This window comes from Erpetoichthys calabaricus, chromosome 3, assembly GCF_900747795.2.
Source record: "Erpetoichthys calabaricus chromosome 3, fErpCal1.3, whole genome shotgun sequence".
Lineage (NCBI taxonomy): Eukaryota > Metazoa > Chordata > Cladistia > Polypteriformes > Polypteridae > Erpetoichthys > Erpetoichthys calabaricus.
The window spans coordinates 93,904,202-94,048,380 of NC_041396.2; the positions used below are offsets into that span (position 1 = coordinate 93,904,202).

At 39.7% G+C, this 144,179-nt stretch overlaps 2 protein-coding genes across 4 annotated transcripts in view; both read left to right on the forward strand.

Annotated features, from left to right (window-relative positions):
* Positions 1-3,023: 3,023 nt before the first annotated feature.
* On the forward strand, positions 3,024-63,019 carry klhdc8a (kelch domain containing 8A). 2 transcript variants are annotated; one of them, XM_051924621.1, is made up of 6 exons: positions 3,024-3,295; positions 37,576-38,033; positions 40,329-40,493; positions 42,777-42,995; positions 45,780-45,899; positions 61,635-61,763. In XM_051924621.1, the coding sequence occupies exons 2-5, from the start codon at positions 37,664-37,666 to the stop codon at positions 45,893-45,895; spliced, it is 870 nt and encodes a 289-aa protein (XP_051780581.1). In that variant the 5' UTR covers positions 3,024-3,295; positions 37,576-37,663; the 3' UTR covers positions 45,896-45,899; positions 61,635-61,763. The 2 variants fall into 2 exon arrangements, with proteins under 2 accessions (XP_051780581.1, XP_028652985.1); XM_028797152.2 differs by having other exon boundaries at positions 3,026-3,295; positions 45,780-45,881; positions 61,635-63,019.
* Positions 63,020-103,758: 40,739 nt separating this feature from the next.
* LOC114648241 (N-fatty-acyl-amino acid synthase/hydrolase PM20D1.2-like) overlaps positions 103,759-144,179 on the forward strand; it is a 78,197-nt gene continuing 37,776 nt past the window's right edge. The window contains exons 1-6 of one of the 2 annotated variants that reach the window (XM_051924613.1): positions 103,759-103,830; positions 120,778-120,864; positions 126,660-126,892; positions 127,016-127,102; positions 135,883-136,016; positions 136,179-136,298. In XM_051924613.1, coding sequence (XP_051780573.1) covers positions 126,764-126,892; positions 127,016-127,102; positions 135,883-136,016; positions 136,179-136,298 — 470 coding nt within the window. In that variant the 5' untranslated portion in view covers positions 103,759-103,830; positions 120,778-120,864; positions 126,660-126,763. Of the gene's footprint in view, positions 103,831-107,482; positions 107,840-120,777; positions 120,865-126,659; positions 126,893-127,015; positions 127,103-135,882; positions 136,017-136,178; positions 136,299-144,179 lie in introns of those variants that run through there. The other variant, XM_051924612.1, reaches the window with a different exon arrangement.

Below are 144,179 nucleotides of genomic sequence, written 5' to 3' on the forward strand. Positions count from 1 at the left end.
TTTAGGATTGCCAATGCACTTAACCTGCATGTCTTTGGACTGTGGGAGGAAACCCACGCAGACACGGGGAGAACATGTAAACTCCACACAGGGAGGACCCGGGAAGCGAACCCAGGTCTCCTTACTGCAAGGCAGCAGCACTACCACTGCGCCACCGTGCTGCCCGCACCCCTTTAAACATCACATATTAGTTGTATATTAATTTGATTAAAGTGCTTCACAAAAGTAAACTCATTCTGTGATGATGGTGCCTTTATCGCAACATGTGTGCAGTAAATTGCATTGATTACATTAAGAAAATCACTGTAAATGGCCTTATCATCGTGGCTTGCTCAACATGACTGTAAAGTAATTGGATGTATCTTGGTGGCATCTTTATTATACCATCCCATACAGATGGCATTGACAGATGGCTCAGGGATGTCTGAGAGATTCCTGACCGGTCAGGCAATTCACACTGAAAAGCACCCATCTCCAAATATCCTACCATTTTTAAAACCTGTAATGCAACAGAAATTGCGTGGTTTCTGTTTGATGGTCTCTGTAATGTGGGCTCCAATTCAGCACACAACTCTTAGAGGAGGGTTCTAGAAAGTCCAAATCAGTTTATAAGTCAAGTAAAGTGGCTTTATTGCCATACTATCCAGTATTGCAGCATACGATAAAATAACTTTCCCCAGGAAACCGTTGCAAAATATATACGTATAAATACAGAACAAGTGCGAGACTAGTAAAGAACTATACTTTACTCTTAATAAATAGATAGTCAATATTTGAAACAGGTAGTAGTAAATAAATAAACAACAGGGGTAACAAATGAACTTATATAAATAAGCTATTAGGAGCAGATCTGAGGGCAGGGGGCAGCACAGAGTTCAGAGTCCGGATAGCCAAGGGGGTAGAAGCTGTTGCAGAACCTGGCCAGATGGTTCAGAAGTTACATTAGCTTCTGCCAAATGGTAGTAGGACAAAGAGACCATAGGTAAAGTGGGAGCAGTCCTCCACAATGCCATAGGGTTTGCGGACACATCGCTTCATAAAGAGGTCTTTAATGGAGAGCATAGAGGTCCCAATGATCTTTTCTGCTGTGTGGATTAACTCTTTTAGGTCCTTATGGTCAGAAAAACTGCTGTTCTGAAACCAGAGAGTGATGCAGCTGGTTAGAACACTTAGTGGTGCCCCTGTAGAATGGGGGGAGGTAGGCTTGCTCTCTTCGGCCGCTATGGCTATGGAGGTGGTGTTAACTGACCAGCCAGATGTGCACCAAGAGTTCTAGGTGCTTTTTACCAATTCCATTTCAGAGCCCTCAGTGTGCAGTGGGCTGTGGAAAACATGGACCTTCCTGAAGTCAACAATCATCTCTTTCATCTTGCCCACATTAAGAGACTGATTGTTGTAGTTGGACCAGTCTTACCAATCATCGTATCTCGATTCGGTAAGGTGACTCATCCCCATTGCAGATGAGACCCCACCAATTGTTGTGTTGTTATCCACAAACTTGATAATGTTAGCGCTGTATGCAACCATACAATCATGAATCAGTAGAGTGAACAGAAGTGGACTGAGTGCATAACCCTTGGGGGCTCGGTGGTACATGAGATGGTGTTTCCGACACAAACTGTCTGGGGTCTCTCTGTCAGGAAGTCCAGGATCTACTTACATAGGAAGTGTAGCCTTGCAGACACAACTGGTATATGGTCTACATACGATTTTATAAATGAGCTTTGTGTGTGTGTATGTATGCCGTTTTTGCCTATCGAGCATAAGCCAAACTTTAGAAAGGATTCCAAGCAAGGTTTTATACATGGGACCCCTGGACTTTGACAACAGAACCATTCTGCTTGCCTGCTTTTTGCCTAAGATGGGCTACCCTTATTCAAACTCTAGGGCAGAATAGAGATACCACGTGTTGAAACAAGATGAGTATATGTGAGGAATGGCTGGGGTACCAGCCTAACAAGCTACTTTTATTACCTGCTGTTTTAAATGGGAAAACAACAGAGCACCAAAAAATACGTTTGTTGGTCCAAGACAAATAGCCCAATAATAGCTTAAGCTCTCACAGAGCTCATTGTCTCTTCTCTCATTTGGAGCAGGGTCCAGAACGGGTGCTGACTTCTGCTTGTAAGCGCTCTATAAGTAAGGAGTGAACCAGAAGGGGACAGGGCTTCTGACAATTGGGCACAAGTGGCGTCATATATCTGGGGCTTTCTCCTCCCCACTCCAAGGAAACAAAGGCAAATGAACAATCAAGTCTTTCCCCGTCATTTGTACCTGATCAGAGTCATTGGCGTGCTCTTCTGAGACTTGGTTGTCCTCAATTAGAGGTAGGAAACTAATTCCCACTGTGGAAACTATTGCACATATGGTGAGAACATTCCAACTTCACACAGTATCCACTACAGCCTGAGGTCAAATTGATCTCCAGACATTATTGAGTGACTGAATAAGAATTCAATCAATCAAATCATTTAATCAATTCAGGAGTGCTCAACCTACTCCTTGTGTTGCTTTAAAACGGAGACACTTGGGGCAAATCCCAGCTAGGAGTTTGCATTGTTTCTCTCTGTTCATTTGCCATATTCCTTCCACATTCCAAAAGCTTGTAGTTGGGCTTGGTGTGTAAGTCTTTCTCCTTGGGAGTGGAATGACTGGTGGTCATCATTGTCATTGATCGATTGACTTATTAGTAGAAATAAAAAGATTCACAAAACAGATGGCTTGTGCCAGACTCTGTATAGTTCTGTAATCTTTGATAATTTGAACTGACTGCTTAAAGCAAATGCTTCTCACTTAAACGCGTTTTGCTCCTAAACCTTTCCGTATCGCATCAATTCAGTCTGATGGTGTACTTAGAGAAAAGAGTAGGATTCAGTGTGGTAACTGTTAATCTGACAATCACGCGTATTTCCTGTATTTTGGTATAATTCCATGGATAATGAATTAAAGAGGTTGTGAGACTATGATCTCTTTTTTTTCTGTTGAGAACTCGGGTAAACAAGAAGCCGAGCGAGAGCAGTCCGCTAATAAAAGGCGCATCTGGCCTCGCCGGAGAAGCCTCGCTCTTTAAACGGGAAGCCGGAGCGCCGAGGGAATTGCGCTGGGATATGGGAAGGGCCTGTTTTCTCGTCTCTCTCTCTCTCTCTCTCTTAATCTCTCTCTCTCTCTCTCCCTCTCTCTCTCTCCCTCTCTTCATTCGCTTTTCTTCCATTCGTGAGGTCAGTCGGACTGCCGTGGGTGGGACACGTTTTCCAAAGTAGCTTCCAAAGAAATAAGGGCGGCCGATTGCCGAGCGGTAAGTCCTTTCATTTTTTTCCCCTTTATTCTCACACAGAAGATGCATTTTATTCATATTCAGGCTTCCGGACGCTTTTTTTTTTGGACAGTCCACCTAATAATATTAATACCAAAGCGTTTTTTAAGGTGACCGTCCACTGACAATAAACTGCCTTTGTCTTTCGTGAGAGAGCAACTTTGTCAGATATCTATAGTAAACGGAGTAACTAATATTTTAAGTCTTTGTTCTAGCTTTTTAACATTTTCGACCGTCCAAACTTAATAATTTTGTCTTGACCTAAATGCATTGATAAATTGTAAGCTGTGCCCGTGAGATAGTGCATTAATGTAATAAAGAAGCGGAGAAGGAATCATTATAGACAGGAATAGAGGATCAAACAACTGACTTGCTCCTGCCGTTACGATACATTTATTTCAGATTAACAGTAAAAAGTTACGCATTGCGTTAAAATTACATTATTAGCAACAGTTGTTACAAAGGTACAGTATATAACGCAGGTAACGAACTGACTCAGATCAAACGTGGACGTACTGTATTTCCGTATCTTTACTTAGGGTGACATTAGCCGTGCGCTTTGTAACTGAATGACCAAACCTACTGAGAATTAACGGATTGCAAACGGAAATGCTGCTAAAGTGACACAATCCAAAGATTATCGGTCTGCGCAAACCAGTCACAACTGGGAACTGGAAATTAATGCGAGCCAAAGTTTACGGAATTTTGTTTTGTGCCCTCCCGCGCCTGTCTTATAATGTGTATAGCGCCTTTTTGGGGCTTTTATGAAGCTGTTTACATTTGATTTAACTGCACCCATTTTTAGTTTTTGAAGGGTCACTATTTTAGCTTTCATTTTCTAACCTAGTGAGTATGCCGAGTAAAACACTATAATGTGGTTTTTTTTTTTGTTCACAATGCTTTACACTGAAGTTATCCACGTACTGCTGTTTATAAATATTAGTTATGTTTTAGATCATACTATAGAAACAAATAAGCCAAATAATTGGAATATGTTTACTTTATCTGTAGTGCGGGGCTTTCCAAACACTTTCGTAATGCACGTGCTAAGACGATCAAGGACAAAACGTTTATCCTTCCCCGGATTGGTTATGATTAACGTGAAACTGTGAGCATTGGGATCGCGACAGGTCTGGAGGCGCTCTTGGCTAATCTGCGAAAAACGGTGCGGTAGATGATGAAGGGTAAGGATCTAATTGGAACTGCCAGGCGTTTAATGAAATGTACGTTGGGTTGTTGTCGGGCGCATCAGCAGCAGGCTGCCAATTAAAAGCAGACAGGGTATTCTAAGAGCATCCAAACGCCACCTGTGTTTTCGCTTCACTGCAGCATCCCACTGGCCTTCAGTTTTATTTACGGGGTTGTGAAATGTCATCGAAGAAATTTCAGCACCGCCGCGGTCGAAGCCAGACAGTCTTTTCTCTTCTGTTTCAAAAAGATGCTTGTTGCCATGGAAATTATGTTCCGGCGAAGTTGTTGCAGGCATTTAGAATAATAAAGGAAGATGCTCTGAGGAGGAGACAACGAGTCCCGCGGGTCCACGGCGAGGTCGCTGATCTGGGTGGGAATCGAAATGAAGAGTGACGTTTGTGCATGACTGGAGGCGCAACACGAGCATCTTCTTATGTAAAATTCACTGACCTGCAATAATATGAGAGAAGACAAAAAAGAAATGTATGCCTTAATGAAAATGTGAGGATGGGGTGTTACCTGCAATATTAATGTTTCTACCAGAATGAAGGCATGCTTGTTATGTGGTACTTTAGATAAAAACTGACTTCCAAAGGTCGCACAGGCCAGTTGTTCCTTTTGTTTTTAAGTATTAATTTAATTTTTACCATTTTCCTTTTACAGTTGCACACTTAATCTACCTTTATTTAAGTCTCTGTCATATAAACTGTACAGAATGGATCACAGAGAGAGATGCACAGACCCTTGCAAAAATTAAATACAGTATGTGGACACGTCTTTTGCTTGTATGTAGCAAAAATATTTATATTGTATCTGAAATGTAATGAAACGTGAATTTCCCTTAATATATTGCATCAAACAGCATTTTCAAATACACGTGCAACATGCGTGTTTCTGAAAGATCCCTCATTGCTAATTCTCTTTTTTCCTGCAAGTTAAACGCAGGCTTCCAATTTATTCTGAACTCCCTGTTGCTTAGTAAAAGTAGTTCAGGTACTTAGATAGGTCAGTCAGTCTCCAACCCGCTATAGCCTAACACAGGGTCACGGGGTCTGCTGGAGCCAATCCCAGCCAGCACAGGGCGCAAGGCAGGAACAAACCCTGGGCAGGGCACCAGCCCACCGCAGGGCACACACTAGGGACAATTTAGGATCGCCAATGCACCTAACCTGCATGTGTTTGGACTGTGGGATGAAACCCACGCAGACACAGGGAGAACGTGCAAACTCCACGTAGGGAGGAACTGGGAAGTGAACCCGGTTCTCCTTACTGCAGGGCAGCAGCACTACCACTGCGCCACCGTGCCACCCTAGATAGGTCAGCGTATGTGAATTTGTGTATTCCTTGCTGAAACATTAACCCTAAAGTTTTCTGACATTTCAAGAAAATTAAGTTAAACAACTTACAGTGCTAGCAAGTACCTAAATGTGTATCTCTTTAATAGATTCTGGAGAAGAATAAATCTGCTTCAGGTTAATAATTTTAATTAAAAATGTGGCTAGAATATGAGAGCATAACCAAATGTTCTATTTAACTGAAAAGTTGCAGAGTCTCATATACTCTAGTTGGTCAAAATACAGACCAACAAGCTGCAATATAAATAGCTCAGGATATCAAAAAGAAAGACAGTTAAAGAACTGAAAAAAAATGTTTAGATAGATACTTTATTGATCTCGTGGGAAATTCAACTACAAGTAGCCAAGAATTAATTATACTGTGTTAAATGCAAACATTTAAATACACTTACTACACAATAGCAAATACACTACAAATAATGCGATCACAGTACACTAGGTGGTACATACAATAATGTCAGTGCAGTGAGAATTGTGTAAATGATACTGCTATACCAAAGTGACAGGTGGCACATAATATCAAAGTGTCAGATAGTAAATGTCAAAGTAAAATAAAATAAAGTACTTAATGTCAAAATAAAATAAAGTGACATGGCTTATGCTGATAGGGTAATAATGAATAAAAATAGAAAAGAACATACAGTAATGACCAAGTAGTGAGATATATATAGTATGTATGTAGTGCATAGCGAATGCATCTAATATAGTTTATGTGCAGAGGAGTGTTGGGTTCAGAGATACAATTTATTTGAAATTGACTACTTTTAAATACCACTTACAAAGTAAATACTGTACTGTTACAACCTTATTTCTTACTTGTCCATGATTAATACTAGGCTTACAACGTGTTCCATCGCAGTGCAGTTTCATCATGGACAGATCTCAAGAAACACTAGCGATATCTGTTGGTTGAGCTCCCCAATGTCAGGTTAATATAGTTTTTTTTTTAATTCATTGTGGTATTCAAAAATGACAGAAATATATTGAAATATTTATATATTCTTAAAATATATTGCATTGTATATTATAACTAGAATTTACAGTATGTTTAAATATCCTGTATTTTGTAATATACTTTGCAAAATGTGTCTTGTAGTACGTGTATTATTTGTAGTATTTTAAAATATAGATTTTATAGTTTGAAAAATATATAAAATGGCAATAGTTTACATATTTTATAATAATTTTGTTATGACTGGGATCCCAAAGCATGTAAGTCCTAAAAACACTTTCAAAAATACCCACTAGAGGGGGAGAGCCCACCAGAAACCCCAGCTAGATACAAAAAGAGCCACATGGAATTTTTGTAAAATAAAAGATTTATTCTTCACAAAAATGCTCTTCAATAACAATGAAGTTCTGTGGAGTACAAAGGGAATAGGACTTCCATTGTAACCAAAGTCCCAATTAAGAAAGCCAAAATGAAGTCAAAAACCACAATAAACGTAAAAGATCACAGAAACTCAGCACTTGTTAGTCTTTTCAAGTGAGCTGCCAAGAGCTGTGGGAGACCCTCCAGTTTTGTAGGGTGGAGGGCAGTGACTGGCGGGTGGGCCCATCTCTTGGGGGAGTCACAAGGAGTAGAACACATGCAAAGAAAATACAGCAGATAATTTTTTAAAAAGTAACATTATAATAAATAAAGGACACCGCAAAGAACATAAAGCATGAGTTTAGAACCCTGGCTGAACTATAACAATATTTCAAAATAATGCAAGATATTTATCTTTGAAATTTACTCTTTTTTAATTTTGTGAACAAATTGATTTTTAAATTAATTGAATAAATATAATTATTGTCTTGGGCAAGTTTTTTGGTGGTTTTGGTATTCCCATTTGAAAATATTTCATAACACACTTAGGCAACCACATTACAACAACAACAACATTTATTTATATAGCACATTTTCATACAAAAAGTAGCTCAAAGTGCTTTACATAATGAAGAAAAGAAAAATAAAAGACAAAATAAGAAATTAAAATAAGACAACATTAGTTAACATAGAAAAGGAGTAAGGTCCGATCGCCAGGGTGGACAGAAAAAACAAAAAAAAAATTCCAGAAGGCTGGAGAAAAAAATAAAATCTGTAGGGGTTCCAGGCCACGACACCACCCAGTCCCCTCTGGGCATTCTACCTAACATAAATGAAATAGTCCTCTTTGTAGTTAGGGTTCTCACAGAGTCACTTGATGTTGATGGTCATACAGACTTCTGGCTTTCAATCCATCCATCATTGTTGGAACATCATGGTACTTAGAGTAGATGGTGGTGGCGCAAGCCACCATCAAAAGGACACCGGAAAAGGAAACAGAAGAGAGAGTAGGGGTTAGTACAGATTTTAGAGCCACCATGAATAGTTATTATAATGAATTGGATATACAGAGTATCAGGATTAAATTACAGTGAAGTTATGAGAAGGCCATGTTAAAATAATGTGTTTTCAGCAGTTTTTTAAAGTGCTCCACTGTATTAGCCTGGCGAATTCCTATTGGCAGGCTATTCCAGATTTTAGGTGCATAACAGCAGAAGGCCGCCTCACCACTTCTTTTAAGTAAGTTTTGCTCTTGGAATTCTAAGGAGATACTCATTTGAGGATCTGAGGTTACGATTTGGAATATAAGGTGTCAGACATTCTGATATATAAGATAGGGTGAGATTATTTAAGGCTTTATAAACCATAAGCAGAATTTTAAAGTCAATCCTGAATGACACAGGTAAGCAGTATAGTGACATCAAAACTGGAGAAATGTGCTCGGATTTTCTTTTCCTAGTTAGGATTCGAGCAGCTGCATTCTGCACTCGTTGCAAACAATTTATGTCTTTTTTGGGTAGTCCTGAGAGGAGTGCGTTACAGTAATCTAGTTGATTGAAAACAAAAGCGTGAACTAATTTCTCAGCATCTTTCAATGATATAAGAGGTCTAACTTTTGCTATGTTTCTTAAGTGAAAAAATGCTGTCCTAGTGATCTTATTAATATGCGATTTAAAATTTAGATTACAGTCAACAGTTACCCCTAAGCTTTTTACCTCTGTCTTGACTTTAAATCCTAATGTATCCAGTTTATTTCTAATAGCCTCATTGTATCCATTATTGCCAATCACTAAGATTTCAGTTTTCACTTTATTTAACTTGAGAAAGTTACTATTCATCCATTCTGAGATACAAGTTAGACATTGTGTTAGTGAATCAAGAGAATCGGGGTCATCAGGCACTATTGATAAATACAGTTGTGTGCCATCAGCATAGCTGTGGCAGCTCACGTTGTGCCCTGAGATAATCTGACCTAACGGAAGCATGTAGATTGAGAAGAGCAGCGTACCCAGGATAGAACCTTGTGGAACACCATATAGGATATCATGTGTCTTTGAGTTGTAATTACCACAACTAACAAAGAATTTTCTCCCTGCCAGGTAGGATTCAAACCAATTTAAGACACTGCCAGAGAGGCCCACCCATTGACTAAGGCGATTTCTAAGAATATTATGATCAATGGTGTCAAATGCGGCACTCAGATCTAAGAGGATGAGAACAGATAAATGGCCTCTGTCTGCATTTACCCGCAAGTCATTTACTACTTTAACGAGTGCAGTTTCTGTGCTGTGATTTGTTCTAAAACCTGACTGAAATTTATCAAGAATAGCATGTTTATTGAGGTGCTCATTTAACAACATAATGATTGCCTTCTCTAGAATTTTACTTAAGAAAGGAAGGTTAGAGATGGGTGTAAAATTTTCAAGAGCCGAAGGGTCGAGATTATTTTTCTTAAGTAGGGGTTTAACTACAGCAGTCTTAAGACAGTCTGGGAAGACCCCCGTATCTAATGACAAATTTACTATGTCAAGAACATTATCAATTAGCACGCCCGATACTTCTTTGAAAAAATTTGTGGGTATTGGTGGAGGGTTTCAGTTGAGAAATTATTTTATTTAAATCAGGTAAATCTATCCTAGTGAAAGAGTTTAATTTGTTTATAACGGAATGCTGGGAATGCTTTATAAAAATGAAATACAAGTAAAATATATTGTTGTAAATTGTTAATATTTAAAATGTGTTACAGTATAAAAAAATCAGTGGCCTTGATAAATAACTAAACCACAAAAATGAACAGAAAAACTATTCAAAACTAAAAAAAAAGAATTTCTAAGAAGATAAACAAGAGATAAAACAAAGTCTTGCTGTCCCATGCGCTTCATGTCGTCAGGTTTAGACCCCAGTCTATTTGGTGTGGGGGTTTGCTTATACCCAAAGTACCACCAGCAGCACTCTCACTTCTCACTAACACTAAACCTAACCATTCCTCTGTCCCGACTCCCGGTACCTCTAGTCTAACGCAGTTTTCAACCTGCCTTCCACGGTTGTTTTAGGCCAAGCCCAGAAATTAATTTGAGTAGAGATCTTTGTTCACGTGAAGTTTTGGTACCCTTGAAACTCATATAGGCCTTTAAGACTCTGGCCTCTTGGCCATCTTCTAGGTTGTCTGTCTTTATTGAGTTATACTGTCCCGATTCTCCTTTTTAGGGACAGTCCCCCACACTCCACACCCCTAATAGTTCAACATGTTCTTTCCCAGAATTTTCATAGCTGGAGCAGTTGGCTCAGGAAGAGTGGACAGGTGCAGAAGTCTCACTGAGAGCTCCGGGAATCGCTTGTTTGCAGTGATTGCCTTTAAAGGTTGTGCAACAAGCTATGAATTTAAGGGTCCCATCAGTATTGTTCTTGCCGTTTTCATTTGTGTTATTATTTGAAATATTCTGTTGAATCCAAACTCTAAAGCTAACTTGATTTTTGTTAAATACAGAATAAACAATGACGGGAGCCAATTACTTTTGTCAGTTTCAAGTTGTTTCAGAGACAATTGTGGGCTGTTCTCTTTTCCTGGAGGGGTACCAACAAATTTCTCCATGTCTGTCTGTACTTGTATCGCAAACTAAGGGAGTTTTACCTGATAAGAGAAATTATCAAATTATCCCAGTGCCGCACCAGTTACCTGTCCATTTGCTTGGGCTTGAGAATTTGCTCACATGTAGCCCGTTTGATATGTTTTCATTTGGACTGAGCTGCCTATGGGTGTAGCAGTTCTTTTGTCACCATTATGAAGAAAACATTCTCTGCCCTGCTTAATCAATTTCGGGGTCACAGGGACTGCGGCCTGTACCAGAGACATTGGGGACATTTGTGCTCATACTCTCACTTGCACAGGGACAATTTAGACTCACAGGTTAGCCTAACACACATGTTTTTAGGGAAGATGGGTGGAAAATTGGGAAAAACCTGAGCAAAACCCACGTGTATCTGGGGAGAAAGTACTAACAGACTAAAACTAAGCATGGGGATTTGAATCCAGGATGCTTAATCTACGAGATGGCTACACTTTACACTTCTCTACTATGCCGGCCTCTTGATATAAAGATTTTGTACAACAAAAGTATTTTTGAAAATCAAAAAAAAATATAAGGACTAGAAATGTGAATTACAATATTTGATTCTGTAATAAGGGTGGTATCCAGAGTACCCAAAGGCAGACTTGCAGAATAAAACGAAAAACATGACAACTTCACACAGTCAGCGCCCAGGCATGGATTTGAACCCAGTCTCCTGAAGCTGAGATGAGACTGCAACGCTAAATACGGCACCATCATGTTCATATGCGTACTGTTTATTAAAATAACATTCTAACTTATTTTAAATAGGTCAGTAATTTCAAAGCAGCAACTATATGTCAATTTCCCACTAGGAATTCAACAACGAATGTATGTTAATGATGACCAATAGAGACTTCTTTTTTCTTTTTAATTATCCTTTTTTATACTTAAATACAGGGCAATCCCAACATGACTTTCCTAGTAAAGAAACCACTTAATTCTCAAAGCACATAAAAGAGGCCAAATTACATTTTTAATTAAAATCAAAATTTCAAGGCTTTTTTTTTTCTCAGAAACAAAATTCCCAGCTGAGATTTTCACCACTTTTTATTAAACAGCTCCCATCTTAAGGGTCTTCAATGAATATTTCTCTATATTTTGATGGTCTGTCCATCCATTCTTTCCTAGACTTGCTTTGCACATGGAGCATTAGGGACTGGATTACCTAAGTAAGACCACTTTTGAGTCATGGATTGGAATCCCACCCAGGGCTGGTTCCTGCCTGAATATGCAGAGTTAGACTCCAACTTGCTTTGATCATTTATTTGAATTCAGTGAATTTTTAAGGTGGGAGAATGGATTTTATGTTAGAGCAGGCAAGGTCAGGCTGGCATCCTGGTCGGGATGGGTGGTGGCTGTTCTGTCAGCCAGGAGGCCTTTATAACAGAAGGACAGTGGGAGATGTCCTCCCATTGATTTGAACTCCCCTTGTATGCTGGGCGGCAACCTTCCTCTGGTGGACTTCCCATTTGTGCAACACAGGGAAGCATGTGAACTGTAGCACCAATGAGCAGCCCTGTTGGTATACTTGTGTGCAGCCAATAGGAGCTGTCAAAACAGTCCTCTGTCCTAGGGCGGTTCCACCTCACCTGGAAGTGCATCTTGGGGACAATGATATTGTAGCAGAATTCCTATTGGGTCCAGGCTGAAAAGGGGCAGCTCGACAAGTGAGTCAGAGTCAGGCAAAGCTCACCTGGGAGGAGTGGAGAAGAAAAGAGAAAGAAAGTAAGAAAGAAGAGAAAGAAGTAGGAGAGCTGTTTGAAAAACCTGTATTAAAGTATCTATATATATATATATAAAATTCTTTTCGCATTTGAAATGGAAATTACGTATGACCACCGGGGAACAGGAAAAACATTCTTAATAAACCTGATTCTGTGGGCGGCACGGTGGCGCAGTGGGTAGCGTTGCTGCTTCGTAGTTTGGAGACCTGGGGCCCCGGGTTCACTTCCCGGGTCCTCCCTGCTTGGAGTTTGCATGTTCTCCCCGTGTCTGCGTGGGTTTCCTCCGGGCGCTCCGGTTTCCTCCCACAGTCCAAAGACATGCAGGTTAGGTGGATTGGCGATTCTAAATTGGCCCTAGTGTGTGCTTGGTGTGTGGGTGTGTTTGTGTGTGTCCTGCGGTGGGTTGGCACCCTGCCCTGGATTGGTTCCTGCCTTGTGTCCTGTGTTGGCTGGGATTGGCTCCAGCGGACCCCCCTGACCCTGTGTTCGGATTCAGCGGGTTGGAAAATGGATGGATGGATGGATGGATGGATAAACCTGATTCTTGCCGAGAGAGCGAATGGTGACATTGCTCTGGCTGTAGCATCATGGGGAATCGCTTCTACATTATTAGATGGAGGCCGAGCAGCACATTCGGCTTTGCAATTACTATTAAACCTCGCTCACAACGAAAATCCAATTTGCAACATACGCAAGGCTCTGGAAAGGCACAAGTCTTGCAACATTCAAAGATAATAGTTTGGGATGAGGGCACCATGGCATATAAAAGAGCTTGTGAAGCCTTGAACAAAACAATGCAAGATCTCAGAGATCCTAGCAAAATAATGGGAGGTACTGTCGTTTTACTCGCAGGAGATTTTCGTCAAACATTTCTAGTTTTCTATAAAATAAAATACTTTGTTAGAACCTTGGATTTTGCTGGTGGAGTTGTGTCTGGGGTTTGGGGTTCTGTGATGCTCCCTATAGTCCACAATGTATATGTGAAAATTGCAAGTAAGTACAACACTAGAGTCCTCAGTGTTTAAATATAAAATTAATGCCTGTCCTTTTATTGTTATTATATTACATTATGTATCCATCCATCCATTCATGTTTGAATCCACTGGTCCTGAAATCGTGAAACTGGAGGCTATCCTAGCAAGCACAGGGTTCTGCTTATACTGATAATCTTACATCTATCCTAATTATTCTGGTTCAGTGTGTCGGTAGGTGCCTCCTCCAATTATATTTAAATCTGATATTAATTTGCTTATTTCTTTTATTTCTAAGTCTGCTCATCCTGGCTCAACTTCTCTAAAGTTAAGCTCTAACCTACCAGATATTGCACAAGGTAGATGCCAATCTCAGATTGGATGCCAGTCTACCACAGAGTTTTTAAGTATTTTATCACTTGTGCTTCTGAATAGTAATCTAAAAAATATCAAGCATGTCTATTTGTCCCCCATGTGCAACATGTAACACCCAGAAAAAATAAAGGCACGTCACTTAAAACGACTTTGTCACTTTCCTCCCAAATTACTGAATACAATTCCATTATATCACCAGACAACTGTGTGCACATTTCATTGAGTAAAGTTCCCCACAGCCATTAAACAAATTGATCTTCTCACACACTTAATGCATACAATACGTCATTTTTAAAAAAACAGAACCAATAAGTTACAACATACCCATCTAAAGAGCAAAGAAAGACTGACAGAATAAATTAAAAGTCATCACTTAAAGTGCCCAAAATTTAGCAGCTGTCTCCATCTCATCTCAGTATGCCTCGATTCCCATCCTAATTGAAGCCTTCCACCATTTCCCATGCTTATATTTTCTGAAAAACAAAAATATCAATACTCCTTTTTTGTTTTAATTGATGGCCTGAGCCTCTGACAAGCTGCGAGGCCTAATGGCCACCGTCATGCATGAAAAATGTTTCTTATCCATTATTAAAGCATTTAGTCTGAAAACATAGTAGATTGCAACCTAATTCTAAAAATATGGCTTAGTTTCTATGGAAACTGAGCCTAGCACGTCAGAGGATCTGTCGGAATTATACTGTCATCTTTTACAAAGTCTGTTATTCAGTGGCACCGCTCTTCCTGTTGCAGCACTGAATAATAAATCTAAGGAAGCTAGATGGGTGATGTGTTGACAGTTGATGATGGGGTTGCCTTCTTTTTTTGTTTATTTCTTATTTTGGTGCTAAGCTATAAGATTTATTTTTAGCAATAGCAAGCACCTGTCAACTACAGCTGATAAGGATGCCCCGCTAGTGAGAATTTTATATAAAAGCAGTTCAAATCAGCAGGTTACTGGTGAGAAAGTTGTAGGTGTATTTGGTGAGAGCTGATTGGCTAACAGGAGAGAAACGGGCCTTATTAATTTGTGAAGGCAGACAACACCCGCATCTCTCCAGGGTGATATAAACTCCAAAGTTTAATACAATGTGAAACTGATGAGATTTCTCACTTTCACAGGCCATTTGCTCCGTCAGCTAATATGCAAATCCTGCCCCCGCTGCTTTGGACTGGAATTTGCTGTCAGCCGTAGACGCTTGTTAAATTCTGACTCACATGTCTAATATGAGTATTAGAGAGATTCCCAGGTGCTACGATTGTAGGGTGGTAAGTGTGTGCCCAAAATTAGTCTTGTAATCCCAGTCCATCCACAGAAAATCACATTGCAGGATGAAAAGAATTAGGAAATGTAAAAATAGCAATTGAGCCATCTTTTGTTTATGCTGGTCGTCCCAGAGAGGCTCTGTGTCCCATCATGGGATTGTCAGCATTATGGTTCAACTTTAGTACGAGTCTGTTAAATATAGAGTGCCTGTAAAAAGTTTTTATCCCCTTGGAAGTTTTTATACTGCGGTGGGTTGGCACCCTGCCCAGGATTGGTTCCTGCCTTGTGCCCTGTGTTGGCTGGGATTGGCTCCAGCAGACCCCCGTGACCCTGTGTTCGGATTCAGCGGGTTGGAAAATGGATGGATGGATGGATGGATGGAAGTTTTTATATTCTATTATTATACAACATTGAATCACCATGGATTTAATTTAAATTTTTAGACACTGATCAACAGAAAAAGCCTGTTTAAAGTCAAAATGAAAGCAAAGATCTGCAAAGTGATCTAAATTAAATACAAATCTTCTTTGTCCTCTTCTTGTTCTTCTTTATTTTTTCCCACTTCTATATGGCATCGTGGTTGAGTGGTGGCTCTGAGGCACTGGCAATCAGAAGGTTGCCGGTTCGATTCCCATAAACGCTAAAAGTGACTCTACTTCATTGGGTCCTTGAGACAAGCTGCAATTGCTCCGTCCTGGGTACGACGTTAATCTGCATTCAGCCCTGCAAGTAGGCCTTCCAAACTGTAGGGAAATACCTGGGGGTTGGTGGCAGAATTGTCACTCCAGCCACCATAAAAAAAACCCTCCCACTGGTTCCATTCCATCTGAACTAGTGTGGTGCTGAGGTGTCACCCATTGCATGGCTGCACACAGGTTCTAATCTGGGATCCTGAGTTGGTTTGTCATGTGATGGGTGAGGCAATGCGCTGTATCAGTGTGTGCTCCTAACCTCTATGTGGCGTCAATATTTTGTAGGTTTTCGGTGTGATTTTACTGTTAAACACAAGATAACTGATCACATAAGATACACCAGAATAATCACTCATGCACTTATTGATTTCAGAAATCCCATAATTAGTTCAATGGAGAACACCCATCTATAATCAAGGGATTTTAACTGATTGTTGTATAAATACAACTTAATGGGAGGTCCAACTTGTGGTGAGTCCATATCATGGCCTAACCTGCACAATGATGATGAGAAGAACGCTCCAAGCAGCTCTGTGAAGAAGTAATTGAAAAGCACAAGTCTGGGGACTAGCGCCAGAAAAAAAAAATCCAAGTCACTGAGTATCCCTTGGAGTCCATCAGTAATTAAGAAATGGAAAGAGTACGGCACAGCGGTAAATCTGCCTAGAGCAGGCCATCCATAGAAACTTGAGTGATCATGCAAGAAGAAGAAAAGTGAGGGAGCCACCCAATTATAACTCTTATATTTACAAGCTATAGTGTATTAAGAGACTACTGTATGTCCACTTTACTACATTTTCATTTAAAAACATCATTTTTAAACCATAACAATCTCCATCCATACTAGTATTTTTCAGATTGTTTACTAAAATGTCTCGGTCCACACTAAAATGACTGAAAGCGTATATGACGTAGACATTTGCCTGTATTGGGCATGAATGCATCGACGGAGAAATCTTTGAAGACACAGAATTTATCACAAAAATATAGCGACCAGTAAATTATTTGCTTTTTGTACAAGTGTGCAGCATTCAAATTGTACACAACACAATTTAGATGAGTAGATGTAAGCAACATAACAAGCTTCATGGAAAGCAGCTCTTCTGTTGGAATGTGGTTTTCTTCTGTGAAGGGTGAACAATCAGTTAATGAGATGTTGCGATGAGTAGGACCCAATCAGAGTGCGATTATAGTCTGTATTTTCGAAACCCAGAGTTTGCAGTCATCCACAATGCATTGCTGAGCCGGTGTTTTCAGAAGTATACAGCTCTAGAGCGCATTTTCAAAAATGTCTGGTTTCATGGGTTGAAAACACTGGGGTAGCATGGACGAAAGATGAAAACAGAGACTAATGCTTGTGTTTTTAAACAAAAACCTAGTAGTGTGGACAGGGCTCAAGTCTCCGGGGAATATTGTGAGGTAAGATTAAGACTGGGAAATAACAACACAAGACACAAATTATAGTAAAGTGAAGGTCAGGTCAAACCAAAAACTCAGACAGGCAAATGAGACTTGAGGGAAAAACTAGAATCAGGGGTCGAGAGCAAAAAGGAGTTCAAACACCAAAGCGAAATGTAGAACTTGGCCTACTTGGAAGAAAGCTAACTACACTAAAGACAGGCAGGCAGAGTGACGTAGTAGTTAAGGCTTTGGACTTCAAACCTTGAGGTTCCCCTGCTACTGACACTGTGTGACCATAAACAAGTCACTTGTCCTGCCTGTGCTCCAATTAGAAAACCAAAAGAAATTTAATCAGTTGTACCATACATGTTTGTAAGTTGCCTTGGATAAAGGCGTCAGCCAAATAAGTAAATGTAAATTATCCACCAAAGAATAATGCATTTTAGAGCATAACTTTTGCTTACATCACAAATTCAACAATTATGGTCACATGACACATCTTTCATGTCATGTGAATAAACAAAAGAATGGGCCACAATGGAATAACAAATACATTTATTCAAAATTAATAAAAGTGGTTAGAAACCTCTAAATATCAACTTTCCATAATGAAAATAAACTTTTATTCCTATATAGTGGCTGAGATTGGTGCGACTGTTCATATAACAACCGTTGACTGGGTGCTTCATCAGTCACAGCTTTATGAGAGAGTGGCAAAGGGAAAGCAGCTCATGCTCTCAACCTCCTCCTCCTCCTCCTCCTCCTCCATGACATCTTGTCTAGAGTTTACTGGAAGGCATAGGGAAGACTCTGAAGTCAGCAGAAAAGAATCTATGGTCTGATGAGAACCAAAATTGAGATTTTAGGCCATCACACTAGACACGCTGAGCCAAAGCCAAACACTGTACATTATCAGAAAGACACCCTGAATCATGGCGGTGGCAGCGTCACCCTGTGGAGATGCTTCTCAGCAGCAGGATCCATGAGGCTTGTCAAGGTAGAGGGTAAAATGAATGTAGCAAAATGATGGGAAATCCTGGTGGAAAACCTGATGCAGTCGACAATCTGTACATTGGGAGATGCTTTGTTTTCTAGCAAGACGAGTCAAAGTATAAAGCCAAAGCAACACAGGAATAGCTGAGTCAAAGTTCAGATTGCAATCCAACTGAGAATTTGTGGCTGGAATTAAATTAAATTCATTTAAAACTGAATTAATGAGTGTTCACGTATGAGCTGCATTCATACTGACAGAGTTTAAGCAATTTGCGAAAAATTGCCATGTCTACATGTGCGAAGTGGATAGAGACCTGTGCACACAAACTCATGGCTGCCAAAGGTGCATCTACTAATTATTGACTTATGTCAAATATTATTTATATTTATATTAGCAATGAGAAGTCAAGCAAGCATGTCAATGACACCTTTTATTGGCTAAGTAAAAAGATTACAATACGCAAGCTTTCGAGACTACTCAGGCCCCTTCTTCAAGCATTTACTGTATATGTAGTTAATTTAGAACACTTTCCTTGAGATTTGCTTTCAGTTTGTCATTAAACAGTCTTTTTCTGTTGACCGGTGTCAAAAAAAGCCAAGTTAAATGCACTGTGGTTCAATGTTGTACAATAATAACATGTGAAGTCTTCCACAGGGGGTGAATACTTTTTATAGACACTGCATGTTTTACTTTTGGTTAATTGCTGATTCTAAATTGGCCTGGTGCAAGTGTAGGTCTGTGCTCCACTCCACACTCATTAACTCCAGATCGTTATGACCTCAGATTGGATTAAGTTTAAAAATGATATTTTATGTTTTTATGTTACATCATTAATCCAGTTCAGAGTAACTGGGATCTGTGCCTAACCACCCAGGGGGCAGCAGCATCAGGGGTCGGCAGAGGGAGTTCTGAGGAGATTGCTCATTTTTGATCATGTAGGCACAGTAAGTTCAGGCTAGAGTTTAAAGGGAGTCGGCTTCTTGAGTTCATGCAAGGGTCTGACTGCAAAAAAGATGAGTGGGAAGATGGAAAAGAGGGTAACACTATATAATAACATTAAAGACAATGTCAATTTATTTATAGAGCGCAACAACATCAGTAATGCTGTAGCTAAAGTGCTTTACAATAAAATATACAGTACAATAAAAATTAGTGAATGAATTATTTTAAAGGCGGCACGGTGGCGCAGTGGGTAGCGCTGCTGCCTCGCAGTTGGGAGATCTGGGGACCTGGGTTCGCTTCCCGGGTCCTCCCTGCGTGGAGTTTGCATGTTCTTCCCGTGTCTGTGTGGGTTTCCTCCGGGCACTCCGGTTTCCTCCCACATTCCAAAGACATGCAGGTTAGGTGGATTGGCGATTCTAAATTGGCCCTAGTGTGTGCTTGGTGTGTGGGTGTTTGTGTGTGTCCTGCGGTGGGTTGGCACCCTGCCCGGGATTGGTCCCTGCCTTGTGCCCTGTGTTGGCTGGGATTGGCTCCAGCAGACCCCCGTGACCCTGTGTTCGGATTCAGCGGGTTGGAAAATGGATGGATGGATGGATTATTTTAAAATATTGTGTAATGTTTAACAGATTAATAGTTCACATAAAGTCTTGAAGTGACTGTGAAGTTTGTGATGTTCACCTGGACCTTTTATTGGGTTCATCTACTCTAGCCCTTGACGATTGGCACACACATACACATAGCGATCCTATCCTGACAACGTCTTGAGTGTTGCCAATTGCCCGTCACTCCGTAATATTCCACATTGGACGCAACTACACACACGTACATATAGAGAGCTTAGCCAGACAAAGTCTTGAGTGGTGCCAATTGCCAGTTACCCCACAATAGTCTGCAGAAGATTCGTATATCAGGGGTGGGCAGTATTGGTCCTGGAGGGCCGCAGTGGCTGCAGGTTTTTGTTCCAACCCAGTTTCTTAATGAGAAATCAATTATTGCTGATGAAGCACTTATTACTCAAGTTACATTTTCAGGCTTCATTTTAGTGGTCTCGCTTGTTAAGGTTCCCTGCCCTTAATTGCTTATTTCAGTCTTAATCACTGCTTTATTGGCTCCTTATTAGCAATAAGATGCAAATGACAAAGCAGCCAGCAGTTCTCCAGCTAACTTGTTTTCATTCAAACCTATGTGGATTCATCAGGCACTATTTGGATTAATAGAAGACTTAAGAGAAAAACGTGACAGACTGAAAATGATCCATTTTAGACCACAATTCATTTGGATGATATCTTTGGAAAGGAAAAAGTCAACAATACTGTATACAGTATAAGAACCTAACATTGCAGACTAACAAGCCATAAAATCAAATAAGGTCTGAGATTGGTAAAGATTGGTTTCTAATTAAGCAATTGGGTTGGAATGAAAACCTGCAGCCAGTGATGCCCTCCAGGACTGATATTGCCCACCTCTGCTCTATATAGACATTCACTACCACCAGTACTAACAAACATGTGGGTGTTGTTGCGACACACTGAAAAGTGCAACTCTTTTTGTTATATTCCACTTACTAATCAATCTCTTGCTTTTACTGCAATTCTTCTAATTATTGAGGAGCGACCTCAGTAGCCTGTGAATAGGAAAGTAGCTATCTAACTCAAACTTGATGCCCTTTTATTATTTCAGTCACTCAAGATAAAAGACAAAGTATAGAAAATATAAAAGCAGCATGGTATTTATTAACATATAATAATCCCAAATAGAAGAAATTATAATAGAAAATAGACAGTGTGGTACCCGGCGGGGGTTCATGCCCGGCCGGGATGCCCAGGAGGACCGGAGGAGGGCTTGTGCCTCCTCCAGAACACGAGGGGGCATCCTCCGTAGTTGCTGTGGGGGACACGGGTACAGAGCTTGGAAGCTCAACCCTGTAGGGGCTGCCCCGATGCCTTGGGAGCCCTGGACCTCAGTACTTCCGCCACACCTGGAAGTGCTGGGGGGAAGAGTATTGGGGACACCCGGAGGACTTCTGGATACACCAACAGAGCTTCCGCCACACAGGGGTGTGGCTACAGAAGCCCTTAGGATGCACCTGGAGTCCATCCGGGGTGTATAAAAGGGGCAGCCTCCCTCCAGTCAGGGGCAAGAGTCGGGTGGAAGTGGACGAAGCCTGGTGGAGAGACTTGGAGAAGGCATTGTGTTGTGGTCAGGACTTAAGGGGTGATTGGTGCTGCGGCACTGGATATTGTGCACTTCGATGGATGTAAATATTGTAAATAAACGTGTGCTGGGTGAAATCAACATGTCTACCTGTCTGTGTCCAGGCTGTTCCCCACAACAGCAAAGTCTGGATATGAACATTCTTAGAAAAAAAAATCAGAAGAAGAAGAAGAGGTGATGTTGTCCTAGATGGCTTTTGGTTTATCGATAGATGTTATTCATAAGTTAAGTTTTCTGACATCCAAATCAGAAGGTCTCACATCTTTTGATCTCTGACGTCATTTTTCCATCCATCCATCCATTATCCAACCTGCTATATCCTAACTAAAGGGTCACGGGGGTCTACTGGAGCCAGTCCCAGCCAACACAGGGCACAAAGCAGGAAACAAACCCCGGGCAGGGCACCAGCCCACCGCAGGGCACATGCACACACTAGAGACAATTTAGGATCGCCAATGCACCTAACTGGCATGTCTTTGGACAGTGGGAGGAAACCGGAGTACCCAGGGGAAACCCACGCAGACACGGTGAGAACATGCAAACTCCACACAGGGAGGACCCGGGAAGCAAACCCAGGTCTATTAACTGCGAGGCGGCAGCACTACCACTGCACCACTGTCATTTTTAATTCTTCCTTTTTGGTCCGTCAGATCAGCCCTATTTATGCTAAAATGCACAAGTTTAATTCTGGGACATGTGACATTGCACACATTTGGTTGGCTATCTTGCCCTGGTGACGAATGACTTTGTTGATAGCATTTGATCTTTTAAGTACCTCCACAGTCCTTCCTTTCTCAAGCTGTAAACTAATTTGGTAATTTCTGTCTCTTCGGCATCCATCCATTTGCAGGACAGAAATTTATTAAAAAAGGTTCTATGGTAGCTGTGCTTATTTCCCAATCCCAGGTCATAAACTAATTGGAAAAGAAACTGACTGAAACAAAAGCATTAATCATTAATCAAGTACAATATAAAAGGATGTTTACTATGCCTGTAATTAAAGTCCTGTAAATTCAGTTCGTTCTGGGTTGTTTGAGCAAAATAATTAAAATTTAATGTAAACGGTCTGCAGTTCAAAAATTGAAGATTTTCCACACCAGAACCAGTCAAACAGTGATAACTGTCATTAAATGCTTACTTGCATGTAACTCTTTATATGAACTTTCATTAAAAAGTCACTAGCAAATTGCACCTAAAATCTTACAGACAAAGGGTTAAATAACATGTATAGCCAACAAAGTATAGTGGTTGAGATCTGCATTTTGTTTTATATATCTACTCTATATCTATAAAATCCTAAGCATAAAAGTGCAGTGATTTTGTGCAACGATTTTATGTGATGTTTTGTGTCATGTTTTTTGTCACACTTTAAATCGGGCTTATTTTAAAACCTGCATATAAATGTTTGGTATCATTCTTTTCAGAATTTATCGAATTTTAACGTGATGTCATTAGATTTTCAGATTCTTATTCCGTTTTTAAATTATAAACTAAAAAATATCAAAAACTTGTGTCTCGCGAGACTTTGTGACAAGAGATTTAACCATGCCCAGGGCTGGAAATAAAAGACAAAGAGTAGGACAGCTGCTGTACAGGCTGTTGAATGTTTGAAGCACCGCACGAGATGTAGATCATGCGGCACAGCAGCAGCAGCAGCAAGCCAGCAGCTGATCGAGCAAAGAAGAGGTAAAAAAAATTATTTGTTTCCCATTGTATCACCATTTAAGAGGGGGTTTCAGCCCCCTCTTCACCAACGCGAGTGGCATAGACGCAAAGTGGCTGGCACGTAGCTGGCTGGCACGTAGCGGAGGCCGGGGCGGGGAGGGGGTTAGCGAGTGAAGTGAGCAGGGGGGAACCACTATAAATATATATATATATATATATATATATATATATATAAATTTTTTATTTTTTTTTAATTGCTACTTTATGTTCTCCCCCTCAAGGATACACTCTCAGTTGTAGACTGCCAATTCCAGACAACATGTATTTGTTTAGAATGTGAGATGTTAGCCACAGTAAAGAAAAAGGTGAATAAAATATACATACAGGATATACATTGTCTGAACCGCTTAATCAAAATCAAGGCTGCAGTGTGCCTATGGCAGCAGTGCCAGGTGCATGGCGGGATCCCACTTTGGAAGGCGTGCCAATCCGTCACAGTGCTAAAACGCTGTTTTAGCAAATTAACTCCCAGTGTTGCAGAAAAGGAGCGTCTTTTTCTTGAGCAGATGGAAAGCTGACAAGCTGTTGATGTGAGTTCTTATTATTGGAGGCTTCACTGACTTCCAAGTCATCACGCCAATTCATTTGGTATTTTACATATTGTGCGTATGCCTGACTGAAGAAGTCAAGGGTGTGTGGGTTATATATACTGTTACCATGGCAACAACGGGGCTTAAGAGAAACCTACATTTTGTTATTATTTGTCACTAGAAAACATTTTTAGGGAAGTGAAACGAGAGACATGAATTTGAATTTCTCTGTCTCTTCATGTGAAGACTTCTCTTCTTCAGTTTTGAGAGGCTTCAGTGAGCCTTTCAAATCTGAGAGGCAGGGCGCCATGTTTAATGGAACTTTGTACAGGGCTATTCAACTTGTACACCAATTTGAAGTTTGAACAATGTGTCAGCACTAGCTACCAGTTCACAAATGATCACATTAGGTGCACTGGTGACCCTGTCTGTGGTTTTTTATCTTATGCCCAGTTCCCTGTGACCTTAAAGCTGGATGAAGTGGATGGATGGGAATACAATACATGATTACTCTGAATGGATGTTCTGTTATTAGATCTCTCATGTATGCGTTTTACCGATGTTGGTGCCGCTATAACCATGTCTTTCTGTTCTTCCAGTTCTTTGTGGTCTCTGACATAGAAGCTATTGAGGCTTTATTATGCTCTACAAGACAGAAGATTATTAATCTTGCCAATACTAAATGCTTTCCAACTTGTCAAGTACACAACAATGCAATACTGTACATATGTAAAAGGAGCTTCTTTTTATTTTGACATGGTTTTATTGTGTCAAAATTAAAAACATAACCAAATGATCAATTGCATTTCACTACAGCACACAATTATTGTGCCAGTTTAAAATGTAATACAAAAGTATTTCACATCCATAGTACATGTCTTAGCTATTAGTAAAGCAAACCGATTGCATTTGGCTTAGCAGCTGCTCCAAGTATATTGCTTTTCAATTAATGAGCATGCGTCAATCATACCAAATGACCAATCAGTATCAAAAGGTGGAGCAAAGGATGTCAATAGCAATGAAAATCATTTGTCAATTGGCAGTAGGTGTGGCAGCAGTATATACTGTGGCTACTATAACAAACACCTTTTGGTCATCCTTGAGGGGCATGCACATATTTACTTTCTGTTGTATATAATATGTGTGAGCAATACATGATCATCCCTTCTGAAGCTACCTGACAATATCCATGTTGCCACCTTTAAAGTTAATTTAAAAAAAATTGTAACACACCACCTCCAATTATATACAGATACAAACTAAAAAACAACCAGGTCATATATCATAATATTTTTGTTCACATTAAATACTGCATTTTCACAAATACCCAACCTCCACTTTAAAAAAATGTTTTCCTTACTTAAGCACAAAGGCTTCCTAAACATTTTTCAAAATCCAAGTCGGCCCTTGCAATTTGCAGTTATATGGTTTGTGAATCTGCATATTCACAGGTTTGTCATCAATAATTAATTGAAAATTATTTTGAGAATTTTACCACCTATTGCAGAAAACCTCAGATGATGTTGTAGCCCTGCTAATTAAATGGACTGCAACTCCCATCAATCCCTGCAATTCTACATTATTGGGCAGCTTCAGTGTTTGCTGTGAGGGCTGCTGGGTGAAAGATGAGTGCGCTATAGTTTTTAAAAATGAGCCATAACAAGCCGACAGGACCACAATTGGTGATGTATTTTTGTTTCAAGGCTTAACTGCATAATTAGATTACAATTACACCAATCAGGTTTAGAGTTTTCTCTTGATTTATGTTCTTGTCCTCTGCCCGCTTGTTCATTTGAATTCATCTGGGCTGGAAAACGTCTTTGTTTGGTAACCCTCCCAACGTCTACTAATCTTCACATATTAATCATCACTATAGGACAAATCTTACATAACCTTCAGGAGGCTGTTCACAGGGGATTTCATTTCATAACTACACCTCCATTATCTGAATCTGCAAAATTGGTCTGTGTCATGAGTGTTTATTTTTTGTGCATAGTATTTTGTTAGATTTCTTTTGTATCTGTAATATTAATCATTTTGGGCGGCACGGTGGCGCAGTGGGTAGCGCTGCTGCCTCGCAGTTGGGAGATCTGGGGACCTGGGTTCGATTCCCGGGTCCTCCCTGCGTGGAGTTTGCATGTTCTCCCTGTGTCTGCGTGGGTTTCCTCCGGGCGCTCCGGTTTCCTCCCGCATTCCAAAGACATGCAGGTTAGGTGGATTGGCGATTCTAAATTGGCCCTAGTGTGTGCTTGGTGTGTGGGTGTGTTTGTGTGTGTCCTGCGGTGGGTTGGCACCCTGCCCAGGATTGTTTCCTGCCCTGTGTTGGCTGGGATTGGCTCCAGCAGACCCCCGTGACCCTGTGTTCGGATTCAGCGGGTTGGAAAATGGATGGATGGATATTAATCATTTTTGTCATTTACTACCATAAATATACACTGTGATGGGCAGCCAACGTTCTTACCCAGCTGTGATTACCAAAAGATGAAAGAATGGGGGAAGACAGCATCTTTAGGACTTTGTCTTCCCTGGAATGCTAGAAGTCTGCCCATCTGGGTTGCAGCAGTGCCCCGGATTCCAACAGGGCATCATGGGACTTAGAGTTCTTTAACTCAGCCCTTTTGGGTACCATGGGTGCCACCAGGGCGTGCTGTGAGGACTGAACAGCCCTGCATCATGGGGTTTCCACCTAACCCTGTAGTGCAGTTCAGAAGTACTTCTGGGGTGGCTAAAATAAAAAGTGTGGCAGTAGTGGGAAACACTTGTTATAAGAAGAGATTCCCACAATAAAGGCTCTTTGTGCTTTTAACTTGTATCCTGTGTCTGACTGTGTTGGGTTTGGGGTGCAGGAGTGACCCCCTACTTTCCACAACATATAAATTTAATATAATTTAAATTTTATGAAAAGTTACATTTTAGTAACGAACTGCTGAATTACACACTTTGTCAGAGGGGAATGCCATGCATCTTTGTCTCGGCAGCAAGTCTTACAAATGTGATTTGATTGCGCAGTGATCAATCTCTATCATGTTTCTCACAGCTTTGTTTGTGGTCATCTGTAAAGTATCTCATTCAGGACTGTGCAGGTCAGGCATTGTGCTTCCACCTATAAGCCCATAGTAACATTGTGTGTCTTTTATGCAATCCTAAATTCATTTTGCTTCTAAAATTAAATGACACAGTTATACACAACCCACAGCAGGAAAATAACTGTTTAAGTTTTGGAGCATTACCAGTGGAGATGCTTTTTAGAGTAAAGAAAACACAAAACACTATTGACCACACACATTAATCCTGGGTCTTCTCTCTGCATGTTCTTCATTCATCTCTCCTGTTCCATCTTTTCCTTTGCTGCAGATTTCTTCCAGTATTGCATTGCAATGGGCTGTAATCATGTTAGGCCCTCCACATGCTTCTCTCCTTCTCTTCTTGTATTTATGACTTTATGCCTCCCAGCCCATTCATTTTGTACTGTGCTGGTTTAAATGTCCCTGTAGTGTGAGGAGCCACAGCCATTTTTCTTCAATATCTCTCCATTTAAATTCTTTCAGGGGTGTATAGCCCCAATGCATTTTTATGGATGAGAAAGGAAGTTTTTTTTTCCCCAATTCAAAAATGAGATTTTTCATCCTCTTCCTGGTTTATAATAGTACAATTTAACCCTAGCAGATATACCTCTGGTAATTAGAGACCCATAACATTATGTTGACAGCTCTCAAGAGGTTATATAATACAGTGTGGACACAGTTCCCCAGGTATGCCTCATTCATTTCATCTGCAAAAATTTACAACTAAAAATTTGACAAAACAGTTTAAAATAATTTCATTATGATTAGTTATTCATCTAAAACACATAGGGTCCCTAGCGACCTGAATGCAGCAAAGTGTCTGTATTTTTATGTGAGCTTTTTAAGTGCTGCATTTATAAACAACACTCAAGCAAAATAAACTTTTATCATGATTTCTTTGTATCTGCATATGCCCATTACAGCTCCGCTTTAGTCTTGCTACTTATTATTTAGGTATTTGTGAGTTTAGGGAGGTAAGAGATAAAAGAAATGCTGCAACGCTCTTGAAGGAGTCCTGTCATTGATTGCAGATGAACAGTCTGAGAGTGACCCAGAAGCAGGCAGCGGGGAGGCAAACAAAGAACAGAGCGAGGAAGTGTAGAGTGATACTTTGAATGTATTAGATCATGAATGTTCTGAAAAGGAAATTGTAGAGGGGCAGAGGTTAAAGGTAAAGTAGGGCAAGCAGCTACAGCAGCTGTAGCGAGTGAAACACCACAAGCCACATTACTTGAAACAACTTCTTATATAAGAAAAAGTGGACAAAATCACAGAAGGTGCCATATACGTCCAGTATTACTGGAAGGCAAAACAATTGACCACTACAATGTGTGCCAGGAGCCATGCTGCAGTGATCACAAAAATGTAACTGTGGTCTGAGATTATTGTGTTAAGTAGCACAATATGGCTGTGTAAGTTGTTATTATTTGAGTTCTGTAGGAATATTTCAAAATTAGTTTAAAAAGTTTTATACTATTCAGGGATTCCTGGGTCCTCCCTGTGTGGAGTTTGCATGTTCTCCCCGTGTCTGCGTGGGTTTCCTCCGGGCACTCCGGTTTCCTCCCACAGTCCAAAGACATGCAGGTTAGGTGGATTGGCGATTCTAAATTGGCCCTAGTGTGTGCTTGGTGTATGGGTGTGTTTGTGTGTGTCCTGCGGTGGGTTGGCGCCCTGCCCGGGATTGGTTCCTGCCTTGTGCCCTGTGTTGGCTGGGATTGGCTCCAGCATACCCCCGTGACCCTGTGTTCGGATTCAGCAGGTTGGAAAATGCATGCATGCATGCTATTCAGGGAACACATTGTGGTAGGTGGCCAGAATCCTTACCCGGCCAGGACACCAAAGGTGTGGAAGGACTTGGGAAGAGAGTATTATCAGCACAGTTTCTCCACTGGGCCGATAGAGGGCAGCCCCCTTGGTTTCCAGTGGGGCTATGGGTTATGAGCAAGGGAGCTTAACCCTGTTGGAACTCGTGGCCACCGACAGGGGGCGCATGGACCTTTCCAAGGCCTTATTTGGTCATGCTTCCGCCACACCCGGAAGTGTGTCCAGAAGAAGCTCGTTAGGCACTTGGGGTCCGTCCAGGCGCCCTATTAGAAGGAGCCACCTCACTCCATAAGTTGGCCAGAGTCAGGAGGAGAGGACAAAGCCTGAGCAGGAGTGGAGGGAGAAGGACTGACGGCAAGAAGGGGCCGTTGTGTTGGTGACTTGTGCACAGTGAGTTTACTGTAAATAAACCGGGTGTTCTCTTGAACCTGTGTCCTACCAGTTTGTGTCCGGGTTAGGGTGGCGGTACGCCCCTTAGTGGCTTACAACATAAATTGAATACATTCTTGTTATAATAATGCAGGAGTGTAATGATGTGGCATGTTGATTGGACATGAAAGTACAAATTTCACTGTATGCTATTGCTGTACGCTATAGACGTGACAATATTAGTAGTACTGCAAACAAACATCTGAACATATATTGGTGGTGTTGTCGACCAAGAGGAAAACACAAGTCCATATGAAATGTTGGGATGCCAACCAGGTCACCATGTTTTACTGAAATAATAATTCAGAACAAAATCACAGGTGCATAATGGCAAAAAAGCAACAAAATGCAGCTTTAGACATTGGCTGCTGTGAAAAGGTCCTGAAGAGTAGTCAGGCTTCAGGATGGACCTCCATCCAGCAGGTTGTTTGGGCCTGAATGAGACACCTCCTTTGGTTCACCCTGCTCTCATAGTCCGTGGACCAGAATGGGCAGAGTCAATTACCTTCATTGGGCATCTTCTCAGGCAAGTGAGTGAAAAAAGAGACAAGACAGGCAACGATCATGTCCCTGGGTGGTAGTTCCCAGAAGATGACCCTCGAGCATGCATGTGTGACAGTGTATGTCAATACTGCATATGTTAATGAAGTGATAGGAGCAAAGTTAAGTGTTGAAATGAGTCATCAGCACCAAATTTGCAAGAATAATGGTGCAAGACACAAAATTAATTAAAGTCAGACCAGTATTCTACTAGGTGTGGACCCCAGAGGCAAGCCTCATCCCATCCTAGGCTCCAAATTCTAAAGACAGGCTTTCTGGCCATCATAAGCCCTAAATGGGTCTCAAGCTTTTAAAGTTGAGACATCTCAAAACATTTTATCAAAGATAACTGGTCTTTATGCCAAAAACAAAACTGAGTTCCTTTATATTTGAAGCACTTATTAAACAATTTATAATAATAAATTGAATGATTAAAAGACAATGCAGGGGAAAAAAGAAGCAAAAAATAATCAAAAATCATTTGCCTAAAAAAAGCAAAGCAAAGAAATCCATCTTGTATTCCAAGACCAGAATCCAAATAAACAGCACAAAATTAAAAAAAATACTTAAAAAACTGATCCTATTTTCAAAATATTCAATGACACCCTGAAGGACCTTAACCCTCAGTCATAATATACAGACTGGTGGTGGTCCCTCAGCAGTGACGTCGTGATGGATCAGCTGTTTGTTGATTTCACCCAGAACACAAAGGATATTGCTTTGAGACACATATGCATAACACATAGAACTAAAAAGAATATATAATATAGAGATATCAAAAACATAATTTGTAACACTAAAAACTAAATATAAAAAAAACAGAAATACAGTATCCTCAAAAAAAGTACACTTAAGCCATGGTTGACATCCTGGCCTAAACCAAACTTAATGGCCTCACAATTGTTTCACAGAGGATTTCTAATATATGGTGATCATCCACCCAAAGGGAGAAGATGTACTGAATACTGAAATCAGAGCAGACTGTTTGTGTCTGATTGGCAAGGTAGCCAAGTGTCATGGACCTTAAGTGCCAAGTTTACTGTTTCAGTCCTTGAATCTGATTCAATTTATGACCTTGACCAACTCACATAACCTACCTTCTCCTAAAAAAGTGTATCCCAGTCTTTTAAGTAACCCTGGGTGAAGGCATCAAAAAACACTGTGAATGGAGCCCAAATTCTGAGATTCATTGGCATGTGTCCTGAGACATTACCCAGTGTTTTAATGCCACATCTCTTTAGAGGAAGGAGAGAGTTAACATATATATAATATGTGATGGCCTGTTTTATGGTCTTCAGAACCTCCTTTGGTATTTTTCCTTTAGGCCTTCCAAAACTTCTTGTGAAATATGAGAGCCTTCCTATTGCTTTCTTCTTTAGCATGATGCCACATTTCTACAGTGAACTTGTCCAACAAGCATGTACTATAACTTACCACCTACCCTCATAAAGACCTATAAAGACTCATAAAGTTCATTTATTCACAAACTTGTTTGTGTGATTGATAAGTGTATCCTCAAGGCATTTTTGGACTGCTCTAGTAGGAGCAGAAGTGTCTTGAAGCCACCATCATTGTCTATGTTATCACAAATGGGTGTGGAGAACAAAATGGATTGTCAAGTGTAATCATTTGCACACCAAATCTTGTATGCTGGTTTTTATGCAAACTGGACTACTGCTTTTAAGTCTAAATACACTGCCTGGCCAAAAAAAAAGTCGCCACCTGGATTTAACTAAGCAAATAGGTACGAGCTTCCTATTGGATAATTACTGCATGGGCGATTATCTTTCAGCTGGCAACCAGTTATTTAACCCCAACTGGTGCAATGAGTTGCTTCTCATTTCTTAAACAACCATGTCGAAAGACACATCTCGTGGTCGTGGAAAAGATGTTAGTCTGTTTAAGGGTCAAATCATTGGCATGCATCAAGCAGAGAAAACATCTAAGGATATTGCAGAAACTACTAAAATTGGGTTAAGAATTGTCCAACGCATTATTAAAAACTGGAAAGATAGTGGGGACCCATTGTCTTCGAGGAAGAAATGTGGCCACAAAAAAATTCTGAATGATCGTAATCGGCGATCACTTAAACGTTTGGTGAAATCAAATCGAAGAAAAACAACAGTAGAACTCAGGTCTATGTTTAATAGTGAAAGTAAGAGCATTTCCACACTCACAATGCGAAGGGAACTCAAGGGATTAAGACTGAACAGCTGTGTAGCCGTAAGAAAACCACTAATCAGTGAGGCAAACCGGAAAAAAAGGCTTCAATTTGCTAGGGAGCATAAAGATTGGACTCTGGAGCAATGGAAGAAGGTCATGTGGTCTGATGAGTCCAGATTTACCCTGTTCCAGAGTTGAGAATCTTTGGGATGTGCTGGAGAAGGCTTTGCGCAGCGGTCAGACTCTACCATCATCAATGCAAGATCTTGGTGAAAAATTAATGCAACACTGGATGGAACTAAATCTTGTGACATTGCAGAAACTTATCAAAACAATGCCACAGCGAATGCGTGCCGTAATCAAAGCTAAAGGCGGTCCAACGAAATATTAGTGTGTGACCTTTTTTTTGGTGGCGACTTTTTTTTTGGCCAGGCAGTGTATTTTCTTAATTGAATGCAAAAGTGTGTAAATAGCTGCTGGAGAAATTCCACACTCCACAAAGATAGAAAGTGGATCAAAATTTGAACCCAGGTGAGCAGGGTGCACTAGCTTCACAGACTAGCAAGGTTCAGTTCTTTTTTAAAATCACATTGTGGAAGTGCTGTTCCACTTATAGTGCCATTTCAATGCTACAAGGATGACAAAATAACCAAAACAACAACACAAATCAATAACAGTACAAATAATAAGTGTATACTTTGCTTGTATTAAAGAATCTCTCAGAATACAAATCTGCAATTAAGCACTGTCAGGAGACTAAACATAAAACTCGACAAGAGATAAACACAGAAGTTAACTCAGGTGCTCCAGCTGTTGTCTTCTCCAGATGCTGTAGGAGTGTGCAGAAGCCAGGAGTGTAAAGTTATGGAAAGCAACAATTCAAAAGTCCCAGAGTTGAGCAGGTCAGCAGCTCTGGTGCTCCGGCATGTCTGGGGTCCAGCAGTTGTGGGGTCTCAACTGGCAGGGTATGGTGACACTTTTTGTAACTTTAGGATGATATTGTTTCAATAGAATAAATTATTTGGTGTCTAACCAGGAGTTTTGCCACCTGTTTTCTAGAAGTCTCTGTAAAACAAGCAACTTTCTCCACCTTTCTCCCAGCAGAGCTCATTAAATATCTTTTTATGGATGCATGAAGAATGGAAACAAAAGCAAGTAATGCATAACTAAAGTAAAAGCGAGTAATGTAGCATAATGATGATGATGATAATAATAATAATAATAATAATAATAATAATAATAATGAGAAATGGAAATATACATAAACATGCTATTTATATGAGTGCAAATCTTATTGAATACTCAAACCACAGTACACCAGGGCTGTGGATCTCTAGGATAGTAGCATTAAGCATTCTTCCACCCCACAGAGAATTATCATCATACTTGTTCATAGTAATTTTCATTCCATTTTTCCATTTCTGGAGAGGTTTGTGGTATCAACACACTGAGCTGGGCTGATCAGGCTTCTTCATGGGTTTCTTTCTGCACTACTTAGACATTCAAATTACAGTCAGGAGATATAACCACCCTCTCCAATCTGTTCTGGGACTGTCCAATGCCTTCTCCTGCTGGAACCATATCTGGCACACAACTAAGGGGAGGCACTCTGGGGTATCCTAATTACATGCCCAAACCACCTCAATTTACTGGTCTCTTTCTGGAGAAGCAATGGTTCTACACTACTAGGTCCTCCTATATTAACAGTCATGGAATGTCTTGAAGCTTCCATTATCCATTGCAGCTACATTATCACTAGTGGGACTGCTAAGTAAAAATGGAATATCAAGTGTAACCATATGCACTCCTGATCTTACATGCTTATTTCCAATTGGAGCACTGCTCTTGGGTCTAAATATTTTATGAAACATAAAAGTTTTTTGAACATACAAGTTTGGGAGTAGGAGGAGGAAACAATTGCACACTCCACACTGGTAGTGAATAGACCAGAATTTGAATCCATGCGAGTCCAGCAGCAAGTGACTCATTTTGGCAGCTTGTGCTGACAAGCACATTCTTTTAGTCAGTTTTGCAAGTAAATGCTGACTGACCAGTAAATCTACATTTTCATTTTCTAAAACTGCTGGTGCAGTTCATTCATTAGGCAAGCTCTCCATCACCTTTGACATCACTCCTGATTAAGACCCCATAGGAGATGAACTTCTCCAGCTGGTGGTAACTGCAAGGTATTATGAGAAGTACATGGTTCCAGATTTGGAGATATCCCATAACTATAACTGTAACATTCCTGAGTTAGTATATGAAGGAAGGGTAATGTAATTTGTGTCGAGTGGCTGGGAGCGGTACCCAGCCGGGACGCTCAAAAGAACCGGAGGAGGGATTACGCCTCCTCCAGACTATGAGGGGGCAACTGCCCTGGTGGCTATGGGGACCACGGGAAAGGAGCAGGGAAGCTCAACCCTATAGGGGTCTGTGGTCACCACCAGAGGGCGCCCCGATGCCTGAGGAGCCCTGGCCCTCAGCACTTCCACCCCACCCGGAAGTGCTGGAGGAAAGAACACCAGGGACATACGGAGTGCTTCTGCCATACCAGGGAGTGCTGGCAGGGACTCATTGGGAGGCACCTGGAGCACATTTGGATGGGTTTAAAAGGGGCCGCTTCCCTCCATTCGATGGCTGGAGTCAGGAGGCAGAAAGACAGAGCTCGGGAAGAGAGGAGTGGAGGCGGATTTGGAAGAGAGAAAGGCATTGTGAGGGGCCTGGACTTTGGAGTTGAAAGTGGGTTGTGTGCTGTGTTTCATTGATAATGTATTGTATAATAAACGTGTGCTGGTTTTGGAACCAACGGTGTCTGCCTGTCTGTATCCGGGTCATATCCCACAAATTCATGGGATTGAAATATCATGCGAGTCCCCCCCAAAACAACAATAAAATTTAAAATGAACGTTTTCAACTGTGGATTGTTCTATTGCTACATGTTTGGCTTCAAGAACTTGGAGGCCCCACCACCCTTGGTTGTACTTTTAAAACACAGGAGCACAATACAAAATAAGTAATGCAAAGTCCTTAACAAATAATTAATTAATAATACAATAATCACAAATAAATTAAAAAAGTAATACATCTAAAAATAAATATATTACAATAATTAATACAAAATGAGGACAAAAACAAAAAAAAACACATGGGGCAGGACAGAGTTGTTATGAAGTCCTGACACCTATTTGGGAACTGGGAGAAAGCTTGGAAGAAGTTTGCATTAGTATTGAATGACCATAAAAGCAGCAGCCTGCTAAATAAGACCTGTACGTATGTACCTCCTCATCAATCATGTATTTTGTCATTAAAGTTAAGAGAAAAAAATGTGTTTTTCATTCCAAAGGACAAACTGTTCCAGAATTTCTGGTTTGTTTTACTCTTTAACTGCTTTTTATGTCCCAAAATAATGACTGACCTACATGGCTCAACTCAGCTTAGAAGATAAAAGTAAAACGTCCTTACTGACTTCAAATGCACAACTGTTGCTTGGATACCGGCTGACACAGTTCTTTGCGCATTACTTTAATCTCGAGTGTGCCAAGATAAAATATCAGATCAGTTCAGCAGAAAAAGAAACAGAAATTGAAAGTGAGTTTAAGGCTGTTTTGCCCATAATGGCAAATGCACTAGAGAAGACCAACAGGACATTGGAAGTAGTGGAAGAACAGTATGGTACTAGTCATATACTGTATGTCCTCCTGTTGGTCAAAAATTACAGCTGTTAATAATTAGATTAGATTAGATAAAACTTTATTATTCCCATGGGGGAATTCAAATTCCTACAGCAGCAGAAACATAAAAAACACAAATACAGAATCACAGGACAGATAATATAGCCAATCAATAAGATATCCATCAGTCCAGTTACTGAGCCACTTGTGCAGTTTAAAGGGTGAATATCAGGAGCAAGCTTGAACTTCTATATGCTGCATATATGCATTAATGCACAGTTAAATGACTATAACATTAAAACATCTGACAGATGAAGTGAATAATTAATTATTTCATTACAATGTTGTTTGTCAAAGCATTGGACATATTAGGCCGTAAATGAATAGTCTGTTCTTGAAGGTGATGTGTTTGTAAGCAGGAAAAATGGGCCTGAGTGACTTTACCAAGGACCAAATTGTGATGGCTAGACGACTGGGTCAGAGCATTTCCAAAATGGCAGGCCTTGTGGGGTGTTCTCAGTATGCAGTGGCTAGTACCTACCAAAAATAGTCCAAGGAAGGACAACCAGTGAACCAGCAACAGGGTCATGGGCATCCAAGGCTCATTGATGCACGTGGGGAGCAAAGGCTAGCCTGTCTGGTCTGAACCCACAGAAGGGCTACTATAGCACAAATTGCTAAAAAATTTAATGCTGGCCACAGGAGAAAGGTATCAGAACATACAGTGCATCTCACTAAATATACAGTATTCCTTAATTAAGGTTCTCATTTCCTTTCTGGTTATAAACCAGAGTTGGTACGGTTTCTCTCCCTTGTAAGAGATTTTTGTGGAATTCGAGACTTTCTTACATTTTTGAACTTTTAAAGTCAGTTCGCCATTTTTGGCATGTCTAGGCCAAAGCCTGTCAGTAGCAGCTGGGGGACTGGCTGGTTTGAGATGACCTTCTTCTGGGCTTGTTAGTGAAGGTGCTTGACTGCTTTGTGGAATATTTTATAGGCCTTACATCCCTTTTTCTGCCATGTTTGTGACTCTTTGTTACATTATCTGTCTCACATCTCTACTTTTCTTGAAGTACCTGACCTTTGTTTGTCTTTGCCAAAGCCAACCTCACTTTCTACCATCCATCTTTCCATCTCTTTTCTACATTAACATTGTCTTGATGGCCAAGCAAAAATGTATCTCAGTAGAATGGATACCTTACAGGCACAAATAGGGCACTAGTTGATGTCTGGCTGCATACAAATACTTCCAGGGCATGTTAGTGTTAAACATGAATCAGGATATTAGGGCGACTCTTGGCTATGGGAGAAAACATACCAAATATACTCGTGGATAAGTTCTCCCACGGATAAGTCGGGACTTGATGTTATTGTATAATTTCTGGTATTTTATAATATCGGTTGTATAAGTCGAATGCGGAAAACTCACGCAATTGGTCCAAGAGAATATGATATGCTAACGCCCACCTGAGAGAGTAATCATGGAGCACACTGCCTTTTTTTTCCATGTGGGTACGGCAATGCGCTGTATCAGCATGTGCTCTTAACCTCTTGCTCGCTCGCTCTCACTCTCTATCTCTCTATTGTGTCTACGTGACCACACGGTAATACCCAAACTATTTCGAAGCAACATTTGCACTGATTTGCATTTTTTGTATCTCACACACTCATACAACTTTATCGTAAGAGCATCCCTTATTTACGATGGAGCATTCGATCAGAAGAAAATATGAAGCTCGTTTTAAATTAAATGTCGTTGAAGTAGTGAAAGAAATTGGTAACTGCGTTGCTGCAACAAAATTTGATGCATCTGAGAAACTGATGCGAGATTTGAAGAGGCAAGAAGATGTGAAAAAAAAAATTTAAGTGTCGCATTTTTCAACAGGCGTATAAGTCGGGGTCTGAGTTTATGATCAATTTTTTGGGTTTCAAGACCCGACTTATAGGTGAGTATATATGGTAGTTAAACATGGCAGGTGGAATTCCATCCAAACACTTGTAGGAAGCAGTAACATTACCTGCTGTACCATCCACAAAGCATTCACTGGTTTTAAGGAAACACATAGGTTGACTTGGGGCTCTGTGTAGAAAATTACTGACAAGAGTATAGCCTAGTCACCACTGGGACCATCCAAGACACAGTATCATGAGTCTACTGTACATCAGACAAACAGGCTTTTTGAAGAAATATTTTTGTCATGTTTCTGTGTGTGTGCCCTCCTTACAAACATCTTCCATAATTTCCTCACAGTTTCTTTTCTACCAACAGGTTCTTCAAGCCTGAACATTTCAGGAAATGCTTAACCGTTAGAGGGCTGGGAGGCCCTGACCAGCGCTATCAGAAGCCTTTTTTTGCCATGGCAGAGACAGGAGGATTTGTTTGGCAGAGCCTAGCACCCCTGCCTAGTGGACGAGTTTACCATTCTCTCGTGGAGGCCCGGGGGCAGCTGTATGTGGTTGGGGGGTGTGACGAAAGTGGCAATCCAGTCAATTCCCTGGAAGTGTACACACCTGAGGCAGAACAATGGATCAGCCTGCCACCCTTGCCCACGGCTCGTGCTGGCGCAGCCACAGCTGTGCTAGGCAAGCTGCTACTAGTAGTTGGTGGAGTCGGGGAGGACCAGCGTCCTCTAAAGGCTGTTGAGGTATACAACACAGAAGAAGGAAAGTGGAGAAAAAGGAGTTCGCTGAGAGAAGCAGCAATGGGCATTTCCATGACAGTGAAAGGTAAGTAACCAGCAAAGCTCAGTAGATAGATAGTGTGATAGGCTGCTCGGACACAGACAGACGGACACCATTCTCAAGTCCACCACACGTTTATTATATATAATATTTACAATTAAACGTGCACAGACCCAGTGCCTCCAGCACCAATCTCCCCCAAAGTCCAGGCTCTCACTCTCTCTGCCTGCTCGTCAGGCCGCCTCCTCTCTCCTGCCTCCAAAACCTTGTCCACTCCTCACCCGACTCCAGTCCTTCTTTGCAGGGAGGCGGCCCCTTTTATAAGTGCCCGGATGGGCTCCAGGTGATCCCCAACACTCCCTAGACGCTCCCCTGTGTGGCGGAAGTGCTGGCTGTGTTCCCAGAAGCCCTCCGGGTGTTCCCAGTCTTCTTCCCCCCAGCACTTCCTGGTGTGGCGGAAGTGTTGGGGTTCCGGGTTCTTCAGGCATGGGGGCACCCCCTGGCGGAGACCACGGGCCCCTACAGGGTTGGGCTTCCAAGCCCTGCACCCGTGGCCCCTAAAGGAACCAGGGCGGTCGCCCTCTCGTGTTCTGGAGGAGGCATGAACCCTCCTCCTGTCTTCCTGGGCATCCCGGGTGCGGGTGGCACCCAGCCGTCTGCCACAATAGATAGATACTTTTTTAATCCCAAGGGGAAATTCACATACTCCAGCAGCAGCATACTGATAAAGAAAATATTAAATTAAAGAGTGATAACAATGCAGGTATACAGACAGTCAATAACTTTGAATAATGTTAACGTTTACCCCCCCGGGTGGAATTGAAGAGTCGCATAGTTTGGGGGAGGAACGATCTCCTCAGTCTGTCAGTGGAGCAAGACAGTGACAGCAGTCTGTCGCTGAAGCTGCTCCTCTGTCTGGAGATGATACTGTTCAGTGGATTCAGTGGATACTCCATGATTGACAGGAGCCTGCTCAGTGCCCGTCGCTCTGCCACAGATGTCAGACTGTCCAGCTCCATGCCTACAATAGAGCCTGCTTGAGTACTATACTATACTATTCTATACTATAGAAAAGAGTACTTGCTCTAATATCAGAAAGCCTCTGAATTCATGTGTCAGAAATTTTTGTTTCCATCCCAGTTTTACAAATGTTGAAATCTGATTCGCAGTGTTAACTAGGGTTAACTGGGTGTCTATAACAATTAGAACAAAAAAGATATGGTTGTACTAAGTTACAAATTTCCTTATCTTATCAAAAGCATCTGACTGTGGAAAATGACCAGTCCTGATATGATGAGAGGCACCTAGGTGTGCTACCCATAACAGAAATGCATTTTTATTAATATGGTTGTCTTTTTATATGTAACAAACATGGGGGAGATAATTAAAGGGTGAATAGAAAATAGCAAATAGATTACACAAAATAGAAGTGCTGACAGCCCCACTAGGCCTTATCAGTTTGTGCCCCAGACTGTAAGTTGGAGAACAAAATACAATGCCAAAACATGACAGTATTCTTATGCTTTCTCCCAATCCCTCTTTTATCCTATCACCCTTCTTTAGCCACTCTAACTTCCTGTGAGTAGGGCTTTGCCCCAACTTCTGAAATCAAGTTCACGAGGCCACTCCACCCTGGGGTTATCTCCAGGATCAGGAAAGCCCTATTGAACCATCTCAAAGCTCACACTGTTGAACCTAGATGTCCCCTTCAGGTTTTCGTGTCTTGGACCTGATGATGCTGGGATAGACTCTGCCATCCCACAACACTGAATTGGAATGTGCTGGTTTCAAAAATGAATGTTTTAAGTGCTAAGGTGGAAGATAAGAATGTTCCAAAAGTGGGCCGGTGGCATGTTTTTGCTTTTATATTATACGCTATAGACCTTTTTATTAAAAAAAAAAACACTTGACAGATTACTCTGTGCCTTTTTGCCATTTATGCTGCACAGAAGGGAGCTTCTTCTCAGAGCTTCCCCAGGGTGAGCTTCTAGAATGGCAGCAAAAATACAGCAGCATCAGTCTGTTCAAGTAAATGTCCTACTTTTATAGTGTATGCAATAAGGGCATAGACCGCCTGGAGTGAAATGCTGAGCGAATAAAAATATCCGTGCCTGAATAAGAAAGGAATAGTCCCACTGGAGAAGATCGTTAAGATGAGGCCTCTAGCTTTGAATGTAAGGCTTAATGGAAAATGTCAGACATGAGGAAGGACTTGAGGCGTCTGAATATGAATGGCTGACCTCATTACTGCTAACTTCAGAGACCACATCAAGTTGGCCGTGAGTTTAGGGAGTCCTCCCGTGGTGCACACCTCCTAACCTGCTTGCTTTCTGTATGCAGATGGCCGGGCTTTTGCAGTTGGTGGCATGGGTGGAGATCTGTACCCCCAGAGTCTCTTCCAGCAGTATGATCTACGGAAAGATGTGTGGGTCATGCTGCCTCCAATGCCCACTCCACGGTATGCTGCCACAAGTTTTGTAAATGGATCCAAAATCTATGTCATTGGTGAGTACCTTTTCTGTTTTATTTCAGTTCCTCATAGTCATAATTATAATTACTACTCTGATTCCCCTGTGTTAGGCAGAACAGGAACTGATGGGGGAGTCTATCATTGTTAGAAAAACCCAAAGACATTCATTTTTGATCAGTCTTCTTACATAGTTTCTTCTGCTTAGTCTAGCCTGCAGATCTTATTTGATTTGACCATACTCCTTTTAAGTAAAGCTAGACTTTGAATCATTATGAACAAGGAAATAAATTTTGTTCCACATATTAAGGATGGATGGATCGCAAGTCCACAGACCCCTGGGCCTGATGAGAATTGGGCTCCCATCCTCCAACCCCTGCTGCCAGCCAGAATAAACCTTCAGACATCCATCCATTATCCAACCCGCTACATCCTAACCACAGGGTCACGGGGGTCTGCTGGAGCTATTCAGACATTTCAAATAAAATTGCATTATTCATCCCAATGTCGATGTTTAATTGTCTTCATGGAATATGAAACCTAATCTGATATCTTTGTTATACTAGCTGAACAGATCGCATCTACTACATAATTTCCACAATGATAATTTGTGTTGAGATCAGTTTTTATGCTTAGACAGTAATATGGGAATGGACTTTTAACTCTTGTGTGGTAAGATGTTTTAAATTTTGTATTCTATACATTATTTCATATGTAAAAAATAGGCATATACAGTACCTCTGTAGTGTTTGAGAATGTGTTAGAACAATGTAGAATGTCATAAATAGTGCCATTTACTACGCTTTCTCTACTGACCACAGAACCATTCAAGACTAGAGAAACAGGAACTTGAGGCCTTAATTAGAAACTAAATTAGCACACACTGCAGAGCCTGGAAAGCCAAGACAGACATTTTGCTCCAGCACAGGACCACAAGTTGAAAACTGATTGGTAAAAGGTTGTGTCTGCCCTAATAAGGTCCAGAGGCTCATGGGAATGGAGATGTCCCATAAACTGCAACATGTCATTGGTCCAAACAATAGAGTAAGGAGAAGCAAAGCATATTCAAATATGGAAGCATTCCAGAAGTCACTTATCTGTGCCCTTCCATCAATATCCATCTAGAGACCATGCCAGATCAAAGACCTATCAGCTACGAAGTGCAATGCAAAAATGAAAGAGCCACCTGATATCTAAGGTACATCCATCAAGGTTGTACGGTTAACACCATTACATTTTCTATAACTCTGTGATGGCCAGTGTGATCCCATGCTAGGACAGTAACACCACTTCAGGAGAGGCCCATCAAACCCAATTGAACTTAGAAGGGAGGTTCAGTTATGGGATGCACTTTCATACTGCAAGAGGTAATAGCAGGGAAGAGAGAATGAAGACAAAACTGAATTTCATTATGAACAAAGCTCCACATCCTCTCTCTGACACACTAGTGTCAAGAAACACTACTGGGGTCCCCAATGGCAATACACCTTTATAATGCTTCAGTGTGACAGTAACTGCTCTTTGTATCTTTAGCCAAGACGGAAGTGTTTCTGTCTTTTAGTAATTCTGGTCTGAATTTGAGGGATGGTGGTGGTGTTTGTTATGATATTTATTTATTGACCTTCAGTAAAAAGTTAAATACTTCCTTTGGGACAAAAAAGATCTATCTATCTATCTATCTATCTATCTATCTATCTATCTATCTATCTATCTATCTATCTATCTATCTATCTATCTATCTATCTATCTATCTCTTTATTTTACTTCTGCTTTTGGCACATTAAGAATTTTAGCTTAGAAAATCTTATTTTATATTGAGTGAATAAAAGAAAAAACTTTTGAACCCACTTCCCTGTTGTTTCAGTCACTGCCCAAAGCTCTTGGCCAGAGGTGAGGGTAGGAACTTAGATCAACCAGTAAATTAAGAGCTTCGTCCTTCTGCTCCACTCTCTCCTCACCATGACTGACTGGTATGGCATCCGCAAGACTGTAGATGATGCTCCTCTCCACCTGTCACTCTCCCATTTTCTACTTCTCTCACTCATGAACAAGACCCTGAGATACTGAAGTCTCCTCCCCTTGAGGCAGCACTTCATCACCAATCTGGAGAGGGCACTCCACCCTTTTTCCAGCTGATAGTATCATTGAAGTCCAAACTGTTCATCAATTCATTCTTTATGGCCCTTGCATAAAGCAATTTCAAACTTCTAGTTGTTTTAGTTTTCATGAGGGGGGCCCCCCTAACCTGTTGGGCTAACAGGCCCATTCGTGGCTACACATGTGATGTTATTGTGGAAAATTACCTGATCCTTCTTCCGCAGGAGGCCGCCAGTGCAAGCGCTCAGTCAATGCTTTTGAGACTTTTGACACTGAGACTCGCTCGTGGACTGCTCTTCCCAGCATGCCCTGCAGACGGGCTTATGCCGGCCTGGTGAGGGATACTCAGGAGAATCTGTATTGCCTGGGAGGACTCCGTCAAGGAGGTGTACACCAGCGACCGAAATTTACCAAGAATGTGAACATCTTCAATATCCAGCAAGGTGAGTGGCCGCTGGAAACACTCTAGGATGAAGTGGAAAATATTTTAGTGAAATGATGAATATATCGATTTTTATTGCACACTTCACATTTTAGTGATCCAGTGGTTACTATTTCTATTTCTATCTTACAGTTCCAGGGAGCTGAATTAAGGGTTTTGTGCCAGGTCATTGATTATGAGATGTTTCTAAATTTGGATTCCTCTTATATCTCACAAAACTCTCATTTAGCTTGACTAGAAAGGCTAAGCAGGTCTTCTGTAGCAGTGTTTAGTTTGCTGCTTCACAGCTCCAGGCATTTGTTGGGGCTTTGAGTAAGGTACTTAACCTGCAATTGCTTTGTCCTGGGTATGACGTTAATGAGCATCCAGCCCAGCAAGCAGGTCCTCCAACTTATAGGGAAAATTTGAGGGTTTATAGAAGGATTGGCACTCCATCCATCCATCCATCCATTGTCTCCCGCTTGTCCGAGATCGGGTCGCGGGGGCAGCAGCTTGAGCAGAGATGCCCAGACTTCCCTCTCCCCAGCCACTTCTTCTAGCTCTTCCGGGAGAATCCCAAGGCGTTCCCAGGCCAGTCGAGAGACATAGTCCCTCCAGCGTGTCCTGGGTCTTCCCCGGGGCCTCCTCCCGGTTAGACGTGCCCGGAACACCTCATCAGGGAGGCGTCCAGGAGGCATCCTGATCAGATGCCCGAGCCACCTCATCTGACTCCTCTCAATGCGGAGGAGCAGCGGCTCTACTCCGAGCCCCTCCTGGATGACTGAGCTTCTCACCCTATCTTTAAGGGAAAGCCCAGACACCCTGCGGAGGAAACTCATTTCAGCCGCTTGTATTCGCGATCTCGTTCTTTCGGTCACTACCCATAGCTCATGACCATAGGTGAGGGTAGGAACATAGATCGACTGGTAAATTGAGAGCTTCGCCTTGCGGCTCAGCTCCTTTTTCACCACGACAGACCGATGCAGAGCCCGCATTACTGCGGATGCCGCACCGATCCGCCTGTTGATCTCACGCTCCATTCTTCCCTCACTCGTGAACAAGACCCCGAGATACTTGAACTCCTCCACTTGGGGCAGGATCTCGCTACCAACCCTGAGAGGGCACTCCACCCTTTTCCGGCTGAGGACCATGGTCTTGGATTTGGAGGTGCTGATTCTCATCCCAGCCGCTTCACACTCGGCTGCGAACCGATCCAGAGAGAGCTGAAGATCACGGCCTGATGAAGCAAACAGGACAACATCATCTGCAAAAAGCAGTGACTCAATCCTGAGCCCACCAAACCGGACCCCCTCAACGCCCTGGCTGCGCCTAGAAATTCTGTCCATAAAAGTTATGAACAGAATAGGTGACAAAGGGCAGCCCTGGCGGAGTCCAACTCTCACTGGAAACGGGTTCGACTTACTGCCGGCAATGCGGACCAAGCTCTGGCACCGATCGTACAGGGACTGAACAGTCCTTAGATTGGCACTCCATCCACCATAAAAAACCTCACACTGTTCCATTGTGGTGCTGAGGTGTCACATGCTGCACTTGGATCACAATCCAGATGGTTTGTTGTGTGGTGGGTGCGGCAACATGCTATAAGCGCATGCTCCTAACCTCTTTCCTTAAATGATATCTTATAGTAAACCACATAACATTACATAACAGTGTTTAGTATTGCTGCTTCCCAGCTCCAGACATCTGGGTTCACATCCCAACCTGGTCAATATCCATGTGGAGTCTGCACATTCTCTATTTGTCTATGTGTCCATATGAGACTTTCTCCACATAGTAGTCATCTCAGATCCCACAACCTTTGTGTTAGATTGACCCTTTGGTAAATTGACCCTTTGTGTGTTTTTACAAAGTACCCATGCATATAAATCCAGAATTTTCTGTAGTAGAAAACCTCATAAAATCTATGCATGTTGCTAGGTACTGGGTGGTTCAGTGGTTATTATTTCTGCCTCACAGCTCCAGGAGATGTGGTTCAGATCCCAGCATAGAAGTTTTCTGTTTGACACCTGTATGTTCTTCCTTCATCTTTTTGGATTTTTCTTTGGGTAGCCTGGATTCATAAACCCCAAAGATGTACAAGTTAGGTCAGATGGTCACCTTAGACTGCCCTGTATTGAGTGACGCTGGGTATAAACAAAGCCATCCTATACTGAATTAAGCAGGTTTCCAAACATTTGGCTGAATAAATAAATATTTGTGCAATGAAATAAAAAATGCTAAAAACACAAAGAAACTGAAACTAGAAGTGTGAAGATATGCAATGCTAAATATATTTTGCAAATAACTATAATGCTGTTGTGTCACCCTCAACAAGAGAAGTTAACGCTGCTGGTGCATAGACCACATATCTTTGGTTCAAATCTGATTTTGGGCCATTTGTACATACATGTCTGTCTGAATTTTTCTTTGGATTCTCTATTATTTTTTCCACCATATTTCAAAGACTTGTGGGTTAGGTAAATTGCTGATACTAAATTGACCCCATGTGCGAGTGAGTGGACCATGCAATGTCCTGGCATGCTGACCAGTGTTGCTTCCTGCCTTGTGCCCAGCACTGCCAGGACAGGCTTTACCTTACCCCAGTGCAGAATGTGATTAAGATGGATGGAGAATGTCATTTATATTAGACTCAATCATAAACGTCTCATTATTGTGACTTTACGGTGTCACTTGTATGGGACAACTAGAATCAGCTGCCATGATTCTTGGGCTTTTAGATGAGTTTCTTCTCATTCTTGCTTATTCTTTTCTCTTTCTTCCTCTTTTGTATTTAATCTCTTTGTAGGACTATGGTTGAAGGGGGAGCGTTCTGTGTCAATGAAAACCAAGAGAGCGGATTTTGCAGCAGGTTTCCTAAATGGAAGAATCATTGTGGCCGGGGGTCTTGGTAAGAGCTGTTAACAAGGTAACCATTAATAGAAATTCAGCATTATCCGTGTTGGAAAATGTAATTAACTCTACATCAGTTGTTCTGGCTGCAATGCTGGCACATGGTTAGCGCTACTGCATCACCACTTCAAAGTCCTCGGCTCAGTGGTTTGTGCAGAGCTCCCAATGGCTGCCAAAAGTTGACAGCTATGAATCTGCCTTGTGTAAATGAATGTAGGCATGTTGTGAATTGGTGCCTCATTCAAATTTGGCTCTTGCATAGTGGCTTTCATCAACTTCAGTCACACTACTAATGGGTGTGTGTATACTATGTATACATATATATATATATAGTACTACAGGTCAAAAGTTTTAGATCCCATCCATTTTCCCACTTCTGAAAGTTAAGCAGTTCAAGTGCAGTGAATAACCTAAAATGGTACAAAGGGAAGCAGCATACTGCCAGAAGTTAAAAAAAATATGTTCAGGTTACCAAAAACTGAAATTATCTGAGTTATATAAAAAGGCCCTTTCCAAAGAACAAGTAGTGGGTTAACATCTTATCGCATTTCTGTAGCAATGTAAGCTAATTAACCCTTGAAAGTTGATGCAAACAATTCCTACAGGTGTCCTAACTCTTGTAGTGTAAAAGAATGAGTCTCAACACACTGGAAAGGCTTGGGACAGCCACCTGTATATTGTCCCTGGCTGCAAAAGGTTTAAGGAAAACACAAGGATGTTCTCTGGTTGATTTCCCAAAATGAACTGAACTTATCTGTCAAGATGGAGGTTTTATATGTTGGAAACTGGAAGTGATGTCATTAAACCAGAACAGGAAGTGACATCCGTCTGGGCGCCGGCTTAGGAAGTGGCGTTAAACCAGGCAGGTTTTCCCATATTTGGTCTGCAGAGATAACAGAAAAAGGTATAGAGCACCCCGCCACCCCCTGGTCTGGCGGACCTTCACTTGGTCCACTCAGCTCGTTCCTAGTCGCACGTGTGTGACAGTGAATTAGTTACTCGTCATCTGTCTAATAGGATTGTTGGAATAAACTGCGTCGCTGCACCCTCTGAAGCAATATTTGTATAATATTGCATTATATATTGCTGTCATAATGGCAAGAAAAGGCATTTTAACAAGGGAAGACAGGCAGACCATTATAACTCTTAAAAATGTATGTTTTTCCATAGAAGAAATTGCAAAGAAAGGCCAAAGTATCAGTGAGTACAGATTCCTACACTATCCAAAGGAACTTGAAAACTCTGACAAGAACACATCTGGAAGACCCAAAGCCATGAATGAATCATAAAACAAGTTTCTATTACCACTCATGACAGCTCTCATAAAATATTTTTGTATGTAGGTGACATTCTGCTCTTTCTTGGAGATGCTTCCTCAGACCTCGCCATGTACTTAGCCTGTTAAATTCCTTTGAAAGTTTACTGGGCTACAAAATCAGCTGCTTCAAATCTGCCTTTCTCCTAACTGAACTCCTTTTGTAAATTTGTGAATTTTAATAAAAATAGATCAGTAGATGAAACATAGTTTCAATCTAGCAAGGTTTGTTAATTAGAAAAATCAAAACCAATCTGTTGTCATGCCACAGCACACTCAAAAATTAAAATCAAAAGAAAACAATGATTTACATCATAACTGTTATGAATCTGTGTACATATTTGTTATTACTGTTTTCAATTATTTACAAAGATAATAGTGCCATTTCTGTTGCAAATTAGTATTTTTTATGGGCGACACCATGGCCATGTTGAGTAGCTGTATTTACGCAGCAGATCGCTTCTCTGGAAACACCGTAATTAACATAATCAATACAATATGTAGTTTGTGGATACCTAAATACAAAATGACCTTTATGTAGACATTCTCTTTTCTATTCTAACTTTGTAATTCCTGACTTTTGCCTTGATTCTGTGCCCTACGATTTCTTGATTAGTGATTAAGCTTAGTTGTAAAATAGGATACTTTTCTAGCTTCAGTTCCCTATTGGTGTTATGTTTCCTTTCCTTGTCATCCCTTTAAACCTTGGTAGCCTTTCCTATCAGTCAGGAACTGCTCTCCGCCTTATAAATCCAAAGGGTCTTCCATAGTTCCTTAGTGGTTCATTTCAAATGTGCTAGGGCGTTTTGATGAGTTCTGTGTTTTTGCTGTTCCTTGTGCTTATGTGATTTATTGGATTAATTTGACTTCACCTTGGGATTCTGTTTTTGGACTTGGTTTGCCTTGTATTTTTAGGTCCCATTGTGCTCTTCAGTGCTTCACAGTATTACAGATCATTTTTTTTGTATCATTTGTATCATCATTTTTATGATGTTTCTGAGTTTGCCCATTTATCTAGCCAGGGTTAGGTGGTATATCTCCCTCTAGTGGGCATTACTGGAAGTGCTTTCTTAACTTTATGAGATTTATGTGCTTTGGAACTCCTGGTTCATAACATTTAGGAACAAAGTTAGGACATTTTCTTTGTATAATATTTCTGTGTTTAACATAAGAACCAAGAGAATTCTTAATTTGATCTCTAGTGAATCCGTGCTGATATTAAAAAGCAGCACATCTTCATCTTTTGTAGTGATAGATGTTGTGTTCAACTGCTTGCCTTGCTTTTTCATCCTTAATGTTCTGTTTTAGTTTAATTGTGATTAATTGGTTTCATTTCTTGTTTTGTATTGTTCAGTGTCTCTTCTTATGTAAGTAAGCTCTGTAGTGTGAAACCTGATTAGGTAATTGCCTCAGATGCTGAAATTAGGTCAAGATACAGCCCTGAGAGTTATAAAAATGTGTTTGCTACTCATTCAATGAAATGGTGCTAGTTAGCCTGCTCTTCACTCTATCTCTGCTATTCTTTTCATCCTTTTTGTAATTTTTGTCTTTCTCTAAAATGTATTTTTACATTTTCTCTGAATCTGTGTACCTTTTCCTTCTTGACCTTTTTACTTTGATTTATTGATTCTGTTCCATTTTGGTATTTAGTTATTTCTTTATTTGGAAGAATCATTTGCTTGCTTTTAATTTAATTTATATACACGTGTTTACATTTTTGAGTGGCCAGGGTTCTCAACACAGGATTAACATCCAGTAACATTCTTGCCTTAAAAATGGTCATATGTTTTGGCCTGGGTTACTTTAAGTCCTATTGTAAGGTGCAAGAACAGACAATGTATTTTTAAAATTTATAAAAAAAAATGCTTCAGTTTAGAATGCAATTTTATGTGGCAAACCGTTATACAGTCATATGAAAAAGTTTGAGAACCCCTCTTAAGTCTTTGGATTTTTGTTTATCATTGGCTGAGCTTTCAAAGTAGTCACTTCCTTTAAATATATGACCTTATGGAAAAGGTAGTATTTCAGCAGTGACATTAAGTTTATTGGATTAAGAGAAAATATGCAATATGCATCATAACCAAATTAGACAGGTGCATAAATATGGGCACCCCAACAAGGATATTACATCAATACTTAGTTGAGCCTCCTTTTGCAAATATAACAGCCTCTAGACACCTCCTATAGCCTTTGATGAGTGTCTGGATTCTGGATGGAGGCATTTTTGACAATTTTTCCATACAAAATCTCTCCAGTTCAGTTAAATTTGATGGCTGGCGATCATGGACAGCCTGCTTCAAATCATCCTATAGATTTTCGATGATATTCAAGTCAGGGGACTGTGACGGCCATTCCAGAATGCTGTACTTCTAGCTCTGAATGAATGCCTTTGTAGATTTCGAACTGTGTGTTTTGGGTCATTGTCTTGTTGGAATATCCAACCCCTGCGTAACTTCAACTTTGTGACTGATGCTTGAACATTATCCTGAAGAATTTGTTGATGTTGGGTTGAATTCATCCGACCCTCGACTTTAACAAGAGCCCCAGTTCCTGAACTTGCCACACAGCTCCACAGCATGATGGAACCTCCACCAAATTTGACAGTAGGTAGCAGGTGTTTTTCTTAGAATGTGGTGTTCTTCTTCAGCCATGCAAAGGGCTTTTTGTTATGACCAAATAACTCAATTTTTGTCTCATCAGTCCAAAGTACTTTGTTCCAAAATGAATCTGGCTTGTCTAAATGAGCATTTACATACAACAAGTGACTCTGTTTGTGGAGTGAGTGCCACAGGGCTTCTTTCTCATCACCCTACCATACAGATGTTCTTTGTGCAAATTGTGCTGAATTGTAGAATGATGTACAGATACACCATCAGCAGCAAGATCTTGCAGGTCTTTGGAGGTGATCTGTGGGTTGTCTGTAACCATTCTCACAATCCTGCACATATGCCGCTCCTGTATTTTTCTTGGCCTGCCAGACCTGGGTTTAACAGCAACTGTGCCTGTGGCCTTCCATTTCCTGATTCCATTCCTTACAGTTGAAACTGACAGTTTAAACCTCTGAGATAGCTTTTTGTAGCCTTCCCCTAAACCAGGGGTGGGCAGATTCAGTCCTGGAGGGCCGCAGTGGTTGCAGGTTTTTGTTCCAACCCAGTTGCTTAATTAAAAACCAATCCTTGTCAATTATTTAATTGCATGGCTTGCTAGTGCTTTAACTCTGCCATGTCAGGTCATTCTCATATCCTAGATTTATTTTCCTTTCTAAGGATATCATCCAAATGATTTGAAGTCTAAAACAGATGAGTAATTCTCAGTGCTTCACTTTTTTCCCTTCACTTTCCTTCCAAGTATTTAATTAAACCAAATAGTGCGTGATAAATACACACAGGTGTAAATGAAAACAAGCTAAATGGAGAAATGCTGGTCTCTTTTGTTATTTGCGTGGTATTGTTAATTAGGAGCAATTAAAAACCAAGAATACAGCTGTTTAAGACTAAAATAAGCAATAAGGGTTCAAAATCTTAATAAGCGAGACAACTAAAGTGAAGCTGAAGTGTTACTTGAGCAATAAGGGCTTCTTATTAAGCAATTGGGTTGGAGCAAAAACCTGCAGCCACTGCGGCCCTCCAGGACTGAATCTGCCCACCCCTGCCCTAAACCATAATACTGAACAATCTTTGTTTTCAGATCTTTTGAGAGTTGCTTTGAGGATCCCATGCTGTCACTCTTCAGAGGAGAGTCAAAGGGAAGCACAACTTGCAATTGACCACCTTAAATACCTTTTCTCATGATTGGACACACCTATCTATGAAGTTCAAGGCTTAATGAGCTAATCCAACCAATTTGGTGTTGCAAGTAATCAGTATTGAGCAGTTACATGCATTCAAATTAGCAAAATGTGAAGGGACCCAAATTTTGGCACAGCCACTTTTTCACATTTGAATGAATTTTATACAACTAAATACTGCTTCACTAAAAATCTTTGTTTGGAAAACACCCCAGTACTCAGATGTTCCTAGAAAATGTTCCTGTTATCTTTTTTATTGAAAGTAGAGTAAATTATTATGCAGGCAAGGAGGGGTTCCCAAACTTTTTCATAAGTTTGGGAACTTATCCACAATCAGAACCACAATCATGGTCTTGTACCATGATTGTGAAGAAATAACTTTGACTTGAAAAATATCAAACTTTTCTTTTAACTGATCGTGTTTTACTTTGTAGTAAGCTTGTTCTACTTATAGAAGCAGAGGACAGTTTGCTCTGTTTACTGTAAATGTGGAAGTGTGTGTATGTTTGAATAAAGTAAGCATAATTTGTTATATTTCCTTATATATATATATATATATATATATATATATATAAATATGGAGTATACTTGAATCCATAAAGTTTAAGAATTTGTAGAGTATAGAAGAATAAAATTACAGTAACACTGCTATCAACCAGCTTCAGTCTTGGTATGAGTCACTGACAATATGAGCTGCCATTCAACATTAGGACACTTAGAAAAATTTCAGCCCTGCCAAAGTCACATAAGAATTCCAACCTGTATGACAACAGCAAATGAGCATTTTAAGGATCGTGACTGGCCTAAAAGGGTGGAATAAAGTATGAGAATCCAATGGTACTCAGCGCCATCACCACAGTACTTTCAAACAGGCGCCATTTCGGAAGTTACTCTCTCCGATAACAGCCACAGAGTAGGGTCTGCTGCTGGAGGTCTGCAACCAGCTCCTTCTTGAAGTTCCATGTATATTGTTTAGTGCTAGGGTTATTTTCAGTGTATTTAGTATTATTAAATTATATTTGTTCATATATATATTTAAAGACTGATCTGTAAGTGAATTATATATTTCATATTTATAGACTATTTTATATTGCTGGTAATTCTGTATGTAGAATGCCATCTGGCGGAGTTTCAACAAAGAATCAAAATTGTATTACTAACGTTAATTTTTAACAGACAGTAATAAACTAGGATTTAACTACAGCATTTCCAACATCTAATTTTATTTCTTTTTATTTGTTGTAGACCACATCTTCTTGTTAAGTGAATTTGGATAGAAATTAATAAATGTTTAGAACATCTTAATTCACCGCTTACCAGATTCCTGTAGCATTTGTAAGTTTATTTGAACCTTTTCTTCACAATGGTATATATTAAGGCTGCAGTGTATTAATGGTATCATTGTAGTAGCATAAAGTAGAAGGTTAAACTATTTTTTGCTTTTATTTATTTAATCTCTGTTTTTTTCTATAATGTCTAGCTGCATAGTGCTGTGTTGTTCCTTGTGCACCTTGCTTATGTTTAACTCGACACAGCCGCTCTGCAATGTGAACCTGAGGCACTGAATTGTGCAGGATCAAGCTCTGTTTGTTCTCGTCTCTATTGTCTATGTACTCTCTGGCATTTTTGTTATAAATCAAAAATACTGTGGGCTTTATTTGTATGATCATCCCCTTACTAATCTTGTCCTGGCGCTGACCCTGCTTTTCATCATCGGATCAATTTGTTTGATTTTACTGCTCTGTGTCTTCAAAAATGAATGGCACATTGTCGCCTTAGAAATGTGGATCTATTCATAAACCCATGCAAAACTGTAGTTCCCAACTGCTAAAAGTTGCTTGCATGTGTGTTTTGCAGCATTTAGAGGAAGCTTCTGTTGCTCCTGACAACATAAATTACATTTTTTTTTATTTTCCTTGATGCAAAACTACAGGGATGTTAAGTTCTTTTTTTAATACAGTTTTCAAGGAGGTGCCACGATGACACTGTTACCCAGAGTGTGAAGATCTTGCTGAGTGATTTTAACAATCACAAGCTCTTCAAAGACGTGTCATAGCTGATTGGAAGTGTGCAGATTGTGCTGATAGGGTGTTTCATTCATTATAATTATTTAAAAAACACAAATTAACTCGCTAAACTTAAAAGTATGTGCCATGCCAGTACTAGGTTATTTTGCACCCTAGGCCAAGTTTATTAGTGAGTTCGGCAGTTTGCCCCCCCCTTATGATCAGCGCCCTAGGCGGAAGCCTAATTCGCCTTAATGGTGGCACCGGTCCTAAGTATACAGTATGTTAACTTATTATGAACAGAACCATTATATTTGCAACCAAATAACGTAAATCGCATGGCAACATTTCTTCTTCCGCTCCTATCATACAGCAGCACAGCATTTCTTTCATGATCTGTGATCCAGTTTTGCTGCGGACCTTGCATTAGAATATGATCAGCCTAGAAAATGGGATTTACAGCATACAGAAGATCACAGACAAAGAACGATGTTGACGTTTTTGCACAGACTTTCAAAGATTTATGTGATATCCTGAAAGTGTCAGTGCCGACTTTATCCCATGATGTCATGATTATCCCATGATGTCATGATGATCCCATGATGTCATGATTATCCCATGATGTCATGATGATCCCATGATGTCATGATTATGCCATGATGTCATGATGTCATGATGTCAGATGCCACACCCTGTTGGTACTGATGCACAGATTTATGTAAAATATGGAAGCCATTTCCATTTCAGTCCCAGAGAGCCTGCCATGCTATATTCATATTGTCATTGCCCTCTTGATGATGGAGGGTACTGCAATTTTTCTCAAGCCTATACTTTAATCATGCATCAATAAATTTTTCCTAATTTTTAAGCAGTGCACAAAATTCTTCTTGCAAATAAGGGGGTCCCATTAGTGCTGCATTATTGGCCAAACACTGAAATCTTCATTCAGTATTGTGGAATATCCAATACACAGCATACAAACAAAAGCCATGTCACTTCGTACTTTTGACTAACATCATGCATGGCAGATGCTTTTCATGACACATATGCACGTCTGTGCAGCAGAGCAGAACAAGCCAGCTCATTTACTGTAGTGGTGATGATGCTTGTTTTAACAGCTGCAGAGCATTCAGTTTTATTCATTTTATTATTTGGCATTTTTAAGCAAACTTTTATTTTATTCCAAATTTTTAAGCCAGGAGCTGTTTTCTCTTCTTCATTTTGGAGAAGTGTTAAGCTAAACGAAACATCATTACAAACATGATGCAGCTCTACTGAGCTAAAAGCAGAGAAGCAGATCATCTCCAGTGTAAAATAAAAAGAATCCTCCGTGTATATTTAGTCTGTTCGCTCACAAACTCAGCAATGGGTACTGCTCTGCCAGCAAGATATTACTAGCATAGGGTAAGGTGAAAGGGACAGAAAATGACACAAAGTTTGAAACCATAAAATTGAAACAATCAGTTGTCAAGCCCAAAACAAAAAACCCTAACTTAAAGTTGCATAGACAAAGCTTAAAGTTGTTTTACCAGGAAATAATAATCAAAGACGTTTTTGCACCAACTTTCAAAGATCTATCCGATATCTTGGAAGAGCCAATGTAGATTTTATCCCATCACAGATAACGTCACCTGCCACATCCTTCTGGTACTTTTCCCTAGCAGTGTCGGCAGCTCCCATGAACAACAAAATGCCATTGGAAAAAAAAATCAAGTATTTTTGCTATGTTGATTAAAATGATAGGAGAGCATTAAGTGAACTCTCTATTCTACTACATCAGTGTTTTCCAACATTTTTTATGCTCCTCATGCCTAAAAAATGTTTGACTTAGGTTCTCACCCCCTAGAAAAGCAAGATGAAGAAATCCAATTTCTAAGTTTTGAACCACATACAATACTATGGGTTAGCAAATTGAACTCAAACAATAAGCTTTTATCTCACTGCATACAATTTAAATACAAATTTAGGAATTTACCTTAATAAAGATAAATCAGTAATCTTGTAAATGTGTCCCCTGTGAAGCTTAGACACTCATTTCACTATCCAGGGGTTGGGGTTTCCTGAGAAGCATCAAGCCCTGCAAGGAAATGACACATAATCAACAATCAAAGGGTTTGGGGGAATCGGAGACCCTCATGCGAATGCACCACTAAACAATGAAACACAGTCGACAAGCTTTGTCCCCTGATAACATCTGCACTGCAGTTCAGAACTAGAAGTGGTGCAAGATTAAAGTTACTGTGCTACTTCCAAGACCAACAGCAGGCAAGGTGGGCTGACTTGGCCAGCAGGTGTTGCATTCAGTTCAGTCCCCCTTCACCCCACCCACCTCTCCGCCAAAATGTCAAACAAACCTCAAAAGCAGTGACGTTTCATGATCAGGGCTTGCACAGAAATCAATACTAGCCCTCGCTCTTCTCTACAGATCACTGGAAGGTGCATGTCTTAATAAAATATGTTAATAATAAGTTATTTGCCTTTACAAACGCTCCACCTGCAACAAGGAACCTGGTGAGAACACACATTTCTGCAGCTTATTTACAGATGACAATGGCACGCGTAATGCTCGATTCTTTTCACAGGAGCATTAACTAATAAATTACCTACAAATGTACACAACATAGCAAGACACCGATTGCACCATGATAAAGTCAAACAACGCACCTCACTTAATTTTGGCAAATCATGATGCAGCTTTCCTCTTTGTCTCACCCCTTGACATGCAATCTCACACCCTCTGGGAGTGTAGGCACCCCAGGTTTCACACCCCTGCAGTAGAGCCACTCTGACTAGGCTAAACATATATAGAAATAGATAAGAAAGACATGTAAAAAGTACTATACACTGTGGAAAGTTAGAAACTTAAAAGCACACAACTAATCATACCATTGTTTACATGAGGCTGAAGGCAATCCTTTGTTCTAAATAGTGATATATATGAATTTACACTTGTATAAAACTGGATATATACTTGTAAAGAAGGAGAAGTGTCTGTTTGTGTGTCTGTCTGGTTGCTACATCTCTGTCACTGCAAAAGATGGTGCATAACAAGTATTTTAAGTAATAAAATGTATTGCATTTGCCATTTCAACTGATGACACATCACAAACATTAGCACTGCTTTCATGAACCCCATACCAAATGGCATATAGTAGAGACAGATGCATTGCATGATGCACTGCAAACGTTTACATTGACATCTACGTTAATGATATTTAAGCCCATCTCAGACGAGTAACATAACCAGTATTTAGATAAAACTACATTAAAAATAATTTCCTTCACAGGGACCCTCTACTTTTTTGATTTTGAGGCAGCTCACGGGCACAGAATGTTTAATAAGGGGTCCCAGACCTACAACCCCACTATTATTTTGCACCTTGTTTTTAGGTCCAGCATTGAATCATTGTATATTCCATACAAGTAGAAACATTTCTCTTGTCTGGATACCTTGACTGACTTTCTGATCTTTAGTCAAATACATTTAGAAAAATCATCTGTCATCATGCACATCACTTATCTCCTCCAACTCTATAAAAGAAGTGTCCATATGTTCCAGTAGGGCTTGAGTCTATCAATTGTGGAACGAGCCTCGGACACAGACAGGCAGACATGGTATTATGCACCATCACACGTCTATTTACAGTTCCTACTATTTACAAGTCAATAAGTGCAACACAAACCCCAAGATACTCCCCTAAAGTCCAGGCCTCTCACACTCTGCCTTGTGTTTTCAGGCCGCCTCCACTCTCTTCTCCAGACCTCGACCTTCTCCTCACCCGACTCCAGCCCTGAATGAAGGGAGGCAGCCCCTTTTATAAGCACCCGGATGTGCTCCAGGTGTCTTCCGGCAATCTTTCACCGACACGCCCCAGTGTGGCAGAAATGCCGGCTGCATCCCCGGAAGCACTCTGGGTGTCCCTGCTCTTCTTCCCCCCAGCACTTCCAGGTGTGGTGGAATTGCTGAGGTCCAGGGCTCCTAAGGCATCCGGGCGCCCCCTGGTGGTGACCATGGGCCCCAACAGGGTTGAGCTTCAAAGCTCGGTACCCGTGACCCCAAAAGCAACCAGGGCGGTCGCCCCCTTGTGGTCTGGAGGAGGCGCAAGCCCTCCTCGGGTCCTCCTAGGCGTCCCGGCTGGGTACCACACCCAGCCGTGTGCCACACAATTAACATTGTTAGTTTGCACACTTTTAGTTCTCAGGAATCCACCATTTTTGACACTATATGGGCAACAACATATTTGTCTTACTTGGCCCCAAGTTCTCTTTGGACTATGATGATCATATTTATTGTGCATGCGAAAGATGATTTGCTCAATGACAATAAATTAATGATTTTCTGGTTACTGTATTACATTTGAATAACACAATACAGGAGACTGTTATGTTCACCACATTTATTCAGCTTCATTTTCTTAATGAAGTTCCTGGGAATTAATTTACATGCTAACATGCTGTTGACAACCAAAGGCTAATCTTTTACTGGGTGGCACCAAGGGCACCTAGACTAAGGTCTTGGAGGACTAAACCCTTTCAGACTTAAATACCTAAGGCTATATGAATCCAAAGACATTGATAAAAAAAAATTTCCAGCTATACTGTAGGATAGGTACATATGGCCGCTGATGGAAATTAATAGGATGAGCATTCAAAATAGAAACCAAAAGTGTTTCTTCAGACAAATGGTTGCAGGAAGCTGGCATGAACTGAAAATGAGTAAGAATTCAGCTTATAAAATGAACTTTGTGACCTGAGTGGTTTCTACTCATTGTGTGTGTGGTCTGAGAAGCAGCCCGGACACAGACAGACGGGCATCGTATTTTCACTCAACACACGTTTATTATACATATTTACAAAGTTCATTGTTGCACAAACCCAGTGCCTCCTGCACCAATCCCCCAAAGTCCAGGCCTCTCTTTCCAGTGCCTCTTTCCTTCAGGCCGCCTCCACTCCTCTCCAACACAACTCTTGTCCACTTCCACCCGACTCCAGTCATCGTTTGCAGAGAGGCGGCCCTTTTTATACACGCCTGGATGGGCTCCAGGTACTTCCCGACACTCCTCCACGGACACTCCCCTGTGTGGTGGAAGTGCCGGCTGTGCTCCCGGAAGCCCTCCGGGTGTCCCCAGTCTTATTCCCCCCAGCACTTCCGGGTGTGGCGGAAGTGCTGAGGTCCAGGGCTCTCCAGGCACTGGGGCGCCCCCTGGCAGTGACCACGGGCCCCTACAGGGTTGAGCTTCCCAGCTCTGTACCCATGGCCCCCAAAGGAACCAGGGCGGTCGCCCCCTTGTGGTCTGGAGGAGCCATGAGCCCTCCTCCTGTCTTCCTGGGCATCCCGGCTGGGTGCCACAGTGGTTAAAGAAACAAGCAAAATCCCCAATACTAAATTTTCAAGGAAAGTCCTTTTAGCTTCCTCTATTATATGCTACAAAGATTCAAGAAGTAAAGGGAAGGATCCAGTGAGAGGATACCAGGAACTGCAATCTGCCCTCTTAAATCTCAGTTGTGTTATGATGCCACATGCACAATGGCATCGGATCACCTTGGGCTGTTGCTAACAAGAAGATGGTTGCAGTCATCACAGAATTATTAGAATGTTAACAAAATTGGGATGAGAACAGGCCATTCAGCCCAAAAAGCTAGATTTTTCAAAATAACAAAGTCGAGATTGGAACATCCTGCAAATCCTACTCTCACAACACACTACTTTGTAATTTATTCCATGTGTCTTTGGTTTGCACAGCATCTCCTCTAAACAACTATGTCTAAGTGTTCTTATTGTGGAATTTATTTTACAGTTAGAAATAGGGTCTACTGTCCTAGTTCCATTCAGAATTTTAAACATTTCAATCATATCCCCTCTCAATCTCTGTGTGCTTTAACTGAAAAGGTGCAACTCCTTCAGTCTCTCTTCATAGCTCACACCTCTTAGCCTTACCATAACCCTAGTAGCCCTTCGCTGGACTTTTTCTGGTGCTGCTATGTCTTTTTTGTAATATGGAGACCAAAACTGAACACATTACATCAAATGAGGCCTTACTATTGTGTGATATAATTCAAAGCATAACCTCCCTTGACTTGTACAGCACACATTGTTATATTTAACGTAACATCCTATCACCTTTCTTGATCGCTCTGTGCATTGTCTGGATGTAGACAGCAAAGAGTTCACTATGTCTGCTAGGTCCTTTCATAAGGGTTACTTTTAAGTTTCTGACTTCCCGTTGTGTATTCATATCTAACCTTTCTAATTCCTAAGAGTATTTTTTTATATTTACTTACATTAAATTTCATTTTCCACAAATCTGGCCAAGCCTTCATGCTGTCCAAGTCCCCGTGTAAAAATTTAGCTGGTTCTACATCATCTGCCCTTCTATCTAGTTTGTGATCATCAGCAAATGAAACTAACTTATTGATTATATTTTTGTTCAGATCTTTTATGTACAGTATATTAAATGAGCAGTAGGTCCACCACTGATCCCTGAAGGACACCACTTTTAACATTACCTGATTATGAAAATATCCCCATCGCCATAACCCTTTGCTTCATGTACTTGAGCCTATTTTGTACCCACCTTCATTCTGTGCCCTGAATTCCCACATCTTTTAATTTGATCATGAAACATTCATGTTGTACCTTATAAAATGCCTTCTAGAAATCAAAATAAATAATATCATATGCATCATACTAAATGGCATTGCCATAGACATGAATAAAAGCAAATGTTGATTGCAAATACTGCAGTGAGTTGGCGCCCTGCCCAGGATTGGTTCCTGCCTTGAGCCCTATGCTGGCTGGGATTGGCTCCAGCAGACCCCCGTGACCCTGTGTTTGGATATATCAGGTTGGAAAATGGATGGATGGATGGATGATTGCAAATATAAAATAATCATCACTAAAGGAAATTTTAACAAAGAGAAATTATCAAATACCCAAAGAGCAATCACGACAGGTCTTCTTCCACTTGATGCCACACTCACCAAACTTGTGAACAGAAGGGGCTTAGCCCAGCCAGGAATTCCATCTGGGGTAAGCCCTGAGGTGATTTCTAGGGTCAGGAATGACATCCCCCAGTGGCTCCAAGTGCTAATGAAATTTTGAACCCCATATCTACATTAAAGGGCTAACCCTGGGCACAGTGTAGGCTCCAACCCTGGATACAGTCATGTGAAAAAGTACTGTAGGCAAAAAATACAGGAATAGCACAATGTCTACATGCAGTTCTCATTCTCCCAACAAGGAAATAAGATTTTGTGCTGACAGAGGACATAAGTATACTATTCTGTCTTTAGGCTGACTATACAATCCTCCAGTTGTCTTTGGCTATCTAGTCCTGTGCTTGGCTCGGCAATTCTAAATGATGAGCCCCTGCGTACCATACTTGGTCTGCCTGTATGAATGAATCCATAACAGTGTGCACAGAGACAGTGACAAACTTAATATAATAACAAACATATTATAACATCCACGACGTAAATCTGCATTTTAGTTCATTTAGATTATGAGAATGACTACATCATGTCAGTTTATTTACTTGTTCAAGTATATTACATTTATCTGTAGTCACTGTTTGCATGAAGATCTAATATTCATATGTTTCAAATATGTTGAAAAAGCCAACAATTTCCATGAGGAGTACTTACTTTTTTACATGACTGTAAGTCACTAGGTGCAGTCTCAAACACATCTGCACTCACTCATACAGTAGAAGGCCTGTTCAGAGGTGTCATCTAACCTAACCACAGTGAACTGGGATGTGGCGGGAATTAAATAAACAAAAAATGTAACACAGAGAAGAAGAATGAGCAAATCTCAAACAGACAACCAGAGGCCTAAAGGAGCACTACCATGCCACCTCTGTTGTATAATGTCAAGTGTTAAAAATCTGATAGATCTGAAATCAAAAACAGGATTCATTCAGTTCTACAAATGGTGGATATGCCCAATGTTCTTATAGATTCATTTGACTGTATGGTTCAAGTATGGTTTAGGTGCTTTATTGATGTATGTCAGTGCTTGAAGTGGAACCAAATTACTGGTGGTACGTTTATTTGGCGTCTTGCTCCTCGTCGCCTTTTGCTAGTACTTATACATGACATATTAGCTGAGCGATGCAGGGGGTTGGTGCAGAAATGCTCTTTACTTTGGAGATCAGAACATTCGATCAAAGAGCGAGGGTGAGGTCCCATGAAGCCATTAGCTCTGCAAATCAATAACATTTATTTGAAGAGTATTGTCCCTTTTGAAACTATGATCAACGTAATAAAATACTATTACATTGAAGAACGTCAACATGAAGCTTTGATCGCTGTGATTGACGGCGGAAAAGTAGCAGTGTACGGATCCCCCCAAATTATAATATTCGATCAATGAGATTCCCCTAAAAACTTCAAGCACCACTGCTACTGCACAGCAACCATTGCCACTACTCTAAGTAGAAATTGAAAGAGGTGAGTAATGACCCACTTGAGGTATGCATAGCTTGTTTTACAGTAGCTGGACACATGGATGGGTAACATTTTTCCAGGAAAGGAGGTATCTGCAGCCTCATTTACTTCTCCAGCTATGAGCACCCACATTCCACGGTGATTATTCTCAGGCTTTTCTTTCATTTCCAACTTTTTCTCTTTTGTATATTTCAGGTAATCAGCCAACTGTTCTGGATTCAGTAGAGGCTTTTGACCCAGAAAAAAGGAAATGGGAACGCCTGCCACCCCTGCCCACACCCCGCTGCTCGATATCCAGCATCATTTTCCAGGACCGCCTGCTTTTGGTCGGTGGGGTCAGTCAATGCCCCACTCCAGCTGTCGAGGCCTTGACAGTACAAGAGCAACACTCCTGATCAAGCAGCAATAAATATTGAGTGCAAGGTTACAAGCCTATAAGGAGAAGAGGCCATAGGGGTTATGATGAAAAGTGTGGATACCATGGAATATCCAAGGTGTTATGGGAGGCTGTTGGCCTGACCCAAACATTTTTGAAGCAAATGCAACGCCTCATTGGGATACAGGAGTTTTCCCCTCCTCAGTTCCTTAGGTTTAGCTATTTACAGATACACATTCAGTGTTTGACTTACTTTCCTCTAAGGATCCATTGTTGGACAGAAGCCTCAAAGTCCCATCTGTGTCATTCAGCAGTCCTGTTTGTGAGGCTCGTTGATCCCTGAAAAGGAAGATTAAAAAAATTATCTCTTATATTAAGATGAAATTAAATGTTACAGCTGAAACCATATTTTACCATGGTTTTGGCTACAAGGTTTTACAGTAATATATGCCAGAATATTAAGACTGATGTCAAATAGTTGGCCAGTTTACTAGCAATATGCAGACTGTGTACTTTTTCCAGACTGTGGAACTTGTAAATTTAGATTTATATACTAATTATAGACTTTATATAGAACAAGTATAGATTATATAATAGAACACTATTGATGTATTACGCTAATACCTATATATTTAGACTTAGAACCAATAATGGCCTTCTCTATCTTTTGTCTCTCTCTCTCTCACTATTTTTCCTGCTTCCAGATTATATTGAATAAGATGTTCAGTCAAGATGTTATTTAAATCTTTGTTTCCATTCTGGATATTAAATCCAGGGTAGATTCCTGCCTTGCACCATTTGAAGCCTGAATAGTCTCTGTTTCTCTGTGACCCCAGCCTAATAAGAATGGGTTAGTCTGATAAATTACAGGTAGAGTTACAGGCAGTCATGTAAAACATATTAGCATCAAGTCAAAAAACTACCAAAGCATTCATGTCAATTCAAGTTAGACTTTAAATGTATTGAAACAGTAGCAATGTTAAGACTTTCAAATCTTTTCAATAAATGAAACCCACTGCTTCCACTTTAAACTGCTTATAGATCATTTCAAAAGGTGCAACTAAAAAGACAAACTTTTGCATTTCAGATTAAACAAACTTTGATGTCTTGCCTTGAACACATAACTTACTACAGAAGCTTATTCCAGCCCCTCAAAAAAGAAAAACGGAACTGTGTTATTTTGTAAAGACATTTTCTGTTTGTCACCTGTAGCTTTGTATACACATGAATGTTTTTTTATCTTCTAGTGACAGCTAGAAAGAGACTCCGCCCACGCATAGCGTGTAATCAAGTGACAGGAACCAATCTGATGTCATGTGTATACATTTCTTTTTAATCAGGTTCTTAGGTACAGATCTTTTACTGTGGGTGCAGCCGTGGAGCAGAGCTAGCATTCCTGCCTCAAAGTAGGGGGAGCTCAGGTTTGATTCCTAGCCTAGTCTTTAAAGAACCTGCATATTCTCCCTATCATGATTTTGTACTCATTTTTTTTCTGTTACAAAATAATTTTATCTGTCAAAATATCTGCTCAGATGGGATTAGTTTTATACAAGAAGGTGTGGTAAAGTAAAAAATAACCCTGGGTGAAACTAATCCTACAAGAACAGACATATCAATAAAATTCTGTCATTTCCTCTGAAAATGGCATAGAATCAGAAATTGTAGATGTTTTCATGGCAAAAAATGAATTCATTTGAAGAACTTGTCCATGCCCTATGCGACCCACATTGAACCACTCCAAAACAATTCATACCGTGTCAGTCAAGTTGATGAGTGTGTGGACAGAGGAGCACCAAATGCAGAATTCTTATCAGAGGACTTATTATTGCGGCAAGTTTAGGTAAACAACCCACTTGAGCCTTCAAGATCTGGATAATATTTAACAACAAGACCTTTTGTTAACCAGGATCAGGAAAAGAGTTTCAGCCCTGCTCCAATTATGGCCCCCTCCCTTCCCTGATTTCCCCCACAATCCTTTTCTTGTTATGGGAAGGACCAATAGTTAGGTAGTTACAATGCGTGCAGCTGTTTTGAGGTGACAGCATTGTGTAATCGCAGAAGGATTGGTATTCTCTGTAATTTTTCCAAACATATCTTATCCCATTTGAATTCATGGTAAAAATTACTAAAGTTGTGTGTTAACATTGACTTTACATAATTTGTCTTGAAAGTGTATTCCTTCTGAACAGAACTTTAGAAGCATTTTATATCTTGACGCCAAGCCATCTTAGTTTTGGTGGATGCCACTGTTGTTGCTTAGCATTGGTGTACCATTACGGCCAATGTTTATTTCCACAGGCTTTTGTTTGTTTTTATTGTGGTCATTTTTTAATTATTATCTTTTATTATTTTATAATTATATTGTTTTACATTTATATGCACTTTTTGTCAATATGGTTTTGTTTATTTCATATTTAGTATTTATGCATTGTGTATTTAAGTTGTTTGAATATGAACCTCAGGAGGCGGGGCCACCATCACATCTCTACAGTGGGACTGCTCTCAGCCTTTATATTTTGTTCGTAGAGATGTTATTGAGGTTTGTGGTGAAAAGATCAGAGTTGTGTGTATTATATTGATTTCTCTGTTTTCTGTGGATTTATAGCTTCTGTTTTTTCATTTTGGAATACTAGATAACAGATTTAGTCTTATTTTCCATGGGTTACCTTTTAGACACATCCTTTTGCTTCAGTTTGGCCTTTTTTGCCTTGTGTTACCACTTTTTGTTCTTTCTTTGCTTATTTAATTGATTGTTTGAATTTAAAAAAACATTGATTTTGTCCTCCATGCCAGAAGAGTTACAATCATCCCCTCCCATTCTGTGAATTCTTGTGCTTTTTGGGACATGTAAAATTATTTCTGAACTTTTAAAGCCAATGAACCATTTTGGGCCTATGCAGGCCTGAAAGCTTGTGAGCTTGGGGTCTAACTGTCGGGGGTCAGGCCTATTTCTGAGGCTGACCAACGGAGTCCTGGTCAGGTTTTCATTTATTTTCAGGCCTTTCATCCTTTTCTTTTGCCTCTTTTATATTGCTCCATCGGAACAATAATAGCCAGTGACATTTGTTCTTTTTTTCTTTTTTTTAAACTTTTTTCTTGACCTCATATTACAATTGAAACTTTTTTCTGAAGCTTTAAGATGTCAAAGAATTGTTTTGTCACATTTATTTTTGGATTTAATGAGTTATTAATATATTTGTATGTAAATCCCTTTTTTCAACCATTTTTAAATAGTTGTTTTGACAGTTGCTTCTTGCTGTTGGGCAGGATAGCCAGGAGCGTGAAATACACTTGGACAGTATCAAAGATCAACATTGTGGACTCAGCTTTAAATAGCTTCTAGCATTATTATTTGAGCATCATTTTGATCCCTGGTTAAAAACTTGTTTTTTTTTGCCACCTTTGTGGTTTATATTTTTACACAGTTTATCTTTATCTTGATTTTCGACTCTGTTGCTCTCTTACTATTTTCGTTTTGTGCATTGAGCTTGTTTTCAAGATTCTCAAAGTCCCAATAGATCACCTTGACTAGTTTACACTTTTCATTCTCTCCTGACTCCATTTCCTTTCAAAATGGCTGCTGCACCTGTGCAGTTCAGTACAGCCAGCAGGTTACATGCCTGACAATTTAAAAGTGGAGATGTTGGATAACAGACAATAAAAACCTTTTACTGTGTTAGTAGTGTGTCAATTTTAGGACTTCAGATATTCATGTTTATTTAACTTGATTCTGGCTAGCATTTTTAGGCTTTGTTCTCTTGGCATTTTGTTGATTTCTGATGAATGGATGAAGTTTTTTGACCTTGAATTTGCATCACTCATTACCCCAGTAGGTTTTACCTATCTGTTGTGGCTGGTTTTTATCCATAAAAAAATAATAACAAAAATTAATTCTTCACCCATAATGGACTGACTATATAAATGAGTGCACTGCTAAAAATAATGGTTCTTTAATGGCATTTTATGGTTCTTTTCAGGGTTGTATGGATCATCGTTGAACTGCTGCTTGACAAAGCATCGTTTCATTCTGGAAAGGTTTTTTTGCACATAAATTTGGCTCTTTGTGCTTTGGAAAACTTCCTAATATATAGAAAAAAATCTGAAATGTTTAATGTATGGTAGCCTACCTAGCAGGATACTAGCAGATAAAGAAAACCTGAACTTAGCCCGTGTTATCGTATGCAGTGAGAATCCTTTTAAGATGAGCACGCCAAGTGTATTTAACAAATCTGTTATCATCTCTTCATAGTTATTCACTATACGGAGCCTGTTATAGATCTAAAGGTTCCTTCTGGAATCTTCATGCGTATGGGTCTTTTGGGAACCAAAAAATTGTTCCGTTATGGCATCACTCTGAAGAACCATTCTGGCACTTTTAAGACTGTGCTGACTACTTGTTTTATGACTGAATACTGTAAATGTGTCATTAATCACCTTCAATTACCAATAACCATCCATTCATCCATTATCCAACCCGCTATATCCTAACTACAGGGTCACGGGGGGTCTGCTGGAGCCAATCCCAGCCAACACAGGGCACAAGGCAGGGAACAAACCCCAGGCAGGGCACCAGCCCACCGCAGAATTACCAGTATACATTTCATAAATAGATAATACTATATAATAATATTAATATAATAAACAGAGCTAGTGAGTAAATGATCACCCTGGGCTAACATTAATATTGGAGTGTGTACAAGAAAATACAAACTACACAGATGAAGGTTTGGGGAGTCCACCCCATATACTGTGGCAACAAGCAAAAAAACAGCGAGTTATCATATGAGGCTGAGTCAGAATGCAGACTGATCAACAGAATGAATGCTTGGGTTTTTATAGATAGATGACAGGAAGGGGAGGGATCTCAGGTGGAAATGAGGTCCACAGGAGGGCATGATGAAGAAGCAGCAGTGGGCAGTGTCTTAACTGTTTTTTCCTTCTGGTGGTCTGTGGAAGAGGGAGAAAAGGCATTTGTACTGTTCCTCAACCCCTGCCTCTGCAATTTTCTCCCAGTTAAGCCCTTAGACTGCCTACCAAGTGCACATGTATGAAAAGTGCTATCTTGTCCAACAAAAATACAAGCTAGACACGCAACTAGAGAAATGCAACCATGTACAGCCCTGACTGTCATTTTCTAACTGCTCAGCTAGATCTACTAGAAGAACGGGTAACATTTTTTGAGTACCCTTTCCTTAAGGAGTGGTCAAAGTTTAGACATGCTGGCAACTAGCAGGACATTTGTGATCTGTGTGCGATGGCCAATTACAGCCAATGAAATCCACAAAATAATTCATTGGACATTCATGAGGCTTCACTATTAGCTATCAAAACAAGATGGGAAAACTGTGACTGATACCTGAAAGTAAACAATGAAATTCACAGAATAAGCCACAGTCACAGTTCTTTGCAGCAGAAGAGACCTGAGGCACTTAAAACGTTAAATGTAAAAAATTCAAATGTAACAATAATGAGAGTGAAAGAAATGTAATGCAGCAAAAGTACATATTCTTTGTTTACAATATACACAATAAAGGTATAAAATATGGCTGCCAAAACTAGTCTAAATAATACAATTTTCCCAGGAATTGACTTAAAGTAATTACAGTAAATATAATGTGTTCTGCTACATTCACATGCCCTGAGACAATTCAGAGCTTCAAGTTGTCACGTTTTACCTGCTCACTTCAATGCATTCATGTGAATTTCCACTCTGACTATTCAGAGAAATGCAAGGTCACTGACGATTTTTTTTTTTTTTTACTTAGTTTGTAAAAAAACATGATTAAAAATAAACTAAACATACTAAACATGCATCACTTTGCTCCCAATGTAATCTGACCACAAATATGGCATTTCTGATTGACCAGGTTGTATTTTTTATTTATGAAATTGAGTAAGGTGAAAGCATTAGGCATTAGGTCACAGCTCTGACAATTCAGGTTTTCTCTGACTTGTCCTACTTGTAGCTCCAGTGTCGGAGATCATTCATGTGGTATTTTCAACTCGGAAACTTGTACTTACTGTCTTTCTGTTGACACATAAATGAAGCATTACTACAGACCTCAGCTGAATGAAAAATAATTAGTGCACATAAAATTATTTATACTTTTAATTCAGATTGCTGCTTCTGGTTTGTACCCTGCAGCATTACTGCAGTGCAATGTCTCAACACTACCATGGTAGATCTTCTGGTGCCTGCCAATGTTGTTCATGCAGAGAAAAAATATTTAAATAAGAACATGGTGTCTGGTGCCAAGTGTGCTTCGCATAGCATGCAAATTAGTGTCACCAAAATGTTTTGTTCGTCCTGCTAAGACACATGTGACCTGACATTAAGCATTTTAATCTATTTACAAATAACAGCATCTGAGCAAAGCGCCACTTGAGATGATTTGCTGGCCAGACACCATTGTGTTTCTATGCGCAGCTCATGCTTTATTTATGGGTGACAGCATGCTGGGAACACAGATGAGGGTTTGGCCATCACCAGTCAAAGGGTCACCCCTGCAAAAGCAATCAATCAATCAATCAATCAATCAATCAATCAATATATTTTTCATACATTACATTTAAGTCTTTGTATGCTCCTTTAAGGACTACGACAGCATAAGAAATAATAGCTCAGTCATCACTGACCAGTCACATATACTTGCAAAAAAACAATAATTCAAGCAATCAAATAATCAGTCTATTATATACAGTATATATCAAAAATTAATACAAATATTACATTAAAAAACATCAAAGAACATATTGACTGAATAGGATTCACAGTGCACTGCACTTAAAACATTCTAAACCCATCCCTGTTCTATCTGAGGAACAAAAAAAAATCCAAATGCTACAATAGTCCTTTGTAGCAAAGTCACTTAACCTGGAAAAATTCAGAGACTTCAACTAAATGCAAAGGACACTGCAGTAAATTTGAGTTTTGTGTTAACACAGGAATAAAATTCAAACATTGTGGCATAACCAACTTTGGCACCAGGTGTTACAGTATCCATAAGAATACAAAACAAATTGTCTTTACACATTTCAGTCAATCAGGCTGTCTGAGATACATACTGTAGACAGACAGATGTGAAAAGATGTGAAAGGCACTATATGGAAAATACATATCAAAAGCAATAGGTAGATAGATAAATGTGAAAGACACTATATGATAGATAGATAGATAGATAGATAGATAGATAGATAGATAGATAGATAGATAGATAGATAGATAGATAGATAGATAGATAGATGTGAAAGGCACTACATTAAAAAGACAAAATGCAATAAGTAAATAGAATAATGTGAAAGGCACTATATGAAAGAGATAAAAAGCAATAGATAGGCAGATAGATGTGAAAGGCACTACATGTAAAGTAGATATTGAAAGTAATAAATACACAGATAGACAGACAGAACTTTATTGATCCCCCAAAGTCAAATTGAGTTGTTCCAGCAGCAACATAGAATATGCAACAGTGCATATTCAGAAAGGGGAGATATTTCCTAAGTGCAAGTGCAAGAGCAAGAACTGTACAAACAATGAAGTGATAATAGTATAATATGAAGTAATAATGTACATATGCAAATGTTTCTATTTTGATTGGCTTGGGTGATGATGGCATTATACAGTCTGGTAGCACATTGTTGTGTCAGGAACAGTGGCTAATCATATTCCAGGACAACACATCATGCAGCAGATGGGCAGCATTAGCCATGATAGCCTCTAATTTTGTCTTCATTTTCTTTTTTTTTCGACCCTGCCTCTAGAGAATCCATTGTAAATTTTGCTATGCTGCCTGCTTTTCTCATCAGCTAATTTGACATGTAGCATTCCCCTAAGCTGGTTAATTTGACATGTAGCATCCCCCTAAGCTGGTATTCCTTCCAAAGCAGAAAACAAAGTAGAACAGCTTGTTTCACACATTAAAATGAATCTCCTAAGAAAGAAGGCCATTTTTGTATTATCAAGCCAATTCCATCTACAGTTTAGGTGGACCCTTATCACCCCCACCTCTTTCCCATTATTGTGATTTATCTGAACGTTTCCCTGGCACATCAGAGGTCCACAAGTAGTTGTAGTTGAAATTGGTAGTTTAGAACATAGGATCTTAAAGCGTTTTGGACCAAGGACCACTTTGTTGAAGATATAGAAGACCACTGAAAATTCAGAGTTACTATTATCGCACTATTTTTTTCTACTTGTGAGAAATATTGCAACAAACCAAGATACAAAGAAATGTGTTGGCACACAAACTCAAATAGTGCGTTAGTAGTCTTGAACAGGGTTGTTTATTAGAAAGGTTCTCTTAATTTTAGTGCTTATAATACTCCCACTGTTATGCCATTGAAGAAGGCCCTGAGAAAGATGAGAAAAACTAGCATGAACAAAACTCTGTCAAACTTTCAGTGTCCATCAGTCTCCTTCTACTTGTGTATTGTCAGGTAATTGTCGTATGGCTACTATATGAGTTACCATGCTGGCTCTTTTATGTTGGTTTTGCCTGCAGGTGTGCTCTTTGAGGTGTGCGTTGCATTCTTCTTCTTTCTTAGCTATTCCCTTTTTTATATGGGGTCGCTATTTTCGACCAGATTTATCAAGTACTGTACAAGTCACATATAGTTTTCAACGTTATTTTTATGGCCAGATGCCTTTCCGACACTAACCCTCCCCATTTATCCAAGTTTGGGACTGGCTCCAAAAGGGAGGCTCGATTTCTTTCATTTCTGAGTGGCATACACTGTCTATATTCGAATCTCTTGCCCGCCAGGTGCTCTATCCTGCCCACTGGGAAGGAAAATCTGCATTACAAAGCTAGCATTTAAGCCTGACATTGGTAGATTTACCTTTAAACATCCTAGATTTTAGCCAATGATCAATAATAAAGCCTTGAAAGTGGTGTTACAGTGCCCACAAGGAATTAAAGGATTGATGTTGCCTGGGCTTGGGTCATCATGTGAATTTCCCCTTGGGATTAATAAAGTAACTATCTATCTATCTATCTATCTATCTATCTATCTATCTATCTATCTATCTATCTATCTATCTATCTATCTATCTATCTATCTATCTATCTATCTATCTATCTATCTATCTATCTATCTGTCTGTCTGTCTGTCTGTCTGTCTGTCTGTCAGATGGACATGAAGACTAAATAAGTCTCGTGTAGTGAAGGAGTTAGGTTGGATGGGAGAGAAAGATTGTGAGTCTAAAGAAATTCCAAAAAAAGAGAAACCAAGGGGAATGTTCGCTACAACCATTAAGGATCGGAGCATAGAAGAAAGAGATGTTGTCATCTACAACAGTGCTCTGCAACCTTTTCTCACCCTCGGCACACCTACGCCCTTTCCAGAATTCCACAGCACACAAGCAAAAATATACAAAAAATACAGGAGTTACAATGTGCATACAAAGAAATTACATGTATTTATTGTTTTTGTTTGAAAAATTTAACATCACAGTTAATATTTTTTTAACTTACAAAATATATTAACTAAAATTATGTTTAATTATAATCAATGTGATACCTGTGCATGTTTTAATAAACACAATAGTTTTATATTCAGCTCGATATTTGACAGAGCAACTTGAAGTTCTTGGTCAAGGTCCTTCAAGCATGACAGTTTTTTATTAAAACTAGAGTCGAAAAACTTTGTTCACATGAATACCTTGTAGAAAATGGGAGCAGAACTGTAATAGCCTTGTCGAAATCTGAAGATATTCTGCCTTGACCACAATCCATTAAATATCCAATGGAACTTCGGCGAATTTCAATTTTAAGAATCCCCTCATTCCTCAATTCAAGAAATTCTTCTTAAATCTGAACGGAAAGTACTTCTGTAGAATTTTCGGCATTAGTTGTAGTACTAAGGTGTTGTACTGTGTTAGCCATTGTGAATGTAGTGAAAACTCAAGCAAAATGACACCGTTTATTGGCTAACTAAAAAGATTAAAATATGCAAGCTTTCGAGGCAGCTCAGGCCCCTTCTTCAGGCGAGATCCTGAGATGCCACGAAAGCTCGTATTGTTGTGGAGAAATCTTAGAAAAAACAAGCAGAGTCTCCAGAAAGGCAGTCAGAATTTAAGACTTTATTGCACAGCATAGAAAACAATTGCGGAGCACATAAAGCCTGTCTCAATTCATGAAGTGAGCCCTGAGTGTCCAGAGCACCCCGAATATATTAGTTCTTATCTCTAAATGCCCCCCTTTAGGACTAGGTTCCCAGCATCTACTGTATGGAGGTTCCCATGATGTTTCCACCACTCAGCACCTTTACCCATAACAATTAGCTGGTGTCCCAGACCTTCTCATAACAATATTCTTGCCCCTGGAGACATCCTCATAACTGACTACTTTTCATAACAATATTTTTGCTGGCAGGACATATTTGCCATCTGGCGATAAACATCTATTCTTCCTCTATTTTTAAGGCCTAATCTTGGGCTGGTAATGTCAATGGCTTTTCAGTTGTTAATCAACTCTCAACTTAACAATAAAGTTGAGGAACAATTAAATTGAGATGAGGAGGACCCATAGATGAAAACTAACTGGACTGTCTAATTAATAATTTAATAAATGATTACTTGTTGCATTAGCGTCCTGTAAGGCTAAGGGTATCATAATAGGTGGCTGTGCCAATGAGCAGTAGCGCACAGCTTCACTGATAAAGGCTAAGCTGTGAACAACCTTGACATGACACAGTGCTTCATGCTTGAGAGAAAAGAAAAAAGACAAGCCTTTAAAAAATTGTTTCTTTAAGCTCACTCATATGTACTACTATATCTTATTATTATCTATTATCACTAAGTTATATAAAGAAATATTGCAAATGCTACTGTAAAAAGGGTGGAGTGGTGGCTCTGAGGCTAAGGATCTGCACTGGTATCCCGAAGGTTGCCGGTTCGAATCCCCGTCACTGCCAAAAGGCCACTGCTCTACTGGGCCCTTGAGCAAGGCCCTTAACCTGTAATTGCTCCAGGGGTGCTGTACAATGGCTGACCCTGCGCTCTGACCCCAAGGGGTATGCGAAAACTACCAAATTCCTAATACAAGAAATTGTATAAGGTCGAAATAAAGAACAAAAAAAATATATATATATACAGTGGAACCTCGGGTCATGACCGTAATTCGTTCCAAAACTCTGGTCGCAACCCGATTTGGTCATGACCCGAAGCAATTTCCCCAATAGGATTGTATATAAATACAATTAATCCGTTCCAGACCGTACGAGTTGAATGTAAATATATTTTTTTAAAGACTTTTAAGCACAAAAATAGTTAATTATTATACCATAGAATGCACAGTGTAATAGTAAACTAAATGTAAAAACATTGAATAACACTGAGAAAACCTTGAACAGAGAAAACTAACATTGCAAGAGTTCACATTAATAGCCTTACGAACCGATCGCTGTAAACACTTTTTTTTAATGAGTTTTAAGCACAGGGAAAAAAATGAACATTTGAAAAATCCGTAATTTATACAAAAACTAACCATAAACAACCAAGAAAACTAACCTTGCATGAGTCGAGTTCTGGCATGAAGGAAGTGAGAAGGAATTGGGTGGAGATGAGATTATAGTTTTGAGGTAAAGTCCCTCTGCGCGATGCACATCTGACTGAGAACAATGTACTGTACAGGTACAGGGAGAGACTGAACACGTGCGTAAATCACCAGCGCGTACGAACCAGAAGGGAAACGAAACAGAGCACAAAGAGTTCACAGCGAATGCACAGGGAGAGACTGAACAGGTACGGAAGACATTGGCACGTACGAACCGGAAGGGAAACTAAACTGGTTTGTTCCTCACCCGAGTGTGTGGTCATGAACAGATGCAAAAGTTTGGTGAACTTTTTTGGTCGTAACCCGATTTGTACGTGGTCCGAGACGTTCGTGACCCGAGGTTCCACTGTACGTGCGTGCTAATATAGAAAGCCCATGAATGCCAACAGCAGCACTATTAAGTCGTGGCACACAGCTGCCCAGTGGTCTGACGGAGGTCAACCTGCTGCTTACGTCATGGCACATGTTCAGAAAAAAGTCCCTTAGCTTTCAATAATCAACTCTTAAGTGCCTAAAGTGTTTAAAACTAACTAATATCATAATACATTGTATTTAATTTTACTGCCTAAGCTATTAATGAACTCTAATGCTTCTCTTCCAAATGCCATTTAATTACTTATATATTTTATATGCTAGCTTAAGAGCTTACCCTTTACTCACAGAGGGAAAGGCCTTACATGCAGTTTGTTTACTCTTTAAAAAAGAGCTCTGTTCCTGCAATGTTCAAAACAAAGTTTGCCTGCTTGCTTCCTCAGACAGCATGATGACCTCATCTCACAGCTTACCTTGCAGAAACTCAAAAACAAAGCAAGTACGAAGAACAGGCAGGCAACAGGCCTCTCTAACAAAACTAATGGTGTCCTTTTAAAGTTGTTTCAGGCCTAAACTTTTCATAGCTAAGAGCACAAAACTAATAATAAAGCATATTGATCCCTAATCAAAATTCTCAACAGTATATAGTAATCTTTTTAGTTAGCCAATAAACGGCATTAGTTGCAAAAGGATTTAGAATCCAATCATATTGCTCCATATTAATTGTGAAACGGTATTCCTTAAATTTCTGTGTTAGACGTTGTTGTGCCAATTCGAATTTGATCTCATTGTTTTCGATCATAGTCTGGTTGGTCCTTTGGTACATTTCTAGTGATCCTTGTTGTTAAGTCCATTTGCCAATGTTCAAGTTTCTGTTTCAACCCGTTTAATTTTTGGAGCATGTCAATAAATTTTCATTCTGACCTTTGTGATGGATTGCCGGCTTCATATTCCGGCCCTCACCCCCAGGCCGCCAGGAGGTGCTCTCCCAACAGCATGGACGTGCCCCGAATTCCAGCAGGGCCTCATGGACTATGTAGTTTTTATACAAAGCCCTGCTGGATACCTTGGGGACCACTGGGAGTCGCTGTCGGGAGGCCCATGGACTCATATGTGCCCTATAACCTGGAAGTCCATCCTGGTCACGTGAACAGGAGAGATGACGTACTTCCAGGTTGAAGAAAAGGACTTCTACCCTGACCTGGAAGGAATAAGGACTTGTGGGTAATGGAACAGGAACACCTCTGGGTCAGGGGGTATAAAAGACTCTGGGAAAGCCCAGTACACTGAGCTGAGCTGGGAGGTAGGGTGGCTAAGTGTCTGGGAGTGGAGGATTGGTATTTGTATTGGAGAATTGAGTTATATGAATAGTGTGGAGTGGAGGGTGCTTTGTGCACGTAATTATAGTACAATAAATAATACTTGTACTTTTACCTGGTGTTTGGAGTGGTACCTGAGGGTTCAAGAGGTGGATCGATACCTCTACTGCTACACTGGCGTAGTCGGCAGGATTCTCTGGCCGTCTGTTGGCAGTGGACCTGTTTTTCAATCAAATATTGTGTATGCAGACGACCCTAAGAAGGTCCCACTCAAAAGCACGGAGGTGAAAACACCACCCACTACAGAGAGCGCTGCGACTGTGAGCCTTGCTGGACTTCGGACCACGATGGGGAAAAAATCTGGGAAAAAGAAGGGCAATAACAGCTGGGTACAAAACCTAACCGAAGCCGAGATGACCTGGACTTACCTGACTGGAAGTGAGGAGGACCGGGCACTGATAAGGGCTGAACAAGCTCGGCTGGTGCAACAGCAGGAACGCTGTCAGCCATCGGACCCGCCGGAATCCCTGAATAGACTGGGAACACCGCTGCCAAGTCTGGAGGTATGTGCCGGGAAAACGCCCGAAGTGCCGGGGAATGTTTATTCCTATTTTGCAGAGGCCTGCTTCCAGAAAGCAAGCGGTAAGTCGGATGCCTGCCTCATACCTCAGCAAGATGGCCGCGATACCCAGAAGGCAAGCCAGGCTAGGAGTCGGCAAGCAACGAGCCCATACGTGGAAAACAACCACGTGACCTCGCGCGATGGATGCCGGGACGGAGAAGGTCACTTTGGGTCCTTAGGTGAGGTCATACGTTCCCCGATGGTTCTGAGCTCCCTGAAAAGGAAGGGGGAGGCGAGCGAAGCATCGCCAGAATTAAATAAAGAGAAAGAGGGGCGGGATGTGACTGAAGGGTCTGCCGTTAAAGAAAAAAAGGCAGATTTCAGTCGGCTCGGAGTAGCCAGCCATCCCTCTAAAGACTCCAACTCCCAAGAGCCTTTGCATGACCCAGCCGAACACGTGCCCAGAGAGGACGTGCTCATTGGCTCCCGGCCGGCAGGTAAGGAAAATGAGGAAGCGAACTTACCTCCGGCCGAATTAAATAACTTTGTGGACTTACGGGATCTCGAGAAGTACCTCGAGCCCGTATACAGTTTCTTTCAGGGTTTGAAGGAGCTGAAGACACGCGTGGAGGAGCTGAGAGCTACAGCCGAGGCGCCGCTGAAAGGACTACTGGAATACCTGCGGCGATTAGGCCAAGAAGCCCTGGTCTTGATTGATTCGGCGGTACAGGTAAGCCGTACCGTATATAATAAAGGGACACAGTGCGATCCGGCCCCGCGGTTAATAAGTAGCAGGTGCCAAAGTGCTGTGTGCCTGATAGTAGAGCGTGATATGGTAACTGAAAGGTCAGGGGAAGGAACGAACGAGCCAGGGCAAGCATATGACGTGGCCTCCCAGAGCGAATCGAACCTCCAGACCCCGGCCTGTGTGTTGAGCGAGTTGTCGCTGGTAACCAGAGGGGCGGGGGAAGTGCCGATCGCACCGGTTCAGTTGGAAAGTGCTGTTACCCAGAGCGATGTGGTGCTGATGACACCGCCTCCTAAGAAGCATAAGTCAAAGGGCGTGCAGACAGCAAAGGGGCTCTCTTTTTCCAGTAGAGAGTCCCCAGCTGTGCCCAAGCCCCAGAGTAAGCAGGAGATCCCCAAAGTAAAACGTGGGTCTCCTGACAGGATGGAGAAATGGGCTGAGAGCAGCAAGGCGGTCGTAAAACCTACCTTGGCGGAGGAAAGGGCGGAGTTGACAGAGTTCCCGAGATGTTTCCGGTCTCGGGGAGAAAGACAACCGGGAGGACGATGGCGGTGTTACAACTGTCATCAGCCGGGCCACGTTTGGCGAAGTTGTCCTCGGAGGACAGGGGAACGGAGGAACAACCGTTACACTGTTCCCCCTAGGTTCTCTGGGGGACCTAGACAACACGGCCGAGGCCCGACTGACGCGTCCTCCTGGAGGAGGACGTCCCTCGCGGGGCTGGACACTCCGCCCCAGTTGTCGTCGCTAAGGGGGGGGGGGGGATTGTGATTGATTGCCGGCTTCATATTCCGACCCTCACCACCAGGCCGCCAGAAGGAGCTCTCCCAACAGCATGGACGTGCCCTGAATTCCAGCAGGGCCTCATGGACTACGTAGTTTTTATACACAGCCCTGCTGGATACCTTGGGGACCACCGGGAGTTGCTGTAGGGAGGCCCGTGGACTCATATGTGCCCTATAACCTGGAAGTCCGTCCTGGTCACGTGAACAGGAGAGATGACGTACTTCCAGGTTGAAGAAAAGGACTTCTACCATTACCCGGAAGGAATAAGGACTTGTGGGTAATGGAACAGAAACACCTCCAGGTCAGGGGGGTATAAAAGACTCTGGGAAAGCCCAGTACACTGAGCTGAGCTGGGAGGTAGGGTGGCTAAGTGTCTGGGAGTGGAGGATTGGTATTTGTATTGGAGAATTGAGTTATATGAATAGTGTGGAGTGGAGGGTGCTTTGTGCACGTAATTATAGTACAATAAATAATACTTGTACTTTTACCTGGTGTTTGGAGTGGTACCTGAGGGTTCAAGAGGTGGATCGATACCTCTACTGCTACACCTTGCATTTTTTCATTTAAAAGATATTGACTAACCCTGTGGCAAAGCTCTAATACTCTTGCCAGAATTTTGCCAGAATTTTGTCTTGGGACAGCCATTATATTTCAGTGTAAAACAAAAAGGATTGATGTTCTGATCCCATTTCTACACAGAGTATTTAAAAAATTCACAAATTTAAGACTCCTGTTGCAATGATGTTTATGATGTTGATGCATTCATTCATTGTTTGCAATAGTTTCTCTGGCAAATTTTTGACCATCAATGCTTGCCGATGTGTGCAGCAGTATGTAATTTCTACTGTTGGATTTTGTCATTGTACACACAAGACAAACCCCTTTTTATTATCCATCATTGCCAGAGCACCATCCGTGCAAACATTAATGCAATTACTCCTTTGCATACCATAAGTTTCGAAATAATCATCTGTTGCTCAAAAAATGTCCTCCCCGGTAGTCCACTTTGGAAGCTCTTTGCAAAATAAATAATGTTCTTTTATGGAGTCCTCATCAACGAAACATACAATACTTATTATTTGTGCTCGGTTTTTAATATCTGAATGTTCTTATCTCAAAAACTTGATCATATGTATAAAACAAATCTAAATTAAATTATCTATATTGTTTTTAACACAAGAAAATTCCCGTAAGAAAAAAAATAATCAATTAAATAGTCTCTGCAGCAATACAACCAATAAGAAGTTGTGACCATTGGCTGGATGATTTCTCATAAGCACAATTGTTTCTATCTCCCCATCATTTCGCCTTGTGCGCAGGACAGTGAAGAGATTACATACATGGTTGTGCAGACATCACATGTACTGTATGCAGTGCTTAGTATATTCATGAGTGTCACCCCATGATAGAAGTATGATGCACGTGCCCGCCCTAAACCTTGTGCTTGCATAAACTTTGGAGGCATTGCACCGTGGCTCACTAAGCATCATCTCCTGGCATGGCAGTGTGCCATAGAGCAGGGGTTCTCAAACTTTTTCAGTCCTGGGACCCCTTTACAAGCCATACAATATTCGCGGACCCCTGATGCGGCCTGATTTGTCAACCCAAATTATAATAGCATAGCCACAGGCATAAAGTGTAAACTTCTTTTATCTGAAGTCGACTTTATAAAATAAATCATTCTTTGTAGTCATATCATAACAACACTAACTATTGACAGTCAATGATACAGTGTCATACGACAGTCACAGGACTAAAACCTGCTTAGCAAAAACAAAAAATGCAAAACAACTACAACTACAATATTTAGTGCTTAATACTCATACTGCATAACTACAATACAACATTGTTCATTTAATAATAAAGAGTAAGACTATTAATTTTATGGCTCCCTACCAGTGGTAAACGTTTTAATTATTTAATATGTTCAAATGTATTACAAATACAATTACATTAGACTCTAATACTCATAGAAACTAATGAGATGTGTGGGCTTGCTTTTGTCGGCAGAGAAGGTCTATCCTTGGTGAGATTTTTGATAGACACACTCGAATGTCATCTTCCACCTGGAGACGTGATCTAAACTTAGATTTTATCACAGCTAATGCTGAGAACGATGCTTCGCACTGGTAGGTAGTTGCAAATGGGACCAGCACAGTCAGTGCTCTCTCAGCTAAAAGCGTATACTCGTTCCTAACGTTGCACCAAAACGCGGTCAATGTTTGTTCTTGAAATTTAAGTTTGAGACTTCTGTCACTAGACAATTCAGCCAACTGTTCTTCTTCCTTCCCGGTCAAGTTGGTAAGCTGACAACTGAATGGATTTCTGATCCAGTCATAATCTGCAATGTTATCTGTTGGAAAGTACCTGTGAAAGTATTCTTCCATCGCCGACAAATGGTCAAAGATATCTGTTGCCAAGTTATCAATGGCCATATTGTTTTCATTCAGAAATTCAGTTAACAGTTCAAACATATCACAGCTTTTATTTTGTACTCGTGTCTTCCATATTCTCAACTTTTTCTTGAAGGCAGTTATCTTGTCTGTTGTTTTCAACACGCTTGAATCTCTGCCTTGCAGTGATGTGTTAAGTGCATTAAGTTGACAAAAGATATCAGCCAGGTAAGCCAATTTTGCAAGCCATACATTATCTGAAACAAACTTCACCAGCTCTGAGTTTTTGTCCATCAAAAATGATGCCAGTTCACTGCGAAGCTCGAAGACACGTTGAAGTACCTTTCCGCGTGACAACCAGCGAACCTCTGTGTGTAGCAGCAGATGTCGATGATCTGAGCCGCTTTCTTCGCACAGTGCAGCAAACAGTCGTCCGTTCAACGGTCTGCACTTTATCCAATTAACTAGTTTAATGCATGTATTTAGCACTTCACCGAAGGATTCATTTAAATTCTTACTAGCAAGAGCTTCGCGATGAATCATGCAATGTGTGGAAATAATATTCGGAGAAACAGTTCGTACGCGTGCAACAACCCCACTTTTATGACCTGTCATTGCTGCAGCAACGTCCGTACAAATTCCAATACAGCTGGACCACTCAAGCTTGTTAGCAATGAAGAAATCATTTAGCATTGCAAATAAATCTTCACCTGCCGTTCTAAGTGGCACAGGTTTGCAGAACAGAAAGTCCTCGACCACATCATTGTCAAAGCAATATCTAACGTAGACCAGTAACTGCGCTTGGCCTGCAATATCGGTACTTTCGTCCAACTGTATGGCAAATGTACTGCTTTGTAGGCGCTCAACTAATTGTAATTGGATGTCATTGGACATGTCGCAAATTCGCCTTCTGATGGTATCGTTTGATACTGGTATAGACAGTAATTTTCGGCTGCTTTCTTTTCCTAACATTATCTCGCATATTTCTAAAGCCGCTGGCATAATCAAACTCTCCGCAACCGTGTGTGCTTTTTTGCTCTTAGCTATTCGCATTGCCATAATATACGAAGCCTTAAGAGCTTTTTCATTCACTGTTGTCGCAGTGCTAATAATTTTCTGCTGATTTGCATACACTTCTGCTCGACGTTTGAAGAAATCAACGGGTTTGTCTTTTAGTTCATTATGCTTTGTTACAAGATGGCGCTTCAGTTTAGCAAGTTTCAAACTTTCGTTCGATAACACGTTTAAACAAATGACACATTGTGGCTGATCACTGTTGTCTTTGTACGGTATAAATCCGAATTGTAAATATTCAGGATCATATTTACGTAATTTTGCCTTACGCGGTGCGGACTCTCTTTCGGCATCATGTCTCAGTTCATCGCCACTATTTCCATTACCCCCGTGCTCTTCTTCAGATATCCGCTTACGCTTCAAATATTTATCCATACGTTAGTTGGGCGTACGAAAAACAATTTAACAAGCAAGAATTACCACTGTATAACTTAATAATTAATCATAAACTGTGCCCTGCCTGGGGTTTGTTTCCTGCCTTGCGCCCTGTGTTGGCTGGGATTGGCTCCAGCAGACCCCTGTGACTCTGTGGTTAGGATATAGCGGGTTGGATAATGGATGGATGTGCACGATTACAGGCTGCGTCTATAATGACGTCATCGTAGAATAGTTCTTAATAGACATATATATACTATATATAGAATATAAACAGTAGTGAGGGGCGAGTTGATTATTATTCGCATTATCCGATTGGATAAAATGGCGTTTAGCGAAGAAGTTATTAATTGTAAGCAATTTTCACCCTTTCTGCGGACCCCCTACGGTCGTCTCGCGGACCCCTGGGGGTCCGCGGACCACAGTTTGAGAACCGCTGCCATAGAGCACTGATCTACATGAAAGTTAGACAGGGTGCTCCATGGTGTGTGTCCTAAATAGCAGAACCAGTAAGACATTTCTTCTACTAACAATGACTAGGTCATCCCATGGCTCACCTAGCACATGCTCAATGACTTCCTTTAAGAACCACTGGTCTAGAGCAGGGGTGGGCAGATTCAGTCCTGGAGGGCCGCAGTGGTTGCAGGTTTTTGTTCCAACCCAGTTGCTTAATTAAAAAGCAATCCTTGTCAATTATTTAATTGCAGGCTTGCTAGTGCTTTAACTCTGCCATGTCAGGTCATTCTCATATTCTAGATTTATTTTCCTTTCTAAGGATATCATCCAAATGATTTGAAGTCTAAAACATGAGAAATTCTCAGTGCTTCACTTTTTTCTCTTCACTTTCCTTCCAAGTATTTAATTAAACCAAATAGTGCGTGATAAATACACACAGGTGTAAATGAAAACAAGCTAAATGGAGAAATGCTGGTCTCTTTTGTCATTTGCATGGTATTGCTAATTAGGAGCAATTAAAAACCAAGAATACAGCTGTTTAAGACTAAAATAAGCAATAAGGGTTCAAAATCTTAATGACAACTAAAGTGAAGCTGAAGTGTTACTTGAGCAATAAGGGCTTCTTATTAAGCAATTGGGTTGGAGCAAAAACCTGCAGCCACTGCGGCCCTCCAGGACTGAATCTGCCCACCCCTGGTCTAGAGGGTAAAGACACCAGGACAAAGGACAGTTCCCAGTTGTGTTCCTGTGTTGCTGATTGCCATCTCCTGCACAGTACTGGAGATCATAACAGTAATGTCACCTGCAGAACTTTATAAAGGTAGGCTAAGCCATTTGTCCTTCCACTTAGAAGTTAAATTCACCACTGCAAGGTTGGAGGTAAAAGTCCAGAAGTAGACCGATTTGCAGTAAGTACTGTGCAGCCTGTTAAAATATTATGGCAGCAAAGTGAAATCAGCAGAGCAGTACAAAGAAAAGGGCAAGATTGTGTATGGGAAGAAAGTGTATTCTGTTTAAAGCCAAAAGGTCTAAGTAGTGAAAATGGATCAGGAAATGAGCCCTGACACTATAGTGACACATGCATTCAGGCCTTTATCGTGGCTGTTCCCTGTTTCTTACTGGTCTTTCATTTATTTCTAAGAGACTCCGTCTTTTTCAACAAAGGCCGTCAGATCCTTTTGTAGTTGAACAGAAGCAGGCACACAATGATGAAACAGCCAAGGACTTTCAAGTCCAGCCCTTCCACTGTGCCTATGGTAACCTGCATCCTAGTTTTATTCTTAGTTTTATTCAATAAACATAGAGAAAAGCCAAGCAAAATGACACCTTTTATTGGCTAACTAAAAAGATTACAATATGCAAGCTTTCAAGGCAACTCAGGCCCCTTCTTCAGGCAAGATGTAATAATTATCTTGCCTTGCATGTAAGATGATTATTACATCTTGCCTGAAGAAGGGGCCTGAGTTGCCTCGAAAGCTTGCATATTGTAATCTTTTTAGTTAGCCAATAAAAGGTGTCATTTTGCTTGGCTTTTCTCTACATTCATAATGGCTAACACGGTACAACACCCTAGTACTTCAATAAACATGCTATTCTTGATAAGTTTCAGTCGGGTTTCAGAACAAATCACAGTACAAAAACTGCACTTGTTAAAAGTAGTAAATGACTTGCAGATAAATGCAGACAGAGACTGTTAATCTGTTCTCATCCTTTTAGATCTGAGTGCCGCATTTGATACCATTGACCACAATATTCTTAGAAATCAACTTAGTCAATGGGTGGGCGTCTCTGTGTCTTAAATTGGTTTGAATCCTACCTGGCTGGTAGAAAATTCTTTGTTAGTTATGGTAATTATACTCCAAAGACACATGATATTCTGTATGGTGTTCCACAAGGCTCTATCCTGGGTCCGCTGCTCTTTTCGATTTACATGCTTCCATTAGGTCAGATTATCTCAGGGCATAACGTGAGCTACCACAGCTATGCTAATGACACACAACTGTATTTATCAATAGTGCCTGATGACCCCAACACTCTTGATTCACTGATACAATGTCTCACTTGTGTTACTGAATGGATGAGTAGTAAAGAGAAAACTGAAATTTTAGTGATTGGCAATAATGGATATAATGAGGTTATTAGAAATAGACTTGAGGCATTAGGATTAAAAGTCAGGACGGAGGTAAAGAATTTAAGAGTAACTATTGACTCTGACCTGAATTTTAAATCCCGTTAATCAAATCACTAGGACAGCATTTTTTCACTTAAGAAATATAGCAAAAGTTAGACCTCTTATAACAGTGCAAGATGCTGAAAAATTAGTTCACGCTTTTGTTTTCAGTCGGCTATATTACTGTAATGCACTCCTCTCAGGAGTACCCAAAAAAGACATCAATCGATTGCAACTAGTGCAGAATGCAGCTGCTAGAATCTTAACTAGGAAAAGAAAATCCAAGCACATCACCCCAGTTTTAATGTCACTACACTGATTACCTGTGCCATTTAGAATTGACTTTAAAATACTGCTTATGGTTTATAAAGCCTTAAATAATATCGCTGAATCTTATATTTCGGAATGTTTCACACCTTACACTCCAAATCGTAATCTTAGATCTTCAAATGAGTGTCTGCTTAGAATTCCAAGAACTAAACTTAAAAGAAGTGGTTAGGCGGCCTTCTGCTGTTATGCACCTAAAATCTGGAATAGCTTGCCAATAGTAATTCGCCAGGCTAATACAGTGGAGCACTTTAAAACACTGCTGAAAACACATTACTTTAACTTGGCTTTCTCATAACTTCATTTTAGTTTAATCCTGACGCTCTATATATTCAATTAATTATCATTATTATTCATGGTGGCTCCAAAATCCGTACTAACCCCTACTCTCTCTTCTGTTCTTTTTCTGGTTTTCTGTGGTGGCGATCTGTGCCACCACCACCTAATCAAAGCACCATGATGTCCCTACATTGATGGATTAAAGACCAGAAGTCCACATGACCATCATCATCAAATTCTTCCATGTGAACCCTGAATACAATGAGGACTGATTGAGGTCATTTATGTTAGGTAGAATGCCTAGAGGGGGCTGGGTGGTCTTGTGGCCTGGAACTCCTGCAGAGTTTAGGTTTTTCTCCATCTGTCTGGAGTTTTTTTGTTTTTTCTGTCCTCCGTGGCCATCGGACCTTACTTTAGTGTTCCCTCATTTTAATTATTTATTTTGTCTTTTTTCTATTTCTTCATCATGTAAAGCACTTTGAGCTACATTATTTGTATGAGAATGTGCTATAGAAATAATTGTTGTTGTTTTTGTTAATGACTCTATATGTTCAAGTTTACCCCTTAATGTTTTTCATAAACTTGTCCCTGCCCTTTTATATAATCTCTGCCACTCCCCATCTCTCATATGGTAACTTTTATTTATTTAACCACGTCAGAGATGGTGATAGATGGCTGGTCATTTGGCTTCTATGTTCCCAGAATTACAAGGAGTTAACCACAGGATTCCTCACACCAGACTAAGCAAGGCAGACAGCACTGACTTGAATGCAAGTTTTTTTTTAATCATCTTGCTTTTATTATTTTGTGATATTTTTAATGTAAGTGTTGTTTTGGTGGAGTTGCAAAATGGCCATTTTGGAGTTTGTTTTGCCTCGCAGGCACCACCATTTTCTGTACTGTTTTCCTGAGTGCAGTCATAGGGGTGTACTCACACTAGGCATGTTTGTTCCATACTGTGCCCAAGCACGATTGTCTTCCCTCCCTACTCCCCCACTAGCCTTTGATCACACTGCGCTTATTACATTCTGGGCCCGGAAATGCTTTCGTCATGACCATGTGACTTTGTGTAAAGCCAAAACAAGATCCGAACACAGAGTGACAGCATGCATGTCAAAATGATTTGACTTATTTTGTGGTTGTTTTGGAGTGATTGCACGATCTAACTTGTCGCATCATTGACGTCATGTCTGTTTTCCATGCTCGAGCACGTTTAGAGATCACACTGTTCCCGAATGCTACTGAATCATGCTTGGGCTCACCTCTTCCAAACAAACGAGACTTTGCAGGGTTACATGTGGACAAACATGCTCGGGCACGGAATGAATTGCCACTGTGAGTATACCCATATTGTTATTGTCATACCCTAGAAACCAGTTGCCAGTCATATGGGCATGACACATGATGAATGGTGTGTGATGTCACCAAACTGTTATGATCATGAATGTCATGAAGTTGAGTGAGAACCATAGCAAGAAAGAAGGCCCCCTCTGCCTGTCTGGAAATGGTCTCCCCGCAGTGAGCTTAACTAGAGTGAACCTATTTCAAATTTGTAAAAAGAGGATGACGAATGGTGGGGAGCTAAGGATGGTAATTAACACTCAACACTTCACTATTATTATTTGGCTCACGCTTCTATCCAAGGTAATTTACAACATTTGAGATACAAATGGTTACATTTCATTTTGTTTTTCCAATTGGTGTGCAGGTAGGCGAAGTGAGTTGCTTATGGTCACTGTTTTATGTCACCCTTGGTTCCTCCTCTGGCTGGAGTTCAAATGCCACTTGTATGTCTATTTTGTTCTTTGTTTACGTTTATATTATTGATTTGTTAGTTTCCTTATGTTTAAGCATTGTGATAAGGTGCTATATTGGCGCCGACTCAACACAGACTGACACCAGAGGCACGGGTAAAATAAACACAAAAGATTTATTTTTTCTTCAGCCGTGGGACACGTCTTCCCCGTGTCCCACTGGCCCTAACACAGTCCCAAAAATACCCCAAAGTAAATCACACCCCAAATCACACTCTTTTCTTCCTCCACTCCTCTCAGGGCAGCTTCGTCCTCCTCCTCCCGAATCTGGCGCCCTGAGTAGTGGCTGCAGGCTCCCTTTATACTCCACCCGGAAGTACTTCAGGTGGTAATTAACTTCAATTAGGCTGCACTTCCGGGTGTGGCTGCGTTGCCACCCAGTCGGGCTCAGGAAGCCTTGCAGCTCCCCCTGGCGGTGGCCACCGAGCCCAACCAGGATGAGGTCAGGTATTCCATGCTATAGGCCCCGATGCAACCCGGGGGGCTGCTACCAAGTGTTCTGTAGAGTGCATCCCATGGCTGCTCCCCCAGATCCAGTGTTGAAGGGGCGTTCCGGCCGGGCATGGGTCCTGGCTGTCCACCACGGCATCTTTTATTGGGTTCCTTGTGTTTTGTGAGTGGTCCTCCTACAGAGAGAGCCACCTGTCTTTCACCATCAAGGAACTGCCCTCAGTCCTATAAAAGCAGGGAGAACTCACAGTCCCTTGCGGCTCATTTTGAATGCCCTTGGGTGATGGTTAGTGATTTTTGTTTCTTTTTGTGATTTTTGTTATTTATTGGGAATGTTGAGCATTTTCCTCTGCATTTTTGACTTCACTGAAACAACAATGCTCCAACAGCAAATAATAAAGAAAAGGGAGCAGACACAGAATGTCCTAAAACACACTCGTTTATTCCTCTGCTCTTCTGCACAACACAATCACAGTGCACTAATCACCATCGAAACAGTCCTTTAGACTTCTTTCTCTCTCTGCCCTCTTTCACTCCTCTCTTGCAAGCTCTGTCCACTTCCACCCGACTCTGACCTCCTGAGTGGAGTGAGGTGGCCTCACTTCCGGGTGTGGCAGAAGTGCTGCAAGCGAGTTCAACTCCTCTTCTGGCAGCACTCCTGGGTGTGATGGAAGTGCTGCATACTCCAGTTCCAGAGCTACCCAGGCATCCCCTGACAGTGGCCAAGTCGCTCCACAGGGTTGAGCTCCCCGGGTCTGTGGCCCCCATACAATCCAGGGTGGCTGCCCTCTTATATTCCAGGGAAGATACTGTCCTTATCCCGGTCCTTCCCTTCTTGTGGTGTCCCGGTGGGGCAAGGTCCCTTGACGTCTGACACACCTTCTGTTTTGACCAAATTAGCCAGAGGGAAGGCTCAGGCATGATGACATGGTGGGGGGTGGTTTATCTCTCACAAAAAACAATGGACATAGAAGAATATGCTTTTACTCATAGAAAGAAAAAATCAAATGATGTAATTAAAGAAAGCAATGTCAAAGAACAACGCTTTACATTGGAAGAAAACAAAGAACAGAAGAAACATGGAAACTTAATAAATAACAAAATATTAAATACATAAGAAATACATGTAAGCCAGAGCAATACGCCTGGCTGAACCATAAAAATGAAACTGAAAAGAAGACTTCACCTTCAAGACTACGCTGCAGGGTTACTATGAGACATAAAGACAAGAATCAGCCTAGCCCCTAAATCAAGAAGCAGGATTCATAACAATTACAGGCCAAAATGGACCAGACTGAAAAATGGAGAGATAATCTGGCTCCAATTACAAAGGTTTTAATAAAAAGAAACGTTTAAGGCAAGCCAAAAGCTAATACAATTCAAGTCCACAATCCAAAAATCAAAATCCAATAGCAATTGCAAAGTTAAAAAAGAGAAAAGAGCACCTAATCCCAAATACAGCCAACCACAAAACCTCAATGTGTTAGCACTCAGGTTTCTACCAGCCTAAACTGAAACATGTAAGAAATTATGTGAACTAAATGGAAATAAAAAATAAATACATGAAAACTTATGAATGAATGAAAATTAATAAAACATTTTTAAAGCATAAATTACAAAAAACAATAAAATAAATATGTAAAAAGAAAAAAAAAAGTCACATAAGCCAGTAATGAGACTCTGATTATAACATAACACACTAACATCTTGGTACATGTATAAATCGGTTTACGACCAAACTTTTGCCTCAGTTCACGACCACACACTTGGTATACGAACAAGCCAGGTTCCCTTTCGGTTTGTACATGTTCAGTCTCTCCCTGTGCATTTCCTGTGCAGCGAGCAAGAGAGAGAGAGCGAGAGTGCGCGACACACACATACACACACACACACAGGCAGCGCGAGAGAGAGACAGACGCACACACACACAGGCAGCGCGAGAGAGAGAGAGCCGCGCTGCACACACAGGCAGCGCAAGAGAGAGCCGCGTGCACACACAGGCAGCACGAGAGAGAGACAGACGCACACACACAGAAGCTCCAAGCTTGCAAAAGAGAGACACACGCACACACACACAGGCAGCGCCAGAGAGAGAGAGAGAGCTGCGCACACACAGGGGCAGCGCGAGAGAGAGCCATGCACACACACAGGCAGCGCGAGAGAGAGGCGAGCACACACACAGGAGCGCCTAGAGAGACACACAGGTGCTCCAGGCTCGCAAAAGAGACACACACACACACACACAGGCGCGCGCAGGGGAGAGAGAGAGCGAGTGAGTGAGAGAGGGAGGGACGCATAAGGTAGAGAAGGCTTGATTTTGTTTTCACTTCTGTTTACAGTGATCAGTTCGTAGCCTGCATTGTTGCAATGTTACTTTTCTTGGTGGTTTATTAAATTACGGATTTTTCAAATGTTCATTTTTTCCCCTGTGCTTAAAACTCATTAAAAAAAAAGTGTTTTTAGCGAGCGGTTCCTAGCACTATTGCGCAAACTATTGCAGTGTTAGTTTTCTCTGTTGTTCAAGGTTTTCTCAGTGTTATTCAATGTTTTTACATTTAGTTTACTATTACGCTGTGCATTCTGTGGTATAATTAACTATATTTGTGCTTAAAAATTAAAAAAATATATATATTTACATACAGTTGTACGGTCTGGAACGGATTAATTGTATTTAAATACAATCCTATGGGGGAAATTGCTTCGGTTCACGACCAAATCGGTTTACGACCAGAGTTTTGGAACGAATTATGGTCGTGAACCGAGGTTCCACTGTATATATATATATATATATTGTGACAGGCAGCCGGGTCCCATGCCCGGCCGGGACGCCCCTTCTGTATATGTTCCGGGGGAGCAGCTATGGACATTTCACTACCTCCCCCGGGACGCTTGGTGCAAGCCTCCCTGGCAGACGATGGTGCCTCGGTTTTCCGCAGGGTTTCCTGGGAGATGGAGTTCTCCACAACCCTGTGGGGAGCTGGGGTGGCCGCCAGGGGGTGCTGCATGCAGCCAGGAACCCACCTGGACATCTCTGGAGCCCCACCCGGAAGTGCAATTAGCCACAGGTGATCAAGCACCTGGAGCACTTCCGGGTGGGCTATAAAAAGGGTCAGCATCCACCACTCATGAGCCAGAATCGGGAGGAAGAGAACGAGGTTGCCTGGGAGGAGTGGTGGTGCCAAGGTGGGAGAAGAGAAAGGATTGTTGTTGTGTGGAAAGAGTGCTTTTGGGACTGTGTATTGCCTGTGGGTCACGGGGAAGAAGAAAATAAAAAGTCCTTGTGCTTTATACGTGCCTCTGTGTCCTTCTGTGCCGGGTCGGGCGCCTGTATAGCACCTTTTCTATTATATATATATATATATATATAAAATATATATGTATATATATATATGTATATATATATATATATATATATATATATATATATATATATATATAGTTTAAGGCAAGGGTCCCTAACTCCAGTCCTGGAGAGCCCCAGTGGTTGCGGGTTTTCATTCTAATCCTTTTTCTTAATTAGTTCACTGTTTTTGTTGCTAATTAACTTCGTTCATGCTTCGTTCTTCAAAATTAGTTCACACTTTTGTTTTCAGTCGACTAGATTACTGAAACGCACTCCTCTCAGGACTACCCAAAAAAGACATCAATCAATTGCAACTAGTGTAGAATGCAGCTGCTAGAATCTTAACTAGGAAAAGAAAATCCGAGCACATCTCTCCAGTTTTGATGTCACTACACTGGTTACCTGTGTCATTCAGAATTGATTTTAAAATACTGCTTATGGTTTACAAAGCCTTAAATAATCTCGCTCCATCTTATATTTCAGAATGTCTGACACCTTACATTCCAAATCATAACCTTAGATCTTCAAATGAGTGTCTGCTTATTATTCCAAAAGCTAAACTTAAAAGAAGTGGTGAGGTAGCCTTCTGCTGCTATGCACCTAAAATCTGGAATAGCTTGCCAATTAATCAACTCTGTTACCAACACTCTGATGATGAATTACCCTGACTCTAGAATGCTGGTGAGTTCAAACAGAGGAACTCTGGAAGGACCAAACTTCTATTAGCATGTGTTGTGTTCCGTTTGTGGACACAACAAGCTGGATCTGCAATAGTAAAATGTTAATTGCCTTTAAATGTAATCCTGTGGCACAACTGGACAAGTCTGACTACATCTTACTGCCACCTACAAGGCTGTTACCAGATAGCAGCAGCTCTCTTTTTAACCAAGCAAGAATTCCTTTTGTTTCTTTGGTTGGTTGATGTTTGTTATAATATTTATACTTTTTGTAGGCTTCTGTAAAGTCTTAATTTCTCTTTAGAGATAAATAAATTATCTATCGGACATTTAGGAATTTTTGAACCTTTTGCCCATCTATGGGACCTGGACAGGCCAAAGTAAAGTTTGGGGTCAGGCTGTCTGGGCGAGGCCTATTTCTAGGAAGGCTACAGAAGACCCTGGCCTGGTTTATGGGTCATTTCTGAGGCCTCACACCCTTTTGCTACATTATGGGCACTCATTTATAACACTAACAAAATTAATAAAGACAAAGTACACTTAATCCAGGGATAAAACTCTTACAATAACACCTGCAGTATTGATGAACCAGCTAATAAACCCTAACTAATGTATCTTTTCAATTGACCAGCTTTGCCTCTACACTTGCCATTACCCCTTTTAATCTTTTCTAATTTTGGTTTTCCTCCATTTTTTCTAACTCAATCCTAACATCATCCCCACTATGAATCATGGTGGTAAACAGCATCACGCTGTGAGAATACTTCTCTGCAGTAGGCCCTGGAAGGCTTGTGAGAATTAAAGGAATGCAGAACAACCAGGAAAAATCTACAAAAACCTGCACCTTAGGAGGTGTGTTTTCCGGGATGAAAAGAACCCCACGCCTAAAGTCAAAGCTATACAGGAAAAGCTAAAATAAAATCAAAGTTCATGTTCTGGAGTGGCCACATCAGAATCCAGATCTCAATCCAACTGAGAATTTGTGGCTGGACTTGATAAAGGCTGTTCATCCACTGGCCCTTTGCAACCTGGCAGCGCTTAAGAAGATATGCAAACAGGAATAGGAAAGTAATGAAGCGTCAAGATGTGCAAAGCTGACAGAGACCTGTGCACATAGACTCAAGGATGTCATGGCTGCCAAAGGTGTATCTACTAAATACTGACTGGTGAATACTTATGTGATCAATTATTTTGGTGTTTTATATTTAAAAATATAATGATATTTATAAATATAAAACCAGCCATACTGCATGTACTTCAGAAGAGGTCATTCACCTGAAGCTAAGCATGTCCGGGCCTGGCAAGTACTTAGATAGGAGACCATCTAGGACTATCTTGGGTTGCTGCTGGAAGTGGTGTTGGCGAGGCCAGCATAGGGAGCTTTACCCTGAGATGAGATGAAAAACTGAGGTCCTGATTCTCTGTGGTCATAAAAGATTCCTGGGCATGCTTCATAAACAGTAGGATGTATCATGATGTCCTGGCTAAATTGCCCATCACAGCCTAGTCATTCTGGTCCCTTAATCATCCCCTGTCTCTATTTGGATAACTATCTCACACCATTTTACCACCTAACAGCTAATGTGTGGTGAGCATACTGGTGCAAAATAGCTGCTGTCGCATCATTCAGGTGAAGGCTACACATTAGTGGTGGTTGAAGTGGCTCCCCACTCACTGAAGTGCTTTCAGTAGTGAGAAAAGCTTAATATAAATGCAAGGAATTATTTTTATTATTATTAATGTAGATCACTTTGCAGAAATCTGTTTTCACTTTGACAGTCTCTTTCTGTTGATCATTCATTGTTGTTTAAAAATAAAATGCGAATTTATCCAAAATGGTGAATACTTTTTTAGGCACTCTATATAGGAATGTCAGGTTAGCTTTAATGATTTTCATTCCCTGGCCAGTAGGAGGCAATTCTTCCTTCTTCTTGGCTTCTATCCTGCGGTTGTGCAGTGTCAGCTGCTGAGCAGGACTATCACCGCTTGTTTTGATCGAGAACATCTATGAGGGCAACATCGACTTGTCGCATATCTTCCTTGATTTGGTCGAGCCAGTGCTTTTTCTGTATTCTGTGTGGCCACTTGCCAGTGGGGCTCAATTGTAAAGACGTCTTAGCCACGGAGTTGTCATCGCTGTGTATGACATGGCCATACATATTCTTGTCAATTGGCACCATGGTCATGATCTTATGAACGTCTTCATTAATGATACTGTCAAGTTAAGCTGAGAGCCCTCCACAGCATTTGCATCTTCATGACGTGTAGCACTTGCTCATGCTTGGTGGAGGCTGGCCAATATTCAGCCACATACATGGCCACTAGAATGATGACTGATTTGTAGATCTTTGCTTTGAGGTAGTTTGGGATCTTGCGATCACAGAGGACCCTGGTAACCTGTTGCCATTTCAGCCAGGCCGCGTTAGTTCAGGCTTGGGTGTCTGGCAGCGTATCACTATCACTGTAGATTAGCGATCCAAGGTATTTAAATTCGGTGACCCTCTTGGGTTCCTGTCCATCGATCTGGATAGTGCAGTTGGTCTGCGCGTCACATTTTATGTATTAAGTTTTCTTAATATTCAGTCGGAGGCCATTTTCTTCAAGTCTCGTTTTCCACCTTCGTGTGAGGCTTTATAGCAGGCCTGTCAGATTTCATCTGTGAGCAGAACATCATCAGCATACAGGAATGTCCATGGGTGCAGTGCAGTGTCTGGAGATCCACTGTGTCCATGTCCAAACATAAATTGAAGAGCGTGAGCGAGAGCACCGATTCTTGCTGGATGGCCACATTGATGGTTAAAGGCAGTGAAATGCTGGCTGGGCATGATAGGACATTGGTGGACCTATTGTAGAGAATCTTGGTCCACTTGACGTAAGCATCCAGCACGCCATGAGATCAGAGGGCTTGCCATATAAGATCGCAAGGGACTAGATCGAATGCTTTCTCCAGGTGCAAGAAGACCATGTGGAGCGGTCAGTTCTTTTGTTGATGTTTCATCATCAAGAGGCATAAGGCATGTATTGCATCTGTTGTATCACGGCCACCGATTAATCCACACTAGTTGCTTGTGATAGTTGTGATATTTTGTGTTCATCTATCCAGCACTCATTCAAAGATCTTCATGGTGTGGCAGAGTAGGCGAATCGAGTGGTAGTGTGATAAGCTGCCCGGACACAGACAGACGGACACCATTGTACAGTCCACCACACGTTTATTTACAGTTCAATAAAGTGCACAACCCCAGTGCCTCCAGCACCAATCTCCCCCAAAGTCCAGGCTCTCACTCTCTCTGCCTGCTCGTCAGGCCGCCTCCTCTCTCCTGCCTCCAAAACCTTGTCCACTCCTCACCCGACTCCAGTCCTTCTTTGCAGGGAGGCGGCCCCTTTTATAATTACCCGGATGGGCTCCAGGTGATTCCCGACACTCCTAAGACACTCCCCTGTGTGGCGGAAGTGCCGGCTATACTCCCGGAAGCCCTCCGGGTGTTCCCTGTCTTCTTTCCCCCAGCACTTCCTGGTGTGGCAGAAGTGTTGGGGTTCCAGGTCCTTCAGGCATGGGGGCGCCCCCTGGCGGAGACCACGGGCCCCTACAGGGTTGGGCTTCCAAGCCCTGCACCCGTGGCCCTCAAAGGAACCAGGGCGGCCGCCCCCTCGTGGTCCGAAGGAGGAATGAGCCCTCCTCCTGTCCTCCTGGGCGTCCCGGCTGGGCACCACCCCCAGCCGCGTGCCACAGTAGGTTGCACAGTCATTTACATCTCCTTTACCTTTCCAAATTAGGATCATGGTGCTGGTAGACCAGTGTTTGTGGACCTTGCCTTCATCGACGATTTGATTGAAGAGCATTGACAGTAGATCGGCAACACTGTCGCCAGGTAACTTCTATACTCCTGCTATCACGTCATCGGGTTCTGTGGCTTTTGCGTTCTTCATCTTTTTAACCTCATATTTAACTTCTTTTAACAGTTATCCAGGGGACTGGGCCTTCAACCAGCTCAACCTCTAGCATGGGTGGGTGCGGGAAATCTTTGATGCAGATCTTCAAGAAGAATTCTTTCCAGTGCTTCAGGATATTGGTCGGATTTTACAGAAGTCGCTGGTCCTCTGCCTTGATGATCTTGACTTGTTCAATATCCTGTGTCGATTGATGACATGTGTTGGCAAGGCAGAACAATTTCCTGACATTTCTGGGCTTTTACAACTGTCTGTACAGTTCTTCATAGTGCTTGGCTTTTGCCTTAGTCACGGCCCGCTTTGCTCTTGATTTAAGTGCTTACTAGAGCTGTCGGTTGGCATTTAAGTGTGATTTGTGCCATTTCCTGAGTGCCAATTTCTTCTCTTTGATTGCCTCTTGCACTTCATCTCCCCACCACCATGCTTGCTTATCAATAAACTGCTTGCCATGTTTCACTTTCCTCAGTGTCTGGGGGGCTGTTTCGTGTATCTGGTTGACGATGGCTGAACAGAGGTCTTCTACTTATCGATTAGGGTCCAACCTTAGGTTCTAAAGTGCATCCTTGTCTTGGCCATTTACGTCCAGCAATTTGTACCATTTGATCCTCTCTGCTCCTGATTTTCCACTGAGCTTGATCGTGAGGTCCAGGACAAGGTGTTGCAGGACAAAGTTATCCAAAAGGATCACTTTTGATCATGACACCTGATAAGGCAATATTTTTTTTTTAATTTTTTATCCCAAGCATAACATTTTATTTTAAGATTTTCAGTGTGTTAAAGACAAATCTGTTTTTAAAAAGGTTGTTTTTTGCTTTTTATTTTTTTCAGGGGAATTAACTTTGAAAGAAAATGTCTGGAATATGGCAAGCCGAATTAACATTTAGAGATATCTCAAAATTAATTTTAAGATATCTGGAAAAGCATTTTAGAATTCTCAAATTGAATTACAGATATCTTAAAAATGCATCTATTTTAAGATATCTAAAAAGCATTTTAAGATATCTCAAATAGATTTCAAGATATCTTGAAATTATGTGCTGTACATTTTGAGATATCTGAAATGCATTTTAAGATATCTTAAATGCAATTCAATATATCTTGAAATAGGTTCCTGTGCATTTTGAGATATCTCAAATACATTTCGAGATATCTCGAAATCACTTCCTGTAAAATTTCCTATTCTTTCAATGGGACTTCCTGTCTATTTTAAGATATTTCAAAATGTTATTTGAGATATCTTGAAATGCACAGGAAGTTATTTTAAGATATGTGAAAATCTATTTAAGATATCTTATAATGTGCAGGAAGCTATGTTGAGATATCTTAAAATGCATTTCAAATATCTGAAAATGAATTTGAGATATCTTAAAGTGAGTGGGAAGTTATTTTAGGATATCTCAAAATATAATTAAGATATCTCAAAAAGCATTTAAGATAACTTAAAATTCACTGTTGTTTGAGATATTTAAAATACATTTTTAGATATCTAAAATTAATTTCATGATATCTTAAAATGGGTCTCTGCTCCATTTCAGATATCTAACAATGTATTTCAAGATATCTCAAATTGTATTTCAAGATATCTAAAATGCATTTTAAGATATCTTTAAAAGAACACTCAATTATTTCAAGATATCTCAATAGTATTTTCATATATCTACAATACAATTCAAGATATCTGAAATACATTTCCAGATATCTCAAAACAGCTTCCTGTCCATTTTCAGATATCTGAAATACATTTTCAGATATCTCAACATCACGTCCTGCTCATTTCAAGATATTTCAAATACATTTTAAGATCTATCAGTATATAAATAAAATTCTTTTTGTGTTTGAAACGGAGATGACGTATGACCACGGGTAACGGAAATTACGTATGACCACAGAACATATTATAATATAGGAACTTATTGTTTGTGTGAGTTATTTTACTAATATTGAAAAGAAGAAAAAAGACTGTTTAAATAAGGAGCTGGGAAGGTGAATGTAAAGAAGAAGCCAGCGGTAAAGCAAGTGAGACTCCGTAATAAGGACGGTTGGGTGCATGGAGAAGGAGTGCCAGCTAACCTCGAAGGACCTTCAGAGCAAACGGCTTTACTTTGCTTTTATGGTGCAGGCGTCGGCCATGGACTGACGCTAATGCCGAGACACCGGGTGAGACGGACTTCTTCCTTCAACAAAGGAATCGTCGCCAGGCCGGTGAGATCGCTTCTTTTACATTTAAATTCAGTATATGAGTCAGCGGAACGTATCTGACTTGATCACTAGATTCATTGCAGATTTCCCGGGCCGTGTGAATTTAGACTTTAAAACAAAATTAATATAAAAGAAACTGGGGAACGTGTGGGGATTGTGTGTGTGTCTAATTTATATTTGTATATAGATGTAATATAGGTTTAAGTACTGTGAATATATTTGTGCTGTTTGTAAATAGGGTAATTTTCCATTTCTTTTCCTTGCTTGCTTTCTTTCTTTGCTGTTTCGCCATTTTCTGGGGAGTATATTATAGAGTGTTTAAGGGGGTGGCATATTAATTACGGTTTGTATAGTTATTATAGATTTGAAAAGGATTTAAAAGGTGTTTATTGTTTTGTTTGATTTATAATATATTCTTTTTTGATTGTTTAAAGAATTGTTTTGGTGATTATTTCCTTTGTATAAATTCATAAAAGACAACTCCAGATGAGGATATCAAATTGGGGCTAAGGTTCGGTTGGGTTCCGTACCTAATAGAATTAATTTTCCTAAGAGTAGGAGATTTTTGTGTGTGCTGGGCTCCTCATTCAACTTAAGAGGAACGCGCTACACCTTGATAGTAAAACAGATAAAGAAAACAGCTTTGCGTCTTTCCACTTTTTAACTGTCCCGAGCTGTAAACAATGTGAAGACGAGACCGCCTTCACCGGTGAGGGGTCGTAAGAACAAAGTGGACACTGGGAGGCACGGAATGTCAGGCTTTTCCTCCAGGTTAACAGCTTCGCAGTTTCGGGCAGCATCCACTCTTCTCGCACTGTTTGTCACACTTCAAGTGCCCTGTCGGCTCCTGGAACAGTGGAAATCTTTGTGAATAAGTGTAATCGGCGTGATCGAAGTGGGACTCTCTTGGTAAATTGCGGTGCATGGCTACTTACTGTCCCTTAAGATGAATTTGGGTCACTAAAACCCCGCAACATTCAAGGTTGCTTTTGTGATTAATTCTTTTAAGAAAATGGAAGGTTTACATCTAAAAAGATGTACCGACCTCTTCATGTTAAGTATTAGACTTGGGAATTGTTATGGACCTTCTGCCCGTTAAACACGGAAAGGCAGCGTCCACATTTCTCAGAATAATTTTTCGCTTAAATCACAGGCACATAGTGCAAGGTTGTCAAGCAGGTATTTTGCCCGAAACCACTGCAGTAGTACTCAATATATTTTTACTTCTTAAAAGTTAATGTTTGACTGTTTCATATATACGCTTCTTATATGTTCTTCAAATTCTTTTATCAAAATGTTTTACTACTTAATAATTAATATTTATATAATTTCTATTTATTGTAAATGCTCTTTATTTGTTCAAAAATAACATTGGTAATTAACAAACTTATTTTATAAATACTACATTTTAGTTTTTTTCCCTTGTACTCAGTGAGCGAAACCACTGGGTAATCAGCTAGTATCTTATAATAAACAAGAAGTTCCACTGAAATAATAGGCAGTTTTACAGGAAATGATTTTGAGATATCTTGAAATGCATGAAAGGTCAATTTAAGATATCTGAAAATTCATTTGAGATATCTTGAAATGCAGACACAATTATTTTGAGATATTTGAAAATGTATTTGAGATATCTTGAAATGCATTTGAGCTATCTCAAAATGTATTGCAGATATCTTAAAATGTGAAGGAAATTATTTTAAGATATCTCAAAGCGAGTTTCAGATATTTTAAAAAGTAAATTACATTTTAAGATATCTGAAATTCATTTTGAGATATCTCAAGTTACTATTTAAAATAGAGACAGATTCTTTCTTTAACCACTCCCTGCTGGATTTTACTAAAAATTACAACATATGACATTTAAATGTTTTGTGTTTTACATCAAACTAGCAAAACAATGCTTATTTACTTAAAATAAATTGCAAATAAAACCCTAGTTAAAGCTAAGGAGCTGCTGATACTTCTTATGTTTTCTAAATAGTGACAACTTTCAATTCCTCTAGACATTTAAATGTATTTTAATTACTTCTAGTGGCTTTTCCAGAGCAAGCAGAACTTTTCTGTTTTAGCAACACATTCTTTTGTTTTGAATGTTAAAGAACACAGCATGATCACACTGCTTTAAACACATGACTAAAGGTCACTTTGCCATCCTTTATTTACATTTAATAAAGTTTGATGGTCAATAAATACAATTCTTACAGTTGATTACGAATGGATCTTGTCCTGGGGGAGTATCAATAAATGGTCTTGCAGTGACCATGCTTTCATTTCAATAAAATTTTCTAGTCTCCTGTAAAGTGATCACCAGGTTGCCACATTTTTTTTAATTTCAAGAACATATTAGGCTATATTCAGGGCTACTTCTTGCTGGTCTATGTGCTTCTGTATTTGTCTTCTTATTCTTTCTTGTCCTTCGTCACTTAATCACTTTCTGAGATTTGTTTTTTGATCACTGTGCCATAAACACATGACAACAGATAACTCTGTCCTTTTTTACATATGCTTAATGATCAATAAATACAATACTTACACTTGATTATACAGTACTGTATATTCTGAACAAGTACATACCATGTCTTGGGGGAATTATCAATAGATGGGCTTGTGATGACCGTGCTTTTATTACAATAAACATTTCTGCCCACCAGTAAAGTGGTGACCAGGCCACTACGCCCAATTTTTTTTTTTTTAATATCAAGAACACAATAGACTATATTAAGGACTACTTCTTGCTTGTCTATGTACTTTGGGTTCTTGTCTTCTTATTCTTTCTTGTTCTTAATCACCTTGAGCAGGTGGCCCTTGAAATTTGTCCATGGCACTCGGGCGAGTGCGACACACATCGCCTACAGGGGACATCCTAGCAGACTCAGAAAAGTGATGATCATCCAGTTCCATAAGATGTGATATAATAATCCCGCCCGGTGTGTCGCAGCACCTGACGCGGTCGCGCTATAAGCAGCTGTCGTCGATGGGTGATGCAAGGAACATTATAAATGCAGGGAACAATATTACTTGGCCACTAACCTGGTCATGATCCTGCCTGATTGTTGTGTCTGTGTATAGGAGAGTGGTAGATCCCGCTGCAATAAATAACCATGCTGTTCCTGTTTCAAGCTTAATGAAGCTGGTTTTGCTAAAGTACTGAGACTCAGCCTCGTGTTTTGGGGTGCAAGACAGTGACTCATGCATCACATGGTACCAGAAATGGGGTCCTTGCACTGATGGATCACCAAGAAGTATAGCAAACCCTGGAGCAAGATGAGGCTGCAGTGGCTGCCCCTGCCCTGGCGTGGCCACGAGATATGCTGCCGAAGATGGGTCCCTCAGAACCGTGGACTGGTGTGGACAAAGCAGGCGGGGGAAATGTGAGGAACACTGTTTATCCATTGCCGAGGCAACAACGGGCTCACAGAGTTGCAGCGGCTCGCTGCCGAAGCAAATCCCAGCCAATCACGGTCTGTGGCTGTCGTCGATGAGTGATGCAAGGAACATTATAAATGAAGGAACAATATTACTTGGCCATGACCATGCCTGACTGCTGTGCCCGTGTATAGGAGAGTGGTAGATCCCGCTACAATAACCGTGCTGTTCCTGTTTTAAGCTGAATAAAACTGGTTTTGCTAAAGTACTGAGGCTCAGTCTTGTGTTTCAGGGTGTAAGACAGGGACTCACGTGTCACAATATTTTATTTGAAAATGAGAAATTTCGCAACAGACTGTCACTCTCTATGAGACAGCCTGTTGCAGGGCTCCCAAAACTATGCACAGAAAGTGCAGAAGCGGCATTAAGTATTTTTTGCATTGCATTACTATCTTTGGTGGCCATTTTTGGTCGAAAAAACATTCATTATACTGAGATTTACATTTCATTAAAATGAGATTCATTTAACATTATCTTCAATGAACATTTGTCCAGGCCCATGAAAGGTATTTGTAATTCTGAAAATTCTGTTGTTTCGGTATTTGCTATAACGGGATTTAACCTGTGTATAATATATATTGTGGCAGATGACCAGGGACCTTGCCCCACCGGGACGCCTGCAGAAGGGAAGGACCGGGAAAAGGGCATTATCTCCCCTGGGTGAAAGAGGGCAGCCCCCATGATTTCCATCAAGGACCATGAATACAGAGCTGGGAAGCAACCTTGAGGAGGTCCGTGGCCAACCCCTGGGGGTGCCTGGATGGTTCCCGAGCCCTGGAGGACAGTACTTCTGCCACACCAGGAAGTGCTGCTGAAAGACCATCTCAGAGCACCTGGAGCACATCTGGGGTGTTATAAAAGAGGCTGCCTCACTCCATTCGGTGAGCCAGAGTCGGGAGAGGAAGATGGAGCTTGCGAGAGAGGAGTGGAGGCAGCCGAATAGAGAGAAAAGGACTGAGTAGTTGTGAGTGAGTTGGTGGAACCGAATTGTAAATAGTAGTTGAAAATAAACGGGGTGTGTTGTGGACATCTGGTATCGTGTCTGTCTGTGGCCGGGCTATCTTTTACAATATATATATAAATTATATATATTTATTTATTTATTTTGATAGACAAAATTACTGGAGGCTCAATTGAAGAAATGGCACATTTAGGAATTAGTGAATGAGGTGAGAAGACTTGAGCCAGGGAAGCCAGACAAGACGAGTTCACCTTTTGGCAGTACCAGTGGAGCAAATGAGACTGGCAGACAACCCTTAGATGATTCTGGCCGCAACTTGGCAGCTCAACCTTCTTAGGACTCACATTAGAACTCAAAAGATCACAATTTTTTCATTATTTTTTATTTCTAGTGTAAACTGAAGAAGTTCGGGATGTTTCCCTTTATGCTACAAAGCCATCTTTGTTTTCTATGGGGAAAGCAGTTTTGGGGTGTTCAGTGTCTTCTGTTGTAATAGCATTCCCCCACAATTGCCAGTGACATCATCGGATTAACAGTTTAAAGGTTGGCCCAAACATGCAAAGTATCTGAGTTTTTACAGACAGTATTTAAGGCTCAAATCTTTTGAAACCTTTTGTTTCTTTGAACTACCTAGTTTTTTTGATTTCTTGTTCTTGTTTGTGACTACTGATTTTTGATTTCCAATTCCAGTTTGTTAGAAAGATAGGATTGCACCTTGAATTTCCTTTTGAATACATGTATCTCCTAGTTGCCTACATTAAAATAATTTTTGTTTCACCCTGTGAGTCAATATACTAACATAGGGAGTTATACAATGAAAATAGAAAAATGAATAATTTTCAACTCACCTTCTCTTTTACTTCTTTCTGTCAATCGTCCCCAACTGGAATGCTCCAGAGTAGCCCTTGTGACACCCTACTCGCAGCAACAAACTGATGGAGAATAATCACAAGAAGAACAGCTCATTCATGTACAGTACTGTTCATTTAAAATGTATACAGAGAACCCAAGTCACCACAGCAAATGTATGCCCCATTGAAAGCATTTTTACTGGGCTTTTTAAAACAGAAGAAGAAAATAACAAAATCTAATTACAAAGCATTACCTTTCAATTGAAGTAAATCCATGATGTAAATGGATGATGTTGCAAGAACATTCCTGTCTTGTATTTTTGGCTGAAGGACAAGTACATACCAAACTTACAAACAGACAAACAGGTGACATAAAAACTTAAAAATGAAAATGAATATATTGTTCCTAGTACTACTTTTCCTCTTGACATAGCTGCAAGGCATTTAAAAGATTAAACTAATAGTAAATAATACATAAAATAATACATTACTCCACAAGTTCTTCACCTTTTCCCTTACAGATCTAATTGTGCTGCCAGCTGTAAACTTGCAAAGAGGCAGGGCAAACTGTGACAATATGATTTATGAAAAACTGAAGGATTTTGCCAAATGAAGGATACTTTTCTATGGAAGAACAAGAAGAAAATAGTATGAAGTTGTCTGTGGTAAAATAAATGGACAGAACATACATCTTAGATTATCAGTGTAGTGTAAGAAAATTTTAAATCTCTTTTAAAACACAGAAACAAGAAATGAAGAAATCTAGTTTAAGCTCTAAAATTTTATTAATTTGAACTGAAAGCTGGTAAAATATTACAAACCAGCAACCTCAGGAAACCACCTGAATTAAAGTTTAACTGTTTTTTAGTTACAGCTTATGTAAGAGGGTTGTTCCAAAATAAATAGGCAAAGGCGACTAGTAGATGTGTGTCCTGCTTATGATATGGATATCTTGTTATATGTACAGTGTGCTAACATTATTCAAAACTGAATATGCTTATTATAATTCAAGGTTATTGGGAGTTACGGCCTCTTTCAGTGTCATCAGACACAGCGGAGAGAGCAACCATGGGCATATTTACACAATCACCCACAACCACACAATTTAGAGTCACCAGTCAAACTAACCAGCATGTCTATGGAATATGGAAGATAGTCAGAATACCCATAAGAAAATCCATGCAAAGTGGAAACTGGGGAGAACATAGTATTTCCTGTTAGCATGGCCAGTCCATCCTCAGACAGTATATATGGGCTTCGTCTCACTCAGTACACATAGATCACCCTTCAAAGAATGAAATTCCTCCTCTGGCAGCAGCTGAATGTAAACTGCCTAAGCTTCTTCCAGGCACTTTTAAAGGCCTCCTTGGGTCACTAGGTCAGAAGGAGTGGTGTTATAAGCTAGTGTTCTATGGACCTTATGTGACATGTCTTACTGCAGGATGTTGCAGATGTGGCCCAAATGCTCTGAAAACATACTGTGAGGCCTCTGCAGCTCCACATTCCAACTCCTGTTCCTCCCCTCTGCACCTGGCACAGACACTACAAGGAAACAGAGTAAATGGTTACTACATATACTGCACATATATGTGTATTTTATACGGTATAAGATCATCTTATTTCTCAAAAACAACATAAAAACTGTGGTGATGTAAATAGTCAACTCCGTGTTTATTAAGTTATTTAACAGTAAACTTACACTTGCAAGCATTTTAAATCAATGCATTAGGTGGGGATTTATAAATTAGCCTTTCTTAAAAGACTGACTGTCCAAAAAGGGGGCCAAATTTCTCCAGCCTTGGCCAATGTGTTTGCAATATCTGCTTTTGCTTACCCATTCTACAATATAAATATTGACTGTTATGTAACAGTAGTAATTAGTTTAATGATTTACAAGAATGTGCCCTTTCATCTGTCATGACTGGCAAAAATCTGACTTTTTAAGCCCATTAGGTCTACAGTTGCTGCAGACACCAAAATTCTAGTAAGTTTTTTTTTTATATTATTATTATGCTAAGCCTGTTTGTTGCACTGTTTCTAGTCTTGCTGACACTGACAAAGCTGTAATTCCTCTACGGATTATTCTAACCCAAATCAATAAGCAAAGCTCCCAATACCACAGCATGAAGTATTTCTTCCAGACCCATTACTGCTGACTCCAATACATGTACTATCTTATAATTTAGAACTGAAATAGGATTTAGTTCTTCATCTGTTGCTGCATCACAGAATTGCAGTGAGCACATATCTGACCCCTTGCTGTACTATAGATGAGTATACAAGACACTAATTCATCCAACCTGTGAGTGAGTGGTACTGTAAGCAGAAAAAATGGGAAAATCTGGTCAACCTATAAACTTAAGGGAATAAAATCAAGTCTTTGCCATATACACAGTGCCAGTTACAGGACCTCACTGATTCTTTTATACCTTTACAATAAATCTGATAAAATTTATTACCCCTAGATTTGCAGTCATTGAAACACTAAGTCCTAAGAGAAAACGTAATTTTCAAAAAAATGCATTTCCTTCACTACACTTCATCTGATTTCTTTATCTCGTGGTGATCTTTAAAAGGGAAGCTTCATCCATACTTTCACCAGTATGTTGCCTATGCATGTGATGTGACATGCAGACAGAGACTGCAACCTAAGCATAAAGATAAATAAGTAGCACTGATTTACCAGTCCTACAGACTTTTGTTGTCTAAGCATTCAATTTAAGCAGCCTTTCTGTCAATCTCTCTAGAACCCCTAGCTCTTTATCTAAAAGCATATACATCCCTCTGTTGTGTCTGTCTTTAAAACTATAATTATAAGTAACTTTGGTACACAGAAAAACACCTTGTAATAAATAGTTTTAGGTTAACTCATCTCCTGCAATTTATTAAACAGGTTTCTGGTACAATTTATAGAAATTCATAAGGCACAGTGATGGATTTTCTGCCTATATCACAGTTAACATGATGCACAGAGGGTTTTTTCTGTGTTTAGGGTGTGTTTATTTACTTGGATTGCGTGGAATTGCACTTTGTGGTGTTGTGAGATTTAGTTTTAGTTTGAGCACTTAATTTATTGATCATTTTCATTACTTATTATAATTGCTTACACTATTTAATTGGGTGTGTATGTTCTGGTATTGCAGCAATTGCATTACTTAATGGGGTGGGGATCGACAAGAGGAGGTGAAGTCAATGCAAGAAAGAGAATGTCTCTGAGGTAGGGTGATAGGTGGAAAGTTGCCTGAGCATGACAAGAAAGAAAGAGAAAGAAAGAAAGATGTTTAAGCTTTCCTTATTTTTTTTGTTCAAGAAGCAGAGTCTACTCTGCCCTTTCTTATATATTTCCTCTGTGTTACAAGATCATTGATGTGGACCCAAAGTACTTGTAGCAATGCACTACTACTAATAACTTCAAGAATTACCAGTAGTGAATTTAACTCTTATGCCAGTCATAATTTTATTACAGTTAAATGTTATCTTCATCAAATAGAGGATAATGGATATTTAATTAAACTCTTCATATGTTAATTAAATTATAATTATACACTTTTCATGTTAACCAATTGCCCTTAGCTACTCAGTTTAACTAGTTTAGGTTGTACAATATGGATTAAACTGTCTATATAATGTGAAAGAATAATTTTAGGTTAACATAGCATTCATCTTAAAGAAATAGCATAAAGGACTAATAAATGTCAAAGACGTGTTCAAGCATATCAGGAAACAAGATAAAGGTCAAGTAAACAACAGAGACAAAATGTACTGAAAGATGCTAAGAGATCAGATGGTCAGAAGGTACAGCATGTGAAGAAATAGTGACAGTACATTGAAAATGGCCAGTGACAGCAAGATCTAGTATTCTAGTTCTAGAGAAAGTGAAGCATATTCGTGATGATTCCGCACAATCAGTAGCCTCTGACCCCACTTCTGAATGGGCGTGGTGTGATAATAGTGCTGGAAAACTTTCAACACTGCTTTTCACTTATCCCCAGAATGCAAGACAAAGTATCAACTACAGATAACCCTTTACATAATTTCAATCTGTTTATAATCACGTTAGACATAATTGTGAATGAGCCCCACATTTGTGCAAAGATAATCATCCAGAAATACACTGAAACCAACTTACAGGTGGACATGTGGTCTGATGACAGAGGTAGTGAGCTGCTGTTGCTGAAATGAGCTGGTCAACAAATCTTATATCTGATATATAAATCACAAAAGAAAAAAATTATACCTTACTTCTCAAGTATTTGCATTTCATAACCTCACTTTGCACAATAGTGAAAAATCCTTTTTGAAAGTAAAACTGTTCTTTGAAGTGCTACTGTAATAGACAGATTATCTGCACTTTGCATACCTGTGAAAAAACATTAGTGGGAAATCACTTATGGTATGGAAAGGTTATTTGACAATGAAGAGCTAAGTACCTCCTACAACCATACAAGTACTGAGCTGGCAGTATGTCCACTGAACAATCAGTAATGTTTATTGGTACCTTGACAAAAGCGATGTGTTTGTAAAGTGGTCAACAAGCTTGATAATGTTTGTGTGTTTTAATTACTTTTATTTTTGTTGTTATATTTTCCTTAGTTTTACATTACCAGCTAACTAAAAATTCCTGATGTTGTGAAAATAATTGGTGCTAGAATATTTTTAAATATTTCCCCTCCATAAATATTGAATGAGACTATCATTATGAATGAGACTATCCGTTTTTAAGATCTGACATGGCATACTGTGCTCTGATGGCAATCATATACAATTTGAAGCTTGGGCATTGCCTGTGCTGTCCGTCTCTCTACATATATTATCACTCATAATCCCAGATGCTGTACCTTTTTTTATTTATAGCTGTCCATACAACTGTTGCACACTCTCCCACTACTTGCTGTTCTTGTGTAGTGATTATTCAAGTTTGGGCGACTCCAGAACTTTTACATTACATGTTCATTTTCCGTACTTTGCTCAAAACAGCTGGGTATTGTCCAAACAGTGGTTCAAAATCAGGCCAAAAATCCGCCCGTGTTCTACATTAATAACGCAGTAACACTTGAATAAAAGTGTTGTTCTTTATCACTGATGACTCTCGCTGTAGAGGTTACAAGAAGCATGGAAGAAATTATTACGTACCGTCAGCCAATCCCTATTGTAAAAGATGTATGCATTTCTCAAAATTCTTTATCCACGCTATAGAATTCCAGAAAACAAGCTCTTGATGGGCAGTACATAAGAAAACTTTTTTAAAGGATTGGATTTTTTTAAAGGATTTTTTAAAGTACGTGTACACTGATACCTCGCCATTACGTTGTATTGGATTGAAAGCAAATTCAGCTGAATCGCCAGTTTACCATTCACATTCACGTGATTTTGATCCATAGCTATCCCCAAATACTACTAGGCAAAGACTGTTTTCTTCCGGGAGGTTCCGAGTGAAGCGAAAAGATGAGAGCTAAATGCAATTGGTCAGTTAACATAATATCCCCGCCTATAAAGACAGTTACGAGAGATGATTGGCTGTCACAAGACCGGATATTTGGATCTTAATTAAGCGATTAGTTACCATGGGCGTTTCATATTTTTGTATTTTTCAAACGGAAGTTAATGCTGACTTATTTGTAAGCTTAAACCGTGTCTTCTGATTTAGTGCCCGCCTCATTTTTTTTATTTCAGATCGTAATCCCTGCCCTCTTGTTTAACGGTTAGACAAGAAGTAGAGGTGTTGAGCTATGCGCATTTTGCTTTGTCAGTTTGTTGTAATAGGGTTCTGCACGATAAGATGGTTAGCAGGTGCATTGTGTGCGCCCGGGTTGTAAAACTTGCAGGTTGGGGGCTATTACTGGGCACCGTGCTGGCACTTGTTGTCGCTGCAGTGCGTACCTTCACCTTTGCAGTCGGAGAGGACTTGCGACTGTCGGCGTGGGAAAAGAGGGACGTGCTGCCGGGCACCTTCAGTCCGCAGGAAAAAGCTGAGTTTCTGCGAAGTTTCAAGGGTAAATAAGTGGGTAGATCGAGGCTGTGTGTGGGTGTTAGAAAATGTAACCGGTGCTTCCGTCACTATGGTTTTTCTTCACCACTAAAGGTTTTTCATTAAACTGTCCTTCACCTCGATCCTTCCTTTCTTTAAATACTGTACCAAAGTTAAAAATATATATATATTTTTTACTATATTTTTGTTTTTCCATAATTTGCTTCAGTCGATCAAACACAGCATTTAAACAACCATAAACGTCTACGGTTAAACTCTAAAAACATGTGCGTTTTTGTAAAACTAGTTTTTCCTGAGATTTAAAAAAATATATAAGCACTAACATAATGCAAGTATTCATATGCATACGGCACACTTAGACGGGTTAACCGCCTGACTTTTTTTTAGAATAGAATATTGAGGTAGATGCGGACAGGTTCATGAAATTAAGTTGAAACGCCTTTGGTAAATGTACATGTACAATACACAATAAAGGCAGTCATGTGTTTCATTTTCGATATTCTGTTTTTTATCGCTTTAAGTCTATGGAATTCGTTACTTGTGTAAAAACGCAGAGCAGACTTTCAGGTGATTTTTTTTGTGTTGGTTTGGCAGTTTTATAAGTTCTCTCGTAAGACATTCATCTTTTTGTAGACGCTCATCCATTCAGAGTCACCAGGAGCCCATGAATAAACGTCTATGCATAGTTAGTAAAAACCTGCAGAATTTGCTGTTTGTAATCGGGTGGCAAAACAACATGCTTCTCATAATACAAATATCTTTCATTTCATGTTCAAGGAGGGAGTTAGTTTTTATTTGCATTTAATTTTGTAAGTGCAGGGTGTTGCCTTAAGGCAGATTGTAAGTAGAGATGTATTGAGAAGGATTGCAACATGTTCAAATGTATGCAGCCAAATATTACAATTTTAAAAAATTTTTTTTTTTACTTTTTTTATTAATTTTATTGTAATCTTTCCATATAAATAGATCAATTAATACAAAAAAGAATTCAAGACAAATCAAACCCCACCCTTGAGAAGGAGAGCATGGCCAAAGGAGAATTGCTTAGGGCTTTTTAATAGGGAAGAAATAAACAAAAAAAAAATTTATATATATATAAAATGTAAATAAATAAATGGAGAAGGAAAAGAAATGCGGAAATACTTATTTCTTCTTATTCTAAAATATTATTGATTAGATCCTGCCAGGTTTTGAAAAAATTCTGTACAGATCCTCTAACTGAGAATTTGATTTTTTCAAATTTCAAATAATATAAAACATTGGTTTCCCACTGACTTATCAGAGGAGAGTTAGGATTCTTCCAATTTAACAAAATAAGTTCTGTGTGCCAAAAGTGTAGTGAATGCAATCACAGTTTGCTTGTCCTTCTCCACTTCAAGTCCATCTGGAAGAACACCGAACACAGCTGTTAATGGGTTAGGAGGAATTCTGATGCCAAGGCTGTCTGAAAGGCACTTAAAAATTTTGGTCCAGAATGATGTTAATTTGGTGCATGCCCAAAACATGTGAGGCAGGAGCTTGGTTGCAGCGTTCGCAGGTTGGATCTTGCCCTGGAAACATTTTGGACAGTTTTAAGCGAGACAGATGAGCTTGATGTATAATTTTTAGTTGAATAATTTTTTGCTTTGCGCATATGGAGCTCGAGTGAATTCTCTGCAATGCTACCTTCCACTCCTTTTCTGATATATTAATTAAGAGATCTTTTTCCCATTGTCCTCTTGGATCTTTGAAAGGAAGGGACTCTAATAAAATTTTATATAATGCGGAAATGGTGTCTAATTCCTCGAAATTGAGCAGTATTTTTTCCAGCATGGTGGAGGGTACGAGATGAGGAAAATCGGGCAGTTTCTGTTTAACCAAGTTTCTAATTTGAAGATAGTGAAAGAAATGTGTAGCTGGGAGGTTGAATTTGGAACGTAATTGTTCAAAGGATACAAAGATATTGTCTATATAAAGATCTCTGAGCAATTTAATCCCAAATCTTTTCCAGGTATTAAAAACTGGATGTTTGCGAGGGTTGAAAGAGGTGGTTCTCCTGCAGGGGTGCCACAGATAAAAGATTTTTCATCTTAAAATGCTTTCTAAGTTTGTTCCATATTCTAAGTGAGTAAAGCACAATTGGGTTATTAGTATATTTGCTATAACTTGCATTTATTGGAGCGCAGAGCAGGGAGTATAAAGAAGTACTACAGGATTTTACTTCTATTGCGGACCAAGCCTGTCTATGTTCATTTATTTGTGTCCAGGTTTTTATGGCTTGTATGTTTGCTGCCCAGTAATAAAACTGAAAATTAGGTAGAGCCATGCCACCTTCTGCCTGAGGTCTCTGTAGGGTCGCTCTTCGGATACGCGAGTGTTTTGAGTTCCAAATAAATGAGGTTATGGTTGAATCTAATTGCTTAAAAAATGATTTATTGATATATATTGGAATGTTTTGAAATAGAAAAAAGTTTAGGAAGGATATTCATCTTAACAGCGTTAATTCTTCCAGCTAGAGTGAGAAGAAGGGTTGACCATCTCTGCAAGTCTTGCTTAATTTTTTCCATACAGACGGCAAAATTTTGTTGATAAAGAGCTTTATGTTTACTTGTGATATTTACCTCTAGGTATTTAAACTGATCTGCTATAGTAAAAGGTAGGGTGTCCAATCTAATATTATATGCTTGTGAATTCACTGGAAAGAGTATACTTTTATTCAAATTGATTCTGAGACTAGATATCTTTTGAAATTCTGTAAGTGCTGTTAAAACTGCAGGCACAGTGTTTTCTGGGTCTGATATATATATAAAACCATATCATCTGCATATAGAGAAATTTTCTGTTCCAGTCCTTCTCTGATAATCCCCTTTATCTGATAAGAATTTTGACAGTGGACCGCCAGTGGTTCAGTGGCAATTGCAAACAGCAGTGGTGACAAGGGGCATCCTTGTCTGGTGCCACGTTCTAGCTTAAAGTAGTCTGAACAAATGTTGTTAATACAAACTGAAGCTTCTGGATTGGTATACAGTAGTTTGATCCATACACAAATATTCAGGCTAAACCCAAATTTCTCCAATGCAGTGAAAAGGTAGTTCCATTCAATCATATCAAATGCTTTTTCTTCATCTAGTGATAATAATATCTCTGGGGTATTTGACTTTGCTGGTGAATATATTACATTAAACAGGCGTCGGAGATTGAAAGATAAGTGTCGGCCTCTAATAAATCCAGTTTGATCCTGTAATATTACCAAAGGCAGCATTTTCTCCATTCTTCTAGCTATAATTTTTGAGAGTATCTTAACATCATTATTCAGGAGTGAAATTGGTGTGTATGATGCACATTGTAACAAGTCCTTATTTTGTTTAGGAAAGACGGTGATTAATGCTTGACAAAAAGTTTGAGGTAGAATTTGATTGTCTCTTGCTTCTGTAAATGTTGCCAATAAGAGGGGAGCTAGCCGAGTGGAGAATTTCTTATAAAACTCTACAGGGTAGCCATCGGGGCCTGCTGATTTCCCGCTTTGAAGTGACTTTATAGCATCTAGTAATTCTGATAGGGTCAGAGGTTTATCCAGTTCCTCAGCACTTAAAGTATCTATTTGTGGTGTCTGTAATGTATCCAGAAATGCATTAGATTGTGTGTTTTCTTCTTTGAACTCAGTAGAATATAAGATTTTACAGTAATCTCTAAATGTGTGCATTATATTTTTATGGTCAATGATTTCTTCTCCATTCGTGTTGGTGATTACTGGGATTGCATTGCGAACTTCTTGCTTGTGGATTTGTTGAGCTAAAAGCTTATTAGCTTTCTCTCCGTGTTCATAGTAATGATGTCTTGACTTATAAATAAGTTGCTCAGTTTCTTTAGTTGTCAAGATGTTGAGTTCTGTATGCAGAGCCTACCTTTTCCTATGAAGAGCCTCACTTGAATGCCTGGCTTGTTCTTCATCTATTCTAGTAATTTCGCTTCTTAGCTCTGACGCTTTCTTGGTTTCTAATTTATTTCTGTGGGAAAGATATGAAATTATTCTGTCCTCTTAAAAAGGCATTTAGAGTTTCCCAGAGTGTTCCTGCAGAAACCTCTGAGGGTGTGTTTGTCTCTATGAAGAAGCTGATTTGTTTGGATATAAATTCTGTGTAGTTCTCGTCTGCTAATAGAAGAGGGTTCAGATGCCGTCTGCGAGGTGAGTGTGAGGGGCTTAATGATTTTAGCTCCAAGACTAGAGGGGCATGGTCGGAGATAACAATTGTGTTGTATTTGCATGATTTAATCGTAGGCAAGAAATTATTGTCTATAAAAAAATAATCAATTCTTGAGTAGCTATGATGCACTGGTGAGTAGAACGAATATGTTCCTGAGTTTGGGTTAAGAAACCTCCAGGGGTTAGATGTCATCCCCCCTGTGATGGGAGTCCTATCTAAGAGTGGATTTAAAACACAATTAAAGTCCCCAGCCATTATAATTTTATGAGTGTTCACATTGGGAATGGATGCAAATAGATTTTGCATGAATTCCTCATGATCGACATTGGGTGCATAAACATTTATCAAAATCTTTTTACTGTTAAATAAGTTGCCCAGGACTATCACATATCTCCCTTCAGGGTCCGATACTACATCTGATGCTACAAATGGGACTGTTCTGTGTATGAGAATTCCCACACCTCTAGTTTTCTTTGTAAAGCTAGAATGGAACATTTGGCCAGTCCAGTCTTTTTGTAGTCTGGACTGATCCTTGCTTAGTAAGTGGGTCTCCTGTAAAAATACTATTTTAGCGTTTAAGCCTGTTAGGTGAGAGCATACTTTCTTTCTCTTTAATTCGTGATTCAGGCCTTTAACATTCCAGCTCACAAAGTTAACTGTCCCATCATGGAGACATTGATTCTGAGTTTTTCATGTCATTTTATAGTCTTAACTGGTAGTGAGGCAGTTTTAATCTTAATTTCAAATTTCCCCACGAGTTGTTGCCATATAGCCTATTGTTACGTTGATATTTATAGTTTAGATATACCCTGCTCTCCTTCTCTCCCCCCTTTATCCCCCACCCCCCCATTTTGCCTCCCCGCATGAGGCTAGATCCCACTTCGCGATGTCCCAGTCCTCTGACATACCAAGAGACAGAGCACGTCCAAAACAAAACAAGCTCCCCCAACCGCAGCGGCGTTTGAGAATTTAAACAAAGTAGAGATATCTATTGCAGCTAAAGTCTAAATACTATCTGCCAAAAATATAATCATTAACAGTCTTTAAGCTTAAAATATAATCTTCAGCAATCTTAAGATATTAAGATAATAAAATAATGAACCCTGGGAATGATTTTAACAAGTAGTCTAGAATAAACTTAGTAAATCCTAATGTAATAGTAGAAATAGCAATAAACCAAGGGTATGATGTTAAACAGTCTACTTTAGGGTAGTAAAAAAACAAAAAAAAACAAACCCTACTTTAATTACTTCCACACTTCCACACACTCACGTCTATAGCTGTAATTAAAACATAAAAATATAGTGTCCAAGTAAAGAAAAGGATGTATAATTATAATACCCGTCTCTTTAAAAGTGGATCAGACAGCAGATAAGTCCTTCCCATGCCATGACAGAATACGGCTCATTATTGACTTTCAAAAGAGTGTCAGGAACAGCTTTTTTAATTCCTTTTCAGCTTCCTCCTTGCTTGAAAATACATGATATTTGTCTAGAACTTCCACTTTCAGTTTGGCGGGATACAAGAGGCTGTATTTGATATCGGCTTTCCGTAGCAGCTTTTTAATGTTGAAGTAGGCTGCGCGTTTTGAAGCTGTTAAAGGAGAGAAGTCGGGGAAAATACGAATGAGATTATTTTCAAATATAATCTCTTGCTTGTGTCTGAGAAGTGCCATCACATCAAGCTTACATTGTAATCGCTCGAAGCGAACAATAAAAGACCTGGGTTTAAAGGTGTTTGATCTGAGTATGCGATAAGCTGCTGCTATCTCGGTATCTAATTTAAAGTCATCTCCAATTATTTTACAGAGTAATTCTACTGCAAATTTCACTGGGTTTGAACTTTCTTGTTTCTCAGGTATACCTTCAATTCTTATATTATTCCGTCTGCACCCATCTTCCAGGGCTGCAAGTCTGTCTCAGAGTTTTTTGCATTCGGAATTCGCAGCTGTAGCTTTTTCATCGGCGTTAGATGCCAATTGTTCCGCTGTTTCAATTCGAGCCGTGAATGCCTACTTAATGTCCTCCAGCTGATCTGTAACGTCATTCAACTGATCGGCAAGTTTTTTCAGTTTGGATCTATTTTCTTCAATGTGTTCCTCTAATTTCTCTACTATGCCTTTAAAGGTCACGTCAAAACGTTTAAATAGATGCATTTCCCAGTTTTTGTTATCCTTCTTAAGCTCATTGTTATCCTTCTTAATGGCCATAGCCATGGCAGTGGCCAGTGTAGTGATCATCTCTTTCAGTTCAGACAGTTCGCTTCAGCTTTCATGCTCCGCGAGTGGAATCGCAGCTCCTGTTACAGCAGATGCTGCGGGCTCGCGATGAGTAGATGAGAGCACGTACTGCAGGGCCTTTTCTAGTCTTGAATGATCCTCGGTGAGCCATCGTGACCTGTATCACTTGCACCCTCGCTCCCATTTTCACTCTCGACTGGAGACGACGCAGTGGAACAGGGTCCTAGGAAGTCTGCGCATTCGTCTGCCTGTTCCAGGTCAGTCTCCGAGAGGCCATACCTTGTACTCAGGCCGGATGTCTGTCCAGACTTTGATGCAGCTTTAAGTTTCTTTTCCGGTTCTTTCTGACTTCTCTTCTTGTTACTCATGTTTATATATTGTAGTGGAAGTTCCTTGGGTCGGGTAAATACAGGATACCTCTAAATAATAAGAAATACGTGAGAAAATAAAGCCGCTGCTAACGGAGCTCCGCTTCAGACGTCCATCTCCTGTAACGGACGAGACCAACTTTAAAATTTTCAACCATCTTGTTCTTATGTAAAATTTAGTTATGTCCTGCTGACTTATTTATCATGGTTTCCAGTACTAAATTTGGTACACATAAGTTGTCATAAGGCATGCCTTTACTGTGCAGAAGAAAATCCATTGATACCTGTTCACTGAATGGTAATATAATGGATTACAATAATTTTTAGTGTACTAGTCAAAATGGAATTTTTTGAAAAATATGTAACACAGCTTCCAAACCTGCTTAACCTAATTTTACAAACACATTTCAAAGCACACAAGAGTACATTTAATGTAATCGTCTAACATAAAAGTGTATGCATTATACAGGGTGGGCCAAAATGAAGTACCACATTTCTCAATGTCATTGCGCAAGGTAGAGGCAGCCGAGTGGGTTGGGGTGGGGGTCCTTTGATAGGCATTTCCTTGCAGTTTTTAGTCGGCAACATGCCTTGGCCTGATGCGCACCGTGCTTTCGCTGTCGAAGCGTTCTTCAAAAACAACGAACCCATCATCACTACGCAACGCGCCTTCCGAGCGCACTTCAGCATTCCTCCTTACAGTGACATCCAAAATCGGAAAACGATTCATCAGTGGGGGGATAAATTTAGACAGATGGGTACAACATTAAATAGAAAATCTCCAGGCTGTTCTCGGACCGTATGAACACCTGAAAATATCCAAGCTGTAAGGGCATCAATTTTGCAGGCTCCTAGACTCTCAATGCATAAACTTGCATCTGCCTTAGGCACTTTCAATATGTATTTGAGGAGAGCCATAGAAAGTTGTGTGCAAACTTTCTGCAAACCATTCATTGAGATGTCATCATCATGTGCAGCGACGAGGCACATTTCCATTTAAATGGGTGCGTAAATAAGCAAAACTTTCACTATTAGGCTAAAACCAACTCTCGTGAACTTCATCAGAGAACTCTGCACAATGAGCGTGTTACAGTTTCATGTGCCGTTGCAGAATTTTAGGCCCTTACTTTTTTGAGGAGGAACATCGGTCACCGTCACTGCAGAACGTTACATTGAAATGCTAGAGAACTTTTTGCGGCCCCAACTGGAAAAAATGGATGTGGTGTATGCCTTGTTTCAACAGGATGGAACAACAGCTCATATGGTGCAGAGAGCCATGCAAGTTTTGCACAAGATGTTTCCAGGGAAGCTGATCTCCCTGGGCGGCGATGTCGGGTGGCCTTCATTATTCGCCTGATCTCCCTCTGTGCGATTTCTTCTTGTGGGGCTATCTCAACTCGAAGGTATACATACACCGACCGCAAAACCTTGAAGCCCTCAAGGATGCTATTCATCATGAAATCTTTGCTATTCCCCTTGAAATGGCCGAATGAGTCATGTGAGCGTTTAGAAATCGTCTCGATGAGTGTATCGCTAATGATGGCCACCACCTTCAAGATATTTTTAAAACACTGAAAAAAATCTATTTTGTATACCCTTTCTTGTGCAGTAATGAAATTTATTTAATCTTGTAGCGTTTTTGAAGAATAAATGTTTGAAATGTGGTACTTTATTTTGGCTTACCCTGTGTGATAAAGTTACAATAAATGGGATAGTCTACATAAAAAGATGAACTAATGGGTGTGGACTGACAGCTGCTACACTTCACTACAGCATCAAGTCCACATTGAGCTAGTGGACTGACTGCATGGCAGGAAAATATCAAACATTAAAGCAAAAAAAACTGCTTTGGCATGGCAAATTGGCAGTGCAATATACAGTACATAGGTTATACATAAGTAAGACAAAAACTGACAATACAAGCTGTCCCATATATAATTTGACCTCAACTGATACTGTAGTATTCTGAAGAGTCATGAATTAGTACTTTGCAAAACACACTGCATAGAAATTTCTGTCTAATTACGCCAAAAAGAGCACATCATGCTACTTCTCCTCCAAAGTGTACTGCTTCGTTGTCTCCACTAACTAAACTGCAGTCTATTGCTATGTTGAAATCCCAAGAAATAACAAATAATAGCCAACAGGGTGCTGGCGGAAATTGGGCTACTGTTGGCCGAAGAAGGAGAAGATGAGGGGGGAGACGTGTCCGGAGGCAGGAGGAGAGGAGGAAAGTAAAGAGAGTGGAACTAAGGGTAGGAACTTTGAATGTTGGCAGTATGACTGGTAAAGGGAGAGAGTTAGCAGATATGATGGAGAGAAGGAATGTTGATATATTGTGTGTGCAAGAGACTAAATGGAAGGGGAGTAAAGCCAGGTGGATCGGAGGTGGATTCAAATTTTTCTATCATGGTGTGGATAGGAGGAGAAATGAGGTAGGAGTTATTCTGAAGGAACAATATGTCAAGAGTGTTTTGGAGGTCAAAAGAGTCAGGCAGAGTAATAATTATGAAGCTGGAAATTGGAGGTGTGATGATGAATGTTGTTAGTGCATATGCACCACAAGTTGGGTGTGCAGTGGGTGAGAAGGAAGGTTTTTGGAGTGAGTTGGATGAAGTGATGAACAGTGTAACCAAGGGACAGAAAGTGGTGATTGGAGTGGATTTCAATGGACATGTTGGTGAAGGGAACAGTGGAGACGAGGAGGTGATGGGTAGGTATGGTGTCAAGGAGAGGAATAAAGAAGGTCAGAGGATAGTGGATTTTGCCAAAAAGATGGACATGGCTCTGGTGAATACGTATTTTAAGAAGATGGAGGAACATAAGGTTGCGTACAAGAGTGGAGGAAGATGCACACAGGTAGATAACATCCTTTGAAGAAGAGTTGATCTGAAGGAGATTGAAGACTGCAAAGTGGTGGAGAGGAAAAGTGTAGTTAAGCAGCATAGGATGGTGGTCTGTACGATGACGTTGCAGATCAAGAAGAGGAAGAGAGTTAGGGCAGAGCCAAGGATCAAATGGTGGAAGTTGAAAAAGGAAGACTGCAAGGTTGAGTTTAGGGAGGAGGTGAGACAGGCACTGGATGGCAGTGAAGAGTTACCAGACAGCTGGGAAACTACAGCAGATGTAGTAAGGGTGACAGCAAGAAGGGTGCTTGGCGTGACATCTAGAAAGAGGAAGGAGGAAAAGGAAACCTGGTGGTGGAATGAGGAAATACAGGAGAGTATACAGAGGAAGAGGATGGCAAAGAAGAAGTGGGATAGTCAGAGAGATGCAAAAAATAGACGAGTACAAGGAGATAAGGTGCAAGGTGAAGAGAGAGGCGGCGAAGGCTAAAGAAAAGGCGTATGATGAGTTGTATGAGAGGTCGGACACTAAGGAGAGAGAAAAGGACCTGTACCGATTGGCTAGACAGAGGGACTGAGCTGGAAAAGATGTTCAGCAGGTTAGGGTGATAAAGGATAAAGATGGAAATGTACTCACAAGTGAGGAGAGTGTGTTGAGCAGATGGAAAGAGAATAATGAGGATGTGCAGGACTGCAGTAACTACAGGGGAATAAAATTGATGAGCCACAGCATGAAGCAATGGGAAAGAGTAGTGGAAGCTAGGTTAAGAAGTAAGGTGATGATTAGTGAGCAGCAGTATGGTTTCATGCCAAGAAAGAGCACCACAGATGCAATGTTTGCCCTGAGGATGTTGATGGAGAAGTTTAGAGAAGGCCAGAAGGAGTTGCATTGCGTCTTTGTGGACCTGGACAAAGCATATGACAGGGTGCCTTGAGAGGACTTGTGGTATTGTATGAGGAAGTCGGGAGTGGCAGAGAAGTACGCAAGAGTTGTACAGGATATGTATGAGGGAAGTGTGACAGTGGTGAGGTCTGTGGTAGGAGTGATGGATGCATTCAAGTTGGAGGTGGGATTACATCAGGGATCGGCTCTGAGCCCTGTCTTATTTGCAATGGTGATGGACAGGTTGACAGACGAGATTAGACAGGAGTTCCCGTGGACTATGATGCTTGCTGATGACATTGTGATCTGTAGCCATAGTAGGGAGCTGGTTGAGGATACCCTGGAGAGGTGGAGATATGCTCTAGAGAGGAGAGGAATGAAGGTCAGTAGGAACAAGACAGAATGCGTGTGTAAATGAGAGGGAGGTCAGTAGAATGGTGAGGATGCAGGGAGTAAAGTTGGCGAAGGTGGATGAGTTTAAATACTTGAGATCAACAGTACAGAGTAATGGGGATTGTGTAAGAGAGGTAAAAAAGAGTGCAGGCAGGGTGGAATGGGTGGAGAAGAATGTCAGAAGTGATTTGTGACAGACGGATATCAGCAAGAGTGAAAGGGAAGGTCTACAGGACAGTAGTGAGGCCAGCTATGTTATATGGGTTGTAGATGGTGGCACTGACCAGAAAGCAGGAGACAGAGCTGGAGGTGGCAGAGTTAAAGATGCTAAGATTTGCATTGGGTGTGACGAGGATGGATAGGATTAGAAATGAGTACATTAGAGGGTAAGCTGAAGTTGGACAGTTGGGAGACAAAGTCAGAGAGGCAAGATTGCATTGGTTTGGACGTGTGCAGAGGAGAGATGCTAAAGATAGAGCTGCCAGGAAAGAAAGAGGAAGGCCTAAGCGAAGGTTTATGGATGTGGTGAGAGAGGACATGCAGGTGATGGGTGTAATGGAACAAGATGCAGAGGACAGAAAGATATGGAAGAAGATGATCCGCTGTGGCAACCCCTAATGGGAGCAGCCGAAAGAAGAAGTAAATGTGGAAGACCCTCTTTAGGTGGTGGCACCATGAATCGTCTTTGTCATCTTATGCTTCCCAAAATGGGGAGTTCATACTCATAATTTTATTGGTACAGTAACACAAAACAAATATATAAATAAATATAATATAATACATAAAAGCGTGACAAAGAATTTGATGAAATGTGTATGGTGATACTGCAAGATGGCAATTTTTTCTGTTTCATTGATGCAGTAACAAAAATTATTCATAAAAACATCCATGAGCGACAAAGAATATTTTTTTTTAGTGATGCTACAAGATGCTGTGAAAGTTAATTTTTACTGATATATGATTTTCACAAATTGATTATATATTGATTATATTGAATGACTTCTGTCCTTGTTAAGCTTTCACCTTTAGCACTTTTAGAAAGCATTTTAATTAAAGCCTCTTGATCTGTGACCCAGTCTGACTGCTTCTTCTCAGCAATAACAAGTATGGATAAGAGAACCAGTACAATCTAGTCTTGCAGAATATTGACTCCAAGGGTCCTGTTTATTAGTAACTAGCAAGGATATGAGTAATTAAACTAATCATGCACTTCTGTAATTACCAAGTGTATTCAAAAAGTGTTACTGCCATCTATGAGTCAGTCATGTCTACCCATGTATTGAGTGGCTCCACGTACATGTCATTAAAGGCATCCTTTCTTCCTGGACAGGGTTCATGATTAAACTTTGTCAGTGTCAATTCAATAAAGTGCAGACAACCATAGATGGCACAGAAGACTCAAATTAGAAAGTCAAGTTGCAAAATATTGGGGGGAGGGGTTGGGGGTGTCTGCTTGACTTTTATTCTTATTTAAGTAAAACATTTACTCTTCTCAAACTCTTGCTTTTCATATGACCACACATTTATCCAATACATACTTAATTTTTGCCACTCAAAAGAAGCTTATGACTTGAAGAGCAACAAAAAAAAAAAATGCTCATCTGACTGGACCATAACTGAGTGACATTTTAAATACAGTATATTGCATAGTATTTTTGGATTATTTCTAATTTTGAGATATTCTAAGGAAAGAGTAGTTCTGCAGTTCTTGTAAAACATATATCTAAATTACATTTTTTTAGCATCAGTTTAGTGTTTTGTTTTCAATATATACACTGTCTTAGTTGTAAAATATTTGTTTTATGGCTAAATGTTTGTAGTCTCTAAACAGTCAAGTGATATTGAACATGATGTCGTTAATTATGACAGTGTCGCTATGTAGATTGTAAACACTCCACTATTAACTTAGTACAAGGTTTTAGATTATCTTAATTTCTATTATCTGTTTGAATATTAATATTTCCATTAAGCTACAATTTAAATTGCTGTTATAGTTTGACCAGTTTGACTTGTTCTGATTTATCAACAGAAGCGATAAGAATACCAACAGTGTCGACTTCTGAAACCGATTTGAATATTTCAGCACTGGAAGAGTTTAATGATTTCCTTCAGAAAGGTAGAGTAAATTTCTTTGAAAACAGTGATTAACGCTTGGTGTAGAGATGTACTTTGTATGGAGTGCAGTATGCATCAATACATAGTAGACCAGGAATTAAGTTCATTTTCAAGAGCATTTATAAATGTAGCTGTTTTGAGTAGTAAATGCCATTAACAATTAAAACTCTACTCTAAACAGTATACTGAACATGCAGCTAGCATTATTTCCTAATGATTTGGTACTGTAAAACCATGAGACTAATGTTGTAAATTTGAATAGTGGTGGTTACTTCCATCCAGTTTTCATAGATTTATTTTCTTTCTGTATGCTCTGATCAATGAGTAATACTGGAGAAGTGAATGTGCATGTCTTAAGACACTGTACTAACACAATTATACACTAAGTGCCGGGTTATACTTGATGTTTATGCGCACACATCATGGTTGCCATGTGTTCCCAGCACTCTTTTGACATGTCCTCTGAGCTTCAGTGTTTGATGAATGGTTTGATGCGGTGAAGCAGATCATCAGACTTAAATGCTGACATACAAATGTATTCATGGTGCTTTTTTCTTCATCCGTTTCTCACATAGGCAATACAAGCTTTGCATATTCCCTATTGTAATGGTGCAGTACATTTAATTGTCTCAAATACCATCTTCTGTGTCGCTGTTTCTATCTTTTTTTGCACCTTCATGACAGCATCTCGTAGAGGTGGGCGGTATGACCAAAATTCTATATCACGGTATTTTTCTAAATTCTGCCGGTTTCACGGTATTAGACGGTATTTTTTTCCCCATGTATGAGTGGATGTTAACCACATTTTCCACTGCAATTACTGCAGTAGACTGGCTAAGAATAACCTATTAGACTGTTATGAGAATTGTACATCGTACAAAAAGACATTTTAATGTGCACACAAGTATTAATCCAGGTTTGCATGGCCCCATAAAGTGATAGTTTTCAAGGGGGTGGCACTAAAGAGAAGGAATCACATTGCATGACAGATGCAGTCAAAATATAGAACCTTTTAATTGAACAAATTTTGCAAAAGCTTTAAACTATGATTTTGACAACATATATTCAACCATCCAAAGAGGCATTTAGACTTAGTAAAATATCCAGAGGTGTTTGTCAAAAGTTGGATTGCACTGAACACGTCTTAGAAAAGGAATAAATAGTAAATATTTTTTGTAAACCAACTACACTTTCTGTTAATGTTAACAATCTCTGTCCACTGACACGTTAAAGTGACTTTTTAAACAATTTTACCATCATTAAACTGCATAATATTTAAACTAATAATAACAATAAAATACATAATAGTATTACTGATAGTTGCACCATTACTTCAAGGCTTCAAGCCCAGGTGCATTACACAGTATTCACCAAATTAAAATAAAATAAAACAAGTGCAATCTTGGTGATGACAATGTCATGACATCTTACCAACTGTACCATCATTTAGGCAAACTGCATTAATATGGACCTTGCTTCAAGCTAAGCTATATACATAAATAATAAAAACTGCAACTTGCATTTATAATGCTGTTTGTGGTATAGCCCTATGGAAGCGCATTAGGGCCACTGTGAAGAAAAAAAAATATGGACATGGAAGAAAAAAACAAACTATATGTCGAGAATAAATTCGACATGTTGACTATGTCAAGATTAAAGTCGACATTTCCATTTTATTCTCAGTTTATTTTATAATTAAAGTAGAATGTTGTAAACTAAACTTCATCCTAAAATCAATGTTTAATTTACTAGATTTTCTCAAACCCCGTCACAAGTTAATGCAGCACATCAAATACTTTGTGTTAATCAGCACACGATAAACGTCTTTGTGAAATTAAAACTAGTTATTAACTTAGCCGACGGAGTGTTCAGAACTTTAAAAATATCTTTGTTATACATGTTTAATTATGCCATCCATTCAGAGTTGCGCCCATCTCTGAACGAGTCGATAGCACATCGCAGAATGAATACAAGCAAAACGTACACTAGCAAGTACAAAAACAAGTACAACTTGGCTTGCAGTATTATCCAGTAGTATAGAAACAGTATTTACACATCTGACCTTTTAAAACTAAAGTATCTCCAGGCGACAGATGTGACTCCTTTTTTTCGGCAAAAGTTCTTCTGTTCACCACGTTCAACTTTACTTTTAGTTCAGTTTCAGAATGCTCTCTGTCCATTTTCACCGCGCAGAATACCTATGCTACCGCCCACTATTTGGTGGTGTAGCAGTGAAAAAGAGCCCTAGTGCAACAAATCTGTGTTTAGCTGTGTAGCAGTGAAATAGGTCCCCACTTAAACAGTTTCCCGCTGCGCCACATTCCGAACGTCGTTTAGGCAATTTAAACCGGTGTTGCGGTATAAGAAAAATCCATATCATAAAAAAAATAAAAAACGGTTTTCGGTATGAACCGGTATACCGCCCAGCACTAGCATCTCGCACTGCCACGTACTGGAATCCTCTACATTTACATAAAGTATGCGCAAGTGTAGTCAGTACACTGCTTGCATAGCAACAGCATCTGCAAGTGTACGCGTGGCATAGCATCGAGTATTCCATTCTAAAGACTTGCCTCCTTTGCATTTTTTTGATTGTAACATCCATTTAATTTCAAATAATAAATTAACATAAATATTGCTGTATAATTTTGATTAAACTCATCAAAAAGGAAAAGAAACTTCCATTTTACATTGTTTTTTACTTTATATGTGATTGTACATGTAAGTGCAATTCATTGATATTTTACATATGCTTCATAAGCATACATAGAGAGTGGTTTTGTGTTACTTACATGCTTGTTTAATTTTTATTAGAAACTAGCTGTGTTACCCTATTTCGCCCTGAAAATTTTCTAACTCAGCAGGTCTCAGTTATAATGCTGTTGTTTAATTGGATGTATCAGAAGTACTGTGTAATAAAGTACTTTTCTGCTGACCATATTTGTAATTTTTGCCCATGGACTACTGTTGTTAATTAACTTGAACTGCTTATTGTTGAACATGCTACATACAGATGTTTGTGTATTAAAGGGCATCACCAAAGGCGGTTCTTGGTAATAGGGCTGGATATCAGTGCTGATGTCCCGATTCCATTCAATTTTGATTCACAATGTCTCAATTCGATGCAATATTGATTTTATCTTGATTGAATTAGCATACACTGATATATTTGAAGTGCTGGCATTTTTTAGAGATTATATTAATGTTCTCTATGCATGATTAAGTAATGTGACAAATTTCAGTAACACTTTATTTGAAGGGTGTCTACATAGTGACATCACAACATTTGCATAAGTATGGAATGACAATTAAGAAGCAATACTAGATTAGTAAAGAACAGTTAACATCAGTATTTGCAAAATGTGGAACAAAATACTATTGCTCTTCAAAAAAAAAAAAATGACAGTACTGCAATCATTCAGAATTCACCATAATTAAAATAACATGTATCAACACATCAGAGTTCACATATTTTATGGGGGGCTCCTTGTTTTAATACAATGCAATGACATCTACTTTATTAAACATCTGTATTGTGTTTTGAATAATATTAATTATAAAATAATCAAATACTGCATTTTAAATAATAAATGTTATTCAGTAACCTAGCCATGTGTTGTGAATCTCCATGTAGACACCCTTCAACTAAACTGTTAGCCAAATTTATTCCTCTATTGGACAATTAAAATAATCTTGAATTAGTCAAAATTAAAGATGCAGCAAAAGATTTGAGTCTTTCTATAATTGTACAAGTTATATGTATCTTCAGTTGCTGTTATGTAGCAGTCACATTAATCAGTCTCACAGTTCTTCCTCAGACAAAAAGGAAACATTTAAATACAAGTATCTACATTTGATGCATGTTGACAGTGGCGTTGCATGAATGGAACATAAAACACAAAAAAACAGCCATCGTGACTGACAACAGCTCTTATATGATCCACAAGGTACAGCTTATGGAGCTTCTTCACGTTGGCAGCTTTGCACACATGCTTACTGTGGTATTGCGGGCTGCTCTGAAAATTCCAACAAATGTGTGCTTGCTCAGCTGGGTGAGGCATGTTGTAAACTTTTACTACTGTAGCAGTACAGCAAGCTCATGCTTAAAGAGAAGCAACATGACTTCCCAACACAAAAATTTTAAATTGATGTGGCCCCTCAATGAAACAGTGCATTAGAAATGCTAAAAAGGTTTTTGGAACAAAAGCCAGCCATCTCAGTTGCAAGGCTGCTTTCAGTGTGACTGGCATTCAGCATTCTTTTCTGCAACACATCCACCACTGGTGCCCAGTCGTTTTTAATGTAGTGACATGAGAGATGTGGTTATGCTTTGTTTAAGATCTTCATAATGTCTAGGTACTGTAACTTATTTGCTTTCTGGTTGGTATAGCATACTGTAGTTCCAAAACTTGTATAATTTTTCAAAAGCCATCTTTTTCATATTTTTACAGATAAAAACTGCTATAAATACTATTATTTTTTGGGCACATGGTGAATTAAATGGAAGCACGGAGATAAATGCCATCTCCAGTGTTGATTGTTTAGGCTCTACTCGTTCGGATGTCTATTGAGATTATGTTTATGGGTGACATTGGAATAAACAATTTCTCAGATTTGTTGTGTTACAGCAGTACTTAATTTCTGAGTTGCACAACTTACATATGGCATTGCTTTTATCCAGTTGTTCTTTACTGATACACTGTTTAAATCTATAGTAAGTCCAAACATATGATTTAAATTTATGGGCTAATTTCAGTTGAGGTGGACACACCATTTTATGCGAGATAGTCAAATGCTTTTTCTATAGAAAGTCTTAACAGGCGCATTAACAATCTCAGCTGGATCGGATTTTAAAAAACGAAAACAAGCAAAAATTTACATATAGTAATAAGCAGGATAGAGAGCCACTAGATCGATTTTGAAACTTTAAGAATCTATACTGAATCGTTTAAACAAAAAATAACAATTAATTTGAAAATTGGTAATTTTATAAAGGTGATATAAAGTTGATATATTCAAAGCTTAAATTTGCCAAAAATCTTGACTCTTCATTAGCATCAAAACCTGCAATCAATACAGTCTCAATATACAGTGGGTTTGAATAGATGTCTACTCACAAAGAAAAGTTACTAATTACTGTACTTTTACTCACTCAAAAGCACCATCTTGTTCTGTTCTTATCTCATTCACAAAAAGCATCTCCATCAGCTATAGAAAAATATTACATCTCACTCTGTTCAATTGTGGCTTGATTCAAGTGTTTAATTTGGATTGGTTTTTAAAATATATTTATTATTATTTAACACTGATTGTTCATTGATGTTGCTAACTACTTGACAATATGCAGATGGGCAACAGTGGTGGCTTTTTCAACAACACAAGGCTGATCACTAATAAAAAATGTAGTGTAATCAGTTCTTTCCCTGTTTCTAAGTGTACTCATTTCACCTGTCTCTTTCATCTGTAAACCAGTACAGTATTGTGGAAATCTGAAACAAACTACTGATGTATGTACTGAACTAAGAGACTATAGTAGCTTTGAAACAATGTAGCTATTGCCTAACAAAACTAGTGTTATGAAGTGAATGATGGCCTCATATTGAACAATTTTCTTTTTTATTTTTGTTGAAAAGTGGTTGAATATCGTAGAAAACAACATTCTTTTGATATTTTATATTGCATTCTTATTTTTTAAGAAGGAAGTTGAAGCTGCTTAATATTTTCTGCTTTTTTTCTTTCAGCTTTGTGTAGTTTGTGGAAGAAGTGACTATTTTCTCATTCTCCTTTTTTATTTAGCCTTTCCTGTGGTCTTTTCATCCAGTTTGGTCCAACATGAGATTGTCTCAGATTACAGCCACCTATTCAAAGTGTCTGGCTCAGACCCAACACTCCAACCATACATGATCATCTCCCATATTGATGTTGTCCCAGCTCCCTCAGATGGATGGGATGCTCCGCCTTTCTCTGCACAGGAAATCAGCGGTTTCATCTATGGCCGTGGGACTCTTGACAATAAGCAGTCACTTATGGTATTCACCAGTATGGCAGTTTCAAAGTTGAAAAATTGGTTTTGTAGTCTTGCATATTGGTTAAAGGATATCATTCATTTAAATTATGTTTTGGCTTATTTTATTTATTCATGTTTTTGCCAGGGCTCACTGCAAGCTTTGGAATATTTACTTAAAAGAGGATATAAACCACACCGCACATTTTATCTTGGGTTTGGGCATGATGAGGAGGTATGTCATTAATATATTGACTTTTTCAAGATTTTCTTATATTTTTTTTTTGGTTCCTTTTTTTCCCCCCCACTGTGTTCGTGTGGGCAGGCCTGGTCAGCTTGCTGTACAGAATAACTACTGAAATGCAGTGTTCATTTTAGGTTCCTCAGTCCACCAAAGTGATGTCAAAAGACAACATAAATGCATAAAAGAAATGTTAAGTATCCATGGTGGATTTGCTCTTTTTTGTTTTCTAGCAAAGAAAAAAAATGGTATATGTGCCTATATTCAGTCACACCAATGTGCAGTCTTTAAGAGTTGGATGAGAGTGATGGCCATTTGCATTATCTTCTGGGCTATTTACCCATGGGACTGGAAAGGGGTGCAATCAGCAGAGGGTCAGAGGTAGGCTCAGAGAAATTCTTTCAGTTTATTGTCCTTCTAACTAAAGAAACAAAAGGCAGACACATGAGTTGCAGTGCAATCTCCAAATCCTTCCCTGGCATTCCCTTCAAAATAGTTCCCATAAGAATTGTGTGAGCCTCCCACATGTGATGGAGTATACAAAAAAGTAATTTTGGGGTTCTCAAAATACCCTTTACTTCTGGTCAACCTGCAACCTATGTAATCATTTTTGTATTATGCAGTCTGACTTGTTTAGCAATAACCTAGCAACTTTACAGTTTACTTTCTGAATGATTTTGCTTAGATAAGATTATGTTGGATAATCAAATAAGATGATGTTTGCTAAACCTTTTCAGAAAAGGCAAACCAAATATCTCTTAAGTCAGTCATGTGTACATTTCACAGTACATTTTATACATAGAAGTTGAATTGCTTTTCTAGAGCTAACTGTTTTTGCAAGATGCAATAGATGCCAAAATTGGAAAGTGCATGCAGACTGTGCTTCATGAATAAAAAGTAAATACTTACAAATTCTAGTGTTTGATTATACAGAAGATAATTTTAAATATCCAAGCAATGAACGGAAAAACTCTTTTGGAAGGACAGAGTCAGGAATACAGTACAAGCATTTGTTTTCTGTTTCCCTACCCAAGCAAAAAAGTACATAATTTGGCAAATTGTAAAAATGCATGGTTATACTGTATAAGAATATGACCATAAAAAACAAAAAAAGAAAAGTTTATTGTCATAGTGTCACTACATAAGTCTAAGTGGCAATATATGCAGTAGGACATAAAAGACTATGTGGCAATATATGCAGTAGGAGTATAGGCAGAATAACTGACTTACTCAATCAAGATAACCTTTGTACCGCTGTTGTCTGGTTGGTTAAATTTAAGATGCAGAGATGAAAGGAAGGGGAAAGATTAAATCAGCAATCTTTGGTTTAAAGTCCAATGCCTTAGTACTGTAACTGGCTCACATTACCTGCATACAAAATGCAGATAGTCACTAATTTCTGGGAGACATACTACTTTAAAGTTTTGCTTTAGCTACGAATATGTGACTCTGATATTGTGTTATGTATTTACTGTAACATCCACTATAATGCCTCCACTAGATAAATTGGTGCAGAATGTTGTGAGGTAGTGTTATGGCAGACTTTTGGTTGTATTTCTGTACTTGCAATACCACAGTATTTTAATACAATAGCTTCTATAGATAGATAAAACCTTGAAATGTTATCTTAATTCCGGATCCTCCCTGCGTGGAGTTTGCATGTTCTCCCTGTGTCTGCGTGGGTTTCCTCCGGGTGCTCCGGTTTCCTCCCACAGTCCAAAGACATGCAGGTTAGGTGTATTGGCGATTCTAAATTGTCCCTAGTGTGTGCTTGGTGTGTGGGTGTGTGTGTGTGTGCGCACCCTGCAGTGGGCTGGCACCCTGTCCAGGGTTTGTTTTCTGCCTTGTGCCCTGTGTTGTCTGGGATTGGCTCCAGCAGACCCCCGTGACCCTGTGGTTGGGATATAGCGGGTTGAATAATGGATGGATGGATGGATGTTATCTTAATCCTACTAACAATAAATTTCCAGTGCCTCGTTGAACGGGATGGAAAAGACATCCAAAGACCAGAAAGATTAAACTTCTGACTCCCACATGCATTAATAAATATAAACCAACTAGCAAAATACCCGCGCTTCGCAGCGGAGAAGTAGTGTGTTAAAGAGGTTATGAAAAAGAAAAGCAAACATTTTAAAAATAACGTAACATGATTGTCAATGTAATTGTGTTGTTATTGTTATGAGTGTTGCTATACACACACAAATACACACACATAAACATATATACATATCTACATATATACATATCTACATATATATACATATACACATACACATATATATATATATATATATATATATATATATATATATATATATATATATACATATACACATCCACATATATCTATAATAATAAAAGGCAAAGTCCTCACTGACTGACTGACTCACTCACTCACTGACTGACTCATCACTAATTCTCCAACTTCCCGTGTAGGTGGAAGGCTGAAATTTGGCAGGCTCATTCCTTACAGCTTACTTACAAAAGTTAGGCAGGTTTCATTTCGAAATTCAAAGCGTAATGGTCATAACTGGAACATATTTTTTGTCCATACACTGTAATGGAGGAGGCGGAGTCACGTATCGCATCATCACGCCTCCTACGTAATCACGTGAACTGAAAACAAGGAAGAGATTTACAGCACGAGTCACACACGGGAACGAAGGTAAATGACGTTAATTTTTGACTGTCTTTTAATACTGTGTAAGCATACATATTAACACATGTGCAATTAAACGTGTGCATTTACGGGGTGATTTCTCAGGCTTAAAAGCTCACCTTTTATGAAACGCGGGAACAAAGGTAACTGACGTTGTTCACTGTCTTTTAATACTGTGTAACCATACATATTAACACATGTCCAATTAAACGTGTGCATTTACGCGGTGATTTCTCAGGCTTAAAAGCTCGCCTTTTACTAAAAAGGTAAATGCAAAACTATTTTCAATCAGTTTATTGAAACGCTCCCGTTAAGGATTGCAATAACATATTCGCGAGATAAAACAACGAAGTAGGGGGAAATGGAGGAACAGCCGCAAACAGCGAAGAGCAAAAAATTTATTAAACAATTGAGAACGGAGCGAGTTAAGCATACAATAATAATAAATAATAATTCATTACATTTATATAGCGCTTTTCTCAGTACTCAAAGCGCTATCCACACAGGGAGGAACCGGGAAGCGAACCCACAATCCTCCTACAAGCATGTTCATAAGGGAAACAAAGCACGGTGTAAAACGTAAGTTTTAATTAAGTTTATAGAAACGCTCCCGCTGCGGATTGCAATAACATATTCGCGAGATAAAAGTTTAATGAGAAGACACGAGGTATAAACGAACCACACGCCGTGGCGCAACGTTAGGGGCAACAGTTTCAACCATTCTATGATCTGCTTCTCGCAACTGAAAGACGGCACATGGCGGATGTTAGCCGACTTGCTGACCGCAACGTTAGGGGCTTCAACTATGGCGCTGACGCCATATCTCAGTGCCAAAACTTTGCAGACTGTACTTAAAAGACACGCCCTCCTCACTGGACAGTTAAAAACACCAATCAAACTAACGATGACATCAAGTATTACCCAATCAAAAGTAGGAAAGGAGGCATCTTCATAAAATGCGTGTGGGATGATTTGCATGAGACGCTGCTTTAAAAAAAAAAATGATAAAAAAAATACGGGATAAATCCCGTCCAGTATTGATTCAAAACGGGACGCGCAATTTCATTCTCAAACGCGGCACGATTCCGTATTTTAAACGACGGGTGGCAACCCTACAGTGCCAGGTAAACACCCATACAATCAGATTGTAATTCAGACTAGGAATGCAATGAATGTAATTACCCCGATCTACATACAAGGCGAAAGTCTTGCAACATTCAAAGATGATGGTTTGGGATAATTAGTACTTATTAAGTACAACATTGAACATAAAAGAGCTTATGAAGCCTTGAACTGAAAAAAGCAAGATCTCAGAGATCGTAAAAAAAAAAAATAGGAGGTAATGTCGTTTTACTCGCTGTAGATTTTACTCAAACATTACCAGTTATTCCACGAGGGAGACCAGCAGATGAACTCAACGCGTGTTTAAAATCCATGCTTCTCCCACGGTCGGTGATATGTCGCGTGTTCTCGGGTAGGTACACCAAAAAATGTATACATTTAAGCATGTAATGGGCAAAGAAAAAATGAGGTATACCCGAAGGCACTGCAGTAGTACTCAATGTAACTTTACTTCTTAAATGTTAATGTTTTACTGTTTAATAATTTATACGCTTCTTATATATTGTTCAAATTCTTTTATGTAAATACCAGTGACAGCGCAATGCACGATAACATGGAGTGAATACACCATACGCATCTGCCCACGGCCGCCCTGGTGTGCGCAGATAGGAGTTGATTCTAAAATAAAATAAACATAAAAACAGTAATACATTCATCACCCATAAAGCGGATAGCAGACGTGACGTATTATATGTGTACCACATTTCAAGTCAATACGTGAAACGGTTTGCAAGCTACATGTGATTTAAAATCCTGGACAGACCAACGAAAAGCCACGGTAGCAAATTATTGAAGAAGATTTTACTGTTTAATAATTTATATTTATATGAAATGTGCTTCTTATATATTACTTCATATTCTCATATGATAATGATGTTAATGTTGTTTATATTGATTTCTATGTTATTGTAAGTGCATCTATGTCTGTATATGTATGTATGTATGTGTATATATATATATATATAAAAAATATATATATTAAAAATATATGTGTATATGTATATATAATATATCTGTATATGTGTGTATATGTGTGTGTATATGTGTATATGTATATATATATGACAGCAACACTCATAACAATGACAACACAATTACATTGACAATCATGTTACGTTATTTTTAAAATGTTTCCTTTACTTTTTCATAACCTCTTTAACACAGTACTTCTCCGCTGCGAAGCGCGGGTATTTTGCTAGTATATATATATACTAGCAAAATACCCGCGCTTCGCAGCGGAGAAGTAGTGTGTTAAAGAGGTTATGAAAAAAAAAAGGAAACATTTTAAAAATAACGTAACATGATTGTCAATGTAATTGTGTTGTCATTGTTATAAGTGTTGCTGTCTTTTTTATATATATATATATATATATATATATATATCTATATATATATATATATATATATATATATATATATCTATATCTATATAAAATATACACACACACATAAACATATATATACATATACATATATATACATATCTACATATACACATTTCTACATATACAGTATTTTATTTTTACTTGCTTAACTTGTGGAGGGTGTATCCTGTACCAAAGCCCTAACTTTTTTCGTGAAAGCCCGTTTCAGTCAATAAGTCTTATGTGTGTGTTTATGTATGTGTGTATATATATGTAGATATGTATATATATATGTATATGTATATAAATGTTTATGTGTGTGTGTATATTATATATATAATATATATATATATATATATATAAAAGACAGCAACACTTATAACAATGACAACACAATTACATTGACAATCATGTTACGTTATTTTTAAAATGTTTCCTTTTTTTTCATAACCTCTTTAACACACTACTTCTCCGCTGCGAAGCGCGGGTATTTTGCTAGTATATATATATATACATACATATACACACATACATGCAGTTTCAATAACATAGAAATCAATATAAACATTAACATCATTATCATATGAGAATATGAAGTAATATATAAGAAGCACATTTCATATAAATATAAATTATTAAACAGTAAAATCTTCTTCTGTAATTTGCTACCGTGGCAATTTGTGTGTCTGTCCAGGATTTTAAATCACCTGTAGCTCGCAAACTGTTTCACCTATTGACTTGAAATCTGGTACACATATAGTACGTCACATCTACTATCCGCTTTATGGGTGATGATTGTATTACTCTTTTTATCTTTATTTTATTTTATTGTAGAATCAACTCCTATCTGCGCACACCAGGGCGGCCGTGGGCGGATGCGTATGGTGTATTCACTCCATGTTATCGTGCATTGCGCTGTCACTGGTATTTTGATAAAAGAATTTGAACAACATATAAGAAGCGTATGTGAATTTCCCATCGGGATTAATAAAGTATCTATCTATCTATCTATCTATCTATCTATCTATCTATCTATCTATCTATCTATCTATCTATCTATCTATCTATCTATCTATCTATCTATCTATCTATCTATCTATCTATCTATCTATCTATAAATTATTAAACAGTAAAACATTAACATTTAAGAAGTAAAGTTACATTAAGTACTACTGCAGTGCCTTCGGGTATACCTCATTTTTTGTTTGCCCATTACATGCTTAAATGTATACATTTTTTGGTGTACCTACCCGAGAACACGCGACATATAACCGAGCGTGGGAGAAGCATGGATTTTAAACACGCGTTGAGTTCATCTGCTGGTCTCCCTCGTGGAATAACTGGTAATGTTTGACTAAAATCTACAGCGAGTAAAACGACATTACCTCCTATTTTTTTTTTTTACAATCTCTGAGATCTTGCTTTTTTCGGTTCAAGGCTTCATAAGCTCTTTTATGTTGTATGGTGTACTTATCCCAAACCATCATCTTTGAATGTTGCAAGACTTTCGCCTTGTATGTAGATCGGGGTAATTACATTCATTGCATTCCTAGTCTGAATCACAATCTGATTGTATGGGTGGTTACCTGGCACTGTAGGGTTGCCACCCGTCCTTTAAAATACGGAATCGTGCCGCATTTGAGAATGAAATTGCGCGTCCCGTTTTGAATCAATACTGGACGGGATTTGTCCCGTATTTTTTTTATCATTTTATTTAAAGCAGCGTCTCATGCAAATCATCCCACACGCATTTTATGAAGATGCCTCCTTTCCTACTTTTGATTGGGTAATACTTGATGTCATCGTTAGTTTGATTGGTCTTTTTAACTGTCCAGTGAGGAGGGCGGGTCTTTTAAGTAGAGTCTGCAAACTGTTGGCACTGAGATGTGGCACCCGCTGCAGTATGCGTCCCTTATTTTTTTGTATTAAAAGTGGTAACCCTACCTGGCAGGTAACACTTAAGTTTGGTCATGAAGTCGTCTAAAATCCGCCACGTGCCCTCTTTTAATTGCGAGAAGCAGATATATATAGCCAAATTCTCGCGGTTCGTTGCGGCGAAGTACTGCTTTTAATTTTTTAATAAGAAAAGAAAACCTTTTTAAACGGATCGAAAATATACCAATAACAATTTGTTAAGGATCTGTTTTTTTCTGAACCTCGCTTTTCACAGCTGTCGCGCTACGGCGTGTGTTTCGTTTATTTGACAGTATGTAGATCGTGGTAATTACATTCATGGCATTCGTTTTCTGAATCACAATCTGACTGTATGGGTGGTTACCTGCCAGGTAATGCTTGTGGTTGGTCAGGAAGTCGCCTTACATCCGCCACGTGCCCTCTTTCTGTTTCCAGAAGCTGATCATAGAGTGGTTTTAATAGTTTACTTTCAAATAATGCAAAGAGTATGCAACACGTGTTTCTCCCTAATTCTGGGCTCATCAGGCATACACACTCACTGCATCCCCTCTCGTGGATCGAATCTCTATCGTCAGCGCCAGAGTTGAAGCCCCTAACGTTGCGATCAGCAAGTCGGCTAACATCCGCCATGTGCCGTCTTTCAGTTGCGAGAAGCAGATCATAGAATGGTTGAAACTGTTGCCCCTAACGTTGCGCCACGGCGTGTGCTTCGTTTATACCTCGTGTCTTCTCATTAAACTTTTATCTCGCGAATATGTTATTGCAATCCGCAGCGGGAGCGTTTCTATAAACTTAATTTAAACTTACGTTTTACACCGTGCTTTGTTTCCCTTATGAACATGCTTGTATGCTTCACTCGCTCCCTTCTCAATTGTTTAATGAATTTTTTGCTCTTCGCTGTTTGCGGCTCTTCCTTCATTTCCCCCTACTTCGTTCTTTTATCTCGCGAATATGTTATTGCAATCCTTAACGGGAGCGTTTCAATAAACTGATTGAAAATAGTTTTGCATTTACCTTTTTAGTAAAAGGCGAGCTTTTAAGCTTGAGAAATCACCCCGAAAATGCACACGTTTAATTGCACATTTTTTAATATGTATGGTTGCACAGTATTAAAAGACAGTGAACAACGTCAGTTACCTTTGTTCCTGCGTTTGATAAAAGGCAAGCTTTTAAGCCTGAGAAATCACCCCGTAAATGCACACGTTTAATTGCACATGTGTTAATATGTATGCTTACACAGTATTAAAAGACAGTCAAAAATTAACGTCATTTACCTTCGTTCCCGCATTTGACTCGTGCTGTAAATCTCTTCCTTGTTTTTAGTTCACGTGATTACGTAGGAGACGTGATGACGCGATACGTGACTCCGCCTCCTCCATTACAGTATATGGACAAAAAATATGTTCCAGTTATGACCATTACGCGTAGAATTTCGAAATGAAACCTGCCTAACTTTTGTAAGTAAGCTGTAAGGAATGAGCCTGCCAAATTTCAGCCTTCCACCTACACGGGAAGTTCGAGAATTAGTGATGAGTGAGTCAGTCAGTTAATCAGTCAGTCATTCAGTCAGTCAGTGAGTCAGTGAGGGCTTTGCCTTTTATTAATATGTATAGATTAGTATAAGCGTGGCATAGCAAGTGATTTGTGACAGTTTACATTATTTACAATTTAGTGGATTGATTTTAGCTTTGGACTACAAATCTTCTGTACTTTAGGTGACTGGTCCGAATGGAGCTAAGAATATAGCAGCCCTTTTGAAGTCCAGAGGAGTGAAGCTGAGTTTTATTCTTGATGAGGGCATGGCAGTGCTTGATGGAATTATAAAGGGCATACAAGGACCAGCTGCTATGTAGGTGTATTTTATGTAACGTTATTAGAAACCTTTAGCCATTTAAATGTCTTTAAGGTGGTCTGTATATAGTTTTGGGTAACTGTTGCACCATCTTAAGTAATGCAGAATTGTCCAATATATAGTAACAAATCAGTTTTACCTGCTTTTTTTTATGTACAGCATTGGAGTCAGTGAAAAAGGAATCATGACAATCAAACTTACAGTTACTATGAAGCCTGGTCATTCATCAACACCACCAAGAGAAACAACCATTGGCATTCTGTCTATAGCTGTGTCCAGGTGGGAATAATATATAAATGGTTAGGAAAATTGAGACAGTTGCAACAGTGACATAGAACTGGAGTTTGTGACAATTTGGGCTAAAAAGTGAGAAGGAAAATACCTGTATTATCTATAAATGTGATTTGATTATTTTTATAAACTTCATTTTTCATTAAGATTTTTGCAGATCATACTTTCCTTCTTGCAGTACATTACTGTTTAGTTTTAATTTTAATTTTAGCTTAAGATTTTTCATCGTTGAGCACATTTAACTGTTTCAGACACCATTTTGTTATTTGTTGAAGTGTTTGTGATTTTTGAGAAAAAAATCTTAGGCAGCTAATTTATTTTTCCTTGGACCTATTGTGATTTGGAGTTCCAAACATGGCAAACAGATGCGAGGCCTACAAAAAGTACCATGAAAGACAGGACAGTACCTTCACAAGCCAACCCAGAAGAGGCTCACTTTAGACCACCTTGCCCCTGACAACTACATGCTGGCTTCAGGCCTAACAGGCCCCAAAATAGGAAACGGGCTTTGGCAGTTCAAAAAAGACTATAAAAGTCCCAGAATATACAAAAATGCTTTACAAGGGAGACCAAACCATCAAATATCTGTCATGGAAGACAATCCCAAACTGTAATCTTTATAAATTGAGAGATTTATTAACAAACATAGAAAACCAGAGCAAAAATGCCCAAAAGAGCAAAAAGGAATATGTCTTAAAAGGCAATCTGAGGCCATCAAGTAATAAACTGTAATTGGTTAGCATATAACCAAGGATAGAACAGAAATAATCACAGAGCCAGTAAATCCATACAAAAAACAATACCTACAATAGAATTCTTCACACATCAGTGCACCACTGCTGACTCATTTCCCCTAGGCTCCTTATCAAGCCACAGGGAGGACCCAGTAGCATTGCCTTCAGGGTGGCCCCACCAACAAAGAACAAGGAATGGAGGCACATTTAAAAAGACTGGGCATAATTATGAACTTAATAGAAAATATAATAAAAATATGAAAAATATTAAGTTTAAAAGAATAAAAATAACAAACAACAAGCCAATGCAAGCCTTGGAGAAAACCCTGGTTGCAACACAAAAGGATCTTAGAATTCCAGTTAATACAGTATTTTTATACCTGTAAGGTTATAGCTAAAATGTATAAATATGTTTGAAAACAAAACATTGTTCCCTATCTAATAATAACAGTTTTATTATTATTGTTATCCTAGCAATTTTCTCATTTTAAGAAATTAATTTGATGTCCATTTAATTAATAAAAAGGATACAAACAATTTGTTTTTATAATTCCTTATGGATTCTTTATCTGGGTAAATTCAGTGCATCTATAGTTTATTTAGACTTCTGTTTTAGTGAAGCTGAGAAAATAAATCTGTTTTTGGCAGAGTTATACCACACATTTGGTTTGTGAGATTTCATGGGCAGGAGGTTGTTAGTTTCTCACATTGTCTGCTTGTTAGAAAGTAAGATATATTTTCTCTGTTTATTGGAAAAATGTTTGGGTTGGTGTTTAATAAAGGCAGTCTTGAGTTGAGTTTTCAATGAATTTTGATCTAACAACTTCCATCTTTTTATTTACATAAGAGACAAACAAGTTTTATCATAGATGTCATTAACAATGTGGAATTCTACTGTGCACTGATGACTTTGCCAACAATTTTAGTCATTTTGTGCTTATATGCACGCATGTTTCCAAATGTAACTAGCACCACACTCAGTAAGCTGAGTCGAAGGTGTGTTGCTCTATCAGCACCAGGCTGTTTAGCTGGAGCATTAGAACCCACTGCTTGTAATTCCCAGTATCCTAAGTATGCATCCCAGCTGTGACATCTCTGGTAAGGATAAGTGACAATTGGTAATTCCACAGTAAAGTCAGAAAGTGTCACTAAATGTAATCAGCAGTACTACTAGCCACAAAATTAGGTCCTTCACAGGTAAGTAGCTACAACAGTTGCTGGGGATACTTTAACCTCTACTGAAAGGTAGAAACAGCCTTTATAAGTTGTGCTGTTTTGGCATGTTATAGTTATACATTTTTATTTATTTTAGCACTTTGGTAACAAAATGCATCTCTTCTAAAAAATATATAATATATAAAATCCCACGTCTGTATGTCTGTCCACTTTTCACGAGAGAACTACTTAACAGATTTAGATCAGGTTTTTTTTCCTATAATTTGCTTGATTTATTTGCGCAAATCTGAGAGACACGCAGTGGGCCGAGGGAGCGGGGCACTCCTCACTCACGCTCCAGCCTTGGGGCGTGTACCTTACCTCCACTTATTTAGCGAACGAGAGAAATACTTCACAGATTTAGATCAGGTTTTTTCTATAATTTGCTTGAACACTCTGGTAGATTTTGCGACTTCTCTCATCGTGCCAAGAATTATAGTTTGCTTGCAGGAGCGATATATTCGTGCTAATCCAAGACAAAGCCTGCGGGCTGAGAGGAGGGGGAAGAATGACGTCAGGAGTGGGGAGCCAGGTAGGGCCCTACTCACTGTTCTTTTTCACTAATACGTGGGCGGAGCTACAGGCAATGGCTAGTACTTTATATATGTCAGTATGTGTGTTTGTGTGTATTTGTTTATATAAATGTTTGTATGTATGCATATATAAACTGCTCAAAAAAATTTAAGGAACCCTTTGAAAACACATCAGATTTCAAAGGAAAAAAAATCATGCTGGATATCTATACTGATATTGACTGGGTAATGTGTTAGGAACGAAAGGATGCCAGATCGTTTGAATTCAGCCCTCTGTAGGTTTTTCATTTCCATCAAAGACACCCTGACAAAGTGATACAATGTTGCGGCAGGCTAGACCATTTTGCCAAAATTTCATTGCAGCAACTCAAAATCATACTCAATAGTTTGTATGGCCCCCCACGTTCTTGTATGCATGCCTGACAATAAAGGGGGGGGAGCATGCTCCTAATCAGACGGTGGATGGTGTCCTGGGTGATCTACTCCCATATCTGGACCAGAGCATCACTGAGCTCCTGGACAGTCTGAGGTGCAACCAGGTGGCATCAGTTGGACCAAAACATAATGTCCCAGAGGAGTTCTGTTGGATTTAGGTCAGGCGAGCATGGGGGCCAGTCAATGGCATTAATTCCTTCATCCTCCAGGAACTGTCTACATACTCTTGCCACATGAGGCTGGGCCTTTTCGTGCACCAGGAGGAATCCAGGACCCACTGCATCAGCATAGGGTCTGACAGTGGGTCCAAGGATTTCATTCCGATAGCTAATGGCAGTCAAGGTGCCGTTTTCTAGCCTGTAGAGGTCTGTGGGTCCCACCATGGATATGCCTCCCCAGACCATCACTGACCCACCACCAAACCGGTCATGTGGAACAATATTACAGGCAGCATAACATTCTCCACGGCTTCTCCAGACCTTTTCATGTCTGTCACATGTGCTCAAGGTGAAGCAGCTCTCATCTGTGAAAAGCACAGGGCGCCAGTGATGGATCTGGCAATTCTAGTATTCTATGGCAAATACTGATCGCGCTCCATGGTGCAGGGCAGTGAGCACAGGGCCCACTAGAGGATCTTGGGCCCTCAGGCCACCCTCATAAAGTCTGTTTCTGATTGTTTGGTCAGAGACATTCACACTAGTGGTTTGCTGGAGGTCATTTTGTAGGGCTCCGGCAGTGCTCATCCTGTTCCTCCTTGTCCAAAGGAGCAGATACCAGTCCTGCTGATGGGTTAAGGACCTTCTATGGCCCTGTCCAGCTCTCCTAGAGTAACTGCCTGTCTCCTGGAATCTCCTCCATGCCCTTGAGACTGTGCTGGGAGACAAAGCAAAACTTCTGGCAATGACACATATTGATGTGCCATCCCGGAGAAGGATTACTACCTGTGCAACCTCTGTTGGGTCCAGGTATCGCCTCATGCTACCAGTAGTGACACTGACCATAGCCAAATGCAAAACTAGTGAAAAAAACGTTAGAAAAGATGAGGAGGGAAAAATGTCAGTGGCCTCCATCTGTTAAACCATTCCTGTTTCGGGGTTGTCTCATTGTTGCCCCTCTAGTGCACCTGTTGTTATTTTCATTAACACCAAAGCAGCTGAAACTGATTAACAACCCCCTCTGCTACTTAACTGACCAGATTAATATCCCCGAAGTTTCACTGATTTGATGCTATACTCTGATTAAAAAGTGTTCCTTTAATTTTTGAGCAACATACTATATATATACGGTATATATAATTTTTGAAAAATATTTACATTGTTGTGGTTCACTTAACAATATAGTATGATATATCATTTTCTTTTTATTCAACTGAAGTTAAAGTCAAAAGGCATAATAAGCAACCTACATTAAATCTGAGAATAAAAAGTTAAGATGTTAATACATTGTGTAACCTACCTTTTGAGAAGAGCCCTTATGTTTTTTACTAAAGCTGTTAATTAGTCATCAATCAGCGAGCTGATTTTTGTGAGTCACCACATATACTGTGAGCATAATTCAAAGTGTCTGCTTAAGATGGAACATATAGTTTCACAAATTAAGTGAGCCCAATGCTTATTTCTTCACTGTGTGTTGTAAGAAGCCACAGCATTGCCCAAGTTGAAAAAAGTTAGAAAACGTATGCATGGCATAACATTCAGGTATGTTTGAGAGTAGTACAGGCACTGTGGCCCTAAATAGACAGTAGGTAGATTCTAGAATCTTCTAAATCCATTTCAGGGCTGTGGGGTCCAGAGGCCATCCCAGTAGAACTGGGCAAAAGGCTGAAGACAGGCCTGGGCAGGACATCATTCTGTCACAGGGACCACTGTTACTCACACACACACACCATATTCATTTATGATGGCAATTTGCAATTGCCAATTAACATAACCTAAGTAAATAAAAACAAAAAAATAAAAACTTTTGTAATTAATTCCTTATTTGCTTGAGTATGTCTTGCAATAGTAATTTTCATGAAATGGGACTTGCAAAGCTATTCAGTTATGACAAATATTAGGGAATAACAGAAGTATCAGACAATCTTTATTACAATTAGTGCCCATTATTGATATCAGGTGAATATGGCACTCTGATGATAAATTGTAAGGCAGGGATACTCATCTGTGGTTCTGAAAGTTCAATGTGGTTGCATATTTTTGCTTTTAACAAATTTTTAATTAGAACACATGTTTTTACAACTAAAGCAAAATGTGTTTTTTGGGACTAGTTAACCTGTTTCTTACAATTCAGAAACCTTAATTGCTTATTTTAATTTAAACTGCAGCACTAAGATTTTAGTTGTTGACTGTTTTTTAACCAGCCATCTATTAAACATAAGCTGCAAATGACAAAGGAACCACCAACTCTCCAGCTATTGTGCTTCCATTTAAACCTATGTAGATGCATCATTAAGTATGTGTGTTAATAAAAAAAATTTTAATAAATGAGAAAGGACTAAAAGTTAAAAATCTGTTCCAGACCACAAAACATATGAATAATGTTTTCAGAATATGAAAAATCTACAATATGATAATTCCTTGTCTTGGAAGAATGAAAGCATAATCAAACCATAAAATTAAATACCAAGTTGGAATGAAAACCTGCGCGACTGCAGACCTCCAGGAATTTCATAAAATTCTCCACAATTTTCAAAGTCACAAACTGTAGCATTTATGTCCACGTATAAAACCCCATCCTCTTTTGTTTAATGCTTGTGTTATCTCTTCATCATCAGAGAGGGAAACATAGTTTCAAAATATGAAACAAATATTTCAACAAATATGATACCACACAGTAATTGAAGTTTAAACACATAAATGCCAGTGCTCTGTTTTTGTGTGCTTCTTGTTTGTCCTTGCGATGCTATTCAAATTTAGTGCAAGTTGTCATTCAAACTGAGTTCCCTCTTGGTGTAAATATATTGTGACAATGTTTGTTTTGGTAAAGCACTGTTTGCGGCACTGAAAAACTTAATTAGATGGGCAACATGCTAAAACCGAGACATTTTGATATTCTTCACTTATTTATTAGGATGCATAGCCTGAAATCAGGGCTATCCCTGTCACCAGGACGTCTGGTCACACAAGTAAATTATAGCATCAGTGAAATAATGATTATACACTGCATATAATGGAGTTGTGAGGATGGTTTAGTGTCAGGCTAATATTAAGTAAATGTTTATTTACTTTGCGCATAATGACTTACATGCCATAGGGTACTTCATTCATATCTAGATAACTGGAGACCACTTTACCCTTGTGGCAGATGGGCTTGAATTAAGGCAGTTCTTTGGCTATACTCAAATTTCTCTAATATAAACTTTTTACATATTCTTTTGGAATAATTAGTTGGCATATGGATTGAGAAGGTCTCACTCAGAGGTCTTCAGCCCCCTGAAGAAATCTGTGTACAGAATGTGAACACATTGATGGTTCCAATAGGGAAGCTGTCTTTAATAATCTGAGTTGTGGTCAACCAACTCTCCGCCACAGGGGAATCCCTACAGCAAAGCTTCCAGGATGAGCTGGGAATGCTGTGAGACGACAACCAAGAAATTAAAATTGAGCAAAAGAAGATTTCTTTGGAGTTTAAAAAGCAGCTTGGAAACAAACCAATGACCATAATAAGCAGATCACTTTGCAGGACAGTCGGGTATCGGCATTAAGTACTAACCTCACTCATTGAATTGGAAGACAGAAAGCACAGAAACATCATCTGCATCCTGGAAATCAAAGAGAATGGTGGAAGTGGAAAGACATATTGAATTTCTAAATAATCCCTGGCCAGTTCTGTTTCCAGCTTTTGGTAATTTTTCACCTGTTGGGGACAGATATCACAGGATATATACACCTCTCTATGGCTAATCAAAATTCATCCCGCCTGCTGCCATTAATATTAAAGCTCCTCAACTAGAATAACTGGCAGATTATTCTGAAGGAGTCGAGTCATAAAGTGTGCTCAAGGACTTGGCTTGCATCCTTTCTTTCTGTACCCGGCCTGTCTCAAGACTTCTCATGCCTCGGAATACATAATCTTTGACAACCTGAAGCGTGCTTTGGTAGTCATCAACAACTTTTCAAGTTGCAGACATTTTTCCTTTTTAATGGCTGCTATTTATCTCTTTTTTTTCTTTCATTTCATAAGTTTCATTTTCTCTGCCAAGCTACTTGAGACAGTTTTGTTTTTTGTGCAGGCACAGAAGCTTTACTGTTGACTTGCTTTATATGATTGTACTAAATCATACTGGGGATGAACGTTCTGTTTCTTTGCAATGGGAAATTGTAGGTGGTCTATTTCTGACTCTGCCTTTACTGATAGATCAGCTGCCTAAAGTCAGGTGCTGCAGAACTGGAATGTGCAGTGGGTGAGCTACATGCCTGTGAGGGTTTATAAATAAGTTGTTCAGTTTCGTTGTGATTGTTGTCTGCACACAGGCAACGTGGAAGGTGTGGAGAGGCGTGCCAGGTCCTAGAAGTATTACTAGGTCAATGACAGCTGTAAACCAACCTAATGGCGCTGTGGACCAGATGTTGACAATTGGGCAGAGTTTTGCCACTGATGACATCTTTCCCCCTTAAAATTTTACCACTTTTGACATCTGTTTTTGGTTGGGCAGCGGCTGTTGTTCCACTTGCAGTTTTGACATTTGGGCAGCTGCACGTAACCTTTAAAATAGCACAAAAACCTGCACAGCTTCCCAATAACACTTTCAAAGATAGTCCAATTTGCCATAAGAACTGCACATCTGGCAACCCAAGATGGGGTTCAAGAGATGGATGGGTAGGGGATTGTTTTGGGGAGGGAGCCCTAAGATTGCTTGTTGCACTTGTATTTCTGGTGGACACATGCTATGTGGATGCAGGGAAGCTCTAGCACTTCTTATTTTATTATTTTGCCTCCACTACATCTCTTAG

What these genes read in the sequence shown, in the direction of transcription:
- klhdc8a (XM_028797152.2), top strand. Translation starts at nt 37,664, where the DNA reads ATGGCAGAGACAGGAGGATTTGTTTGGCAGAGCCTAGCACCCCTGCCT. An exon ending in CATTTCCATGACAGTGAAAG is followed by an intron (nt 38,034 to 40,328) that starts GTAAGTAACCAG and finishes TTCTGTATGCAG; the next exon opens with ATGGCCGGGCTTTTGCAGTT. An exon ending in CATTGTGGCCGGGGGTCTTG is followed by an intron (nt 45,882 to 61,634) that starts GTAAGAGCTGTT and finishes TGTATATTTCAG; the next exon opens with GTAATCAGCCAACTGTTCTG.